Source organism: Panthera pardus, unplaced genomic scaffold, assembly GCF_024362965.1.
Source record: "Panthera pardus isolate Hobbes unplaced genomic scaffold, ASM2436296v1 HiC_scaffold_2, whole genome shotgun sequence".
Lineage (NCBI taxonomy): Eukaryota > Metazoa > Chordata > Mammalia > Carnivora > Felidae > Panthera > Panthera pardus.
In genome coordinates this window covers 88,078,475-88,222,653 of record NW_026526765.1, presented here as the reverse complement: position 1 = coordinate 88,222,653, position 144,179 = coordinate 88,078,475, and the positions used below count along the sequence as shown (strand labels likewise).

Below are 144,179 nucleotides of genomic sequence, written 5' to 3'. Positions count from 1 at the left end.
GATATACTAAATGAGTTCTCCCAAATCCCCTCAAATTAAATGTACAGAATAAGAGGAACAGAATGAATGAAACTTAGCCCAAAGTCTTTGGGCTGGTTACTACAGAATGGTAATTTAAATAACAAATAGGGAATACTGAAAGGGAAAAAAATGGATTGAAAAGTTAAATCTGGTTGGGGCCATGTGAAGTTTTAAAGGCAAATAAGGATACAACATATAGATCCCTGGAAGGTGACTAGAAATGCAAGCCTGGAGCTTATGAGGAAATGCTGATTAAAGACAGACCAATTTTACCTGAGGCTATGAAATAATTCCGATTGCTAAAACAACAAAATGGAAAGCCAGGGTAGAAGATGCTGCCCAAATTTGTTGAATATCTACCATGTGCTGGCCACACCATTAAGAGTAACACATGTTATCAAATTTAACTTCAAAACACCACTATACAGAAAAAATTAAAAATTCCATTTATAGGACAGCATACACCTGTTCAGAGAACTTAAACATCATACCCAAGGTGCAAGGTATAACCAGAATTCTAATGCCAGTAAAAAAGCAAAAGCCTCTATACCTTGCTTTTTCAAATGCACACGTTAAAACACTTAGTTGTAAAACTGCTAAAATGCTTATTCTTATTTTAATTTATATCCTTACAAAAGCATTCTTGTGAGACTCAAAGCATAAATATAAACTTTGATGAATAGTGTAGAAAAGGTATTATTCTCCCAATTTTACATTTAGGGAAACACACAGAAGGTCATAGACAAAACCACTCAGTGAATAATGAACCCAATACTAACATGTGATAAATGTTACTATCTCCTCATCCATGTGGGGAATGGAAGCTACTAAGAGCCCGGTACTCTCAACAAGTCTGCAATATAATTGGAGAGGTTATATACATATGTTTATGAAAATTAACAGTACATACCAGATAGTGTAGGATTAACTTTTAAAGTCAGATAGTCACATTTTTCAACATAATTATTTTCCCAACAAATCACTCTTGCTTTTAAATTTTCTCCATAAATAAGTCATCAAACACCAAGATGTTTAATAATACACTCTCTAAGCAAGCATACTCAAATTTGTATTATTTCTCATGTACTACATTCACAAGAGTCTAATATATTGATAAAATCACAACGTTTTCATGAAGTATTTGCTTTTACCCATGCCATACATTTTTATTTATTTTGAGAGAGAGAGAGAGAGAGAGAGAGCGCGTGTGGGAGGGGCAGAGAGACAGGAAGAGAGGGAATCCCAAGCAGGCTCCTCACTGTCTGCACTGTCAGCACAGAGCCTCTCATGGGACTTGAAGTCACAAACTGTGAGATCATGACCTGAGATAAAATCAAGAGTTGGACGCTTAACCAACTGAGCCACCTAGGCACCCTTTACCCATGCCATGCTTACTTACCTAATTATCCTTATTTACTTTTATGATAGCACCGCTAGGTAACTGATTCAACATGTCAGGATATATGCACCTGAAGCATGCTAGATATCATGCTAGGCTCTGGACAGAGGAAGAGGAGTAGAATATTGTTCTCACTCCCACGGGGCTCACAATATCATAGTGAGAACACAAGGTACACAATTACCAAGTTGCTCACTAGAAACATACTCCATGAGTTTACAGCCAAATGTTATGTTTGCACTAAATATATTTTAACTTGCTAAAAGGAAAAAAAAAAGGAATTATTTAACTCAAGGAAATTCCAGACTTCTGATTGGAACCAATATTAATGAGATGCTAAATGAAATTCTCCCCAATGTATAAAACTAGAATCTTTTGGTATATTTTCCACCAGACTAAAACAAAAAATATATACAAGAAAAAGCTTTACCATCTTTATACAGTATCTTGAATCAATCCCTAATAAATATGATGGTGTATTTTCATTTTGAAATACATTCACTTAACAACTTTTAAGGTGTAAACACAAACAATCAAATGTGTACACATGTGAAACCAGAAAATCTGAAAAAGATAAATTAGAAAATAGTTAACATATTATTTAGCTATGAGAAAGAAGGAAATCTTCCATTTGCAATAACATGGATGGAGCTCAAGGGTGTTGTACTAAGTGAAATGAGTCAGGCAGAGAAAGGCAAACACTGTGTGATATCATTTATATGTAGAATCTAAAAAAAATCAAACTCAGAGAAACAGAGAAGCATATAGAACATAGAAGAACATAGAAGAACATAGAACCACCAGAAGGGTAGTTACTTGGGGCTGAGGGGTGAGGGAAGTGGGGAGAAGTTGGTCAGAGAGTACAAACTTCCAGTGATAAGATGTATAAGTATGAAGATCTAATGTACAGCATGGTGATTATACTTAACAATACTGTATTATATACTTGAAAATTGCTAATAGAGTAGATCTTAAATGTTCTTGCTACAAAAAGAAATGGTAATTATGTGATATGATAGAGATGTTAGCTAATGTTTCAATATGGTGGTAATCATTTTATAATATAGAAGTTGACCAAATCAACACGTTGTACACTTTAAATTTACACAATGTTATACATCAATTATATCTCAACAAAGCTGAGGGAAGAAAGGAAAAGAAAATAGTTTAACCAATGAAAAATTTACAGGCATCAAGAACGTCGAGGATAATATAAAAGCAGGATGCTGTAAATACATTCATCATACAAATATTAAAAGATATAGCTAAGCACCTTCAAGTTGCTGATAAATATTCTAGAGATATTTCACACCAGATGTAGTCCCCATCTTTATAATCAAAGAAAAACTCTCCTTAAACTCTAATAGAAGTGTCCATGTAGTAATAAGAAAACAGTATTCTACCATTAACTCATGCCACACTTGAAAATTGGTTTTAGCATGATTTTTAAGTTTCTTTCAAAGAGGGAAAACCCAGGAGGGCTCTAATAGAGGTGTTTGAAACATTCATATAGTAAAATAACATGATAAATATCCCTTTCTCTTCCCCTGTGTCCTCTCCTCTCCTTTTTCAATAGACTGAATGCTTTGGATATCTTTGATATTGGTTGAATCTGTTCAAAATAAGAATAAAGAAACCTGATAAAAATTATTTACACTAAATTGTTAAGAGTAGACAACAGCAGGGAAAAAAATATGCTCAACGTAGAAATGAACTATTTAAGGTGGAGTTTAAGGAAACAACAGGAAACATCTCTGTTGAGACACTTTCAGGGTACCCTCTTAATAATTCCCACATATGTAATTGCCTTTTATACCAATAAACAAGGACTACCCTCCTCCAAAAATATAAAAGGTTGAAAAATGAATAGCTCTTTCTATCCCACAACATTCAAAGAGAACCAGACAGAAAAATTGAAGCAACATGATTATGACTGCTATAGTTCTTAGATTTCCTTAAACAGTCTCAATAATAAATATCTTTCCCATTGTTGTAAATAATAATAATGATGATGATAACAATGCCAAGGAAATGTCAGAATGTTGGCCAGTTTCCCAGACTACCTCTCATACCTTGAAGAAACAAACAAAAAAAGGCATCTGTATCTTAGGTATTCCAGTTCAGGCTTAAGAATATCTCTCACCATATGTGAGTTATACAGTAGAAATTACAGTTCAGAAAATTAGGGAAAATTCAGCCAATCACCTCATGGTCCTCCATTTTATTCATGGTGGTCATACAGACAGATCATGGACCAGTAGTCCCAGAACTCCACCTAAAGAGCACCATAAAAATGTGACCCTCAGATTCTGACTAGGTCTCTTTTGAATTATTATGGTTAATTATGGTGAATGCATGCTCAATTATTAAAGTTCAACACTGAATGAAGTATCATAAATCAAGGACCCAAACAAAAAAAGGCTTGTGCACCCAGAACATATCCAATAGAGACTGTGACACTTGAGACTAGTGCCCGGTTTAATCTTCATTAATGGCCTAATAGTAAGGAGAGATAGGACAAACTGATAACTCAAGTGGAAAACATTGTAAAAAAATTGAAAAGAAGTTGTACCTAACACAAGAGAGAGAAAGGGAAGGAGAATTAAGGAAATAAAAGAGGAACAGCTTTCTTTCAAGAGAAAATTAAGACCAACCCATCAGCAGAAAAATGATTGTGCACTGAAGGTAATCCAAAGAAAGGGAAAGGTAGGAAACAATGCACTAAATGGTGGAATAGATGAGCTTCATATGCTAACAAACCCCATACCCCAAAGTCCTTTCCCTTCTATTACTCATTCAACTATTTATTGACTCCTTTTAGAATGCTCAGTATCCTTTCAGGTTGTATTTCTCACCTCCTATTTATTCTGCACTTTTAAAGGTGGAGAGTGGAGGAAAGGGATGGGAAAAGAAGAGTATCATAAATAAAATTTCATTAGACGCCCATCTTATAAAAGTCAAGTGAAAAGACAAGTGTAAGTTGTATCTCTGATCCAAGGTAACCACTTGGAAAGTAAAGTGTTCAAACGATCAGTTGTTTTATCTGTGTAGAGCCAAATTCAGGTAAAAAGTGTGAATTTCCTCCATGACACATGGGTGCAAGAAGCAATGTGTGTGTGTGTGTGTGTGTGAGAGAGAGAGAGAGACAGAGACAGAGACAGAGAGCACGCACATGTATGCAAGCACACACAAATTAATCTAGTTTTGCCCATACCTGCTGAAGTTGAGGGAAAATTCAAACTGAATCCTGTTTTAGGAATACTTTCTAGGATTATATAAGAGTATAGTCCAGAAAATTTGAGGAAAGACCAGAAGTCTTCAATGCATTATGCTGACCAGGCCCATATCATTTATTCAAAGGCAATTTCCAAAGCGTGGCCACAAAGACCCTTCTCCGTGGCCACTTAAGACTGTAGGACTGAAACACCCACTTACCACTGCCTGAGAGGTCCTACCCTCTCACAGAGCACTGTATGGCAGGATGGCCTGGGTTTGCACTCTCACAAATCATCCACCCATGACACTTCTCTCTCTTCTATGGAAGACCCTACTAGAAGGAGGAAAATCTGCTATTCTCTTCTTAAACTCAACTCAAAACATCACCCTCTACTCCTCCCTTTCTGCTCTAGGGCATTAGTGGATCCAAAAAACAAAAGAAGAAAACTTAAGTAAGAGAAAGCCAGTAAGGGTATCTAAGATCTTTAGAAATACTATGCTGACTCTTCTTCCAAGAGTGGAGAAAGGAATATTGTTTACACACAAACATTGCTTCTTGGAAAATGCAATAGGATAAATAAAAACTGGGGGGGAAGGGGGGAGCTCAAAAGATAATTTATGTATTAGCTTAAGACAGATAAAATTGTCATTGTCTTAATTTGTCTAAATATCAGCAAGTTCATGTGACTCAGCCTAGTATTTTCTTCTTAAAAAATTATTATATTTGTTTGACTAGTTTCCATTAGATGAATTTTTAACTGATCATTTATTTGGGGGTCAAACTCTACCTAAACACAAAAACATGCAAAGGACTTACCAACCTTTCCCCAGAAGCCCTTATTATCTGGGGCAATTCTTGTAGACATTTCAGTATAACACTGCCTAGTGTGTTGATCCTACCAGTATGTAATAAGTGACTTAGTCTATTAGCTTACTTTGTTACATTGGTCCAGCAGATGAAGAGAATGAATGAATGAATGAATGGGAGGGACGGAAGGAAGCAGGGAAGGAGAGAGAGAGGAAGGAAGAAGGAGATAGAGAAAGAAAGAAAGAAAGAAAGAAAGAAAGAAAGAAAGAAAGAAAGAAAAGAAAGAAACCCAAGTACCTGAATAAACTTCAGTTTTAATCTTGCTCCCAAATCATCTGAACCTCAGAAAGTGATTTTTTAAAATATTTTCTAAATGAAAAGGATTTGGTACATTTCCATTCTCTGTGATAGCATCAGAGTAATTAATGTCATGACAACAAGAAAAAGGCTAAAAGGAATAAATAAAAAGAGAAGTTAATTTTTCTATTTGTTGCTGATATAAGATGCTTCAGTTTCTCTTGAAAATTAAATTATTTTCAATAATCTTTTAAATCTTCTATTTACTTCACAAAGAAAACCTCAATTCAGTTCCAATCATCTCAAACAACTGATAATTTCCCATCAAGTTAACAGTTTTAAGGCTCTCTGGAGCAGAGAACAGGAGTCTTTCTGTCCAGTGAAGGAGTTAGAAATCAGAGGAAGGGGCTCCCTAATCACTCAGGCTGGGTGGCCCTTTGCTGGTGGTCTGCAAATGGGCAGATTGGTACTCATTAAGATTCCAAGTGATATTCATTCCAGTACCCTTTCACCAAAATGATACAAACTAGACTCTAATGGATATTTTAGCATTCTTTTACCAAAGGCTCACAGGATGTCCAAAAGCATCACAGGATCCAAAACTTCAAGGTCATTAAAGTCTACACTTATCTACACTTTTTGCAGTACCTGAGGGGGCAAGGTCTCTCCATTTAGGCCTCTGGAGGAGGTTCCCAGTGGACACACTCTCCCTCCCTTTCTCTCACCTTCTCCCAAGCATCTTTAGGTCCCTTCAACTGTCTTCGCTTCAGCCCCTCTCAAAACAGGACATATCACTCTTCCCCTTAGGCAACCTGAGTCCTGGGCCTGGTCTCATCTTCTGCTTTGCAAACTCTGCCATCTCAGACTTCGTTGGGAATTCGGAGAGGTCTGTCTCTGCTTAAGCTTCCTCCACGTCCAGGATCTGTGGAAAAGGTGGGTATTTCAAGGTCAGTTAAGACACTCTTTACCAGTTATGTTGCAACTCACTTCTCCACTAAATACTTGAAGGTTTACACCCCTGATCACAGAGCTGGTTCATTTTCTTCCAAAGGCTTGAGCAAGGCCCTGTCTAATCTTCGTGAGGAGTGTGTACATCAACTATGAACATGACTTTGGCCCCTATTCCTTGTGAAATAATACCTCTAACCTTATGATATTAAAAGCTCATGGCTTTCCTGCCCTGCATTTTATTACAAAGGGTCCCCACATTAATTGAAAATGCTTCTGCCTGAGTCGTTCAAGATGAAGCTTGCCAGGCTCAAAGAGTGCCACTCTGACACTCTAGTTTCTGTCATGACAACAGATGTGACATTTACCTGATGCAGATCTAGCTGACCTCTAGAAATCAAGCCCAAGTAAATTCCATTTAGGAAAAAGCCCTTTTTTAAAAACCAGGACTTGGTTTATATGACCCAGTCACGCCTTCCACATCCATACCTCCTGCTATTGTTACTATGATATAATATGTATCTGAAGAAAAACATACTTATTGATCCAGAAGATCATTAATCTAGATCGGAGATCAACAAGTTTTTTCCTATGACAATTCAGGTAGTAAACATAGTCTCTAACACAACTACTCAACTCCACCTTCATAGCTTGAAAGCAGTCATAGACAATACATGACTGAATAGGTACAGCTGTATTCCAATAAAATTTTATTTACAAAAATAGGCATTGGGTCAGATTCAGCCTGTGTGCAGTAATTTGCCAAGCTCTATTCTAGGTTATTTTTCCAAATTATAGATTTTAAAAGACACTTTAGGTTTACATTGGTTCAGATTACTATCAAAAGTATCTGAAGGTATCTACAAGGATAGATCTATTTACATGCAAGATATGAATAAAGAAAATAGCCATAGAATTTCACATTTCAAGACATCAAGACAACTGAGGATTTGTAGTAATGTACCTTATTTTACAGATGATAAAAATGTGCAACAGATTTTAGTAAAGAACTAGGTCCCCTGACTCCCAATCCAAAATTATCACAATCCAAGAAATTGATCACAAAATTGAGAAAGCAAAACACAATGTGCACATGAGGAACTCTGGGAATTTAAACCTTTTTAATTATATCATAAAGGGTCTCTAGCCTACTAGTATCTACAGAGTTAGATGGAATTGCAACTACCTATCCAGTCCGTAGTTATTCCCCACCCTAACACACATGTAAACAGACACACACATCTGATACACTATTATTGTGGGTTTCCAACATTCACCCCAGGCCAACATTGGCACAAAAATTCAACTGAAATATACCTTGACACTGACCAGCAAGAGTTATTTCCACAGTTAAAAAAAAAAAAAAGTATGCCAAGAAGCCATAAATAAGAATACTTAGAACGAGGTCAATGGAAATTTAAAACACAACATAAAAATGTTAACAGTGGTAGGACTTTTAATAATGTATATTTTACCTTTTATAATTTTTTCTGTATTTTCTAATATTTTTCCAATTCACATGTACTGGTTTTATAACCTGGGGGAAAAAAAACTCAAAACTATTATTTGACACAGGTCTTATTATGTAACACAAAATAGCTCCTTGAAAGAATGACTTGTCAGATTCAACTCTGTATCACTAGTTCCTAGCAAGATACAAATATTAGACATTCAATAGATGCAAATGTAACAGGTAACTTGAGCACATTCTCAGTTAAACAAGTAACATTAGTGAAGGTATTTAAACACTACAAAATTCTAACAAAGTCATTCTCATCTTTATTTGTAATATCCATTATTAGCATGCAAAACTATTTGGCTTTATTATATTCTAAAGTTATGTTTCACAGCTGTGTTTTTGTAGCTGTGAAAATTTAGTCCTCCGATTACATCTTAGCTGTTTACATTTTAGCTGTGAAATAGGATTTTGTTTTTAGCTAGCTAGCAAAAGAACTTTTGTTACATCAGTTTCAAAAATTGTCAAATCAGAAATAACAACTTTAAATATATCAAAATGTACCTTTCATTTTCTCATGTGATAATATCTGCTATATAATAATTAATGAGGTTGAGGTTGAACAGTTAAATTACTTTATCACTTTTTTCCATAGAAATTTCTGTTACGTTCTGAATAAAGAAACTGTCCAATCTAAGGAAAATGGCACAGTGTCATTGCTGCTTCTTCACTGATAAACTACACAGCAAATTCTCTGTTCCGATGCAAAGTTCCTATATATGAACACAACAACTATTTTGCTAAGGAACAAAACAACTCATCGGTAGTTTAACATGGTTACCAATATCAAAGTGCAAACCAAGATTCAACTTGCTTAAGAGAGCTATTTAGAAAGTCTAGGGCACTGATACTCAAAGAGAGGTTCCAGGACCGTTACCTGGGAGCTGTTTAGAAGTAGAAATTCTGAATCCTAGGCCCACACCAGATCTCTTGAATCAGAATGTGCATTTTAACAACCTTAGAGGACTTGTGTTTACGTCAAATTTGAGAAGCCAGTCTACTGCTATTTTCAGCAAGAATTCCGGACATAATATGTACGTTGTACCTTCACAGACACCAATGAGACTAGTTGGTCACAAACATACCAGAATATTTGTATTCAGATTTGGGCCATTAGTGTAGTCACATTTGGAACCATTTTATACTTATTTCCCTGACACTCCATCCCTGACGCTCTATTTGGAAATTCCCTTTTGTACTTGGTAAGACTCACAAAATCAGTGGCATTACCTTATAGTTTCACCTCCTTTTGGATCAAAAGCAGCTTTTCACACTGATTTTATTCACAAAACTAAGCCAAATAACATTGGGCTCTTTCCAAAATCAAATCCATTTTCAAATATAAATATTTGTTCTCTTTGGGAGTAATAAAAGAAAATTGGGCTACAGGCTCTGAAAACCAGAGGGTAGGTTCAAAAACCTGTTTAAATGACATTGGCAAATTACAATAATGTATATAGCAAGTGACTCCTTTAAAAAGGGCAACTCTAAAAAACATAAAAATAAAAAATAAAAAAGACAACTCTCACTTAGGTGTACGATTACGTTTTGGAATTTTTATTTTTTAAACTGGGGACCCTGCTAAGATTTAACTGCTTAAAAAAAATGACCGGTGAAGATCTAAGGGATGCTTTTGTTACAGCCCCTTTAGCAAGAAGATACCATGAGGTCTTCCAATTTGTCCTTGGAGGAAGGAATTCTCATAAAGGAAAGGAAATGTTTCCAGATTGTGGAAGTAAATAGACATTTGTGTCTTTGTGGTCCAGACCCTTCAATTAACAAACGAGCTCTATCGTCAGAAAAAGGAGAGAAATTGACCTTTTGTTTGGGAGCAGGGGAAGGGAAGGCTGCTGACCCCTGTGGGTGAAGCCCAGAGGCTAAATGCGAGCAGCAGATACCATCTAGCATGGTTTGTTACTGGTGGGTCCTTGGATGGTGTGCAAACCCAAAGGATGGGCCCTAAGATCTGTGTCCTGGGGAAATGTTCTTATTCAGAGGAGCATCCTGGCCTGGAGGTCCATGCAGCACAGTGTGGTAACAGGAAGCCAGAGCCACAATGGCCCCAGGCAATGAGAGCTCTCCTGGGGCCAGAGTAGCCAAGGGGCTTCTTTGGGACCTCTGTAAACCCACAGAATTCTTAAATATTTCAGAATGGGGGAAGGAGGACTCTAAGGGTGTGATACTGATGTTTATGTCAATCACAAAGATACGAGTCAAGCCAGTTCTGATTCAAATCAAAAACATAAAACAAAAAAGACAGTGCCTACAGCCCAAGCATTATAGAGCAGATCACACCTTGCCCTTATTTTCCGGCCACACCATAAAGAGGGCAAATAAAGACTCTCACAGGCAATATTGTCAAGATGGTCAATTTTGTGGCTAGCCACTTTAGAAGCCAGTAACGTGGGAGAATTGAGTGAAGTAGCGAGATCTTAATGTGTAGTGTGGGATACAATGAGCCAGGTGAGGGAAATACAGCTCAGAGAATAGGGAGCAAATGATATCCATTCAGTCTTTTAGCTGTGTTCCTGGAGCTTCTTCTATAGCACAGACACTGTGCTAGGCAGAAAGGAAGTGTAGCAAATGACTGGTTTTCTGGAATTCATATTATTGAAGAGAAAGTGATACACAAACATGTAATCTAATATGTGGTATCAATGGAGGAGGCAAGACAAAGCGGTTGAGTTAATAGGTTTTGGGGTCAGACATATCTGTCGGAAAATTTACTACCCAACTGAAACTGGACAAGTTATGTAAAGCCTCTGAATCTCATTCCCTTCATCAATAATAATAGAATTATAGCACTTAAGCGTTCAGTAGACGTTAGCTGTCATTCTTAAATCGGAGTATATATTAGTAGAATGATATATTAATTCTACCTGTAGGATCATGAAAAGCTTCATCAAGAAAAACATTTGGGGGTACCTGGGTGGCTCAGTCGGTTAAGTGTCCAATCTTGATTTCGGCTCAGGTCATGATCACATACATGGTCCTGAGATGGAGCCCTGTGTCAAGCCTGGCATAGACCTCTACACTGGGCCTGGAGCTTAAGATTCTCTCTCTTCCTCACCCTCTGCCTGTCTCCTGTGCCTTCTCTCTCCCTCTCTCCCTCTCTCTCTCTTTCTCTCTCTCTCAAAAAGAGAAAAAAAAATGCATTTGAACTTCATCCTACAGGAGGAGTAAAATTCACCAGATAAAGAGTGGGGGAACACCATTCCAGCAGAAAGGACAGTATGAATAAAGTCACAAAGAGGTTTAGAACAAATATCCCCAAATTTTGCCACTTGGGCATGTGAACTATTTTGAGCTGAAAAGATAAGCTTTTGCCCCTCTCTTAACTTCCTAGAAAAATTAAAAATGGGGGTCTTTCTCAGAATGAAAGTTTCTCCTGGAGATAAATTTTATCTGAATGACCTATCTGTATGCCAGAGCAAACATCTAATTACCAATCACCTCTTCCTCTTCTTACTGCCCTGTGAATTGCCATCCTCCCTTTTGCGTGTAGGTTTCCCGGCTGTACAAAATTAAATATGATTTTTCCCTGTTTATCTGTCTCATGTCAGTTTAATTCTTAGACAAACCGGGAGAACCTCTGAGAGGTAAAGAAAAATTTTTCTTTCCCAGCAGTCACAGGAGAACAAAAGTACCTGGTCCATCCAGGGATTAAAAAGGGTTTAAATACAACTGTCATAAAAGGCCTGGGAAAGGAGGCTGAAATGATGACTAAAATGTAAAACAGGGCTGTGATGTAGCTGGCTACATAACCTCTTAGCAATGAGGACCCAGCAAATGTTTTAATTCAAGTAGCAAAATCAGATATATATCTTAGAAAGGTAATTGTGGTACTATGCAGACACTAGACTGCAGGAGGAAAAGTCAGTAGTATACGGCATCTAGAACAGAAAATATCTGATAAAAATCAAATAATATGCCAGGAAAACCTTTGGGAATTGTTGGTGTGGGAGATGGGGAGATGGGCAACAATGTATATATGACTGTGTTTCTCCTTCTTTTATATACATACACACCCACAAACACATCTGTTTATGTATTGGTCATATAACCTCTGTGCCTCATTCTCCCCCATTCACAAAAAGGAGGTAATAATAGAATGTTGTAAGAATCAAATGGTTGATACATAAAAAGTGTCTGGTACATAATAAGGATTATATAAACATTGTTATCACACTTTTTCTCATCATATAAACTCCTTCCCTTTATTTCCTGGTTTAATCACTGCCCCCTTCCCACTGTCAACCACTTCTATGTCCCCAAAGCTCCAACTGCAAATTTTCAGGCCTAAAGTGGTCTAGGAGTTTCACAAGTTCAATTCAATTCAGAACATTTTAAGTGGCTCCCTCTTAGGTTAGAAGAATTTCCAGACATGGTAGGGGAGAGTCCATGTATAAAAGGAATCATCCCTTTTCTCTGCACTAAGGAAGCTCACATTCCATTAGGGGGAATATGAGAAGTACATAAGTTTGTAAAATGTGATACACAATAAAGCAAAGACCAGGAGAGAAGCTACAACCAAATGGAAAAGCATTTCTCTGGGTATCACGTTCTAAGCTATGATTCCACACCTAGTGGCCAAATTTCCTGGGCAAGCTGCTGAACTCTGGTTAGAGAGTGTGAGGGGTAAGCACTTTGGTCTGGAACCAGACTGGATGGATTCTCATTTGACTCCACTATTTACTCGCTCTGTAGCTTTTGGACAGGTTACTCTATTTCTCTGAAACTCTGTGGTTCAATCTATAAAAGGAAAATGAGAAGAAGAAGATTAAGTATTTCCTACAGCTACAATCTAGACAGACCACATGAATTAAAACATGGAAAGTTCTTAGAACGCTGTCTGGCACAAAGAAAGAAGTCCATTAAAAAGCAAGCTATTTTCAGTATGTCTGAACCTCTGTATCCTTTACTATAAAATAAGGATAATCACTGCTTTCACCAATCTATTCTAGAAGGTTATTGTGAGATAATTTACATGAAATGAGATAATTTATGTGAAAGTGTTTGGTCAATTGTTGAGTGTATAATATACAAAAGCATAATATCTATAATACAAAGTGAATAGTAATACCATTAGATAATAAATTATTTCTTCTCAGAGAATTATTTCTCCGACCTTGTATATGGTAACCCCACTTGAAGCCCTTCCTAAATGCATCAGAACTAGATCTCTCATCAGTGAGAATTCGGGACAATGTGGAAAACAACAAACAGTGTTGTTGGATGCTTTTTAATAATCACTTGAATGGGTTGTTTTAACCAATGAACCTGTAGGCATTAATGACCATATTTTTGAAATGATAGTAGAGTAAATATAAGAAATTCAATCTTTTTTAAATGTTATCCACTTGGGATGTCTGTTGACATTTTGCAAAGCAAACCAGAAATGTACTTAAACCGATGAGTTAAAACATTAAAATTAAAAATCAGCCTATCTTTTCTCTGAGTACCTTTTTCAAATGGCACAGGGAACTTTACACAAGCTCCAAGCACCTCTATATTTAATTCCTAGGGGCAATGGTATTCATCATTGCATTAAACATACTGGTCAGGTACTGCTGAGTCAACCCCGTTCTGGGACTTTTCTTGATTGTGAATGCAGCATACAAGCCTTGAGATGTCATTATTCCAACGTTATGATAAGGCACTCACTTATGCTGCAAAGGGGAGCAGATTCTGCCACCCCAAAATACGTTTCTTTGCCATAAGGATTATTTGGAGCTAAAGGCAATCAAAACCCAGTAGACTCAGGAAAAACTCTCTATCTCAACCTCCTCAACTGCCTAAATTTACATTGGAAAGAGGCTATTATCAGAGATACCTTTTTACCCAAAAAAGTTACCTGCATAACAGGGCAACGTTTGTTTTCCAAACTTCTCCTCTGCCTCCCTATAAATGGCCTTCCTTCCTTTTGTATCCCCAGATCCCAATTCCTTTCTTTCACGCAGGATGTTATATAAGCCTCAATTACCTGGCTGCCTTTGAGCCTCATATTTTTGCGGGGCTCCCATCTTACATCAATTTAATTATTAGACCAGCCAAAGAACTTAGAAGAGAAGCAGGGCTCATAAAGTTCTCTTGCTGGAGGAATCTTAAAGTAAAAAATAGTAACATGTTTGCCCCTTTGCCCTTTTATAAGTGAGAAAATTGTGGTACACGTACAGTACCTCATTCTCAAGGTCTCCAAGCCTTAACAAAGCTCAAATGTGGCCTCTATATCCCTTACTTATAACCTCTATAACCTTGACTTATAACTCTATATCCCTTGACTTATAACCTCTATAACCTTTACTTACAATGTATTCAAAGTAAATTCTGAGCGGCTATTTTACTAACTAGTCCCTTAGTTGACTAGTGAAATGAAACTTCTGTTTCTAGAGTCATTTACCAGAGGGTGATGCTAATTATCAGAACTAAGACTAAGGGTGACATGCAAAGGCTCAGTGTAGCGACTGGATACAATTTAAATTAGAAAGCCAGCCTGCTTTAGCAAGGGAACCAGATGAGAAACAGCACTCCTTTGATCACAACACTGTTACCACTCTTGACAGTGGGACTGTCCTCTTCTCTACTCTAAACCACACCCAGAAAGTCATCAGCCTATAACATTTGCTTTTCTCCTTCCCATCCTGCATGTTAATACTGGGCTGGCTGCCTGTGACAAAAACAGCTTTCAAATAACCATGAGAGACCTAGAGGTTTTTGTTTTGGTTTGTTCTTTTAATTTTTTTAATGTTTGTTTATTTATTTATTTATTTTGAGAGAGAAAGATAGAGAGTGGGGGGGTGGGGGGGAGGCAGAGAGAGAGGGAGACAGAATCCCAAGCAGACTCCTCTCCGTACCATCAGCACGGAGCCCAATGTGGGGCTAGAACCTATGAACCCTGAGATCATGACCTGAGCTGAAATCAAAAGTCAGGCACTTAACTAACTGAGCCACCCAGAGGCCCCAGGGCTAGAGGTTTTTCGAATAAGTAAATAAATAAGGCCCTAAGTAGTAGCTAACTCACAAACATCTGATATTTGCCTCTGGAACTCTGAGGCATGTATACTAAGCTTATATCCCCACAGGCTTACTCTGTCTCTGAATCAGCACCTACTCTGTACCGCCCAGGTGTCTGCTTCTCAGGGTCCCCATGAGAAGCAAAGAGGAAACCAAACAAGAAGAAACCAAACCTTTGAGGACTGATAGTATAGACCAGGATCTGGAATCACACAGAATCCTTAGAAGTAGTGAGAACCTCTAAACTGGTGATATAAATTGTCACCCTGTATCAGATGCATGGAAACTCAGCCTGCCACTAAAGTTCAACCTGGACCTCAAAGGGCAAAGGTCCATCTTTCAAAAAGGATTTAGGGAATATTTAGAAACAAGCCATAGTTCCACAGTTGGAAATACACAGATGCTCAAAGAGTTAGAAATGTAGGTCATCAGCATCTCTAGTTAGTCTCTCCTACTGCACAACTAAATTAATCTCTCCTCTCGCTACAACTAAATTAATTGAAGGGCAACTTCCAAATGACTGTGAACATGTGTGTTTTTCTATATATTTGGCTGGGTAGGTTGTACCTAGCCCAACAGTACATGGTACTTAATATCAGATTACAGATTTCACCTCTGGGGGAAATATGTGAACCCATTTATCGATATAATACAATGACCAGTAATAGAAGATCTGCATTATAATGACAACACCTTGGACAACAATGAGTCCAGTCCCTGGAAACAAGAAACTGTACACCAGGGACACCTGGCTGGCTCAGTGGGTGGAGCATGCAACGCTTGACCTCAGCGTCATGGGTTCAAACCCCATGTCGGGCATAGAGCTTACTCAAAAAAAAAAAAAAAAAAAAAAAGAAAGGAAAAAAAGAAAAAGAAATTGTACACCAGAAACAACTCATATGGCCTTCAACTGGTAAAAGGAAAAACTATCTGTGGTATGTCCATGTAATGAAATACTGCTCAGCAGTCAAAAGGAACAAATTATATGGGAACAAACTACATCTAACAACACAGATGATTCCATTATACTAAGAGAAAGAAATTAGGTGCAAAAAAAAAAAAAAAAAGGCTACATACTGTGTGGTTCCATTTATATGATATTCTGAAAAAGGCAAAACCATAGGGCTGGAGTGGTTTCCAAGGTGTAAGGTTACGGGGGAATTTACTCCAAATGGTAAAGGTTGACTACAAAGGATAGCACAAAGGCACTTGGGGAGGGGGGTGATGGCAGTGTTTTGTTTCCTGTTTGTGGTGGTGGTTACATGACTGTATTTGTAAAACTCATAGAAAAGTATACCCCCCAAAAGTAAATTTTCCTGTATGAATATTAAAAATTAGATAAAAGGTGTAAAAGCTTCAGTATTTTTCTTATGTATTCAGAAAGAGACAATTATTTTTGATTACGCCTATTAAACTCGTGATTATCACTTCAAGAACTTAGCCTCCATGTCAACTCTTCCATAGATTCTTCCCATACTCTCTATGTTCTCTTATTTTCTGATCCCCCCTTTTTTTTCTTTACAGAAATAAGCACTATTCACATAGCTAAAGCCCATGTGATTAAAGGATCCCTGTCTCCCCAGGGATTACCCTCATCCTGAGGTTGCATGCACCCTGCCCTGACACATTTGTATACTTTTACTATATAAGTATATATGAACAACTTTTATATTTGGGAAGCTTTAAAAATATTTCTATACAAATAGTTATTAATATTAACATTAATATCACATGTATTCTTTTGCAATTTGCTTTTTTCATCCAACACTGCCTCCTCCAAGACATTCTGTTCATTTTTAACTGCTGCAGAGTATTTCACTATAGGAATATGCTAGTATATTAACCCACTGTCTTTTTGACAGATATTTAAGCTGTTTCCATGCTCCATGTTACACTATACCACATTTATCTTTTCTGTCTCCTCTCCCTGCAAGGCAATGAGCAACTCCAGGGCAGAAACCATCCCAAATCCCTGCACCTCTCCCTAATTTCCGTCACACCTGAGAATCATGGCACATACAATGTGCTTCACATGGAAGAGGCTGCTGTGTGCCCTGCATGCAGTAAGTACTCCAGAAAAATGTGTTGGATGAACAAATGATGACAAAGTATTCCCAGTCTTGTGCTCTCTACTCTCCTCTCCATGTCTTACTACAAAGTTCTTGAAATGTTTCCATGTCCAAATAGACATCTATGAAAGAAGATCACGATTTTCTTGCTTTCTCAAAGCACTACACAAACAGCGATTTTCTCCAGTGACATTTGTCCCCTCAATGTGCCTCAAGGTCAGTTCAGAGCAGTATTCAAAGCTTGAATACCCTTCATGGGTTGCTGCAAAAGGCCAGAAACCAGAGTTTGGATGTAAGTAACAATAGCAACCAACTATCCCCAGGTCTTTCTTCTTCGAGGATTTGCTTCTCATTCATGGGTCTGCGTATGTGCTCTAAGTCTGCTCACCTGTGCGGTTTAAGGCTTTGACATTAAAATGCGCGCCTTTAGCAGGTCTTAAGCCACCACTTGCCCTTTACCCCCACGGCCCCACTCTCTCTCCTACTACTAAGTAGATCTAATGCTGTTTGATCTCATCTCCAATTCTTTGCAATTTAAGAAGCTGTGTAGCCTTGATGTACAAGACAAATACACACTGTAGCTCTGGGCTTACAAAATCATCTATCATCATCCTGCCTTTGGACGTGACCAGTACATTGTGTGTTTCAGAGAAATTAATCTGGTGTTTAGGAGGAGAAAGGCATTTCAAAATCATTCTGCGTGCAGAACCTTCCCGCAGACCTGCAGAGGCATTTTCGACGCCTTTCGCCCCTGCTCAGCAAGCCTCAAACTTGACCTTCGAGAGGATTTCAAGGATAGTACCTTCCTCCCTTTCCCTCTCCTGTTCCAATAGCGCGCGCAGGCCTCCTTCTGGGAAACAGCTGCCCGGGACCAGAGCTCGGAGGAGTGCACGTCTAGGCGCGCGGACGCGGCGGGGAAACCGCAGGAGGCACAGGCGGCAGGCGGGGGGCGGGTGGCTCACGGTTTGAGGCGGGGGAAGAGAGGGCGGGGGGTGTTGGAGAAACAGGAGGGAGGAGGAAGATTATCTGCATATGCATGAGGCACCCAGCACTGCCCTCTTCCCCGGCAGCTGCTCGGGCGGGAGCGGAGGGAGGGGGTGCGGAGGGGAGGAAGTAGACGCCGGCGAGGCGGCAAGAGCAACTGCTAAGGCGGACGCGGGTTTGGAGAACGGAAAAGGTGATTTGCATGGCGCCTGGTGATTGGATGACAGCCGGAGGCTGGGTCTGAGAGGAGGCTGCTGAATGGTTTAACGGAGGAAATTACAGGATTCATTTGGCTAAAGAAAGCCCGAGAGGGCCCGGTCTGCGCAATACGAAGCCTGGCCGCGAGGGGGCGCGATGTCCCATCTTTGTTCCTGTTAAAGGCTCCTTTTCTCTTCTCCCCACCCCCTCCGTCCCTGCCCCCACCCCCCACACACAGACACACGCAGAAAGTGCAGAGAAACCCTGTGATCCAGTCAACTGGCTCTGCCCCGTCTATTAAGAAAGATGAACACTCCTTTCTCTTCCATCTCCTTCATGGGAGACCACTTTTCATTTCAGATTATCACATCAATAAATATTCTTCCAGGAATAAAAAAAGGCACTTTGCCAAAAGATAAGAGAATATATATGAAATGTGTGGATTATAGAGAAAGACAATACATGTAGGCAGGGGAATAGGCACACATATGTAAATACGCACATAATCACCCTGAGGACACAAAACATGGGTGGGGGGGGAGCATAGCCAGACAGGACACCCGGAGAGAACACGCATCACTCACAAGGTGCTCACAGGCTGTACACACTCGCCCAAACGCTGAGGCACACACCTACTGACCAGCACACCACCACAACCACCACCGCTACAAACACATACACACACACACACACACACACACACACACACACACACACCTCGGAAAAGCTATCCAAGTAAATTCACACGCAATGGAAACACTGCCGAGAAAATAAGAGAGAATAATTTAAATGGTTCATCCCCTCCCCCTTCAAAAAATACTCAAGCAGAATGATTCTATTTGCATAATACTAATGTACGCAGGACGCCGACAGGGGCAAAAAAAATGGCTCTATTTGAGGCACACACGAGAGAATGCGGGTATGCACACACAGACACGCACACGCACGCACGACAGTGGGCGGGACACACCCACAGCCTGTGTCCTCCGCCCACGGGCACAAGCAGAGGACAGATGCCATCAGCTGCCATCAGGACAGTTTTCCAGAAAATACTAACGTGAGAAAAACGTAAAGAAACCCACCCTGCTAAGCCACAGGAGAACCTTAGTGGACCCAGGTTTTCTAAACACACACACACACACACACACGCACGCGCACTTGTCAGACAGGAGAGTTAGGTTCAAAGAAATAATGGATGCACAATAGATAACTGAGAGCTAGACTATGTCATCAGCTTAAACAATACTTTGAAATTACTTCAGCCTGAAGATGGCTTTCTGGGATGCTCCTGAAAAATCATACCTAAGAAAAATAAAACATTTTCATTTATTCTGCTTTTCTCTTCTTTTTTTTCTTTTCCATCTTGTTTTTTAAGACAGGGTAGAGGGAGAATCCCCCTTTCCCAAAGGAGGTTAGCCCTGTTTTTGTTTTGCGAGCTCATGAGCTTTCCAGTTGATTTCCCTGGGAGGAAGGTGCTAGGGAGAAGTCTTTCCCCGCAGCCTCCCAGCCAGACGCATCACAAAAGGCATTATTACACATTCCAAATAACAAGGACTGTCTATATATTTACAAATCTGTTCAAATATTTAACCTCTTAACTTGCTAAATATCCCCCTCTTCTCCCTTTCTTTCTCTCTTGCACTCTCCCCTCTCCCCATTTCGGCCCTCTCTCTTCCTTTTCCCTTCTCCTTCCAAAAGAGTTGGGGACAAGAAGTGCCCTTCTGGGGTCCAAAATGTGGCTAGGGGCTCTGGGCTTTACCTGACCCTATTTGAATGCCAATTTCGTTTCAGGCAATTGCTTCTTCGCTAGCCAAAGATCGGTTTTGAATTATCACGGCTACCCCTTTTAAAGGAGAAGCTTTGATGTTGCCTCTCAGTTTTTAAACTGCCACCGGAAGGCATCTCCTAAATGGGAGGGATTGTCCTGACCCTTTGGAGTTGCAGGTGCCCCCAATCAGCGGTGTTTTCCTGCGCGTTGCACCTTCTGCCCATCAAGGGACTAATAGAGGGGCAGCTGCATGAGTGAGGACCTTCTAAAGACAGCCAGAGAGTTTCGGCAGCATTTTGGCAACCCAACCAAGGCCAGAGGTGAGGCACAAGCCTACTGCAGTAACCAATTTGGAATGCCACCGTTGAAAATCTCTCACTGCCCAAATCTTTCTTCATCAGGTTAATAAATTCAATCTGAGGGCCAATGTAGAATGTAAAGATACATAGCAGTGGGCCTTTAATGCAGTAATAGCGCTACATTAATCCAAAATCAAGTTATACTCGCTCTGATGCATAAAGGGAAAAGAAAACTTGTGCTTGGGTTTTGCGGGAAAGGCAAACAGGCTAACCCCTAAGGACACTGCTCACTCCCTACTCTCCAGGCAGGTGACGTGGGTAGGACTTCACTTTGAAGGACCCATAAGCACCCTCACCCTGGTGTGTCCCAGCTTTACCCGGGACTTTGCTTGTGACACAACCTAAAGTGCCCTGAAGGAGCTTCCCACGCCATTCTGGGGTTTTTCTTTCCGGGAAGAATTGCAAGGAAAATCCAGTGCCTCTACAGTTGACACAGAAAAGTGTACTTCCTCTTGTCCCGTTTCCTCTGGCCTCAGATAATACCTTTGGCTATGTATTTGTGTCGGGGTAATGCAAACAGTGAAACTGCAGTTTGGCAAGATAATGAGAAGTGTGTCTGCATGTCATGTTTGTCCAGTTGACCATAACATTTCATCTTCCACCATCTTCAGATGTCTGTGCTTCTCTGAGGCGAACTACCCACCAATGGCCAGAGAGCACTTTAGGAAAACCAGCGCTCTCCTCAGGTCCTAGCCCTTAGCACACTCAATTTGGTGTGCAAGAACCCCTCGCCCCCGGGTATCTGCCAGGCTCTGACTTTCCCAGAGGTGCTGAAACGCGCCTTTCTGGGCGATAATGGCATTTGCTCAGCTGTCGGGGCTGGCATGCCGCGCCACGAGTGCTTAGAGCAGCCCAAACCTTGGGCAAGGGGAAGTAGGGAAGAGGGAGTAGCTAACATACATGTTGAAAGAGGTTTCCTAAAAACTTTTACAGATGCCAAGTAAGAGAAGAAAGACGAAGTGAGTTAAAAAAAAATAATAATAATAAAAGTATGTTTACTCTTGGTGCTCACGCCAGACCCGGAGGAAAACGTTGGCACTGGATTGTTATGCGATGTATTCTGTAAAATGCCATCTATTTGCATGACTGCGTGATGGTCAGGACATTTCTCTTCTATTGCACAAACCCCTTAGGAAAACTGCGGGCAGTTTAAGAGTTTTCTAGTTTTTCCTGATCGGAAAAGATATTCATCCGGAGACATTATCTAAATTTGCGCAAGAATGAAGGCTGCTTGTCATGCGTCCTTCGTCTCCCGTAATACGTGCCACCCAATTAGAAGCAATTTAAGCAATCAAGGCCGTTATAAGGGAAGGGGGTGTTAAAAATAGGTTTTCTATAGCCTCAGAACTCTAATTCGGAAGAAAATCTAAAATTACACATGTATCATTTCTTTATATAAAATAAATATATAATCCAAGTGTCTCCTGTTCGCTCTTCTTTTTTCCTCCACGCTCCCTCCCCCATCGCCTGCCTTCCTTCTGGGAATTTACAACAGAAGTGAAATGTAAAGCTCTGATAAAGCAGAGACTAGAGTCCCTAAAAAGTCTTTGAGACCAACGCGAGGTTGAGGGTGGGGCTTGGCCCAGCTCTTCCTGGGCTTCCCGCTCCTGTATTAAGAGCCCTTGACAGTGGTTGCTATCTGATTTCCATCCGTGATGAGCAGGAAAATCTCAGAAGTAATGCCCAGATATCGAAGGACCCCCACTCCTGGAATCTAGTTGTATGACCTCCCCGGGCCCCTAGCGGGGGAGGCGGGGAGAGGTCAAGGATGGCCGACTAAGGCCGTGGACTCTGGTCCCTCGAGGGAAGTCAGGATAGCTGCCGACATATACGTTCACCTTGGAGGTTAGGGGTATAGAAAAAGGGCAAAGAGACTATGTTGGAGGCGAAAGAGGTAAATAAAAGCAGGTGCATGTTTCCAAACAGAACGGGAAAAGAAGAAATCAAAAAAACTAAAGCACAGCAAAAAATAGACCCCAAGCAATGTTCTCTAGCAAAAAACAAGAATGCAAAACTCGGGGGCGCCACTTCTCACCATTTCCTAAGTTCCCACTGGGCAAGTGCCAGCGGGGCAGGCCTGGAAAAGAGGCTGAGGGCCAAAATGACTGACTCCCCAGCTTATTCCCTTACCCACCGAGCCTGCCCCTTCCAGCACAGCTATTTAAGAAAGAATTTTATCCTCCCCAGCTTTCCTCGGAAAGCAAAGCAAGCCGGTCCGGAAATGGACAGAAGTAAAGTTGGCAGAACTTTTAGGAAGCGAAAGGCCAGTCCCTCTGCTTCCTGCGGGCGCCAGATCCTGAGCCTTCAATGCGTTTGGCCACGAGGGCCAAAGTTCTCTGGAAGTGAGTTTGTGCTTAAAGCTCACCTGAACCCTGAAAGCCCTGGCAGACAGGGAGAGGGGGGAGGAGTCTGCACTGACCCGAGCTCCGGGCCCAGAGTGGCAGAGTGCACATCGAGGGAGGCCAGGAAGTTGTCCCTGCGCTCCAGGAACAGACACCCGCTGACTCCAGGGGACTCACAGCCTCCAGAATGGGAATTAATCACCTGGCAGTAACCCCCTTCAGAACTCAGTCTTCTGGAAGGAGCTTAAGGTCAAAACAACATTCCTTTCCCAAAGCTTCTAAGGGTAGACCATGAGTGCATGAGTACGGAAGTGGGGACAGGTCTTGTCTCAGATGTACCACTGGGTTTAAAGACAATAGCAGTTCCAGAGGAGACCGCAATGCCTCCACAGGGCAAGCTGACTATCAACGTCTGGGTGTCTCAGAATGTGAGCCCCAGACCAACTGCCAGGCAAGGAGAGCAGATGCCAGGGCCCCTCTCCACCCTCCGGTGATTCTTTACAGAAGGTTCTCATACACAGCTACAATAATATTCCAATGTTAAAATCCTTCCTAATAGCACCTAATTTATTTCCTATTTGTTCTGCTTGTTTGTGTCTGATTCGTGAACTGAAACCATTTGATTTTTAACAAATTGATCGATTTAACAATTCAAGAAGTATTTATTTTCAAATAATCTTCCCTGGAAAACAGTGTTTAATTTCTTCTTGATTTTAAAGCTTCATGAAAAGTAATTGCTTCCAGAATTCTTTGAAAAAATATACTGTATTTTTACACAACTGTGCTAAAAATAGATGACATTTAAAACACAAATAGATATTAAAAACATTTATCCTAATAAGGTTTTGATTTAATAAATACAGATGTAAGCATTTCTGAATTTAATTCTTCCTCTTGCTACATAATGCCCTAATATGTTGGAGTACAAATCAGAATAGATATTATTGACAAACAACAGTACACTTTTATTTTTGTTTTAATTTTTTTTAATGTTATTTATTTTTGAGAGAGAGAGAGCATGAGCAGGCTAAGGGCAGAGAGAGAGGGAGAAAGAGGATCTGAAGCAGGCTCTGTGCTCGAGAGCAGAGGCCTGAAGAAGGGCTTGAACTCAAGAACCGTGAGATCATGACCTGAACTGAAGAAGGACGTCTAACCGACTGAGCCACACAGGAGCCCCAACAATACACTTTTAAAAGTTAAATTTGTTCTTTAAATCTACTCTCTTCATATTGCAGTTTGAAAGTTTAGTACACACAGATAGTCTTTTCTCCTTCCTGGGTCTCAGCTTTGTTAATTTTGGGGATTGAACTAAATAATCTACAGTTCAAAAATTATAGTTTTATAAAATATTTGACTTCCATGTATTTTGCAGTTACATAAAGACAGTATTAATATCAAAATAAACATTTTCCTGGCTACTTTGTACAAGTAGTCTGTGTTTTAACTGTCTATATAATACTCTGTTTTAACTCTCTGGGAGGATTCCTGATTTGATCTATTGCCCCATAACAATCCAAGGGAATACAGGAAGGATTATAAAGAATTGTGTATCTTGATGCATAGATCCACTTTTCTGTAAATGGGGTCATATCTCACTAGATTCCCAAAGAGATTCATGATTCAAAACAGTTTATGAACCAAAGATCTATCCTGGAAGCATTCATAGGCAAAAACACAACAAACCCAGCAATCCTTGCATTGGCATTCCTTTGCATGGATAAAAGGTTTAGTTCTTAAAGTAATTTAAGGGCACTGAATGCTATGTGAACTTCTACAATAGCACTCCATCTAGTTGTAGAAAATGAAAATCTCAGGAATGGTGTTATCCATAAGAATTTTATGACCCTAAAAAGAGCTTAAATTTTTCCTCCAGCCATTATTGAAGTTGGTGAATTAATACCTTGGATAATTTTATAACTTTCTCTGGAAGACAGCTAGTTCATTTCAGTGATTATAAGAATCAAGAACTATGTGGAGAATATGCTCTCTGATAGTGTCCTTGAAGTTGTCTTTTTCTCCAGTAATAATCTTTTCTCAGTTCTCTTCTTCCTCTCCCCTCAGTTCCTCTTCTAGTCCCAATACCCAGTCCCCACTTAGGCCCATTCTTCCAGGTTGACCTGAGTTTATTTAGTCTAAGCAACATTTTCAACAATCAGCAGCAGCAGATTACAATGAACATTTTTTTTTTTTTCAGTTTGGCCCAAGGCTATGAAATTAATTTCCATTTCAACAATCACAAGACTTCCCTTGGAAATATCAGTGACTGCACAAGCCATAGACAGATCAAGTGGAGGTGCTCAATCATCTGAATGGGGTTGGGTTATGTTTTCAATTGGAACAAGGTATTAAGTGATTAAATTGTGCCAGCAGTCATAGCACTTTTATCAAGCCCTTTTCTATCCAAGCAGGCACAAGGATAGTCAATCCCTGGTTCTGAAAGTCTCCAAGGAAAACTTGGAATGCTTTAAGAAACCATGTTTGCAATTAAAGCACTGGCATTTTTCTTCCCATCACAGAATAAAGGCTAAATACCATTTTGGAAACTTTACCTTTCTTTTTATTTCAATAAGCTGCTTAAGATCCTCTTGCATTCATTGACAGGATTTTTGGCCCCATTCTGCTGCACTAGCCCACAACCATTTAATTATTAAATGTTAACAGATTACAAGTGACTTAACAGAGACACATTCAGAATTCCAGATATCATTATCTTAATTCCTACCACAGCTAGCACTCATACAATACAGAAGATCAAATACCAATATGGGCACCATATTTTGCCCGCCTGTTTGTAGACAGAGTTAGAACATTGGCATGTCTTTACCTTATTCCTATCAGCATACCTGGCACAAAGATGGGAGAATGAGTTAATTAATAAATGAATGAACAAATATGCAGGGTGCTCAGTGTCTATTAGACTATTTGAATCACTGGAGAAGTGGCAGCTTTTTAGTGGTTCCTAGGATAGTTCCTAGAAGTGCTTTTAAATGAAAAATACAAAATGAACATAATAAAATACTAAATACATATCATAAATCTGAAATAAAATTAAGCAGTCCATTATCATAAAATTCTTTTTAAAACTCTTCCAACTGCTGGAAATAGGAGAAGTAAAAATGAAACTTCCTCGGTAAGGCCAAGAGATTATTGTGTCAGGCATCGTTCCGAGTGTTTTGTGTGAATTCTCTCATTCAATCTCCCAGGAAAACTCTGAGACATGGACTAGTATGACCATTTTACAGGTGAGGAGACAGAGGCAAGAGATGCCGATAACTGAGTGTATATGGTGGAGCCAAAGTTCAAATAGAGACAGTCTGGTTCTAGACAGAACTCTTAGCCACTTAGGGGGTATTTCACACAAAACAGTGTTCAGTTGATGGTCACATAATTTGTTGAAAGAAGTGTAGGAACAAGGGAATTAAAGAAATATTCAGAAAAATAACAGGTGCTTCAGAGAATCCAAAGATCCCACTCCTATTTCTCATGGCAAATAAACAGGCAGCACAGCATGAACAGCAGAGTCAGCTGAGCTGGGTTAACGTCTCCAAGTCCTCATTTTTGAGCTGGGAGACCTTGGGCCAGGTACCTAACCTCTCTGAGACTCAGTTCTTCAACTGTAAATTGGCAATAAAAATACTAACCTCAGGGAATTGTAATGATTAAATATAATGGATACACAGTACTTCATATAAAATAAATATCAGTTATTATGTGTGACATAGATTACAGGATTGAATTGGATCCTAATTGAAGCATTGCCTCTATTTTCAAGTGAAATGCCAATATTCTATTCTAGCTACTTCCACAACATTCCTACCATTTTTCCCAATCTGATGTCTTCAGACATTGTATCTGCCACACTTAATATGAAATCAAAGTTATATTCTTTGTATTTCAGAGATAAACTTGCAAACAATCTCCCTGCACCCACTACAAGTACTGTCTCGGAAGCATTAAGACATCTTCATCTTCCTTCATCTGGACAAGGCCTGGAATATGAGGAAGGTGTGTACAAGGGCATAAGGGAGCTTGAAATGAGGAGACAAGACTTTTATTTATTTATTTATTTATTTGTTTGTTTTTCATTCATTCATTCATTCATTCATTCATTTTGTGGGCTTCATGCCCAGCACAGAGCCCAGTGTGGGGCTTGGACTCACAACCTTGAGGTCAAGACCTAAGCTGAGATCAAAAGCTGGACACTTAACTGACTGAACTACCCAGATGCCTCAAGGACACAGTCTGTTTAATCTGGTCATTAATTTCCCTGTAAGAAGAGCTCTCTCTGCTCTTAATATATATTTTTAAATTATATATTAGTTATATATATTTAATTATATGTTTTAAAACAATTTTTTTAATGTTTATTTATTTTTGAGACAATGCAAGAGACAGAGTGCAAGCAGCGGAGGCGCAGAGAGAGGGAGACACAGAATCCTAAGCGGGCTTCAGGCTCTGAGCTGTCAGCCTGGAACCTGACCCAGGGCCGGAACTCACGAACCATGAGATCATGACCTGAGCTGAAGTCGGACGCTTAACCGACTGAGCCACTCAGGCGCCCCAGTTATATAATTATTTTTAATTTTTATCAAGGTAAAGGATATATATGGTTTTAAAAAAATAACATAGAGGGGCTCCTGGGTGGCTTAGTCGGTTGAGTGTCCAACTTCGGCTCAGGTCATGATCTCACAGTTCGTGGGTTCGAGTCCCACATCGGGCTCTGTGCTGACAGCTCAGAGCCTGGAGCCTGCTTCAGATTCCGTGTCTCCTTCTCTCTCTGCCCCTCCCCACTCACGCTTTGTCTCACTCTGTTTCTCAAAAATAAATAAATGTAAAAAAATAACATAGATTGACTTACAATGAAAAGGCACAGAGTCCTGTCCTTTCTTCACTTCCATTATAGCCCCTCATGAAGAATCATTTTAAATGTTTTCAATTGTTTCTAATTTTTTTCTGGTGATTACTATCATATTGCTAAATATTATATTTATACATCTACTTTTTTCTTTTTTTTTTTACGTAATTTTTTTTTTTAAGTTTATTTATTTTTGAGACAGAGAGAGAGCATGAACAGGGGAGGGGCAGAGAGAGAGGGAGACACAGAATCAGAAGCAGGCTCCAGGCTCTGAGCCATCAGCCCAGAGCCCCACGCGGGGCTCGAACTCACGGACCCCGAGATCGTGACCTGAGCTGAAGTCGGACGCTTAACCGACTGAGCCACCCAGGCGCCCCTACATCTACTTTTTTATTAATTTTGGCCACTGTCATTAACTTCCTTCCACTGGAAATGCAGATATAGGTTACCTGTACCACTTCCCATACATTTTCCCGATATAGTTGCATCACCATTTTTTACTTTCTACATTGTCTTTTTAATTTTAAATAATATATTTTACATGTATTTCTTGATGAAACAACCTCAGATACTATCTTTTGATATCCCATTTTAGCTCTCCTCTCATCTCTCACCACTGAAATTGTATTTTCTGTATTTTGTATTTACCTTAGCAAATTTGATGACATTACATTCTCCTTTTAAAATTCATAAAATTAAGTTTATGTATTTTTATAAATATAAAATTGAAAATCAATAAAGTTTTACAATTATAACAATGTAAATATATATATATATTATTATTATTATTATTTTTAATGTTTCTTTTTGAGAGAGAGATGGAATGCAAGCAGGGGAAGGGCAGAGAGAGAGAGAGGGAGACACAGAATCCTAAGCAGGCTCCAGGCTCCAAGCTGTTACCAAAGAGCCTGACACAGGGCTCAAACTCACAACCCTGAGATCATGACCTGAGCTGAAGTCAGACACTTAACCAACTAAGCCACCCAGGTGCTCCATGACAATTTAAATATTATTTATTGAACAACCATAATATTTTCTCTTATACAGCCTTTTGCTTTTCCTGGAGTTTCCTATTGCCTTCTTTCCTTGAATTCTCTGCCTTTGTTGCTTCCGTAAGTTTTGATGGTATCAACCTTTGAAATCTATTTGTCTAAAACCTCCCCCCATGAGCTTTTCCTTTTCTGCTTCAATCTTGACAGATTTCTCTTCAAGGTGTGTCTACAACTGATAGGCTGAGACATGCCTTCATTACTTTCCTGGGTTGTAGACAATATTTTCTGCATGGAACTCATATCATTCTTTTTTGTGTCACTTTCCCTACTTACCCCATTTGGCTCATGTAAACTTTTATACTGGTCACAGAGGAGACAATTTTTCTGAGTCCTTTCTTGTTTAAATAGTATTTATTCAATTGCACATATTATTGATAATTTGGCTAGGTAAAGAATTCTAGGTTTAAAATATTTTCCTTCAGAAAATTTAAGACATTGATCCACTATCTTTTGCTATGGCTGATGTAAAGACTGATTATATCTGATTCTTTTCCTGTTGTAAAAGTTCAAGTGCCCCTCCCTGCCCAGTAAACATTTAGTCTTCTCTTTATTCTTACTGTTCTGTACATGTAAATGATGTATCGAAAGTGGGTCTGCATTTATTCATTGTTCTGAGCATTGAATGAATACTTTCAATCAAATTACTCATGGCCTTCAACCCTAGTTGCTCTCTTTAGTTGTCTTTTTCTTTTCTTTTAGAGAGAGATTGTGTGTGTGGTTTTGGGGGGGGGGAGGTGCAGGGAGAAAGAGAGAGGGTGAGAGAGAAAGAGAGTGCTCAGTGCAGAGCCTGACACATGGCTCAACTGCACGAGCCTGGAGCCTACTTTGGATTCTGTATCTCCCTCTCTGCCCTCCCCTGCTCTCTCTCTCTCAAAAATAAATAAGCATTAAAAAAAATTTTTTTTTAAGACTAATTCTTTCTCTTTTACATGTCCATTATATTTTCCATTTATTTTTCCACTTGTTTTACTTCTTTAGAAATTTACTTAATTTGATTCTTCAATCATTCAATTGTATTTTTTTAGTCTGATAATCATATTTTTAAATGCAAGGAGCACTTACTTCATACATAATCTTTTTTTTCCATAGCATTTCATCCTTTTTTTTTTTTTTTTTTTTAACTGATGTATTATGCTTTCTAATCTTTCTGTGGTATGGATTAGAACTTTTAAGGATTTTTTCTGTTGTTGTTCCTCAACTATTTCCTTCAAGGTTCTGTCATCTCTGTGTCTATTTCTCTTTTTTTTATGACTTTTTTGGGGCCTTTCTCATTCATAGTGCTGAATCTCCTCAAATGATTAAGATGCTTAGTATGTGTTTATAAATAGGAAATAGTAAAATGGCTGTTTGCTCTCTGAACATGAGTAGGGTCTTATTTACAGGCAGTTCAATTAATAAAATGTGACTAGGAAACTGGTCATTTTATTGAAGGACACACACTTGCCATAATTCACAGGTCTTTGTTCTGGAATATCAATGCCTACACAAACTTCCGTGGACCCACTTTGACAATTTCTCTAGAGAAGGCCTTCCATTATGTTGCAAAATGATACAATTGTCTATACTCTATACACTGGAGTGGGGCACTGAGAGTTTCACATATAATCAACTAAATGCCTGTTTTTAGTCACACATCTTACCCCCATCCTCTTTCACACCTACTTCTGAGTCTTCCAGGGTTCTACAGGGCAGTCTGGATCCCTCTCTGCTTGTAGTCACCTCTGCATATACTCTGGGTAGTGACTGCTTCCTACCTGGCTCATTAGTTGCCACTCCTCCATCTATTTTTCAGCTTCCAGAACTTTTACAAAATCTCTCTTTTGTAGTTAGATTCTCCTTATGTTCTTTTATGTTATTTAAAGATGGTTTTCTATAACTTATTAATGTTTTAGGGTCAGATTGCCATGTTGAATCAGAAGCTTATATTTAAAAAAATTTAAAAACCTTTTTATATTGTTCATACTTTACTTATTTCATACATCTGATTTATTGCTTTTTATTGGCATTTTGTAATCAATCATGAACCTGAGTTTAATTGACAGTATAAATTAGATAGTTGGTAGGAAGGCACTATCTTTGATGATTTGAATGACCAAACATAACTCTTTCTTTGGCAAGCGTGTTTCAAAATGTGAAATGGATTTAAAATGTTTATTTCCAGGGGGTCCTATGTTAGTGTTAACAGCAATCTTGGATTTTTTTTTAAGTTTATTTATTTATTTTGAGAGACAGAGACAGCAGGAGTGGGGGAACAGCAGAGAGAGAGAGTATCCCAAGTAGGCTCCGTGCTGCCAGCACAGAGCCTGATGAGGGGCTCAAACTCACAAACCATAAAATCATGATCTCAGTTGATACCAAGAGTTGGACCTGAGCTACTCAGGTGCCCCAAGACAATCTTGGATTTTTTGATATTTATTTATACCACATATTTTTTCAAAAGCTACTTCAATAAAGTAGAAAATCCTATTTGTAGCAAAAGCATACACACCAACAGTTGGCATTCCATTAGTTGTAAGTTTGCTTACCAACACAGATCTTTCCTCAAAAGTACCTTCAGTATCATCACAGTGGTCACACCGTTGAACTTAATACTGTAAATGATACACCTTCTTTGACCCTCACTTATCTATTCATCCTACAGTTCATCTCCAAAGGGTCTGTGGCCAGGTCTTTCACCACTGTACCTGCAGTGCCTAGCACAGCTCTTGCACCTTGTGGTCAGTTGATAAACATGCACTGAGTAAACACTGAATGAACTGTGTCCAAACAAGGTTCTGAAACTGACAATCAGGTTTGGGAAATTAGATGTAGTAAGATGTATTAGGAATAAGAGTCTGCAGTGTGTGATAAATGTCGCAGGGGTCACCTGTGCAAGTGCTATAATAGACGTTTAAAGGAGGGAAAAATTGCTTTAAGCCAGGATGATTATAATATCCAGTGGAAAATGAGGAATAGGATTTTGATAGGGAGAAATGAGAAGGGCAGAGCTTTCCGGGGCATTAAAGGGTTTAAGTCAAAATAATATCCAGCTTATAAAATGTTTGTACTCATTCAATGTATTTAACTTAAAAACAAAGCCTGACTTACAGAATGAAAAAGTAACAGTTTCATAAGCACTGAAGGCAAATCAGGCTTTGTTTCTTACACCAACTGTATACCGATAATGAATGGATATTTAGATATTATCATCTTGGTATACAAAACCACATCCTTTTTTAAAAAAATATTTGTTTATTATTATTATTATGCTTAATTTAATTTTATTTTAATTTACATCCAAATTAGTCAGCATATAGTGAAACAATGATTTCAGGAGTCGATTCCTTAGTGCCCCTTACCCATTTAGCCCATCCCCCCACCCACAACCCCTCCAGCCACCCTGTTTGTTCTCCATATTTATGAGTCTCTTCTGTTTTGTCCCCCTCCCTGTTTTTATATTATTTTTGTTTCCCTTCCCTTATGTTCATCTGTTTTGACTCTTAAAGTTCTTATATGACTGAAGTCATATGATTTTTGTCTTTCTCTAATTTCACTTAGCATAATACCCTCCAGTTCCATCCATGTAGTCGCAAATGGCAAGATTTCATTCTTTTTGATTGCCGAGTAATACTCCATTGTATGTGTATGTATATATCTATATCTATATCTATCTATATCTATATCTATATCTATATCTATATCTATATATCACATCTTCTTTATCCATTCATCCATTGATGGACATTTGGGCTCTTTCCATACTTTGGCTATTGTTAGTGCTGCTGTAAACATGGGGTGCATGTGTCCCTTCGAAACAGTACACCTGTATCCCTTGGATAAATGCCTAGTAGTGCAATTGCTGGGTCGTAGGGTAGTTCTATTTTTAGTTTTTTGTTTTTTGTTTTTTTTGGAACTTCATACTGTTTTCCAGAGTGGCTGCCCCAGCTTGCATTCCCATGTTTGTTTTTTAATGTTTATTTTTGAGAGAGAGACAAAGACAGAGACAGAGCGTGAGTGGGCAAGGCATAGAGAGAGAGGGAGCCACAGAATCTGAAGCAGGCTCCAGGCTCTGAGTTGTCAGCACAGAGACTGATGTGGGGCTCAAACCCGGAAACTGAGAGATCATGACCTGAGCTGAAGTCAGACGCTTAACCAACTGAGTCACCCAAGAGCCCTACAAAACCACATTCTTGAGCCAACGTTAAAGAGTTTCACACCAGGTGTCCGGGGTGGTTCAGTTGGTTAAGTGTCCCACTCTTGATTTAGTTCAGGTCATGATCTGTTTGTGGGTTTGAGCCCCATGTCAGGCTCTGCCCTGTCAGCGTGGAACCTGCTTGGGGTTCTCTCTTTCCTTCCCTCTCCCTGCCCTTCCCCCGCTTGTGCTCACTCTCTCAAAAATAAATTTAAAAAACAAGCAAAAACCCAAAAAGCATGCATTACAAAAAAAAAAAAAAAAAAAAAAGAGTTTCATGCCATATCTTCTTGGCTTTGGAGCTGAATTAAAATATAATACTAATTTACTATGCAAATGTCCCTTACTTGGGTTGATTGTCGCCTAGTTAGTAAGAATAAATATATTTCATTCTTGATTATGTTACTAAGTTTTGGCAATTTCCATCTGCAGTTCTTAGATCTTCTTGATGAAAACAATGTCTGAATATTTTAATGTTCTGTTTACAAATATCCAGGTGCTCACACTCTAATCAAATAAACCACAACGTGGATCAGGTAGACCTAAATGAATTTGGCTGAAATTCCCCAGCAGAGCACAACTAGGGGCAGACAGGTTCTGACACTAAGGGTGGGCTGGGGCACATCCTTGGAAGAGTTTTATCTGGGGCACCCTCTAAACAGAGTTGAGAGTCGTCATCGATTCCAATTTTCCTGATAAGAGAAAACAATACCTCAAAAAAGACAACGATACACATGACTATTTAGAGAAAAAAATGTAATTGAGTAAAGAAAAGGAGGAAATAATGATAACAGATGATAAAATGGTAATAATAGTCAAACACTCTAAGTTCTTTACATGTATTAGGTCACTTAGGAGAAAAGAGAAGAAGGAAGGTGGGGGAATAAGTTTATTTTTCTAGAAAGTTCTGATCTTAAAATGACATACAATTTTTCCACTGTGGTCCTTGAGGAAGTATGATGAATTGGAACCTCTACCTTAACATACTGTGGCTCTGACATCTTGGATCTTGTCAGAAATCAGTTTTGCTTCATTATTTTAGTTGATAAAAGAGGGATTCACAGAGGTACTCACTGGAAATACCACCAAGACAGCCAGATGAGGAGAAATGCTTAGTGCCTTTAAATTTGGGGATGATGGGCACTCAAATGAACTATTTAAATCTCAATGCAAATTCTAGATTTCTCATGCATAAAAACTAGAGTATCATGTTGTTTTTAAAATTTATTTATAAGCTATATTCTAACAAGTCCTCTTCTAAAAGGACACATCATGCTTTTAAATAGGAATGAGCTAAAGCACAGTGCTAAAAACACACTGGTTAGAAAAGAGTCTTGCAAACGTGGCTTCTAACCTCATCTCTGGCAAGAATCATCTGTGTGTGAGGTAACAAAATAGACCATGGTTTTCTGGACACCTAATGTTGCCAGAAACTCACAAACTAGAGACCTGCTGAATGCCACCACCACCTACAGCCCACCAACGCAACTGGTTGTGTCTTTGAACTGACTTTTATGCATTTAGCTTTGTTCTGATTTAAGATTTCCTTCTCCTTAATGAACTAGCTAAGCTCTACAACTCTAGTTCTAAAGAACTGAAATGTGCCATTTACAGCCAACACATGGGGGAGGCATGTACTATTCAGGACATCTCAGGGGTGTAAATCAATTTTAAAAGGTAGAATTATACATGTGCTTTAGTGGGACCCCACATTACAAATCAATATTTAAAACATGGCCATTTTAAATTTCAATGACTCTGCCTTATTTTTCTTATTTTACACAAGCAGGACTTACTGGTGCTTTAAAACATGCAAATCAAAGTCCAACAAAATAATGCAAGCTAATGGCAAAGCAGAAAGAAATCTTTAAAACCCACTTTTACAAAGTTTTGGCCTCTCTTAAAAGCACCGACTTTTTAAACATTAGTCTCTGTGTGTCTCAAAGGGACTAAAAGGTCACTTTCTAATTTTGCACTCTCTAAGCCACCTTGCCTACATCTATGCCACTTATTTTCCACTCCCTATAGGCCTACACCCATCCGGACACTAAATCAAGCGACCAAAAGTCTAGTAGTTTTTTAGACCTACAGTCTTTACATTCTGGTAAAGCCATATAACAACAGAAGGCTGCTTTGGAGTTAGCAGCATTGCTAAAACCACACCCACATGGGAGCACTGCTTTTGTGGCATGCAGATCTCCAGAACAGAAGTAGGGCTGTCTCTGGGCAGGAACACAGAGCCCCTGCATGTAAAGGAGCAACACCTGGAAAGATTATGAGAGAGTCTGCAGACTGTGTACAGTACTAAAATCTCGGCTGAATCCTTCCACTGCTGCTCTAGTCAGTAACAAATTGAAGCACTTTATAAAATTTGTAGCTCTTCAATAATTTTGAATCATTTTAAAGTGCTCATGCTCCAAACCATAACGTCTTTCTTAACCACTGCAAACGTATAAAAGGCGCATCATCAAAATGACGGTAATCAACTCCTTCAATTTGAGGTGTGAAATTGTTCTGTGTTTTTTCTCCTTGTTTCTGTTGTTCACCAAATACAAAAAAAAAAAAAAAGAAAAAATGGTCATAAGGACACAGTGTGCAAAATCTTCATTTTTCAAAAGCACCAAGTGATCAAAATCCTAAAAAAATTCTCAGATGAAGAAATATTTGATTTTAGATAAGATACCCCAAGGTAGGTGTGTATGTTACATCTGTCCAGGATCCTAACTGAACTGAAAGAAGCCACTCATAGGTATAAAAATTGCTGATGCAAGTCTTTGGAAATGCCCTTGAAATAGTATGTACCAGGTTCCCAAGAAAAGGAAGGGAAGGGAAGGCAAAGGAGGAGAACTATGTACTTTACAGTGTGTGAGTTTCCTTTTGAGTTAAAATAAATTTCCTATGGCTTAAACTATTAACTGAAGAGCACTAAAATATTGTCATGTTGACACAATTTTCTAATCTGCTTTTTTCTTTAAATTACTGAATCAATCCCATTCAGATTAGGTCCTTTCAGGTAATGAATATCAACACTGGTTCAAACTTGTTTACAACCAAACCAAATAAAACTACACATCAGGTTCTAAATGGAGGTATTCAATGATGTAATGATATCTCTCATTTCCTGGGATGGCTGGAAATTATCTCAGAAATCTCTGTCCAGTTTTAGTACAACTCAAATTTAGTTCACTTGAAAGCATTCATAAAAATGAATATATCCTTATAAATTTGAGGCTGGGTGGCACACAACTCTTCTCACAGCCCTAGCTCACCTTAGTTGGTAGAACCAGTCAACACAGCCCCACCTAACTGCAAAAGAACTGAGTGTTATGAGGGAACATTCACATATTTGGTAAGCAGTAAATATCTTTCTCAAGGGTTCTACCCAAAACAGAGTAGTGCACCCCACTAAGTTTTAAAATCCTATCATGTATTCATACAAAGCTTACTCTCAAGTCTAAAGTAATTTTTCAAGCATAGAATGAGTTGAAACTTATTTATTTCCCCTTCCTATATTTGATGGTGGAACTAGGAGATTTTTTTCCTCTAAACTCAGGGCAGAACAGGGCACAAGGAAGCTCATATGGAGTCCCACTGTGCAGTGGACTGAATGTTTGTCCCCATGAAATTCATATGTTGAAATCCCAAACTCCAACATGATAATATTAGAAGGTGGGGCCATTAGGAAATTAAGTCAGAGATGGGATGGAGCCCGCCTAAATGGATTTGTGCCCTTTTAAAAGAGACCCCAGAGATCTCCCCCTGCCCCTCTTTCCATCACAAGAGGGCACAGTCAGAAGATAGGTATCTGCAACCGAAAAGAGGGCCCTCACTGAGGGCCATCATCAGAGCTCAACCAGGCTGGCACTCTGACCTTAAACTTTTAGCCTCTAGAAGGATGAAGAATAAATTTCTGTTGTTTATATATAAGTCACCTACTCATGATATTGTTATAGCAGCCTAAAAGGACTGAGACACAGAGGGAAAGAAACAACTCTAGCTGAAGACTTTGCTATCTTCCCAGTGCAGGTGGGCCGCTGTACAAACCACCAGTGAAGGAGGACGGATCTGTTCTTATAGCCTGTTGGCCTGGAGAAAACGTGGCCCTTCCTTGTCCATCAGGGAGAGACAGCCCTGAATCCCTCTCTGTTTACGAGCCTGCTGAGTATAGCCCTGACTGTTAGCTAGAAGCTGACTTGCCTAAGCCCAAACAATCTACCATTCCTATGAAAACATATAGCTAAAAAGCTAATAACACGCATTTCATATATGGCATTGGGGCCTTAATTTAAATACTGATAGTCCAATTGCTTCAGACAGCTTTGTATTTAAGGCTTACATACTTCAATTAATTCAAGGGACATTTCAATGACAGAAGAAAGTCTCCTTACAAAGCAGCATTTGGTTTTGGGTCTCAGTACCCAAAATAGGATCAACAGGGGATCAACAAAATAGGATCAACAGTTGATCAATAGGATCAACTTGGTAAATACCAAGTCAAAAATTTGTGTAATTTTTCTTGATCAAAAAGAAAGCATTGATTTTACAAGGCTAACCCACTCGATGGAGAATAGAGTGAGGTAGTCAAACTGTTCTGTGTGAGTTTCCATGTGAATTAGCGTGAACCTAAGAATGTATCAGAAAACAACTATTAAACAAACTGCTAAGAGCTCCAGGGGTTCTCAACTAGGGGAAGGTGGCCTTCCTACAAGGCAGCTGGAAATGTGTAAAAGTGCTTTGTTTTTGCTTTTTAGTTATCCCATTTTTAAGTGGGGGGCCTCAGGTGGCAATAGTGAATGTAGAGTGAGGGATACAAAATACCTTGGTGTATGTGACAATCCTAAAATAAAGCATTTCTTTCCTGCCAAAAAGACCAAGTGAGAAATACTGAGCTAAACAAATACAAAAAACTTACGATAAAGGTAAAAAAGCATTGACTCTTTATATTCCTCTTCCAATGAAGCAGAGCCCTCCCTATCATATACCCAGAGAAATGCAGATTAGCCTTGGAAAGGAGATAAAACACATCAAGAGGCTGGATGAACTTGAAACACAGGTGAGTAACATGTCAAGTGCGTTTTTATTCAGACATTTAAAAGGTACTCTTTGATCCCCTCCCCTTCCTGAACAATGCTGAACTTAAAGGCTTTAGGTGGCCATCCATGGTGGGGAAGGTGGCACTGCTATGGTTATCAACGAACGTAGATGGAATGTGAAAATAAACATCACTGTCAATGAGTGTCTGCATGTTCACACAAGTGTGTGTGCATGTGTATGTGCACTTACACTCCTCTATCCCATGGCTCTGTCCTCTGAGAAAGTCTGGGAACAAGGACGATCCAACAGCCATATACACCTGAATGCTAAATTCATGGTTTCTAAATACCATTCTTCACTACAAGAAACTCAAGTTTCTTAGAGAAATAATTGATTCCAGAAGAGGGAAAGTGCAAGATAAGTCTGGAATGCCTGGCTGTGCCAGAAAGTAAGGAAGATCTCAGAGAACAATGGAGACATGTCCAAAGGTCATAAAAGCAAGCTTGAAGGAACTTGCACTGGCAGTGGGACAATGTGAGCATCAAAATAAATGATGATAGTAACAGGGGCACCTGGGTGGCTCAGTCAGTTGAGTGTCAGACTCTTGACTTTGGCTCAGGTCATGATCTCACAGTTTGGTTGGTGGGTTCGAGCCCCACATCGGGCTTTGCACTGACAGTACAGAACCTGCTTGAGATTCTCTCTCTCTGCCCGTCCCCAACGCGTGCACACACGCTCTCTCTCTCAAAATAAATAAACTTTAAAAAATGATAGTAACAGATAATGACTCATTAATAAACAGTAGTCCATATGATTTAAATGAATTCTAAGTTTGGTGAGGACCAAGATACATTTTTTTCAAAGTACCTCTCCACAGAGTACTTATTACAAAGGGATAAGAAGACATCTTTATAGTGGCAGACACCCCCTTCACCAAGGGGCTAAAGTGAACATCATCAACTGTGTGCCAGCCAATAGGCTACAATGAGAAAAGCAAGACATCACTTCTGTGATAATTCTAAAGTTGAATAACCTGAATTTACTCATAAAGGAACATCAGAGAAATCCAAACTAAGGGTCATCCTATAAAATAACTGGCCTAAAATCTTCAAAATGGTTAAGGCCATGAAAACCAAGATAAGATTGAAAAGCTACTTCAGACTGAAGGGCCTAACAACTAAATTCAGGGAGTCAAATTCTAGATTACATAAAGGATATTATTGAGAAAATTGGCCAAACCTGACTATGGTTTAAAATTTAGATGGAAGTCGTATCAATATCAAATTTCTGGTTTTGCTGGTTGTACTGTGATTATACAGAAGAATGTCTTTGGCAAGAAAACACTATAGGATTAGGGATAGAAAAGGCATTTTGTGAGCAACTTACTATCAAATAGTTGAGCAAATTTAAAAAGTCCTTTGTATTGTCCTTGAAACTTTGGTGTAAATTTAAGACAGTTTCAAAATAACTAAAGTAATAATAATCATCTTTTTTAAGGGCTTGTTATAAATCAGGCTGTTTGCTAAGTCCTAGAGACAAAGTAGTAGGAAAAACTCAACTCCTGCCACCTGGTGCTTATAGTCTGGCAGAGAAAACAGAGTTGAACAAGTTAAGTATTAAGGGCAAGAGAGGAAGCTGTTCAACTGCAGAAACTGAAGAAAGCCCCCGCCCTCCAGCCCTGCCAAAGTGATCTTTACGCTAAGTATATAATGATGCATACAGTTGTGTTGGGTGATGGGTGAATGAGGGTGTGTGAGTCTGTGCTGTGGGACACAGCGATTTTGGACTTTGGCAATAGGATATCACTGGTATGACTTAGCTGTGTAAAAACTACACATGCAAAGGAACTGATTATTTATGATATCCACTATCAATATGATAGGACTGTAAAGTGCAGATACCAAGTTAAAGCTCCTCGACAAATGATTATAATGAATTGGGATGTCATTATTGCTAAAATTTGTAAAGAGATTGCATTTTGAAAGAAAAATATGTTATAACATCTTGATTTTAAGTAGCTCGTTCCTCAAAAAAAAGTTAACATATTTTCATTTATTAGTCAATTTTTGAGACATAGTGTCAAAAAGAAATGGTTTCCCACTACTACTTTACACTTGGGGAAACTGAGGCAAATGACTTGCACAAAAATCGCATAATTTTTCAGGTGGTAGGGCCAGGACTACATTATTAATTTTGAAACTCTCACTCCAATGCTTTTGAAAATTACTGCATTGAAAATATATCAACCATGTTCTCATGGCAGGAAAAAAAGGAAAATGTTTTACATTCTTTTCATTATAGAAACAGAAATATACTTACAAAGACTAGTACTGAGTACAAATATAGAATTACTTTATCTAATCAGTGTCAACTTGATCATTTTCCTCACTATAACCTATTTCTCTTCTGTCCCAGCTGTTTTACTTTTTGGTGACTATTCTACTTCGGGAGAATTTCAAACCTTTTTCTTTGCAATTCATTCTCAAACATAAATGAGATCCTACTTCAATGACACTTAATCTTTTTAGTCACAAATCTCTTTGAGAATTTGATGAAAGTTATGAACCACTTTCTCCTCAAAGTGTTCACACAGAGAACACTTTTGAGTTTGAATGAAATTTTGAGTTTGTGGAGCTGAAATTTTAAGATTTACTTTCCTTTTTCAAAGCCATTTGTGTACCCCAGATTATGAACCCCTGACCTATGTGTCAGTTACTGATTTATTTTTATTTTTATGACAACCCTGAATACCCTGGAGGGTTGCTGTTATCTTCAAAATACAGAAGGAACTAGGCCATATCAAGTAGTATAAAGTAGGATTTGAATCCAGGTCTTTCCCTACATCTTCCACTTACATATTCTTACCTACAAAATAGTGCTTAAAACTCACCCAACTAAATCTAGAGTCCTACATTCAGCCTTTATCTGCCCAATCAGCTTCCTCCACATGCCAAATCTTTTGACCATTTTCCCACTCACCTGAGAAAAATCAAGTCTACCAAAGCTGCCAAACCTCTCAGGAGGTTTAAAGAATTATTATTTTAATAGTTATCATCTTGCTAAGTGGTCTCTGGAGGCAGCTTCCTAAAAACAGTCCAGCTTTTAGGGTCACTGGAAACTTTTTAAAAGTTCCCCAGTGAGGAATGGGTCCTTTGTCCAAAGCTTCTGTTTGTAACTCTACCAGGATAAATAGGGATGTGGCTGGTCTTGGCTTTCTAAATTCTCAGCCTCCTTCCTCTGGCCTGTTTACCTCTTTGTTGATAATGTATCCTCATCTCTAGAATCAATCGTGTGCCTTCATTTTCTCGCAGTTAAAATAAGTAGGAACTATATGGGAGTCAGAGTTTTGGACTAACTGATTACACATAACCAAAACTCAACCAGGTGAAATACTACCTCAAATAGGCACGTCCTTTTTAAAGATTTGTATATCTAAATGGGAAATAAAAATTTACCTTCTCGTACTTACATGCATCAGCAGGCAGATGGACAAATTATTGTTGTCACTTGTTTGTTTGATTGATTGGTTATTGGAGCAGAAGGGAGAATGAGCTGAAGTCCCATTAGATGAGTTAAACATGGGCAGATTCAGGTTTTATGGGTTTTGAAGCATAAACAATTTGGGGAACTCTCTTGAAGAAAAATATATAATTATGTATATAGAATTAGGTTAAAAAGTGAATAGCTACTTACAATGAAAAAAAATCACATCACAATTATTCTAACATTGAAAATAACAACTATATCACAAAATACAGTGAAACAACATATTCGTTCAGTTTTTTTTTTTTTTTTTTTTTAAGTTTATTTATTTTGAGAGAGAAAGACAGAATCCTGTGCAGGTTCCGTGCTGTCAGCATAGAGCCCGCCATGAGGCTCGAACTCACAAACCATGAGATCATGACCCAAGACAAAACCAAGAGTCAGATGCTTAACCAAGTAAGCCATGCAGGCACCCCCAATATATTTTTATTAAATGACATACTTCTGGCCTGGCATCTCATGACAGGATGCTGGATGAGTCAGTTAGCACAGTGGAAATTAGAACTATTCTAGAAGTCAGTCTTTTACTTGGATAGCCAACAATAACCACACATGGAAATGACAGAAAACCACATAAATATACCCCACTAAATTTGAATAACATATATCGGCAATTCAACTTCCCCTTAGCTCAATGTACTTTACACTTCAACACCATCCAACATCAGGAGCAGCACAACCAGGGATTCGTGTGAATTTGAGTCAGTCACCTTAAACTGTAAATTTTGCAGAGAAGGTCAAAATTGAAGAGATCCAGGAAAACAGCTGATAGAACTTTCTTCATTTTGCCTAGTAGCATATAATGATCTTCATTTGAGATGATAACACGGTCTTTGCCTTGGCACTGAATGTGGAAGGATTCCACATTCCAGCCATTAGACCACCTCTCCCCTCTCTGCAGTACAAAACTCATTCCTTCCTCCACTGTCCCTAATCTTTTTAAATTTTTTTTTTTTTTTTTTTTTTTTAATTTTAGAGAAAGAGAGAGACACTGCACTCAAGGAGAGAGGGGCAGGGGGAGAGTGAGGGAATCTCAAGCAGGCTCCACACTGTGTGGAGCCCAATGCAGGGCTCGATCCCAAGACCCCAGAATCATGACCTGGGCTGAAATCAAGGGTCAGACACTGAACTGAGCTACCCAGGTGTCCCATCACTGTCTCTAATCTAAATTCCACCTCTCTTTGTCTCAGTCTCTGGACAAATGTCTGCTTTATACATTTAGTGTTTTCTACTTTGTGTTCCATTAGTAACTACAAGGAGTTGTAGACTCTGACACAGACCATCTCTTTTTTTCCTTGACAGACTATCTTTTTTCTTCATCTTACAAATACGGAATCCTACTAAGAGCAAGTTTATAATTCAATTCCCAGACTTCTTAAACAGTGGTTTAAATAAGGTTTCAGACAGCTGCCACCATATCAGTGATTGGTGAATATATCTTTTATTTCAATATTATTCCAACTATTAAGTTTGAAATTTCTGCCTTGATTACTCTTAACATTAAGAGTATTGATAACTCTTAACATCTTGATTTTCTTAACATTCAGCCAATTCAACTACATAAACTCCAACTTTCAATGCAGCTTTTGTCCTTCATAAAGTTTCCCCTAAAAATCAAATTTACACTAATCTTTAACAAAGTACTTACCATACTGTATGGCAATCATGTCTCTCAACTAGATTAGGAGCCACTTCAAGGCAAAGACTGTCTTGTTCACATTTATATGCATAGCACACATTATAGTGGCTGAGAGGAACCATTAAACGTTTGCTGGGCAAACTAACACACATTTGAATGGAGGATATACTCACTACAACATACACTTAGGGTACAGAGGTATGGCTATCAATGAGAACACCTGAAATTTCACTGTGCTTTTTAACTGCAAATGTCTACCCAGGGGCACCTAGGTTGCTCAGTGGGTTCAGCGGTCCAACTTCAGCTCAAGTCATAATCTCACGTCATGGTTTGAGAGTTCGAGCCCCACATTGGGCTTTGGGCTCTCTGCTGTCAGTGCAGTCTGCACAGGATCCTCGGTCTCCCTTTCGCTCTACCACTCCCCCATTTGCACTCTCTCCCTCTCAAAAACAAACTTTAAAATACATAGATGTATTTAAGTTAAAAAGGGGGGGCACCTGGGTGGGTTGGCTGGTTAAGCATCCAACTCTTGATTTCAGCTCAGGTTGTGATCTCATGGTTCGTGAGATGGAGCCCCACATCAGGTTCTGTGCTGACAGTGCGTAACCTGCTTAGGATTCTGTCTCTCTCCCTCTCTCTCTGTTCCTTCCCCAACCCCCAACCCTGCCTTGTGCTCTCTCAAAATTAATGCAAATAAAAATCAAGGAAATAAAATAAAATAAAAAATAAATGCATTACCATACAAGGTAATAGCAGTTGTAGAAGGTGAAGGTTTAAATTATTTTCAAGTAGCTTCAAAAGATTAGTGGAGCTTACAAATCTTGTAACCTAGGAAGAAAAAAAACTTACCTCACTCCACCCTAAAACACAAAACCCATGATTAACCTTTTTGGGTTCCATTATAGGCAGATTTCTACCACTTTCTGAATCTATTGACCTGGGCTGCCCTATTTTCCAGGGCCTTCATTTTCTACCTAATGAGTTGATAATCTGACTTTGGAAGATCCTGGCATTTCCTTTCTCCACTGCATGGATGTGAGATGAGATTGTGGGAACTCTTTCATTGGTTCTTCTGCTTTTATTTCCTCCGCTCAAGGGTGCCAGAAAGTATCAGATATGTATCTAGACTCTTCAAATATGTAAAGGTAGATGTAAGAGAAATACTATAAAGCAACAGTATTTGGCTCTACACAGCAGGGAGAGAAATTTTCCGAAAGATTTCAGGAAATGAACTGAAAAGGGCGGTGGCTCAGATTTTTTTAATTTCAGGGTCTAATAATGAACTCTTACTGAGATTGTATAGGAGTAGACCAAATTTGCTATTAGCATCAATTCAAAGCAAAAGATACTGTAACATCACAAACTCTAGAAACAAACTTAGGATAAAGAACAAATCTTTAAATTATATCAACTTAGCTTCATGAAGAATATATTATATTGTCCTATTCTCCTTATCTTGCTGCACTAAGAATAAGCACTCCATTGCATTTAGAAACCTATGACCTCTATTCTTCCTCAGTATTCCTGGAGTCTAATATTTATGTAACTTTAATAAAACTGTAGATAAACTTCACATATATTTTAAAATAAACTTTTATTGTAGAACAACTTCGGATTTACAGAAAAACTGCAAAGGCAGTACAGAGAGCTCTATACACTTCATACCTGGTTGCTCCTATTATTAACATCTTAATATTATTATGGTACATTTATCACAACTAATGAACCAATATCAATATACTGTTATTATCTAAAGTCCATACTTGGCTCAGATTTCCTTAGTTTTTACCTAATGCCCTTTTTCTCTTTCAGGATCCTATCTAGGATACATTATATTTAGTCATTATGTCTCCTTAATCTCCCCTCTTGGCTCTAAGAGTTTCTCAGAATTTCCTTCTTTTTGACATTCTTGAAAAGTTCTGAGAAGTACTGGTCAGGTATTTTATAATATGTCCTTCAATTGGGACCTCTTTCTGGTGCTTTTCTCATGATTATACTGGTGTTATGGGTTTGGGGGAGGGAAACCATAGCAGTAAATCATCATTCTCATTATATCACATTATTAAGGGTACATACTACTAACATAATTTACTGATGTTAACAACTTGATCACTTTGTTAAGGTGAGGTTTATTAAGTTTCTCCACTGTAAAATTAGCTCCCCCCCCCCCCCCCGCCCCTTTCCATACCGTACCCTTTGTAAGGAAGTCACTAGGCAGGTATTAGTATGCACTACTATGCTGAGTATTCCACTGAACACATGTACCGATAGATTTGTTTATTCTACTATTGATGAACATGTTATCTGTTTCAGTCTGGGGCTCTTATGAATAAAGTTGCTATGCATATATCTTTTTGTGGATTTATTTTTACTCATCTTAGGTAAACATTTAAGGGTACAATTGTGGGGTTGTTGGACAGCTGTATTCTTAGTTTTATTAAAAGAAAAAAAAAAAAAAAACTACCAGAAACACACCTGGCTGGCTCAGTTGGTAGAGCATGTGACTCTTGATTGTGATGTGGTGAGTTCAAACCCCATGTTGGGCAAAGAGCCTAACTAAAAACAAAAATACTAGAGCTTTTAATAAAGTGATTGTATCATTTCCAATGTAGTTATAGCACAGAGTATGAGAGTTCCAGTTGCTTCATATCCTTGTCATCATTTAGCAGTGTCAGTTTTTAAATTTTAGCCATTCTAGCGAGTATATATCACTATCTCATTGTGATTTAAATATGTATTTCTCTGATGACAAACAATGTTAAGTGACAAATCTTTGAAAATATACATGAATGGAAGGCTGTCTCTGAACAGACTCTTCATGGAGAATAAAAAATCTCCAGTAAAAAATTAAAACTCGGAAGCTGGGCCTTCTACTTCTGGCCATGGTGAAGTTAATAGGGATCAGATGTACTCTTTCATCTTAGAGAACTAAAAAACGGAACAAAATACATGAAACAACAGTTTTTCAGATATTGAAAGGGCAGCAGAGGACCGTGATCCCTGAAAGAAGAAAATTAGGAGGTGAACTCTGCTCTAGCTTACTGACTAAAGCATTGAAGCCACAGCACAGGGAAGAAGAACTTAACCTGAGCCCAGTGGTCTCCCAGAGATGACAGTTTTGTGAGGAAAAGGCAACTAAAAATCAGGGAAGAGGAGCGCCTGGGTGGCTCAGTTGGTTAAGCGTCCAACTTCGCTCAGGTCATGATCTTGAGGCCCATGAGTTCGAACCCCGGGTTGGGCTCTGTGTTGATGACAGCCCAGAACCTGAAGCCTGTTTTGGATTCTGTGTCTCCCTCTCTCTGTCCCCTCCCCTGCTCACGTTCTCTCTCTCTCAGAAACAAATAAACATTAAAAAAAAAAAAAAAAAAAAATCAGGGAAGAGTATCAGAAATGAGAGCTGCAGAGGGAAAGCTCTGAGATTGGCAAAGTCCCTTCATGTCTTCAGCTGAGTGTTGATCAGTGGATTCATCTAAGGAAATCACCCAATGCTAAGGAAAGAACCCCCAGAAAGGAACAGGCAGAACAATCCTTGGGACTCAAATGGGCTGGGATAGTTCCTGCTCCCACAAGTCAAAGTGGGCACTGGTGGAGTACTCACAAGGGTATTTCCTCACTAGTGGGTAAAAATTAGCACCAACTTAAAGATTACCCTTGTCTTAACGACAGGCCTCGAAAGAATGAAAATTGTCTCCTAGTAATGTAGCTGCATTCCAGAACAAGGCTCAGAAAAATTTAAAGAAATACAAAAATATCCAGTACCTAACAAGGCAAAATTCAGTGTTTGCCATCCAGAGATTTCCAGGCAGGCAAACAAATGAAAAAATATTGACTCACAAAGAGAAGAAAAATCAATCAACAGACACAAGTTCCAAAGTGACACAATTGATAAAATTACTAGACCAAGACATTGAATCAACTATTATAAACTTGTATATAAACTTATATATACCCTGTATGTTCAAGAAAGTGAAGTATAAACATGTTAAGGAAAGACATGTATGAAATATAAAAGACCCAAATTTAACTTCTAGAGATTAAAAAAAGGTCTGAGACGAAAAACACACTGGATGAGTTAAACATCAGACTAGACACTGCCAAAAAAAAAAAAAAAAAAAAAATTAGTGAACTTCAACATATAGCCATAAAAACTATCCAAAATAAACAGAGAGGAAAAATCATCTAAAGAAAACAGTGTCAATGAGTTGTGGAACAAATTTACTTTTTAAAAAGTAACAGACAAAAAGGTTTTTTTTTTTTTTTAATTGCTTTACAACCAGCAACAAATATAGCTTAATAATTACAAACATGGTACTTCTAAGAGGTACTCAAATGAAGTGACAAGACCAGAAAGTGCTCGCTCACTTAAAATGTGAAATTAAAATCCACTCCTTCTGCCAAGAACTTTTAATACCCTCAAGCAGAATCAGAACTTAAAGAGGCAAAGAAAACTATTATCAAATTTATTGCTTATGTCTTATCATGTAATTGAAAAACCTTTTATGCTTGATAGTGCTAGTACTTAACATTTTATGTAACCATCCTAACTTTTAAGAATCAAACACTCTTTTCTTTCAACACATTTGTCTGCAAGAGACAACTTGCAGTCAAAAAAACTGTAAAATGCAACAATGCATTGCAATTGTATTTGAACTTATTTCCTTAATATGGAAAAAATGTTCAGTCTTTTAACTTGACCTGAGATAAAAACCTGGTAATCTAAGAACCTCAACAAATTCAGTAAAAGAAATATAACAAAATTATAATAAGGATCATCATATTAAAACTGCTAGCGTTTGGGGCACCTGGGTGACTCAGCCAGTTAAGTATCCAACTCTTGATTTAGGCTCAGGTCATGATCTCAGTTTGAGACTGAGCTGAGCCCCATGTCAATCCCTGTGCTGACAGCACAAAGCTTGCTTGGGATTCTCTCTTTCTCTCAAAATAAATAAACTTAAAAAACAACAACAACAACTCCTAGAGGCTGAGTACTTTTTCATGTGTTTTTTGGTCAACTGTGAAGGGTCTACTTAAATTTCTGGCCCACTCCTTCATCTTTTTTTTTTTTTTTTTCTTTGTTGGTAGTTGTTTATATGTCTTGAACATCAGTACTTTGCCTCATGTTTGCAAATATTTTACCTCATGTTGTGACATGTCTATTTTCTTAACAAGTTTTTTGATGAGAAGTTTTAAATCTCTATGAAATTTCTTTTATCATAAACAAATTTCGGGCAACTGGGTGGCTCAGTCAGTTAAGCATCCAACTTTGGCTCAGGTCACAATCTCATGGTTCATGAGCTCAAGCCCAGTGTTAGGCTCTGTATCTCCCTCTCTCTGCCCCTCCCTGGCTGGAGCACTGTCTCTCTTTCTCTCCTTCTATCAGAAATAAACATTAAAAAAATTTTTAAACAAATTTTGATTATTGCTTGCATACTAACAAACCTTTATCCACCCTTAAAATTACCAAGCTATTCTGACTTCCTCTAAAAACTTCATGGTTTAATTTTTCTTTTTAATTTTTTTAAAGTTTACTTATTTATTTTGAGAGAAACAGAGACAGTGTGAGTGGGGAAGAGGTAGAGAGAGGGGGAGACAGAGAATCCCAAGCAGGCTCCGGACTGTGAATGTGGAGCCTGACATGGGGCTTGAACCTAGGAAACTGGGAGATCACGACCCAAGCCGAAACCAATAGTCGAACACTTAACAGACGCTTAACCGACTGAGCCACCCAGGCACCCTGTATGGTGTTAGTTTTTACAATGAGGTGTATGGTCCCTCTTGAATTAAATTTTGTGTGTAGTGTGAAGTACTACATACTACAAATGAAGGACTGAGGTTCATTTTCTGAACCGTGACTATTTTAGTGACAACAGTTGAAATGACTCCGCTTTCTCGATTGTTGCAATGCTACTCCTTTAAAAAAAAAATTTTATGTTTTTATTTTATTTTTGAGAGAGAGAGAGAGTGCGAGTAGGGGAGGGGCAGAGAGAGAGGGAGACAGAATCTGAAGCAGGCTCCAGGCTCTGAGCTTTTAGCACAGAGCCCAACGTGGGGCTCGAACTCACGAACTACGAGATCATGACCTGAGTGGAAGTCAGATGCTTAACCGACTGAGCCACCCAGGTGCCCACGATTTTTTTTTAATGTTTATTCATTTTTGAGACAGAGAGAGAGACACAGCAGAGTCTGACGCAGGGCTCAACCCCACAAACCATGAGATCATGATCTGAGCCGAAGTCGGATGCTTAACCGACTGAGCCACCCAGGCCCCAGCAATGCTACTCCTTTAAAATGTCACTACTTACATAACAAAAACTTTTTAAGGTTAAAATCTGTTAAATAAAATTTGTTTATTCCTATAGTTCTGTTTTTTTCTCTGATGCTGATATTCAGTTTCAACAGACTATTCAGTTGACAGAATCTCAACTTTAGACATCAGGCACTTATCCAAAACTGGTACATGGACTATCTACTATAATGATAGAGATTTAAATACATGGAAAAAGTTGCATTTCATGCTCTAAGGAAATGATGGAAATAGAACAAGTATATACACACATAAACGCAATCACAGTAATTCCTACAAGTTAACCACTGCTACTTATTTAAAGTAATTCTACTAACATAGTTTCATTTGTTTAGTCTTCTGGAATTTTCTATGCATAAATATAAATTGTTTTCAAGAATTACAGAAAGAAAAATGCATTCCAAATAAACAAAACAGATGTTAAAGCTAACATCTATAGAGCACGATTTTAAAAAATACATCTCCTTCATTTTTTAGTACTTTAGCAGTAGGTACACTTGATTTACTCAAATTGTGTTATCTATTTAAAATTTTGATAAGATGTTATTAATTCAAATTTTTCCTCAGTCACATTACCCGTTGTGTAAATTACCTTTGTGTAACAGATTATCTGACAGATTAAAGAACTGGTGGGTAAAATCTATTGCCAAATGGACACATCATATTGCTCTAGGGTCCTGCAACTCATTTGAAATCCTTTAAATCTTTAAAAGTTCTACTGAAATAAAATGTAAACATGTTTGAATTAAGTTAAAAAGCACCTGACAGAAAAACTAAAACAAGTGGACTCAGGAGATTACATTTGTTACATGCTTTACTGTTCATTAGCCAACAAGCAGCATTTAAATTCCATGCCTATAATCCTTCCTGTACAATATACCAACCTGAAAAGGGGACTATACAATATTGTCCATCTCTTCTAAAATTTCATTAGGGAGCTCACAAATAGCAAAGTCTGAGCAATCAGGGTGTTTTGTCAACCAATGAACTACAGGAATAATAAGAAAAAAACACTATGGTGGTTCTTATCTCCTGCAGGTCATTACTCAGAAATTACCTTTTCAGTGAGGGTTTCTTTCAATCCCTACCCTCCAACCTCATATTCTCCCTTCCCGGATTCCTTCCCACTCATTAGAACATATCACTATCTAAGGGAGTCTGGGTGGTTCATTTGGTTAAGTGTCCCACTTTTGTTTATGGCTCATGTCATGATCTCACAGTTATGAGTTTGAGCCCCACACCAGGCTCTGGGCTGACAGCGTGGAGACTGCTTGGAATTCTCTCTCTCTCTCTCTCTCTCTCTCTCTCTCTCTCTCTGTGCCCCTCCCCAGCTCACAAGCATGTGCATTCTCTCTCTCTCAAAATAAACATCACACACACACACAAAAGAACTTATCACTATCTAATATGTCCTACATTTGACTCATATTCATTTTGCTATATTCCTACATCAAACTCTATGTTCCTTGGGGGGGAGGGATTTTGATGTTTTGTTCACTGCTGTATGTAGAGCAGTTTAGGGAATATAAAATGTACTCAATAAATATTTTCTGAATGAATAATTAAATGAGCACAAAGCAAAATGTTCCTGGAGAAAACACTCTCTGTGAAGTAGTTTTTAACAAACAGTAAGTCAAAGTCCTCTAACACGATCTGTAACCATTCCTAAAGCCAAAAATTGCTCTTTATCTTTCTCACGCTAACACGGAGAGAAACTGCTATCAGATTTAGAAAAACACAGCCATACATTTAATGTAAATTCTTTATTTTATGGTAAAATTGAGGTCAACAGTGACGATAATTCAATTCTATTTAATTAGTATAGGCTGAATGCGTAAGAAGTGCAAAAAATAGCTAATTGAAGGCAGAAACAGGATGTTTCCTGGTGGTTAAATTAATATTCTTTTCACAAAATTATGCTGCTTCTCCTTATTTAAGACAATGAACAGTCTCTGGCCAAGTGGGAGAAAGGAGAGGAGTAACCACATAAAGGGATTCTGAGGGGGAAAAAAAGGAAAGAACAATGAAATAGAAAAAGACACGCCGTCTGAATCATTAAAGATAGGCCCATCCAACATTAACAGTTCGTAGCTAAAAAGAAAGAAGTTCAACTGTAACAAAGACAAGCATAAGGACAGGCTCAATCTGGTTTTTCTTTTTCGTAGGAAGAAATAAAATAAGTAAAATGTTTACCACTTTAAAGAAGTGAGAGGTTGACATTAGCTTTGTGATCATCCTTAGTGTCCAGGTCAGAGTTTTCATGGCATATAACCAGCTGAGTTAGAAACCCAGAGTACAGACATAATGAGAGGAGTAGGAGTTAAAAGATGATACTGTAGAAATATCTGAGATACTGGGTTCATGGTCTAGGATCATAAATGTGTTTAAATCTGATTCTTTAAGCCACCTAAAGCTCTGTGAAGATGCAGGATGATCCACATTCAAAAATCACTTAGTTTTATTTTGCTGAATAGAGCCATATACCATGATAGACCATTTTCAATTATGAGATGGCTCAGAAAGTGTGTTTGAATTCAGAGAATGTTGAGACCCTATGCTTTTCAGTACTGAGAATTTAATCTTTCATTTGAAAGAATAAAATCTATCCAGTGAAGTTCCAATTATAGATTTCATAATGAATTCTACTTATTGCTTCCTGGACCTATCAATTCCATTAATGGATGAATATCTCTTCTGAATCATAACTCAAGAAGAAATGTCACTATTTTACCAATGATATTTATATCAGAAACAATAAGACAATGAGCCCATTCTGCTTGGATGCGTTGGTCATTTATGCATAGCAATTGGAATTCTGGGGAAAATGCCAAAGATAATCAAACTGCATACGGATATTAAGATAAAATTATATGCTTTTCATTTCAGACATTTCAATGGGGGTAGAAGAGAGAATAGAGCTCTGATTTTTATAGTGCAATGGGCAGGGAACAGGGGAGCAGGAGTCAACAAATTATCAAATACAATTCCACAAATTATATGAAGCAAGATTATAAGGATTCCTAGTTACTTTAACAGAAATGTAAAGTAACTGACCTATGAAGCATTTATATTGACCAGAGTCCAACATAAAAAATAAAAGAATTCTACTGGCCTAATTAACAATATTAAAATATTATTTGGAATCATACATATATATAAATAATTATGTTGTACACCTAAAACAAATAAAATGCTATATGTCAATTATATCTCAATTAAAAATATTGCTTGTTTTACATAAAATACACTTAGGAACAGAATTTGTGTACACTTAGGAACAGAATTTGTGTACAAAGACAAGATGCTTAAATAAACCAGTTAGTAGTTGTAACAATCATTGTCTTTAAATTTGTTTGGAAAGAATTAAAAAAAAAAAAAAACCCATTACTTAAATTAATGTGCAGTTTGCACACGTTCACAGTATACTCAGGGAGAATTCAAGTTTAAAAAGAGTGAATCAATAGTATTTCAGAAATGCATGTTATTTCATCCAATAATAAATTCTATGCCTTTTCCCCTCCATATTACTCTACCACAGTACAATCTTTGAAACTCAAAACAGTAACTTTAATTCTAATTTTTAAAACGTAGCTCTTTAATAAAAACGGTTATAAATATCAGGTGAGGTTCTTTTCAAGTCCAACATATCAGAACTTTCACATACAAAATAAATGTCATAATCTTGTCATAAATGCTGTCATCCTGTTAGAAGATCCTTATTTTCATGGATTCTGTTACCTTAAGATGTATTTGGAATGTTTCTTTTGGAAATACGCATGAACTATCATTAGGCTATATTAACAATTCATTTCAACCAAAGAATCTTATCCAATTTAAGCACTTATTACTCAGTCATATTTAAAGTATCAGCTAATTACAAAATATTTAGTCTGTAACAAAAGATAGGAATTTGCTGTATTGCCATTATTTGAATGAATGTGAACCACAAGCCTTGGAAGGAATTCCAAAAGAACTTCAAAAGTGCTTTCAACAGTGATAATAGCACTGAAACAATAACACTAATATGTAATCTCAAGACCTTAACATGGAAGAACATTTACCTATAAATTCTGTTAAAAAACAAAACAAAACAAAAACAACACACACACAAACCTTATTTATCTCTTACATTCATTCCCTTTATAACTGAAACCCTTAATTTTAGGTTTTACATGTAAAAAGCATCAAAAAAAATTTATTTTCTTTTCATTTCATATGAATTTATCATTCAAATTACCTGAATTTCATCGTATCAAATAAAATATTAACATTTCTAATTCTAAACACTATGAACTTAAAACAAATCCTACTTAACAATGTTTAAATGATTCCTGTAGATTTGGTTAGTGGGAAAGGTTCTGAGTTTTGAAAATGATAAAAAAAAGATTTTTATTTGGGAGAAATCACCTAAGTACTTATATAATTTTAAGCAGTCTCACACATAGGCAACACAAATAAATTGCTTAATCTGATGAACTTTCAAAATGTATTTTAATCTCATTCCAAAAAGAAAGAAAATTTCTAGATACAAAGACATCTCATTCAGTCACATTTAATATACATTCAGCAACTTAAAATATTTAAGGATTCAATATTTTCATCTTTTATAATTTCAATATATTATATATTTAATATATAATATATATACAATACATACAGGTAGTCAGCAGGATTAAAGTAATTTTTTAAAAGTCAGATCAATATTGATAAATATTTTTAGACTATTAAAAGGACTACATTTAGGATCAAAGAATAAAATAAAATATGGGAGTTCCAAGCCTAACAGCAAATGTTCATATAGCCAATCATTTTAAAAGATCCCTCAAGTTGGATAAAATACATTTTAAAACAATACTCTTGCTACTCTCAAGCAGCAATACTTGTAGATATTAACCATGTACATCTCCATTAAATTTAAAATTACTATGCAGCTTTCTTTACTGTAATATACAGTAGCTATTTCTTCCTTTCTGTTGGATTTTGCCATTGTTGTTATTTGAAGAGTGACTAATATATTACCAACAGAGGTGACTTTAGCTCCTTTCCCTCCTCCAAAGCATGGCTCAGTTTGAAGATTGTTCTATAGGCAGCCACTATGAATATTAACAGTACCGTTATACCATTAAGAGCAATCGATCTAGAACTAGAGTCATATGAGAAGTTTCAAAGACTGCTGGAGGTTTCTGTAAACCAAGGTAATCATAAGTATTACCTCTGTAGATAGCCCTCTCACCATCAGTTAATACAAGGAGTTAAAATTCCAATGCCACAGTATAGTAGTTAATAATCTACTCTGTAATTTTAAATATTATACCATTGATTCACCCTGAGAATACAGAGGAAGCATTTAAAACAAGATATGCTGATATGTCTTTTTCCTTTGTATTTGCTTTCTTCTAGTTTCCGATAGCCCTTCAAGGGCACAGATATTTCAATTCAAAGTGTGGCTTGGATATCCTTTTCTGTTAACGGAGATTCATGCCACAGTCAGATACTGGTGATAGAAAAGCCCAAAAAGGCTTGTAGAAAAGAGACAAGCAGCAATCCACCAGGTCAGAAAAGACAGAAGTCCCCGAAAAAGCAGAGGAGTGAAAATGTTTTTTAAGCTGCTCAGTGCCACTGTTATTTGTGTAACAGTTACCTTCATCTTCCCATCAGTAGATGGCAATTCAGAGTAAACAGAATTGGAGGGTAGACTATTATCCACTGGCAAGGTAGAGATAGATTCTGGATAAATCCCCCAGGAATGATTACCTAGAAAATTCAAGACACAAGTAAAACTTGGACAATGACTAATTTCAAAGCTTCTAATTAAAAAAATAAAATAATTTTTTCAACTTATACTTGAAATTGAGAACAAGTTTAGTGGTACAACAAATTATTTCACGTTGAAAATAAAGTAAAATAACCTTTCTACATACCTGGTAAAAATTCATTTAACTTGACTAGACTACAGTCTGGCCTTATCAGTAAAAGTACACATAAAAAGTCTAATTTACTTTTAATTAACTGCAGTAAAATCTGGTAAAATAATAAAAACATTTTTTTCCTTGTATAATACATTAATCAACTACCTCTACTGCAGTGACAGGGACAGACTCAGTAACTTCTTAGAAATCTTTTCTACCTCTACAATATCAGAATAAATTTCTTTCTCAGAAACTATCTATGATTTCAATGTGAGACACTATTAATAGCTAGCTTCCAGAAACTTTTTCATCATATATTTTACTATGTTGGATAGGATATGAGTCACATAATTTATAATTGAGCTACTTCTTTAGGTTCCATAGATTCCTAAAGGCCATTTACATCTGTCATCAGCTCTACAGTATCTACTAAGCACACCCAACTAATACTGCTAGTTCCTTTGGGCTTCTTAAACCCCCACACTGGCTGATTGCCTGATCTAAGCAAAGGGAAATGGTCAATACAATAACGGATAGCTCTCAAATAACACCACACAGGAACTTGATAGTTTAGTGAACAGACTTATGGGAGAACTTTGTTCTTCCACTGAGAAATCTTTATCCTGTCAATATCTACAGTAGACCTCACTACAGGATCTTGCAATTCATATAAATATACAAGGACCTTACAATAATTTAAACGTTAGGCACTAACAAAAATCTTGTATCATCCTCTTACAACACAAAATAACTAAGACCAAGAGTGCTCATTCGAGTTTCTCAGTAAATTTTGCAATTAACCTTCAGCAAACAATTCTTACGAACAAATAGAGCATAATATTATAAAACTATATGGACTTGAGTTTTCAAATCCAAGATGATGAATCAACTTCTACAGCTCAAAGTTTTCCATGTTTCTTCTTAAAGCTTTTACAGAAAACAATTTTAAGAGGCCTATTTCTTTGTAGGTAACAAAAAGCATTATTAATTATAGGCAGAAAGGAAACCGACACCCTTTCTCATCACCAGGGCATGCCTACCTAGTGTTTTCAAAAGCAGAGTCGTGTGAAGCAGCATTACCAGAGGGGCCACGTACTGCAGTGCAATGACACAAAGGTAATAGAAGACTCGAGCCACCTGCAAATAACAACATCCTTAAGTGTCTAATACGGTGAATGTGTTATGGGTGAATTTAACTTTCATGTAATTATCAAAATGAATTGCTTAAGAGATAAGTAATTCCATCTTGGGAAGGAAGCTAAATGCTAATAAGTCTACACTTCATTATAAATGCCCCCAAATGGACTTCAGAAAGGCTTAGTTTGAAAATGAGTTTTTTAAAATGTGAAAATATTAAAATAAATTCCTTAAAAATAGCTCTTCTTAAGCGATTAATATAAATTGGAGAAAATAATCACTTAAATTCAAATGGCATATTCAGTTACATTTCAAATATAAAATAAGATGCGAAAATCTCTAGACAGACACCAAAACATCAAATAAAAATAACATGCCAAGTCATTAACCCCTCATAAATAAAAACATTAAATCCCCATTCTATATGAACATATTCAACTAAAATTTGAGGTAAAACTATAAAGAGTGTGGAAATTTATACAGTAAAACAAAAGAAAAGTGTTTGAATCTTGATAAATGTCCCTGACTATGAAAGAAGAGTGAAAAATAGGGGACCCAACATCAAAATTCTAAAAAAGACAAGATCAGGTTATATAGATCCAGTTAACTATAATGGTGCATGGATTCCTAGCACTTTCCTTCTCTGGAATTCACATTAAGTTAAATGTTTACATTTCATGCTCAAATACTTGGAAGAATGTTAAATGGAATTAATTTAGTCACTAAAACTAGTGTTTCCTACCTCGTAAGTCTTAAAGGCTAGACATAATATATTGTAGTATTTTCCAAATCAGTTGGGGGTCCCATTTAGCAATAGTAGACATACTATAGCCTTGCAACCCAAACTGTATGATACTTAAAGTACTAAGGCAGGAAGAGGACTTGAGATTCTTTCTTCACTTCGCCCCACAATCAGATTGAGGTCTCTTAATATGTATCAACTTATGATTATACCATTTATTTTCGTTAAGAGTATGATGGGATGAAATTACTATTAAAGGAAATCAAAGGCTTTGTTTTCTTACAGTATACAGTGTTTGTTATTTTTCATTGTGACTAGAGTATGAAACTTACCATTTTCTGTAGCTCGACTGTACTTATTCGCCCTGCTTCTTTCTTCATCTGATCCACACATTTCTGGGCTAAGTTTAAGTAAGCTTGCAGGTGACTGCGCATCATGGCCAACCGCAAAGCACACAGCAGGATTATTAGCCAGAGTCGCAAAGTATCAAATGTAGCTTCTGTCATTCTACAGGTCAAAAAGTTGATATGGTGCTCTCAAAAACCAAAATATGTTAGCATCTAGTTAAATATGTCAATTTTCACCATATAAAACACAGGATATCTATACGTAGCTACAGTTGGAGATATAAAACAAAAGTATCCCACTATACTACAGCCTTACTATAGAATACTTTGACTTGCACAATAGAACTAGACAGATAAATGGATCATGAAAGTAAAGTAGTAACATATATCTACAAGAAAAAAGCAGAAAGTACAAGGGATCCTCTTCTCTATCTACCCTTGTCTGTGAAAAAAAAAATTGGTTGTGAAATGAAGAGAAGTGGAGTGCTCTTAAACTGGAGAGTTTAAGAAAAAAAGGAAACTATAGGGGACTGCACATGGAACTACCAAGTCAACAACCCATACCTAGAGTTTTGTCTGATTATACAGATATTTCAATATGACCTCTCTGCTGAGCTCCTGACTGGGATCATTGGAAAACCAGTAATTCTGATACATTATGAAGAAATCAGATGGCTCAGAATCCTCTCTATCAAGTCATTTAACCTATGTGCTCAAGCTGGCTCAGCTGTGAGCAATTCCTCAAGACTAAGATGAGGGTTCCAGGTGAGAAGATGTACCCTTATGATGCTTTTTCAGAGAATTTTAGAAAGAAGAGGTAACTTCTGATGTCCTTTTGTGGTTTAATGTTTTTAAAAGACCATGGTTTCTGCTTTGATAAAAGGTAACACTGTGAGTAATTGGAAAGTAACACCTAGACCACGCTCAGCATCTCTTTTAATCTCTAGCACATATCAGGTGCCTAATATAGGACAGTGCACTATGTGAAATTACTTTTTAAAAACTTTGTGAATCTTTCAAGTTAAAACTGCCATTAAGACTTACTTGTATGGGGGAAAAACATTACAACTTCAAAAGATACTTCCCTAGTTCATTAAGATTAACTCTTAAAAAAAAAAAAACCATCATGGTCATCACTGATTGAGTACTCCAAGACAAATATGTACCAGGATCTAAAAGAAATACATTAATATAAAATGTATACTGTGTAGTCAATGACTAGTCAAGGTTTTCCACTTTAATTCTGGTGAGGCAGAGCAGTAAAGGAAACATTTATTAAGCACTTACTTCCAGCTGGTTGCATTACATGTATTCTTTCATTTAATTCCAATGACAACTTTGTGAGGTAGATACTATTATCTTCATTTTCCAGATGGGGAAACAGAGGCTCAGTGAAGTTAAATAATCTCCCTCAAGTGACAGTTTCAGTGAAGATCACAACTGGGGTTTGAACCAGCTTTGTCTGATTCTTTCTATTACTCTAACATGGTTCCACAAGGCTAATGAGTTAATATATCAAGTGCAGTTATTAGCACCTTTTAATAAATTGTTTCTATGTTTCCTTACTGTCTAGTTCTGTTAAAAGGGGAAATATAACCTAATATTAGTTAATAATGTTAAGGCATTATTTTAAAAATTTGATAGGTATAATGATAATATTATGTCGGAAAATGCCCTTATTTCTTAGAGGTGCATACTAAAGCTCTTAGGGATAAAAATATTAGACTTCTAATTCACTTGAAAAACTACTACATCAAAAAACAAACCAAAAAAAGGGGAAGGAAATATGGAAAATATCAACAACTCTTATAATGGCTGAACATGAGTTTCCATTTGTACTACTCATTATTTCCTCTATAATTTTCACAATTAAGGGGGGAAAAAAAAAAGAACTGCAGAAAGTATCTTAAAAACAGGCCCCAAACCAGAAAAATGTCAGGTAACAACTAGACATGATGTGAGGAAGCAGAAAAACTTACAAGTGTGCAAGACAATATTGGTGTGGATTAATAATTGTTCACATTCATAAAAAGGTTAAATGATGATTTGCCAGTAGCTTCAGTTTTAGAACACATCTTTTAGCATTTCTATTTATGTTTTAAAAGTACAGTGTCTTAATATTATCATTAAAAAATTTAAATACAGGAAATACCATTTTGAAAAAGTTACGATTCAATAAGGAAACAAAAAATAGCCACCAGATACCCATACTTACAAAGGGACACTTTCTTTACCCAGTGGTGGGTTCATAATGTAGTCTTTGGTGATTGGTTTAACCCAGAGCAGAACCATAAATAAAGGAGCCAAGAAGTTGATATGAAGTAATGTTCTGAAAGTATGTAAGAAAAAAACATAAAAATCCAGGAATAAAATACACTAATAAACTACAGGAACTTGGAACTTAAAAAATGAGGTAGAAACTTATTTTCAGTATTCTGTAATAAGGTATTACTGACATCATTATTTTTTTTTATCCTTATCACAGGACACTGATCTGAGCCCCTGCAAAACTACCTCATTATCTGAATTTTTCAGATGAGAACATTTAGATTCAGGAAAGCTAAGTGACTTGCTCATGGGAGTATCACAGGTTAAAGGCAGACCTAGCACTAAAATCAAAATCTGTTCAGTTCTGTTCTAGTGTTCTTTAACAATCTCCCACGATATCCCTGCTTTAATACACAGGTACTTAAATGATTCCCTAACTTTCCACAGTCAACGAATCCAATGGATTTTCAGTATACAGGCATCATCTTTTGATACTTTTTCAGTGCAGCTAAAACAAAGTGCCTCCTTACTATGTATAAGAAAGAAACAGTGTTAGCAAGGTCCAAATACTAGCAGGCATAGGGCACATGGAACCTACTGCAACAACTTACACATAAGCAAACTTTCAAAATGCAATGATCATGCATAATGTTTGAATAAGACTATTAAAATCATGATTCAAATATTTTTATTTCCTCATATTATGAACATGCCTGAAATTAATTTCCCTATCCTGTATGTACCAAGGAAATTTACATTACTCCAGAAAACCAAAATACCTGATACACTAAAAGGTTTTAGGTCTGAATTATAATTCATTGTTAATTAATGTTCTAAGTCTGTATCCCACAAAGGCAGATGACTACTAAAGACAGTTCTTATTTTAGAAAAAGACCAATTCTTCTGTTTTATTACCATACATTGCTTCATGATTAACCACAGTGAAGGACTTAACTGGACAGTTTTAAATACACACATGCAACATTTTAAAATCATCACTACAATGCAAATGACAGTGACCTGTGTGAGGAAACAGGCCTGGGTCAGAAACCCATGAAAACCTGACCGAAAAAGGTGGAACTCTGGTTCTAAGCTCTGGCATTAAAACACATACTAGTGCCTGGTGGTGGGGGTGAGGAGAATGCCGCGCTTTGTGCCAGTCCTGCTATTCTCACAACAGAACAAGCTTGCCCACACTCCTGTATCATGGCAGAGTGCTAAAACACAATCGGGGGCTGCAATGAACTGAAAATAAAGCTCCCAACCCCAAAGGGAAAATTTTTTTAAAAAGAAGCTACATTTTACCGAAAAGGAAAAGAAGATAGGCTCCCTCCCAACCCTAAACTACCACCAAATGCTTTAAATGTTTTTATAAAGTGATTCTTTCATCCCCCAGCCTGGGTAAACCACCGGGTGCGGGGGAAGAAAGCAGCAGTATTAGGTATGCAGTGTTGCTAGGGAACACTCTAGTATCAAGGAGCAGCCCACAGCGGTTTCAGTAGCTGGTGAAGGGCTCCCCTCCACCCACCCTTTCAGCTTATTTAAATCCTAACACTGGGGTTAGTGGACTGAAGTGTGTGTGTAGAGAGGAGGGGGAGAACCAGGTTTTGTTTTAAAAGAAGCCATTAGAGAGATGGATGGATGTTGGGAGAAAAGCAGGATGTAGCCAAGAGCATGCTGAGTAAAAAGGAAGGGAAAAAAGAGGGAGGAAGAAGTGGTTACTGGGAAGTGAGAATAAGTAAACACACACATAGAGCATATGCCGAAAAATAGAGGTAAGGAGAAAACCAAAAAGACTGCAAAATTAAAATAACGGAAAATGACATAGGTAAGAGAGGTAATGTGAAAAGACTAGAGAAACAATTTCATTAAATACAGGGTTTTAAAGAACAGAAATGTTGGGAAAAATGATCACTCAGAGAAACTCAAAGACTATATACACAAATATCAAAATGGAATATTCTCAACTTGGGCTTCTACTGCAAAACATGAAGACAAGACGGAAATTTGGTCTGGATATGAATTCAGAGAGATATAAACCTGTCGTTCTGCCAAGGTGTCTAACAGTCAACAAAAAACATCTGTAACAACCACAAAGAATATGGTAAATGGGTTTTGAACTATATGTGGAGATTCAAATATTATTTCTCCATCCTAAATTTCATCCAGGATTTCTCCAATCCTAAAATAGGATTTGGCAGTTAAAAGTAATCTATGATATTTAACACTGTACAGTATCAGCAATCTCCAAATAAAATAATGTATTATTTTAACAAGGGTCTCATAAACAGATCAATAATTTAAAAAGAAAAAACAAAACTTATTTCTTATGTACAAAATTTTAACTTTCAAAACAATAAAAACATTTTAAGTAAAAAATTATTTGCATAAAATTATTTACATAAAATTTAAATAAAATATTTTAATTAAAATGTTCTGATTAAAGAAAATTTCCACAGATCCTTAGTTCAATTATAGGGAGTATTTCATAAACACTGACTTCTGACTTAAAAAGAACAGAAGTACTGACATTTCCATTTTAACAAGTGAAAAGGAAACTGAGTAAATGATACATGTTTTTAAACATAGGACTTAAAATTTAGAAGTGAATAAAAGAAACCTGCTTCTAGAAGAGGAAGTAGTATGACATCAAACGGTTATTAATTTTTAATACAATAATTTATTATTTCATTACAATAATATACCTTCATTAAGATGGAAAACATATATTTATCTGCATGTGCTTATGTACATTTTCCGCTTACTGTGTAATTTTTTCTGTTGCCAAATTCAGGGCATCCAGATGCATTTGAGCCAGTCGTAATCCAGGAAATGTCAAAAAAGCCCCAATGAGTGAACAGAAAATAGCCAGGAAAAATTTGAAGGTAAGTTTTGAAACAGGACCCCTATAAATAAAAAAATAAAAATAAAAAAAGTAAGAAGTTCTCTAAGTTAACTTTCTAGGAATTGCCTTTCTTCTAATCCATTACTTTACAAACCACAATAATAACTAATAAAAACTAAGTAAACTTTTACAAAAAGAGTTCTCTTACTCAATTATAATGAGCCATATTTGGGTGAACTATAAACTAAATCAGGCCTCTCTAGCCACATTGGTAACAACCCAACCTATAAATTCAACACAGAATTTGATATACAACTCAGTATAAAGTTATTTAAGGAATTAAACCAAATAAGAATACAAATAAGAATTCTATGAAACATACTAACTTTATACACATGTAAAAATTACGAGCAAGGATATTTCTAAAAGGGACAATCTACTTAAAAAGAAATCCTCACAGATTAAAAACAAAAAGCCACAAAATGCTGTTGTACAAAAAAATGGAAAAATTAAAATTTAAGTGATATTTAGTATTTATAAAAACTTACTGAGATTCTAAACCTTGCTTTTCAAGAAACTGCATCGCACTATCTGAAAAATTTGTAAACCCTGCAGGGAGAGAAAAGAAAAATTCTTAATACAGAATCTTTCTTTGGAAATAAAATGTTAGAAAACAGAACATCTTAAATGTTGAAGTGACTAGCTTAGCTCTTTCATGTGCTAATTAGTATGCCATAATGCAATAAAATTTGGTTATTAGCAGGAACAGTCTTTGAAAACATCCCTTTGATATTTGTACATTCCATAAGTGTGCATAAAATTTGCATTAAAATTTGCATCTTTATCTATGTGAGTAAACTTTAGCACTGTAGAAACTTACTTAACTGTAAGGAAAAAATGGGGAAGGGGTGCATTTTTGAAAAAAGGTAACAAAAAATTCAGCTAAAACAACTACAAAAAAGGAAGATCTTATTTAAGAATAATAAAAGTTAATTATTTAGGACATTACAGAATAAACACCTCAACCCTAATTTTAAAAATGTATCAGATATAAAAATTAAATAATGAAGTAAAAAATATTAACATTTGATAAAGCAAAATTGATTTTTAAAGTAATTTGAAATGATTACCTGTTTCGAGTCCAAATTCCAGATAGTTTTCTGTTACAATCAAGACTGCCATTGCTTTCACAAAGAAAAAAAATCCAAAAGTAACACAGACTGATCTTTCACCACCATCTTCGACTTTAAAATAGTGTGTAGTTAATGAAAATAGAACTTTGCTGCAGAAGGAAAAGTTCAGGAAAAACCACAAGTAACTTTGTGGGGAGTTAAATACAACCATCTTTACAGGATTTGAACTCCAGTAAAATCTGACTACAACATTTATTTTAATTCCGCAACATCATTATCTACAAGGTACCCTTTGGAAGGAAGTGACAAAGTAATGAAAATCTGATTAGTCTTCCAGGAAATAGGACATAAAAACAAGCAAATTTTAGCAAAGCTTATAACATTTTTAAATTAATGAAAAGTGCATACACACATTAAACTGTGTAACTAGGGAAAAAATCTATTTCTATTTTATCTGACTCAAATTTTACTGGGACAGTATTACAACAGTTTTATGAAATAGGTTCCCAGTGACATGAAACACCAAGGTAGAGGTTATTTTAGGGAGCTATCTTTTATTGGGCATGTTTTTCAAGTAATTTAGAATTAAACACACAAACACACATCACAGAAATCTGCAAACCATCCAATAATTCAAAATTTGAGAATTACTAATAGCCACTGGTAAACTGTGTTATCTGGGATCATCATTTCACAGTACCATTAAACAAAAACTCCAGAGAAATTAAGTTCTAGTTGAGCATTCAAAAACAGCCAAAGGTTCAACATGCTCACCTATCAAAACAAAATTAAAATGGTTGAATCTTATACAAAAATATTAAAGAGATTATTTTATCTGAGCCCTTCCCACAACTGACCAAACCAGTGGATGATCCAAACCTAGAACCCAGGTTTCCATTATATCAAATTGTTCTCCTTGAAAGCATAAACCTGCCAAACAAAATAATAAAGTGCTTGGCAAAAAAAAAAAAAAAAAAAAAAAAATCTAGAAAAGCAACTTTTACATCAACTATGTGTCAAGCATGACAAATAGTAACAGCTGTAACCTAGTATTTATAAGTGCTAGGCCTTACCAATTAACTCATTTCACTCTCACCTTAACCAACTATTACCATTACTTTATATATTTAAAATTTTACTGGCACAAAAGGGTTAAGTAACTTGCCCAAGATCACACAGCTAAATTAGAGGAAGCAGGGATTTAAATCTAGATGATCTGAATCCAGGGAGTATTCACTTAACTTATTATACTCCCTCTTCTAAACTGTAAACAGCACCTAAGTTATATGGTAGTTGAGCAGTACCACTTGAAACCTTCTAAAAATAGAGGTGCCATGATAGATGTGAATAGTTCAAAACATTCTCATAATCAGAAGAATCCTTCTTCATGAAAAGTTAAGAAAGGGTAAGAATTCTCTTCCATGTTTCTTAAAAAAGTATTCCTTTCTGCCCTATTTAAAAATGGTTAATATACTTATTACTCATTCTCTATTTCTTTTGGATATTCCCTAGGATGCTGGGTATAAATAGAGCATCACAGCTACACTAGTTAAGGTCACTTATCATAAAGTAAGACAATTTAAAGTAATAAAGATAGATGACTCTTTGGCATTTTTCAAAAGGAACTTGAAATAAACCTCCACTAGAATGCAAAGTTAATTATATCAAAGATTCTTATCCCTTGTTCATTTCTGTAGTTAGAATGCCAAGAAAAATGTCTGGCATATAGTAGGTACTCAAACAATTAGTGAATGAATTTTGCCATAGAAATAATGTTTTTACAAGGTAGTTTAGGTAAGCTGAAATAGTAATGAGTCTATGTTTTCAGGGTAAAATAGATTTTTTGAAGAATGATATCAAAAACAACACTGTTTCCCCGGAATAATATACTCAAAGTAGAAAACAACGCAGAAAAAGTTTTAGTCTGGGGCACTTGGGTGACTCAGTCAGTTCAGCATCTGACTTCAACTCAGGTCAAGATCTTGCAGTTCATGAATTCGAGCCCCATGTTGGGTTCTGTGCTGATAGCTCATAGCCTGGAGCCTGCTTCTCCCTCTGCCCCTCCCCCGCTCTCTCTTCCTCTCTCTAAAATAAACATTAAACAATTAAAAAGAAGTTTTAATCTAACGATCTGTTTTTTTCATTGGTAATAACAACAATATAAATTACTTACCACCCATGGTTACGAATTTAAAGGATTGCCTGGGTTTTATAAAGGCTATGACTTTGTTTTCCTAAGGCTTATTTAGCTTATAGTTCCCCCTTTAAAATGTCAAAAAAAAAAAAAAAAAAAAAAAAAAGTACAGGGCTCAGCCAGTCCCCCAGAACAGTGTGTGGGTATTTTGTTAACACCCTTTACTAAGCTCATTTTTTCAGTATCATCCCCTTCCTGCCTTTCACTGCTCTCATCTTGGTTATTTGCACCATAGCTCATCTCTCTTTCACACAAACCTGTCTTTTTCTTAAATGCCATGATGCCAGATAAATACTTCCTGTGATCTATTTTCCTAATTACGTATTAGTATTAGTGTTATTTTCTTTGAAAAAAATATAGTTTTGTATGCTACTTTATAGATCAAATGAATGTTCATGGGCTAATATTACAGGTGGAGATGCCACTTATAGCATTATTTCTCTAGAAAAATATTTTATTTCTAAGCATTTTTTTAATAAATTTTTAAAAATGCTTATTTTGAAAGAGAGAGAGAGGGAGGGGGTGGGGAGGACAGAGAATTCAAAGTGGGCTCTGCACTGACAGCAGAGAGCCAGATGCAGGGCTCAAACCCAAGAACCGTGAGATCATGATCTCAGCTGAAGTCAGATGCTCAATAGACTGAGCCACTCAGGCGCCTAAACATTTAAGAATACAATCTACATGTTAAGTTGGGTACTGACTACCTACAAAGTGCTGTACTAGAAATTAATTTCAACTTTTTAACCTATTTCTTCATAGACTATATTATTTACAATGCTACATTCTATAAATAAAGCACCTGATTTGCTTCTAAAGACCAGACAAAACCAGGTAATGGAAAGCTCGATGATAATCTCTAAACTTTTTTATTAAAAACACCTCTGCATGTTTTCATGTTTGCTATAATGAATACCTGCTTTAGGATACATATAACCAGAATACAATTATAGAACTTTAGCATACACCTTCTGAAGACATTTATCAGGCATTCTAAATGTCTTCTGATATCCACTGTAACTCAGGTTAAACATATACTTGGTTAGGTATTTGAACAAATTACTTCTTTAGTGTAAAAAAATAAGACTAATAAACAAGCAAACGCCATTAGTTTATAATTATTACCCACAGCAAATATTCAGCACCCTAACAGAAAATTATCTTGCTCAATTTAAGTTTGTAGTACTCTGGTTATAGAAATATAGAGAAATCTGAAACTCTACTGAAGAAAAAAGCTAACCCATGCAAGAATAGGTATCAGTTTTCTATGATATTGAGCATAAGGGAGAAAGGGGAAGCTAAATTATTTTTATAAACCTTCAAGTCTTATAAATCGGCAAAACCAATAATCTCTGCAAATTAGAGTAAGAATTTCAAGAGTGATATTTACTTTGCACTTGTTATTCTGCAATGCAGTATTTTCTGATATTCCATGTGCTATTCCTTCATAATTCTTTCTAAAATCAGCTAACATTACTGTACAAATTTTCCCTAAACATATTTGTCAATCCTCTTTCTATATTGGCTACTAAAAGCTACTAAATCATTTATAAACAATAAGAGTATACTGCATCCTTGCAGAAGTTGGCACGACTTTGTAATAATAGTCAGCTTAAGTAGGACTGTCAAATTGATAGGATGTCAATTTCAATTAAAATGACTAACGAGGGTTTAACAAAGCACATTTAGGTTCCACATCATTTTAAGATGTAATGTGAATTATTTTTAACTTTTCTACAACTTAATCACTACATATATCTTACCACTATTTTTTTCTCCATTTCTATAATGCTCTCACATCAAAGACAAACACTGGTAGTCCATAGTTGCTTAAAATAAAAGTCTTTCCAAGGGGAAAAAAAATAGTAAGATTATATACCCAAGACAGGACCCTGACAGTAATCAAGAGTCTCCAGTGAGCAGAAATAAAGGCAAGGTCTGCAACGCCATCAGTGCAAACTTCTTCCATTAACCTGGTGAAAACACATTGTTTGCAATGAAAGATGCTTCTGAGAGGAGCCAGCTGTGTGTGCATGCAGAAAAAAAGTTACAAAGCATTAATCTAAACTACCTTGTGGGATAGTTTTCTAATTAACCAAAGTAAACACACTGTAATTTAAATTTACATTATGATTTATTTTTTAGTGGTTCAATTACTAAAAAATACAAAGTTAAGACTTCTCTGCTTAAAACTCCCTAACTTCTCAGAGAAGAAAACAAAGTATTATACATGTAACATTCTATTATACCATTATTTTTTTAAATTATGCAATTTTAAGGGCATAACCTCATTATATCTATGATTAAGTGATATTCATCACTTCAGTAAGAGCTGAAGCCAGGTTAACTGTGAAATTTACGAAAGCAAATAACAACAACAACAAAAATCTGATTTTTCAAATAAATAGGACTACTGAAGCTTTTCGCCATGTAAATGGTAGTGTGTCTTATAATGAAGTAGAGAATCTATCTCTGAGCACCAAGAAAGCAAGTTAGGAACAACTTTACAAGTCTTTTAAACTTCCCCTTAACTTTCAGCTTTTAAGGAGTGAAACACAAAACACTGCTTAAGAGTGATGGTGAAATTCTAGAACACAGATGCTCAAATTTTTCCCTCTAGGATATTCTGAATCTGTGTTCCTTACTCATTTAACTCTTCTCCATTACTTAAAAATAAAACAAACAAAGCTGGTGGTTCATTTTACTAGTATCAAACACTACAGGTCTATCTCTTCCTTGGCATAATAATAAGAGCTTACACGTTGGGGGAGAAAAAGGAAAGAGGAGTAAGATTAAAAAAGAAAATACACCCCCCACCCCCTGCAATCACAACTGAACTGCTTTTGAGAACTAGCTATGATCTCTCCCATTGCCTGAGGGACCTAAGCCCAGGCTGGAAAAACACTGCTTCATTTTTACTGAAAATGGATACAAGAATCTGGAGATAATTTCCAACTCCTTTTACAATGAAGAAGAAAACAACATTTTAGCCAATTGGTATCAAATGACCAAAATGAAATTTCTCATAGATTTACACCCACCGCAAAACTCTGTTACCAAAGAATAATTAAATTACAAAATATGTCAACACTAAAGGAAAGAAAAAAAAAATCAGAGGCAATCTAATCCAGGCATGAGGCATAATCTTTTTTATATCACTACTACTTTAATCCATTTAACCACAAGCACCTAAAATGTTATAATTTCTGCATCCTCAATTCAAATTGAATACTAGGATGAATCTTAAAACCATGTATCCATTGAGTCCCAGATTAGAAATGTTCCCATAACCCAGTGTAAAATATCCAGAGTATTCTGAAATGTATTATGATCTGGCTATACCCGTATGTTCAAGCTTCCACTTAAATCAGAATGCTGTATTTACCATCTCCTAAATTTCACAGCTATATTGTCGTAAATCATAACCCACTACCTGAACTACCTTATTCCCCTCCCTCTACCTAGTCAAAGACTCAACTCAAGCTCCATATGCTTTATGAAGCTTACCATTAATTCTCCAGCCGAGACCATTCTCATCATTTTCTGAACTCAAAGCGCTCACTACTGTAATTCATTTGCTATGTATATCATGTGCTATCTTGAACTACAGTGTAACACAAATGGAAAGAAAGCATTCTCTAGATCTAGACTGCCTGAATGAATCTTGGTTCTACTGCTATTATGTGATCATCCATGTATAATTTCTCTGTGCCTCCAATGTCTCTTCACTTGTAAAACGCAACTAATACCTTTACCACCTCAGAGGGCTATTTTGAATATTACAGATTTATTTGTAGTTCTTGGCAATAACTTGTTTTCTATATAATGAAATAAAATACTAAACTTCCAATACCAAAAAAGTAGTATGGGAATGTATACTAGGACAAATAGATTATATAATAATAAAAAATTAAGTTATTTTTACTTCAGATACAATTCCAATTACGTTTAAATCTTTTAAGCTTTTCCATGAAAAGCTAATCTAGAAGGTACAATTCTCTATAAAACACAACAGTGTTGTGTCAGGCTGAAAACATAGGTATGAGTTGACCTCTGTATAAGTAGAAAATGGATGCCCAACTCTCCACCCCTTGTGCAGCCAAGTAACAAACTTCACTCTGATTCCAGCAGAAAATGAAGATTTAGCCTCTGAAGAAAGTGAATCTGAAGTACAAAATTTATGGGCACCTGGGTGGTTTAGTCAGTTAAGTGTCCGACTCTTGATTTTGGCTCTCAGGTCATGATCCCAGGGTTCCCGGGATTGAGTCCCACTCTGGGCTATCTACTATCAGAGATTCTCTCTGGTAGCTATTCGGATTCTCTCTCTCCCACTCTCTCTGCCCCTCTCCTGGTCACACTGGTGTTCTCTCCCACTCTCTCAAAATACATTAAAAAATTAAATTAAGTTAAAAAATTAAAATTGAAGTACAGAATTTAGATTAAGGCAACTGTATTGAAATTAGAATAAATGAAAACCTACTCAAAGGTTTTCTCACCTTCAAAACATGTGCAACAGGCTCATATACTCAGGCAAGGAGATCAGACTCTCCTAGAGAAATCAAAAGGTCCAAAAGACCAATAGAAAATGACCTTATGATCTACCTGTAACAAAACTAGCTTCAGAATTACCAAGCTATAATCTCCAGTGAAGCTAATCAAGCCCTACTTACATATAGTTTCCAATTTGCTTAAAGTGCCTGACTCTCGAAAATAAAAGGAAAGCCAGGAATCTCCAGACATTAGAGCAGGGATCAGAAAACTTTTTCTGTTAAGGAACAGACAGTAAATATTTTAGGCTTTGTGGGCCATCAACAGTCTCTGTACCATATTCCTCTGTATGCTTCTTAATTTTTTTTTAAACAACCTTTTAAAAATGTTGAAACCCACACTCAAGAGCTATACAAAAACCGGACGCAAGTCAGTTTATCAATCCTTGCATTAGAGCGTAGCATCTTACATAAAAGAGAAAAAATGAGCAAAGGGGAAAATAACTTGTTGGAGAAAAGAAAGATGATACCACCTGAATAAAAAAAAAATATATATATATATACAAATAGATACACACGTTTTTATACAAAGATATCTATACATGAGATATACCTGTATTTCATAAGGCTAAACAAAGATCAATACATCTTGGGAACAAGAGCAGGATGCTATGAAGGCATGGTTAGGTATCAAAAATAAGCTCAGAAAAAATTCAAATAGGACAGGCAAAATCCATTTTAAAAAATAGGTTTAAAAGATAAAGTTGAAGAAAAGTTCCGTCAAGCAGTAAAGGGTAACAAAATAAGAGAATCAATCTAGGGGGTACAATATCTGACTAACAAAAGAGACAGAAAGAGAACAGGGGGTGGGGGGATTACAAAAGGGAAGAAGTTATCAAAGGCATCATAAAATAAATTTCCAAACTCGAAGCTTCCAAATTAAAATAGCCCACCAAAAGCCCAGCACAAAGAATGAAATAAAGATTTCCAACATGGTACTACAAGATCACAAATCTTCAAAAACAAGACAAATGAAAACTGTAAAACTTCCTGAAAAGAAAAATAAAGAAAAACAAATCATATGAAAAAGATTACACATCATGACACTGTACTCCTTAACAGCAAAGTCTGACATTGGGTGTGATGTCTTCGGAATTATGAAGGAAAATACTGATGACCTGGAATTCTATATCCAGGTTAATGAGAGTACAGATAAGACAGCAGTCTAAAACTAGTTACTCTGCATGCACACTTTGGCAGAAAGCTCCAGCAAAATATATGAACAAACCAAAAAAGAGAAAAATGGTGAGTTCTGGAAATGGGAAATGAAACTTGGGAAAAAGGCAAAAAGAATTCCTAGATAACAACAAAAGGATGATTATCTAGCAGACCTGAAGGGCAACCCTTCCAGATAAAAGCTAGAGAATGGAGGGTCTCCAGGAAGAGCATCTCCACAGGGACCAGTGGGGAAGGGGAGTGAGGGGGACATGGGGACAGGACACAACTAAAGAAGTTATAAGCAACCTTGAGGAAAGGTAATGGAATTAATAATAAATACAAGGAAAAAATAAATAAATATTTAAAAATGAAAAAATTATAGAAGCTATAGTACCTTATAATGCTCACATATGAATAATATTTATATAGGTTTAATTATCACTGAATATTGACAATTTTCAGTAAAATTATAAAATAATTAAACTAAGAACATAAAAGAGAGGAAGAAGCACAGAGGATGGCATAATTTAAGAAAAAAAATCCTCACCTATCAGAACTGAATTAATAGTGTAAGCATTATATTTAGAAATACAAAGATTTTTGAAAACCAAAATAATCAGCTAAAAACATGAGAAGTGGCAAGGAGGGTCAAGAAGGGGATTCTTGGTTTTTAACGCATTAAGAACTTTTGTCTACATAACCTATGTGTACATATTATTTGATAAAAGTTAACATTTTAAAAAATTCAATCTAGATTTTAATAAAGTCTACAACATACCCCTCAACTCCAGAAAACAGTACATTGTGTCCTGGAGTTTAACAGAACCAAAACTACTTATGAATTCACAGTGTAAAGCACATGTATATGTTTTACTACCTTTTAAATCACGTGCACTGAAATTTTTTCCACATCCTATTAAAATATACCGAAATGTTAATGGTAATTAATACTAACCAACTGTTAGAAATGTTTCAATGCTGTGGAACAGTATCATCATAAATCCTTATGATTTCAAAACAATCTAATCATCCATCCACTGACAAAGACCTGATGTATAAACAACCCAGAACAGAACAAATATTTAACCTGTTTTATAAAGAACTAAACAGGCATTTTTCCAAGAGCTCTATTCTTTCTCCAAAATAAAAAAAATCTGTGTATTTTCCAGCAATAACCCCAGTGCCTAACGGTTTATTCCTGGCCAGTTTATTGCTGAACCAACTGACATCTACCCTGGGATTATATTTTGTAGAATCTTCACCATGTTTCAACTCAAAACTCAACTGCTTGTTTTACCAAACTTTTAGAGCAATGTGTATTTTATTCAGTTAATATATAATAAGACCAAAGAGTAGTATATGATAATAGACTAAAAAACTTCCTGAGAAGGAGAGAGACTTTTGTTAGCATTTGATGTAAGAGAATATAAATCTGGCTTTTTTTTTTTTTTTTTAAACAGAAATAATTACACCATGGTACCCCATTTAGATTTCCTCACTGACAACTTTGGTAACTTTGAGATCACTTACAGAAACGTTCTGTACTAGCTGAGATAGTAACAAAGTTTCTTATTGAGCTACTTATCAAATTTCTCTAATACCTATGTAACAAATTATTTTGAAATATGGAAAAATCCTTTTATGCTCCAATCTCATGAATATGCTTATTAAACATAAATTACTCATATAAAAAAACAAATAATAAACCACACCTGAAATACTTTCAAGTATCTGAATGACTTTCAAAATAAAATTTCTTATATGTAAAATAACTTAAATTTAAATAATTTAAAAATGAAATTTCTCTAAAACAGACTTTAAGTCTGTTCTTTCTTCCACAATTTCCAAATAAGTAAGATATACTTACTTTTGTCCTTTCATAAATAAATACAACCTGATAATGTAAATAACATTAGACCAAAAAAATTAAGCTTCTGTATTTATAGACATGCATAACAAAAAACACTATGTAAAAGACAAGACAGTTCCTGATTTACGATTTAATGAAAATAATGGTCAAATGCTTTCTCTATAAGTTCTTCCTGCTACCTTTATTATTTTCATAGATAACTGTTAATTAGACTTTCATAGTGAATATTATATTAGTAAATATTCAAAATTGTATATGCAAAACTACTGATGCAAATGGTCATTTTCAAAATTTTTCTTTTAATAATTTTTTTTCTTTTCCCTTTTAACCTTCAGTTCTTAGCTGAATGGATCACATACTTTAAGGGCTAATTTATTTTAGATCATAAAATTTCAACCTTTGAGCTAAAGAAAAACAGTAGGGGTGGGATAAATTTTTTTCTGCCACATGGCTGACATTTTTAAAGTTCTAATTCAATATCAACATTTTTTGCAACCGGAATTAGGCCATTATAGATGCAAATATAAAAGTTACAACAGGAAAGAAAAATCAAGGACAAGTGGAAAGATTCAATCAGTAGGAAACATTTTAAATATATTTATCTTTGAGCCAGAGAAAAGAGCTTTTAAATAATGAGAAAGCTTAATTTTTAGATCTAAGATGGCAAATTTCTCTCAGATCTCGGATAATAACTTAAAGAACATATACTTATGGAGACACTGTTTCAGTTTAGTTTGTACTTACATTGTTTTAAAGACCCAATTCTCCTATTAAGAAAATGTCTTCTACATCCTAACATCTTGAAATTATTCAAAGATATTTATCAATGTTTTTTTTTGAGAAGGAAATAGAAAGAGATCATATTCTGAGAGTATTTTGTTGCCAATAAACAAATATAATGGATACTATCCTAATAACAGAGGATTCTCAAAAAATTTTTCCCAAAATTTATGGTTATCTTTTTAAAATCATGTTTCCACTCAAGTAAGTCATTTTCATCTAAAGTGAAAGCTCTCTACTCTGTGAAAGATATGGTCTTGTTTTGGTGACCACTAACAATAAAGTTTTTTTCTATTCAAAGGGCTAAACCTCTTAACACCTATTTTTATATAAAAAGCAACCAAAATACTCAAAACACATTATATTTTGCATTCTCACTGCAAAGAAACCTAAAAACTATACCAAGATTCTGCTACAGTGTGTACAATGAAAACTAACAAGTACATTAATCCTTAATGACCTATCCAGTAAAATCCTTTTAAAAAGAATTGATCCTGTCTTCCAACTTAAAAAACAAAACAACCAACTTGGATAATTTAAAGAAGTTTTTCCTATTTTCTAGGAGAAGAAGTTTCAATTACTTTATTTTAAAGAGAAAAGAAACAGAACCTAAATTTCTCTCAGATTTAAGCAAAAACTTTTGCATGTTTAAAATCTGTCCCACAAAAGCTTACAGACACAGCCTCAACCTAGCCAAATTGTGGAAGGAAATAATGGTCATGGATTTCTGAAAGCATAAAACACAGGTTTTATTTCAAAACAAAAGCAAGCAAAAAAATATAGCAGAACAATGAAGACTATCCTTAAATTTTTAGGTGTAGGAGAAAAATTCTCACTTCCTAGCTAAAAGGGGGAAAAAAAATCTCAATTATAAATTAATAAATCAGAAATACTGATTTTATCTCTCAAAGTAAGTTCTCTATGTAGCTCTAGGTTTCCAACCTGAAAGGTAAAAAATTTGGCAACATTGGTATCACAGAAGACCTTTAAGAGTTTATAAAACCATCTTTGACACACCATGCTATGTACAAATTTTCAAACAAGTACTTTGGCTTAGATTCAAAAGCTTTTACTCTGTCCCTTTCTCACTAGGAGACGTGATAGCTTATGCAGTTCACTTTAGGGTTTAGTGCTTCATTTCTCTTGTTAATATAAAACAGAACATTTTGTAAAGTAAGAATACAGCAATTTAGAATCCTTAAGGAATTTAGAAAAGGTGACAAGTTGTGATAATTTGCTATAGCTGTCTATTTCCTATAGCAAACAAGTGCAGCATTCAATTTACAAACATTTAATTTACAAATCTACACCAAAAAAACTGAAATATTTAACAAAGAAAACCTTAGAATTTATTTCAATTTAAACCATCCCCAACTTTTGTCGTTGTGTAAAATTTGCATGGCTGGCAACCAAGGCAAATTAAAAATTTAAAACACAGCCTTAAAAACATACATAATAGGGTTTTGTACCTTAAACCATCCACATTGTAAAATACAAGCAGTGTGGAAATGTGACTAATGATCCAGTCCTTTAACCAAATATAATAGGACTACTGAGAAGCTTTATCATTCTTTGTAGAATAGCTTTCTTCTCACTCAAATTCACGTAATTGACTCAATATTACTCCGTGATACAGCTTATTCATAAGGAAAGATTCTTTGAAAAAAAAAATCCATAGATAGTAGAGTTTTAATTTTTAAAAGTTTTACTTCCACCCAAGGACTATTGGATTTTTTGAAAGCATCATTTTTACCTTTCTGTCTTCCTTTACTCATAAATAAAAATGATATACTTCATATTATAAAATCAGTAGACATTTCTCCAGTGACTCTAAGCCTTCATGGACCATCATGCAGGAAAGACAATTAACACAACTGTTCCATCCTCACTGTAAGGCTTTCTTTACCTTTTACCTTCCCCACACCATGTAACTCAGCATAAATGGAACTGGAACACACACACTTGACCAAATAAGGTGGTTACAATGACAAATGGGCAAGGGAGAAAAGCTGAGAGTTAGTTTGGGTTTAGGAGTGAGACTGGAAGGTGTGACAGCTGAGATACATGTACAACTCTGCTGAAACATAGCAAGTAGAGCTGATGATAAAAGACAGCCTAGTTTTAGGTAGCAGTTCAAGATTTTAGTGTCACAAGTTTAAAAAACTCATTCCTATGCTTTCAGAACTTCCAAGATTCTGAAGAAGTTCTAATTGTTGCCCTACAAGTATGTAAAGCAAAACTCATGGGGAGACAAACAAAATGACCGCAGAAATAAAACAGTTTTCTTCCTTGCTTTTAAATGAACCAATTTTTTAAGTTATTATACGTGTCTAAATTTGGGACCACTTTAACAAAGGACATTTTATCAGTAACAACTGCAGAGAATTTCTGAATTAACTGATGTGTGTATGACTCTGGAATTAAGTGGAGCTATTGTCCTATGTAATCAATGGAGACATGTGTTTGACTAATAAGTAGGCACATACAATAAGAAAATAAAGAGAAGCCAAACAGAGGTCACAGCAGTTATACTCTGTGCATACGATGTGAAAGGCATACCAGATATGTTATAACTAAGATAAAAGATAGGCTATAAACAGACTCCTCCCTAGTGCTAATCTGGATATGACATTCAAATTCTGGTTTCCTGCATACTACTGAAGGCAGTTGATCATTTTCTCACACGATGCAAGTTTGAAGGAAAATCACATACCTCAACATATACACAATTCTACTTTCCTTCTTCCCTGTCCCTTTTGTGAAGGGTCAAAGTTGGCAGAAAATAGCTTGGATTCTAAAGCCCTTCACCACTTCCTGTCTTCTCTAGGATGGTGGAGACAGCCAGCTACTAGATTCCCGCAGAGATGCTATTGTTTGGTGCATTTCACGAGTGCACTACTCAAAACTAAGCAGAGCCAGTTCAGTGCTGAAGACTGTGTGGGACCTTTGCTCTCACATTATTAGGCATTACTGAGTGAAATGAAAGATGAAATTTATTCACATAAACAATAGTCTGAGTAGCTCTTAAGAGGTACATTTTTCTAATTTCTCTGGTAAATAGGTACTAAGGGTTGTATCACATTAAATCAAACTGGTTATCAATGCACTATTTATGCATTTCAACATAAATATCACAAACGTTATCTGACATCATGCTATCAACCATGAAGAAAATGAAGACGAGCATACTCCAAAAGAAGCGATATTTCAGAGAACATGAGAACTCAAGTATGAAAAAAGTAACATGGGAGCTAGTGCTAATTTCCAAGTTAAGATATTTTTGGTGTTTATATAACCTGATGTCTAGAGATGGGTCTTTATTCTGACTGCATAGTACTTTCACATATTTAATACTATAGAATTAAATAGTAATATTCTAAATGCTTCAACTTAATCTCCTGTTGAAATGAGTATAGCACTAGACATCTGGGGATGTTTCTCAACTGACACACATGATCAGTATTTCTATCCAACAGAATATATACCTGGTAAAGATGTCAACTCTTAAGATTTTGTTCTGGCTCTTCTGGTCTACGTTATACCTAACTCAATCCAGAAGAGTCAACAAAGAACATACTGGTGTTGAATGCCAAGTCATATCATATATTTAAAATAGTATCCACTTATAGTATTAAAAGATAGTTCAGCAGTCTCTAGCTGAATATAGAAGATGTAGAACATGCACTTATTCTTACTTCCAAAATTTGACTAAATAAACCATATAGGAAAGAAACTAAAAGCCATAAGAAACAAAAAATAGGAAGAGATGACAGTTTCTAGAAAAGAATTATCAACAAAAGTTGGAAGACCATCTAAGTAGATGGGACAAGCAAAAACCGATTTAGGTTTCAGCTTTCTCTGTTACACTGGGTCTACAGAGGGAAAAAAATCCAGCGAAAAGAAAGCCAGCTCATTCATAAAAAGCTTCTGGAAAAGTCAGGAATTAGAGGTAAGTGGGCACCTTTGAAGGCAGGGTTACAGAATTAATGCAAACAGGATAGGCTGTATGTCTGTGTTAGCAATAATTAGACTTCTTACAACTTCTCTTGCCTAAGCATACAGATTAGGTGATGGTCGTCCCTTAACTCTGGCAGAACCTTAGAAGAAATACTATGAGAAAATGTTAAAACCAGAAAAGACTGGGCTTGGGAATATTTATGCAAAACTTAGGGTGGCAATGAAGACCTGAAAACAAGGGGCACAAGGGGGACACAGGCATGCATTTAAATTAATGCCTATACACTGAATGCTGAGTCTCTGAGTTTTCTTCCCCAATCGGTATCTGTAACACTGGCTGTTACACTTATACCCCAAAGATGAGAAAATGGACAACTCTTGTTGGAGAAAATGACAGACCCAAACAATCTGCAGACAATAATATTAAGAGGTCTCCCCCAGGATAATATAAAGTCCCCACTTAATCATGCACAAAAAAGGCCACCAATCAACAAGTTGCAACCACTTGCACAAAACTTCTAATTTTTAAATTCTTCCTTATTAAATATAAACAGAAAATCAAAGGACATGAAACATTTAAGAACAATCTCGAACATGACAATGATTAAAGCAAAAGGGGAGGGATACTCAGAAAATAAACAATACAAGGTGCAAATTAAAAATTAAAAGATAGTAATATCCTTAGAAATATAAAGATATTATGTATCCATGACACAAGAATGCTATGAGAACATTCCAAGTTTTTAAAATTAAAACAACAACAACAACAACAACAACAACAACAACAAAATAACAAGGGAGTGCCCAGGTGGCTCAGTCAGTTAAGCGGCTGACTCTTGGTTTCAGCTCAGGTCATCATCTCAGGGTTCATGGGATGGAGCCGTGAGTTGGGCTACGCACTGACAGCATGGAGCCTGCTTGGGATTCTTGTCTCCCTCTCTCCCCATCTCTCCCAAAAATAGATAAATGTTTTTAAAAAGTTGATATAAAAAATTCAACAAAAGGGTTAAAAGAGAAAATTAAGAGAAAAATTAAGAAAATAGTATAGAATAAGTGGAAAAAGGGAGATATATTAAAGAACCATTCAAAGGAAGAATATGCCATTACCAAGAGTCCCTGAAAAAGAAGACAAAAAACAGAATCTTATTAAACAGTCAATATAAAACTTGTGGATAAAAATAACAGATTGAGCATTTCCACTGACTTCTGGTCTCTCCCTAACCTCCACCAAAATGACAGTATAAAGGAAACTTGTTTTGGGGTACATAAATACAATGAATGAGAAGAATAAAAGCAGTAAAACTCCAGAAGCCAGAAAGCAGGCAGGTAAATGGTAACTGACTAAACAGCATGAGGAAACTCAAATGGAAAGCTAAGATAAAACCTGATGTTACTGCAGAGCTCCCAGGTAGGATAAGAAGTGGTCAGATGCCATGTAATTCTCTACAATGGGCTAAAGTGCAAATGTGCTTATTAGGGGTGGCAGGAGATATTAAAAAGAAGGACTAGTAAAAAGAAGCACTACTAAAAAGCAGCACTTTAAAACTGCCCCCACCTCAAAGAGGTCTGGAGATTTATGCTTTGGAGAGGGTAAAAAAGATGATCCCTGGCCCATCTAGATGTTTCAACAACTTGCCTCACCATCTGCTTAAAACTTTCACTCAGCTTTTTAGTGGCTTAGACTTCACACAGGCAAAAACAATCACCAGAGCTAAGAAAAGCCCTTAACATAAAAGACTACAACCAAACCAAGCAAACAAAAGCAACCTACAACAAAAATCATACTTGGCAGAGAGACAACTCTGAACAAAATCAACATCTCAAATAGACACAAGAAGATAACCTAATCTAAAGCAAGCAGATTTCCTTAAGGTGGGACGGGAAAACAAAAGAAGAAGAGCTCTTGAAAGTAATTAAAAATTACAGCAGTGGGGCGCCTGGGTGGCTCAGTCAGTTAAGCAGCCAACTTTGGCCCAGGTCATGATCTCACGGTTTTTGAGTTCGAGCCCTGCATCAGGCTCTGTGCTGACAGCTTGGAGCCTGGAGCCTGCTTCAGATTCTGTGTCTGCCCCTCCCATGCTCATGCTGTGTCTCTCTTTCAAAAATGAATAAACATTAAAAAAAAATTTAAAAATTGCAGCAGAAATTAGAAACAGAGACTCAAAGGGTTGGGAATATTGAGAAAAACCTCCCACAAAATTAAAAACTATCAAAATATGAACACATATGAGAGAAAGAAGAGAATCTTAGCCAGTCTAAGAGATCCAGTATCTGAACAATAAACATTCCAGAAACAATGAAAATGGAGAAAAGAAAATCACAAATAAAATAATTCAAAAAAATATTCTAGAAGTTAAGAACATGCATTTCCAGAGAGTAAAGTCTCAGCAAAATGGATGAAAACAGATTCACAAAAGGGTACATCACCATAAAATTTCAACACCTTACGTAGCCAAAGAAAAGATGGTAAAAATTCCAGAGAAAAAAAGAGAATATACAAAAAATCAGAAACTGGAATGGCAACTAGAATTCATTAAAAGAATGAAAAGGAAGACAATAAAACAATGCCTTCAAAATTACCAAAAGAATAACTTTAAACCCGGAATTCTGTTCTCAATCAACAGATCAAGTAATTTTCAGCCAGAATAAAAATATTTTCAGGAATGCAAGATCACAAAAAATGCACTTCTCATGCAACCTTTCTTAATACTAGAGCATATGCTCCACCCAAATGAGAAAGTAAACCAAGGAAGAGACATGGAATATAGGAAAAATAGCTCCAAGTCAAGAGAAATAAAGACAATCCCTAAGATAGTGAAAACTGGTGATCCCAATAGGATAGCTGTGCATCAAGTGGAAAGATTAACCAATTGAAACTGGGTCCAAGGACTCCACAAGAACCTTCTCAAAGATGAAACTAACATACTACCTGATATATCTGATATATTGAGAGATTTATACTACCAGAAGAGTTTTAGGTTGAATTAAGATCATGTATTAAAAAAAAAAACAAAAAAAAAAAACAATGCAAATGAAAAATTAAGGCAAATATTTATCTGTGAATAGTATTTATATAATTACAACATAAACATTAAATATTCCTCTAAAAAATGACATTACTATCTCTAGAAGATGAGGTGAATGGGAAATGTTCAGTAATAGATGACAAATGTGCCAAGTCCTCATTTCCAGAATGAAATGGTAATAGTAACAGTTATAGCCTAAAACTAAAAACAAGCAGTAGCTTTGTATGCACATGGAAATATGGTAGGAAACCTCAAACAGAAAGGAGCTGGAAGAAATTATCTCTGGAGAGGTAGAAATGGAGGAGAAAATATTTAATTTTAATAAAAGGGGAAAAAATTGCCCAATAATAAAGGATGACTTCCCAGATATAAAAGCTAAACCAAGAACTTAACCCAATCAGCGATGAAAACTTCATAATACCAAAAGAGAAAAAGCATCTGGAGGGTGTATGCAATGGGAAAGGGAGGCATATTCCAAGAGCAAGAAGACATCCAGTTTCTCAACAATTAGAATTTGTACAGAGTCAAACCATCAACTAAGTATGAGGAAAAAATAATTTCAGGCATGCAAGATTATATCAATAAAAAAATGTAGCACCCCTTTCAAGGACATTATAGGAGGCAAAAGGACATTATAATCAAGGACATTATACTGGCAAAACAGTAAGCCAAGGAAGGGCAGATGATGTGATCCAAAAACAGGCACAGGGAATTCTTAGAAAGTCAATGAAGAAAATCCCAGGTTAACAGCTATGCAGTCAGTTTACAGAATTGAGAGCTCCAGAAAGATACTTACATGGGAAAACAAAATAGAAATGACTTATTTGAACTACCAAATTTTAGAATTTTGTAAAAAAAACTTAGCTTCTATGTAATGAGAATAAAAAAATTGTTCAAGGAAGGTAATAAGACACTATAATGCTTTGCTGTAATAGTATTAAAAAAAAAAACTTATTTGTTTTTGAAAGAGAGAGAACACATGCACGTGAGGGCAGAGAGACAAAGGGAGACAAAGAATCCCAAGTAGGCTCTATGCCATCAGCGCGGGGCCCGATGTGGGGCTCAAACCCATAAACTAACTGTGAGATCATGACCTGAGCTGAAATTAAGAGAGGTTTAACCAACTGAGCCACCCAGGCACCCCTATAAATAATATTTTCAGGGGCATCATTAAAACTGACTACTGATTTGATAGAACAGTTATTTCCTTACTGTTTTGGGAGAAGGAAGGGGGAGAATGATACAATAATCTAAAATTAGAAAAACACCATTATCCCATAATATTTAAACATATGGAAGAAAATATCAGAATATCTAAAACAGGGTAAAGTGGCTCCTCTGTGCCCTAAGATTCACATGAGAAAGCAAAGGAAAGGTACTGGCATCTTTTCTTATATTTCACTTTTTAAACTACCTCTACTTTGGAAAATTTTTTCTATTAAATATAGAGGATTTCAACAAAGAAAAATTCTCTAATAATCTAAAAGTTTTTTCAAATTAGAGATGAGGTCTAATTGTGTTAGCTGCACAAGATGAACAAATATATAAGTTAATATTAGTGATGTTTTGAAGGATACATTGCAAAAGATAAAACAAGCAGGCACCAGACTAAGCTGATATTCATTTCCTGTGTGGGCTTCATAAAGTTGTAGTAGACTTCAGTTACTAGATACACAAGTGTAGCAGCTACTGTGAAGTCCACCAGCCACTGGTATTCTGGAAAGTAATGCAATGCTGAAAAATAAAAGTTAAAAAAAAAGTTTACTTAAACTTTCGTAAGTAGCTCAGGAGGATTTATCTATAATAACTTTAATCATGCTAAACTTTACTCAATCTGTTGATATGCAATGTTAAGGTTTGCAAATAGGAGAATCTAAAAATGCAGAAAACAGATCAAGAATGCTGACATCCAAAATTATATTTTAATACCTCATAAATTAAATAATTTTTAAAACCTAAAATGATTATCAAAAATGATTTAAACTGTTAAAAACATGATTGCAAAATGAGCTGGTATTTTCTTAGCGGAGTAGCTGTTTTTTACAGAAATTAAAAAGCTTTTTTTTTTTTTAAAGAATCTCAAGGATGATACTTTAACTTCAGGATTTAACTTGGTATACAGTCCTACAGACTTACATACATTTTTCATTTCTATGAAGGAAGAGGTAAACTTTGTTACAGTTATTAACTGTACTAAAGGCGGATTAATAATTTTGTGAGTTACTACAGATTGAAATAACAAATATACTTTTTATTCCCTCCTGTGCTCCTGCAAGAAAAGCTGATGAAATGCCTGTCAATTTTCCATAACACCATACCCCTTCAACAAAGGGTTTACATTAAAATTAGCATTCTCTGATAATAAATGATTTTATCTTTTTCATCTCAGATATTCTTGTTTACTTCTGCCAGAGTAGAGTCCAAAATATCAACATCATTTTGTAGAAGACCTCCTGAAAATGTGCAAATAAATCATATACATAAACATCAATTCCTACGTTCCCACTGGCACATAATAAAATGATCTACGCTGCTTTAGAAAAATTTTAGTTATAAACTGTAGTATCTGAGGATATTTTAAAATCATGCACTCACAGAAAAAGTATTTTGAAAATAAAATACCAGACTCAAAGTAAGACTTATTTACAATATCAAAACAAACCAACCAGACTTACATCTCTGTGAGATAGCAAAAATTCCAAATCCTTCTACGACTGGGTCAATTTTTATTTGCTTCAAGTTATTATGGGTGTGTTAGCTTTTTTGTGTGTGAAAGATGTAATAGCCTAGGAACAACAGTCTGATTTACCCTCAAGCAGTTGAGGGATTCTTACCCTCTAGCCACCTCTCTTCCCCACTACAATCATCCTTTTGAATAACCTTCCAGAAGGAGGACAGGGAAATGGGTAGAACAGATAGACAAATATCCATTTATTTAAAGGCTTTCAATTTTTATTAATAACAGGTGAAGTAAGTGTTCCACACATGCCCGCTCACATTCACAGAAGCTTCCTCCAGAGAACTCTCACAGCAAACAGCCAAGTGACTTTTCAAATACTCTTATACGCTTTAAGAGGTTCTTGTAATAGAGCTAATACAAATTGAGACAGACATTCAGGATACTTATTGGGATACCAATAATATATACATTCAAAAAAAAAGTACAAATTATACACATGCGTGGCTACATATTTAACCCAAGTATTATATTTATTTTGTATTCAATAATATACATATGTGTCTTTTAATAGGCTATTAGAATCAAAAGAAAATTTATAGTTCATCAAGCCTAGTGGTTTGTGTTAAGCTTGTGACTATACCTTAAATACAGGCAGAAAATTCTCTACTTTTACCTAAACACACATACACAGCATGCATTCACAAATGATTACGTAAATATAAACATAAGTAAAATCTCTCTCCATTATTTTGCTCTTGAAATTATGTGACCACTTGTTAAAACTAATATCATTCACAGTTAGTTTCAAAACTGTACAAATGAAACAAAATATTGAATAAGCTATGTTCTAAAGACATAATTTAAATCTTTGTAAGTTCGTTAAAATAGCCTAGTTCTCATTGACTGTCTCTACCACATTTGGTGTGTAACCCTGGCCAAATTATTTAATTGAGTTCGAGTCCTTGCCCCTCCCTCCAAAAAAAGGTCGATAATCGTTACATACCCTATAGAATTACAAGAATGTTAATACAAGGAAAGCACTTACAACAATGCCTGACAAGTACTCAGTTGAAGCTATTATTAAAGTTAGTAAGTTGATAATTACTCATTTAATATTAGTTATTAGTAAAAATTACAAAAATATGTACTAGAAATCAGGGAGAATGTATAAATAAATAAATATATATATATATTCTTGTATTTACACATCTGTGAACATTTTATACAAGCACACATATAAAATTAGTAAAAGAAATGTGACAACCAATCAAAAAGTCAAAGTGCTTTTAAATGTTTTAAATTTTGCATGAAAAATAATTAAAAAGAAAAAAAGTGGATGACATAACCAGTCGAAAACCAGTATGACAACTGATTTATACCGTTCCTCACGGACATTTTTTGGGTTCTAGGACACTCTTCCCAGGTGTGTATATATATGTATATACATATATATATATATATATATATATATATATATATGTATATATATATATGTATGTGTATATATATATATGTATATACATATATATATGTATGTATGTGTGTATATATATATGTATATATATATATATATATGTATGTATGTGTATATATATATATGTATATGTATGTAAAATATTTGTAAATATAGAATCAACTTTCAAATATCTTGAAGTCATTCTGTATCAATAAATAATTCTATATGAGATGCTACATGAATCTCTTAAGGCTTTTCTGGGGTGGTTATGATTTATACATTACCAAAATTATTCCTTTTAATATGTTATTTTTATCCCTCACTTATCATGTAAACCATTAGTTCTCAAAACTGGTCAAAAATAAGAGTCACTAAGAGCATTTTAACAAATACAAATTCAATTCCCAGAACTCACTCTAGATTTACTGGATCTCCGGAGGTAGATATGAAGAATCTTTATTTTATTTTTTTAATTTATTTTTTTAATGTTTATTTATTTTTGAGACTGAGAGAGACAGAGCACGAACGGGGGAGGGTCAGAGAGAGAGGGAGACACAGAGTCTGAAGCAGGCTCCAGGCTCTGAGCTGTCAACACAGAGCCCAATGCGGGGCTCGAACCCACAGACCGTGAGATCATGACCTGAGCCGAAGTCGGAAGCTCAACCGACTGAGCCACCCAGGCGCCCCAAGAATCTTTATTTTTAAGAGCTGTTCAAATGATTCTGATGTACAGCCCCATTTGAAAATCAGTGTTTAATACAGTTTCACCTTAGATATCATTCTCTTATACGATTCAAATAATTTCACATAAATTTCACTTTAAATTTAAAATCATCATAGTTATTATGCAACTATAAACACTGATATACAGGAAAAAAAAAAACCAAATGACTTATTAGAGATACACAGTGGGTAAAAGCAAATATTGAATTCAAGTTTTTTGATTCCTAATCCAATGTTTTAACATTACTTATTTTTGAGAAACAGAGCACAAGCAGGGGAGGGGCACAGAGAGAAAGGGAGGCACAGAATCTGAAGCAGGTTCCAAGCTCTGAGCTGTCAGCACAGAGCCTGACGCAGGGCTCAAATCCACAACCGATGAGATCATTCATGACCTGAGCCAAAGTCGGATGCTTAACCAACTGAGCCACCCAGGTGCTCTCCACTTTGTTATTCTAAAACCACTTTCCTTTCTACTAAACATGAGCATAAAGCTGAATCATTCTACTACAGGTAATTAAATACAAACACACAAATGCATTTCTGTAAGCCATATCATAAAAGGAGCAGAATGGCACATATGGTAAGAAGTCTAGAATTCAAAATAACGAAAACTGACTGTGATCTCGACATAAAACAGAAACTGCATAACAAACATGTAAGTCAGCCTCTTCTGAAAAATGGGAAAAATAATTCTTAGTACAAGTTAGGTGAATAGACAAAGGAATTTAAATGGAGTCATTTTGAGCTTCTAAGTTCTGAAAAAGATTTCGTATTCTGTAAAATGGACTTAATGATTAAAAACTAACCAAAAAAATCTAGCCACAATAGATAAAATGGAAGCACTTTCACTAGCATAGTATAAAATGAGATTTACAAAACACTTTACCAAGATTCCCCTTACCTAAAGTATCCACTTCTGTAACTGACTTTGTTTCTAGATGGAGGTCAATATCCTTTGGAATGGTTAATGGCTTACTTTCAATGTGACCATTATATTTCCTATAAAAATCAGACAAGTGACACAAAAAACAAGTTACCTACACTGTTATCCAAGTGCTTGTATCAACTAATCACAAAAGAGGTTTTAAATTTCACAGTATAAAAAAAAGCAGAATTTCTAATATTTCATCAAAAAAGGAGGTAGAATACCCAAAAGTAGTTTTTAAAGGGGTGGGGGACTACGAAACGTAGATGTAAATTATTACGTGAATCATACAGATTACCAGGGTAAGAGGTACTAAATTAGTGACAAAATCTTGATTGCTAGCTTAGCATTTCACTCTATTTCTCTTATTCTCTCTTCTATACATTTAAAGACAATATAACATCTCTTTCTTTAGGTATAAGAGTAAAAGCAATTCTAAAATTAAAGAAATACCATTATCACATAGTATTTAAACAAATGGAAGAAAATCTCAGAAAACCTAAAATAAGGTTAAGTGGCTCTTTTTCTTCTTCTGTTTTAAACATTTGTTATTTATTTTCGAGAGAGAGACAGAGCACAAGCAGGAGAGAGGCAGAGAGAGAGGGAGACACAGAATCTGAAGCAGGCTCCAGGTTCTGAGCTGTCAGCACAGAGCCCAATGCGGGGTTTGAACTCATGAACCAGGAGATCTTGACCTCAGCTGAAGTCGGAAGCTTAACTGACTGAGCCACCCAGGTGCCCCAAAAGTAGCTCTACTATGACATGACACATAAAAACTGGAATCTTTTCTTGTATTTCACTTTGAAACTATTCAACTATTTCTTTAGGTAGAAGAGTAAAAACAAATGAAGACAATACGCATTTCTCTTTGAAATTATACATGTCTACACATAAAGAAACCTGTAGCTATAAACAAGTCAGAGTTGAAGAAATATACTAAGATTTATGTGCATGAGAAATTCAATAATGTGAACACCTAATGTGGAGTTGCTCTGAGAATCACAAATGGGAGAAATAAAAGAATTCTTCAGGTACACATGTGATCATTCCTAAATTTAATTTTTAAAGACAATCACATGTATATAGAAAATAATAAATTTTCAATAGCATTAATTACAATACCAAGACACATTTTTCAATTATTGTGGGAAAACCTCAGTAAAAATATTAATTATGTCAATAAATCAAGCCTTTTCAGAATAATAATAAAGAGAAGGAGGGCTTACACTTAAATATTCAATGATCTTCAAGGTGTATTTGTAATAAGCACAAAAGAGAATGGCAGTAAGATCAGAAAAAAAGGTCCTTTTTAAAATTTTCAATTTCATGCCAAATAATCATTAATGCTTTAAAAAACTCTAGCACCTACAAATGCATTAGCCCAGGTTAATATAATTTTTATGATACACATGAGAAATTTGGTGACAAGTTGTTGTCAATGACGTTCTGTAATATATTAGAATCATAGTTTCAGGTCCTAAAATCCTCCTCAGTTGAGGACACTAAGGTCCATATAGAGAGGGTAATTATCATGTACTTTTCTTGAGAATTCAATTTAAATAGAGATATAAAATTTTAAAGCTGGAGAGATCCTAGAAAATTACTAAGTTTGGTCCTTCCATTTCACAGTAAGTTTGGTCGTCCATTCAGTGAGGTTTATTAGCAGGCAGTTTTCTTCATAAACTTTAAATGTCAATATAATATGCAGCAACTGAATGGGACCTAAGAAGTTGTACTGTCTACCCCTTTTATTTAAAAACTAATACTGAATAAAAGCAAAACCTGGGGAAAAAAACAAACCAACAGGTATCTGTAAATGAGTTATAGGGTAAAGACACAGGCTATGGTTTTCTCCCCAGTCAACCCCCACCAAGTTTTAATATGATGGCTGTACTGTTTTCATAATTTAAACACAAAGAAGAATAAAGTTAACCATTCTTGAGTAAAATATTCGCTTCTGTGCTTATATATTAAATTACTACATATTGGGTTTTTTTAAAGGGTAATTTAAAATTATGTTAGATCATGGATTTTGATCTCAAATGTATTAACTGCACATGGCATAAGCAGTAAATGTTCATTTAACCAAAGTAAAAAAATATATTTATATCAAATGTGTCAAATATTAACACTTTACAAACTCAACAATGTAACTTACCTATCTTTTCTGCTTTTCCCTTTTTGCTGCTTCCCTGCAAGAATTCTTAATTCTTCTTCTGTAGGATGTTGATACCATCTCAAACTAAGAAAAAAAGAATCCTTTTAAATAAAGAAATTAAAATCACCAGAATTATTCATTTATGGTACAAATATTTATTGAGTTTCCTACGTGTGAAGACACTGAAGGGAATTATCAGGTGAAAAACTCTCATCTGAATTAAATACTACTGCTTAAGCCTTAAAAGGGTTTTGATTCAAACCCAGCACTTACCAAGCACTTACTAGATGCCAGACCCTGCAATGCTGTTTGTAGATATATTTCTTAAAACTGACATTGTATTAATATATATTAAGGCTATACAGGCTTACTATTAAAAGTAAACGGAGTGAACTTTGCAGGTAAGAGCACATTAGAATTTCCACCCACCCCTCATTTACATAGAAGTAATTGACAGTTGTCTTAAAAAGAATCCTTTGTCCTCAAAACTACAAGTAGTCTTTACTTTCCTATCCTCCCCTCCTTTACCTGGAGAATTCTGAAACTTTATGTGTTGAAGAATTAGAGTAAAAAGTTGTACTTACAAAACCCTTTAAGTTAGGGTTTAACTAACCAACAACAGGGTGTATTCACCTCCACCATGTAGTTAGAACACCCAAACAAATCACTTACTCCCTCCCAAGCACCCACCTGTTCATTCTCAATTTCCTATCTCACCTGAATTTCCTACCCACTACTTAAATTTGATATTCTAGTTTCATCTTCAATGTGCCCTCACCACATATTATCATTAATTCTGTTCTTTAACTCTTAAAATTTTAACTTCTCTGCTCCCTGTAAGAACTTTAAGTTCAGCACATGTCCCTCTCTAGCTCTATTGGCAACACTCTCTAACTGGTCTCTTTGTCTTGCCAGGACACTCTCCTCAGTGCATTTTGATCCCAACTTTAGTTATCTTTCCATAATGCAAATCTTATTAAGGTAAATGACTGTTTAAATCCTTTATAAGAGTCTTCTCAAGGTAAAACAGTTAAGTGGCAGCTAGGCAAAGACTTTGATCAAGGCCCTGTTTTTATAAAGGAGAAACATACACCTAGTATTGCTAAACCTTCCAATTTTTCACTTACAAAAAAATCTACATTTTTAAAGTAAAATGTCACAATTTAAAAAGTTAGCAAGTGATTTGCTGTTTTTAAAAACACTGCAAAACTGGCAATTTGAATAATGACTGGATAGTTGATGACATTAAGAAATTACTGTTAAATTTTTTTTAGCTGTAAAGATAGGATTATAGTTATTTTAAAAGCTTATATACTTTAAAGATATACACAGAAATATCTATGAATGAAATAATATTTGCTACAAAGTAATATGTTAGGGGGAGGAGAGATGAAGGGGAAAACAGATGAAACATGTTAACCACCAGCTGTTAATTGTGATATGTACATAGGAGATCATAAAAATCATTACATATTCACTGTATTAGTCTGTCTACTCTTTGTATATGTTTGAAATTTTCCATTAAAGTTAGAATACACACTGTAAGGCTCATATGCGCATAGGATTTGTGACCTCCTATTTCCACAGACTTTGATGATCTGACTACTATCTACTTTACCAGACTCACCTTCAACAACTCCCCCTTGGAACATGACATTCTAGCTAGACTAAGTGACATTTTACTCTACAAATTCTTTCATCCCTTGATGTTCCTGCATATATTCTTGTATCTGCTTATAAATATCAATGCCCCTATCTGGCAAACTTCTAGTTTACCTTTTACTATTTATAAGGCAAGTTGCCCTATGGTGTAAAAAAAGAATGTATCTGGTCATTGCCCCCCATTCTTGGCAAAGAGCTTTAAAACTCTTTGGAACTTCCTTAGTGATAGGGAGTATCTTTGGTATGTTAATTAGAGGACTCCAGGTGGACCTCCAGATAGCCTCAGGATGGTGACTGGTCACCAGAAATACCAACTATATGATTAAAGTGGGGATCCTCAGCCATCTGATCTACAAGAAGGGGAAGTGGACTAGAGATTAAGTTCAAGCCTGTGGCCAATTATTTAAAGTCATACCTATGTAAAATGGAATTCCAAAACACCTCTGGACACTGGAGGTGAGAGGAGCATCCTGGTTGGTCAACACAATGATGTGCTTGGAGGGTGACATGCCCTGACTCCACAGGGAGGGAATGCAAACTGCACTTCTTCCGAAATCTCCTCCTATACCATCTCTATAATAAAACTGTAATCATAAGTATAGCACTTTCCTGAGTTCTAACTGTTCTAGCAAATTAATGAACCTGAGAGGGGTCATAAAAATGCCCCAATCTGTAGCCAGTAGCCAGTATACAGAAATACAGGTGGCCTGAGGATTCCAAGAACGTGCAGCTGGCATCTGGAAACCTAGGCATTCTTACAGAGAAATTGGTCTTTAACCCATGGAGTCTGTATTAACTCCAGGTAGTGTCAAAATTAAACTGCAGTTGGTAACAGACCAGTTGGATTAAAATGAAATACTCCCCTAACTGAAAGATCCTTAGAGTAAAGATTTTAAGACTTACTTGTTATTGTATACTTCAAAACTAGTACAGTTACTGGCATATAGTAAGTGCTCAAAAAGGATCACTGAACCAAAATTAATTCAGTTCTCCCCTTAAAGGTTTTAAAATAAAATATATCCCAACCAAAAAGTCACTAAACTCTAATTAACATGGGTGAGGAGGCACTTCCTGAAATTTCGATTTAAGTCCAGAATTTTAACTTACAGTCGATTCTCGTTATTCGCGGTAGTTATGTTCTATAAAGTCGCCGCGAACACTGAACATTGCTCCTAGGGGAAATACAGGGTTAGGTTCCTGCGAGCCTCTGGTCACAACATTTTCATCAACCAATAAATACAAAACCTTGTTTTATGTGTGTTTAAGTTTAAAGACACCTTATTTAATATATACTGTTGATTCATTAACATTAAATTCACAGCCAATAGCACTGTAATTCACACCTGAACAAAGCTTATTTAATAACTATAATCATAAGTATAGTATTTTCCTGAGTTCTGTGAATATTTCTAATGCATTTTCTCCATAAGGCCCATCATAGCCCTCTTATGCCTCGAAACACTAGACAACCCCTCAACACCATGTTTGGAGGCCATTTTAAATAGTGAAATCAACAAAAAGCTAAAGCTAAAATGTGAACAACATGGTACTAAACAGACCACAAAAAGCACACTTGTTTATAATATGAAAAGTGAAACAAGGCCTCAGCTGGGAACGTGGGCATTGGGCCACTCAAATATTTTGCCAATCTGGATATGTCTATGAATGATCTTGAAAGCACCACCAGTATGAATTTGGGGGGTTACAAATGAACTTCAGCAAGTAAGCAAATAACAAATACACAATCCATGAATGATAAAGATTGAGTGCATAACATTGAGAAGATCACTTATGCAATAACTCATTTATAAAGACTGAAATTAGTTGTTTGGCACTGAGGAATAATTGCTAATTATTACTAATCTGTAAAAGAACTCTTAGTATAGGAAAACTTAAATTACTTTTAGAATGCTATAATAATGAAATATTTTAAGATCCTTAACATTTTCTAGGACTCATTTTCTTTTTAAATATACTCGAGCTTGTTTAATCTCATTTTGTGAACCCATTTTTCTAGAATAGATTGCATTTATTATACTTCTTACTGGACAAATGGGTCATCTTCATCAGTAAAAATTATTGTTCAAAGCTGGAACCTTAGGCTGCTGGGTGCTCTTAGGGCCACTTCTAGTCTGTTAATCATGTATGTATCCATCCATCCATCCATCCATCCATTCATCAGACAGTTATGGAGTCCCCTATGGTCAAGTACTCCGCTGAGCAATGGAGATGTAATCACATACAATAAAGTCCCTGCTTTCTTGGTGCTTGTATTCCAGTTGGGGCAGAATTTAACCAAGTAAAAAATGGCCAAAAAAAAAAAACCCGCCACAAGTCGGATACTATATAAAAGAACCTAACAAATGGTGAGAATGAGAGAGAAAAGCCTTAGGTTGTAGGTTACAAAGATCTCTCTGAGATGACATTTACCCAGCAACCTAAAGGATGAGAAGAATGGAGGAGAACGGCATTGAGGAAGAGAAGAGCATGTCCAAAAGCACAAAGGCATGAAAGAACACAGAAGGCTGCAGTAACCAAAAGGCCAAAGAGACGGCTGCACCATATGCAAGGAGAAACATATGAGGGAGGCAGAAGAGATAAAAAGGGATCAGATCATGCACATCCTCCTGGGCCACAGTATGGAGTTTAGATTTTATGCTAAAATAATAGTCTCAAAACAGGATAGAGAAATAACTTCATTTACATTTTAAGATCTTTTTTGCTGCTCTGTGAATTATATGGAGGCAAGGAGAGAAGGAAATATATTTTGGACACTGAATCAACAGTGATAGACTAAAAGTAGGAAGTGGAAAAAAAACAATGAAGGATATCTACCTTTCTGATTTAAGGAAGATGGTGGTACATTTTCTCAGATGGAGTAGAACAGGAAGAATTATGAATCTGAACATGCTTGAGTTTTTAAGTACCTATGAAATATCAAGTGAAAACATCAAGAGGAAAACTGTATTTTCGAATCTAGAGCTCAGAGATAACCTGGGGTCATTACACAATTGTGGTATTTATGGAATCAATAATATCACCTAAGGGGAAGATAACACATGGCAGAAAACTAAACAGTTATTAAGGAAGTGAGAAGTAGAGTTCATGAAGACAATGCATGTAACAAATTTGGCTATAACAGAAAACAGGGAAATAGGCCAAAACTAAGAAATGGACACGGGAGAGGCTTTGTTTTTTAAGACAGAAGAGGGAGGCAGGGCTGTAACTCTTCTTTATTTGTAGTTGCTGTTACTTTGAATAAGAGATCTTTAAAAAAAAAAAAAAGAAAAAAAAAAGAAGCATGTGTATGGGTGTGTGTGCTAACAGGAATAATTCCCAATGGAAGTGAAGCAATTTATGACAGGGAAGAAAGGAAATGGCCAAAGGAGCAGTCTAGGTAAAAGAGGGAAAGGGGTACAGAGCACAAATGTAGGAATTGGGGCCTGACAGACAGGACACCTCTTCCATGGGCCAAAATTAAAATATACAAACATTCTTTACAAATATAGAGGGGCTGCACAGGTAACTAGGGTTGTGGGTTTGGTGGTGAGAAAATGAGTGCAGAGCTCTGGCTTCAAGAGCTGAGGCTGAGGCAGGCATGCATACTATTTGAGGAGTAAGGGTTTGGGTTGAAAAGCTGTCAGAGAAGTGGAGCATACAAAGACAGCCAGGCAGCATGGAGTAGCCACCTAAGATCTGAAAATTCCAAGTAAAATCTAGAAGTACAGCTGCACAGTTTTCCTCAACAGTCAGTGCTTCGTACACAGTTGGATTCCATACCATATGGTTCCCTTGTACTATACTTTAGCACTGGTCTCAGTTTTTAGTCTTGTCTTTTGCTATTAGTTGGTATGTCTATCTCAGCAAAATGACTCGCAATCTGCTTGTAACTGCTGCACCATGCCTTTCTAATATGGGCTTGGAAGACAGATATAAAAGCTAATTAGCTTTAGATTCTATGTAGCAGTTAATAAGAATGGTTACAAAAATACAATTAGAGAAAAATGCTTTGCGTTAATGTTCTAAAATTGCACATACAATATAATCACAACCATGAGAGGAAAATATGAATAGAAAAGATTAGAAGGAAATACAACAAAATGTACACAGTGATTGTCTTTAGCTGATGAGAATACAGTCCATTACCTCTTATTTTCCCTTTTTATCAATTTATTACCTTTTTCTATATCACACGCATTACTGTGTTTGAAAGACGGGGAAAAACTTTAAAAAATAAAAGGTATTAAGAGGATCTCACTAAAAACTGAACTTCTTGCATTTAAGTTAAATGTATTAATCTCACTGTATTTTATGACATTTACCTTGGCTACTGAGTGGCTTTTTTTTCCACTTACGTTCACTTCACAAATTTGCGTGTCATTCAAATTCTCAGTAGTGTCTCAGAAATTAAAGCCAACCTAGGGTTACACTCCACTCAATCACTGAAATATTTTTTTAATAATTTTCTTGTAAATCTCTTACATAACATACTAATAGGCCATTATCTTTCTTACTGAAGTTCAACAGCACTGAAAAAATACGTATCAGAAAATGTATGCATACATACATTTATATATGTATAAAATATATTGATGTAGATGCCTTAAAAATTTTAAACAGCAATGTAATTTAAAGCAAACCACTTCAAAATTTTTTAGAAGTAAAAATTTCAGAAATTTGAAATGAAAATCTAAACAAGAATACAGAAAAACTTAGTACTGAGAGCAAGCTAAAAAAGTTTTAATACATAATCAATACAAAACTCTATTTCAAAACACAGGTCATATAGACACTTTCAGTCTTCATTCTAAATCCCAATAATTTCGACAAGTGAGAAAAAACAAACTTAAGAGAAAACAAATACCGCTTAAAACCCAGAAGACCTTTCAGCACAAGTAGCTAAAATATCGTTTGTCATATATATATATATATATATATATATATATATATATATACACACACACACACACACACACACACATACACACACACACACACACACACACACACATTATCTTGTTATTTACTGGAAATTTTAATAGGACAGCATGGCATTCTGGAACTGGAAGTTAAGATGACTAAGGCAAGGAGAGAGCAAGGGCTCAGGCATTCCACAGGGGTAGTAGCTGACTGTTTACACCTTTCCCTTAGGTCATAGGTCCCACCTACTGTGCATTTGAATAGTAGGTTTCTCTCACCAAAGGGAACTTGCAGATTCTTGGATCAGGTAACATGCAAAAGAGAACAGGCAAAAAGAATTAGAGCAACTGAATATGAAGGTGTTGGTACACTGTGCTCTTTACCCAATACAGGATCAGACAAAATCAGAGTAAATCCAACTATAATGTATTTTCAATGAGGGACACATGACAGGAAGTAGCAAACCAAAGTGAGAGCCTCCGGAGATAAAGGGGTAGAAGAATGCATAAGGTTTGAGCTAAACAATCAGGGAAATGGAAAGCACATCCAGCAAGGAAGCTATTGCAGGAAAAAAAAAAAAAAAAAAAAAAGCAAAATCCTACTTCCTCATGCAAAACCCACTATTCAAATGTACAAAGAATGTAACCTATCACTTACCTCTCCAAGAAAAGAGGGACCAAGCAAACTTCAAAACAGAAAGGAACTTTAATTACAATAGAAAGTAGAGAATACTATGGCTACAATACAGTGGTATGCTGGACACGATAAAGAACATCTTCAGATGATCTGAACGATGGTTCAAAGTGTTCCTTATGTTAGGGAAAAGCAGCTCAGACAAACCAACTTCCGATGATTTTTCCTCCCTTTGTGAAGAGAGGGGGTAATAGAGCAGTCTGAGAGCACTAGACTCTTCACCGTCGGGTTTTCAAAGTTAATAATACATGCTCACAGGTTACAGGCAGAAGAGATTTTATTACTTAAGTTCTTGTTAAAGCAGAATCCCTTCAACAAAATCTGATAGTCATATAAAAAGGCATGTAAAAAGAAGGAGAAAAACATTTCTCAGAAGAAAAATATTTTTTCTATTAAAAAACCCTGGAAGAATGGAATACAAAATATTTATAATTTAGTAATGTGGGACAAATTTAATTTCAAATAATGAGGTGAGAAGTATAATTTGAACAGATGATATTTCTTAAACTCTACTTTGTACTTAGCATGTCTGTGGTAATCAAAATCAATGTTGAGATACCTTTTAATTTAGAATAAAAGGTGGCTATGCAGTCACAGAAAAGCCAGAAGAATACAGTAAGTGAAGAGAAACCATACACTAACTATATATAACCTGTAGGATTAGCTTATAAAAGGCTAAGTATCACTAGGAACAAAAGGTAGAAAAAAAATCTTAAAAAATTACTCTGTAAACTGCCAAAAGAAGTCACAATAATTGTAGAAAAGTTCACCTCCACCAAATTCCAAACTCTGTTCAAGTATGTCAGTTCCAGGACAAGGTCTGGAGTTGATGAGCTCCATAAATCAAATAAAGACTATACTGTGAACTGAACTTCAGGATAAGAAGCTTAGATCTGTTTCATTTTTCAGTATGTGACTGTGAGTAGTTAAATGAGTTTTCTCATTCGTAAACACATTATCACCTACTGCAGAGAAGGACTAGACCCTCACCAATCTTGCTTTTACTTCCTAGGTACAATGAAAACTACATTCCCAGACACACTTGCCCTTTGGCCTTAATTAGTCACAGGGCCCCAGCCTATGGAATGTGGACAGAAATGATATATCAACTTCGAAGTGTGACCCCTTACATCTCCTGAAAGATCCATAGCCTATTCCCTTTATTTGCCAACAGATACAACATCTAACAGAAGATTCCAAGGTATCAGGAGGAATACAAGAGCCACAAGACAGAAGAAGCCTAGAGTCCCTAAGTCACCACTGGAAAGACAGCTGAATCTTTAAAATACCATTTTGTCAAGAATCTACCTTAAGAGCTGCCCAACAAACCCTTTCTAACTCTCCCATCAGACCCTGATTCCTGCCTGAGGAAACAGAATCAGAAACTTTCATTAGGTTCAGACATTGAGATTCTGAGGTCATAACATACCCCAGTGCATCTCCTCTCCTAATTCACAGTGTACAGATCCAAACAGCATAAGAGAAATAAAACTTTTGATCAGTATTAAGTTTTATAACATTGTAAAGGTAATTTAATGGCATTAAACAAGGCTAAAGACTATGCAGTTATTTTTTTAAAAACTAGAGATCTACAATACTAACAGCAATATACGTTATTTAACAAGAGCTAGAAAATTAGTGTTTTTCTAATATTAAAAATCAACAAGCCAGTAATTTATAAAGTAAAAATTGTTTATTGCTTCAAGGTATTGACTTCTTTAAGTAAGTGGTAGGCTTACTCTTTAAATCAACATAATAAAATCCAATGGCACTTTAAACCCTCCATTCCAAAAAGACACAGATTGATGAGAGATGGACATAAATTAAGTTATATGATACAAAAAGACAGGCCATAACTTTTAAGGCAAATATGAATATTTATTTACAATATGAAGATACAATACTAGTGGGACAAATATTAGAAGGATATATACAGAACCTAAAAACAACTCTCTTCTGTCAAACTCACGATTAACCTTTCATGGTATCTACACAGCTATACATTTGAATAGTTCTATTCAGTTGTTCCATTCAGTACAGTCACTCCCAAGCCTTCCTACACTATTCATAATTTTAAGTCTTCATGAGCCTTTCCCCTCAAATTCTTTTAAGCATGTTACAGATGATAAAGAATGCCCTCAGATCTTTCTCTTTAACTCAACAGCATCATATGGTTTAAAATGCAAACTGTCATTTCTGATCAATATTTCTACATAAGCAATTCACAAGGGATTTTACATTTTATCAATATTAAAACAGCATAATTTCATATCATTAAAGGTTGGTGAAACACTAATTATCCCAAAAGGATAAAATCAATGATCTTATTGAACACAGTTAGGCAACAACATTAAGCGATTTAACTTCATGACCTAAAAATTCCAGGATTAACATTAAAAAAAGATAAATCTTAAACACACACACATTAAAATAAAAAAAAAAAAACAACGGAGGAAATGAAACAAGGAGTAAGTAACTATTTCTAGAAAATTCTGATTGCTATAGTTGGAACCTGATTTAGAATTAGAGACAATGTTAACACTACAGTTAATCGGTTTACAAAAGCAAATCAAGATTACAAAAAATTATCAACTTCATATTTATTTTTAAATGCTGAACTCTCCCTCAAATCTGTAGTATGTGTATTTACAAAACATCTAGTATGTATATTTACATCCATGCTAATATTTGTCAAAAAAAAAACCCCATTTTAATTATAATACATAATTCCAATATTAAGAGAAAAGAATTTGGTTTTCAATCTCTGAAGTTTTAGTTTTTACTAGTAAATGTAAGTTTCACAAAAACAAATGGAAAGCAGATTATGTAAGAACAGGAAATTGCCTATACTCTAAAATGAGACAAGACTGCCAAGATCTTTGGAGCCAAAGAGATCTGGAGTCTCACTGGAGATTCATCATAAACAGAATCTATAAATATGAATTCTCAGTAGAAACAAGCTACCTTAACATACTTTTATCTAGTTCATTAAATCAGATTCCATTTATTTAGAATGAATGGTAATTTGCCCAGTTGATGTTTATCCTTTCATGATCTATGGAAAAGGGTTTTGATACGCAAAAAAGTAAACAAGACTACACATTTAAAAACTAGCTACAGATGACTGACTTTTCTCTTATAAATAACCCTGACAGAGGTTTTAAAGTTTACTAAAACTTTATTATTTACTTTGCTAATAAAACATATGTTTTTAAATAGCCGTTCTCTCACACATTCTGTGTGGGTGTGCACACATGCATGCGCCAGCGGTCAAAAAAAATTGTAAGCGGTCTGAATAATATTTTTCTGTATTTAAATGATATGAAAAGAAGCATAGAAAATAAATTCAATAAAGGAGATTTAAGCTTTGTGGATAGAATGACCCTGATCTAATCATAAAGCTTATTATTTGTCTTGCAGTGTATGAAATCATTAGGAGAATAGGATCTATCCATTGTTTTCTAATTCCAAAAGGTCTAAACAAAAGAAACTAGACCTACAAATTAAGAGAATGCAGTTATTTACTGGAGATGAACAGTTAGAATAAAACTATAGTTATGGTACCATATCTATAACTTACCTTTCATAATTACACAGGATTTTGGCATGTATTTCTATAGGGCATTTTCCTGCAATTGTCTCATATCCCCTATATTCAACTTCCTTACTTGTGACATTATTTTATTGTACACGTATCAGCAAGGCAACTGAGCTCTTTTGTGGAAGGATTGGGAATAGTAGTAAGCTTACAGCACAGTAGACAAAATTAAAACCAGCAAAATAACTTTGCCCTCTCCTTGTTAAGTTAAAGTTTAAAATTCTTTGCAGTAAAACAAAGAATCCCTAATTCTCATAATAAACTCTCAAATGAGTCATCAATAATCAAATATATGCTCTCAGTCATTTTCCCAACAATGGTAAAAACATTTAATCACTTCAATTTATAGTCGCCTCCCTGTGTTGACCAACTGTTTAAGGAGGTAACTATGGGAAAAGTGATGTGCTATTTTCAATGGCAATGGACAAAAGGGGACATAAAAGGGGGAGGACTGAATTCTTCACCATGATCCCATTACCTTTGTACTAAAAAAAATAAACTACTAATATCTAAAGTAAGAAAAATAAGGAAGCTAGATTTTTCTCATAACTTCCCTTTGTCATGTTTTTAGAAAACAGGAATTCACGCTTAACTTCTGGTAAGTCCATCAGTCTGAGACTTGAACTAAAGAGAGATTTCAAAGTACCAGACACAGCCTAACCTTGCCTTACCTGCCATTACAGAGTAGCCATCGAGCAAGAGAATAGTGAGGTATAATCTTCTGCATGACACTGGCCATCACCATGGTAACGACCAGCTGTATACCTATCACACCCTGTATAAAAAAACAAACAAACAAACAAACAAGTTTAACAATGAATAAATTTAGATTTGAGGACACTGGTGGAAAACTTTGTATACATTCCAAAAATTAGACTTTAAAAAAGATGAGTTTACAATTAAAATACATTATTATTCTGACATTTAAGCATTCAAGACCACATGTTTAAGCTTAAAACATTTAATCTCATCTCATAATCCTCTACAAAATTCCCCAAGGGTAACATCCATGTTAATAAAAGTTAAATGGGTTAGCATGCACATTTAAAATCAATTCCCAAGAAACGTTCTCCATTATTTAAGGGTATCCAAATGAAGTAAAAAGTAGTTGTTTTTTCCATCTTTCTCCAAACTTACTCTATTCAATACACTTAAAACACGAGCTTGGCAAGCTTTAAAAGGAGTATGCCTACCTTTTACTTCTAAGGTGGTAGTGAACAATTAAATGATTAAGTGAATGATTAAAGAGCATTAACCATATTAAGTGTGATGACAGAACTGGCCTAAAAGTCACTACTAGAAAAAAAATTAACTCGTGCTGTCATCACCAACTTCCAGTGGGTGGGCCTTCAATAATGTCCAAAAGCCTCCTTAGTTTACTCTCATCAGTCCCTCCCTATTCTCTACTATAACGAATTCAAAACCTTCCCCATCTCCACACTTCCAACCTCCCTCATCTTGTACTCACAAAGAAAATAAACACCATTAAATGAAAACCCTCCCTTTTCACCAAGAAGCTCATAATCATTTGTATCTGCACCCATCTTTTCCTCTACCCTCTGGAAATAATGAGCATCTTCTACACAAATCCCTGCAAATGTGCTTAAGAGCCCATCCTCCTTTTGATTTTCAGGAACGTCAACCTCTGAATAGTTTACTTACTATATCTTCTAAAATCTCTTCTGTATCTGAATCCTTCCTACCCGCATTGTAACGTCTGTAAGTCTCTTTCATCTTTCTGAAACATAACAATGATTTTCCCTCATTACACAGCCCTCCTCCCTAATATTCATAGCTACTTGACAAAAGACTTATTTCCAGTTGCTTCTATGTTCTTACATCCCCACACAGTTCCCATTTGACGTTCTGCTTCAGCCCATTCCATTGAAAGATCTACCATCAATATCACCTCATCTTAACAAATTATCTTTCCTTATTTTAAATCTCAGCAGTATCCCACAAGGCCTACCACATGCCTTCCTTTACTCACACCATGACAATCAATTCTTCATACTCCTCTTTGCTAGCTCCTCCCTCTATCCAAGCAGTCCAAAAATAAGGCTGAATTCCTACCTCAGACATAATACACCAAATAAGTACATAAAAATATAAAAATGTTTAAAAGAAGCAGTATAGTGTACAGGTTTAAGAGCATGGATTCTAGACCCAACCTGCCTGGGATAAAATCAGCCAACTAACTACTAGTTGCATGACTTTGCAAAGGTCATTTAAACATTATGTACCTTTATTATCTCTCCTATAAAATAAAGCTATTCACTTAACCTACCTAATCAAGCTGTGGTTATAAATTATGACTGATACAGAGAAAGTTCCATATGTATGAATACTATTTGTTGTTATTGTCATTGTTATTACCTCTATTATAACTCTTTTGAAGTTTTTATTTTAATTCTGTAAGAAAACTTTTTAAATTTCAAGAAGAGAGAAGGCTTTCAAGAAATGACAAGTCTCGGGACCCCTGGGTGGCTCAGTGGGTTAAGCCTCTGACTTTGGCTCAGGTCATGATCTTGCACTCCATGAGTTTGAGCCCCACGTCAGGCTCTGTACTGACAGCTCAGAGCCTGGGGCCTGCTTCAAATTCTGTGTCTCCTTCTCTCTCTGCCCCTCTGCCTCTTATGATCTCTGTCTCTCTCAAAAATAAATAAACATTAAAAAAAATTTTTTTTAAACTGACAAGTCTCCTAATTGAAAAAAAAAAAACTAAAAACTAAGTTGAAAAAAATCAAATTTCATTTATTATAACAAACTGTGCCACCAACAGTTCATCACTGTAAGAAATGTAGTACTGTGGGGTGGAACGGTGATAGAGGGGGAGGGTGAACATGTGCAAGCAAAGGGTACACAGGAACTCTATACATTTCAATTAATTTTGCTGTGAACCTAAAACTACTCTAAAAAGTAAACTTTATGAATTAAGAAAAATCAAATTTCTGCAATAGAGAATGATATAAACAATGTCAAATGACCGGGAAAAGACATCTGTAATTCACATGACAGAAGGATCATTTCCTTATTAGATATTATAAACGGAGTTCTTACAAATCAACTACAGTAGTCCCCCCACCAAATCAGTGGGAGGTATGTTCCAAGACCCCCCTGTAAATGCCCAAAACTTTGGATAGTATCGAATCCTATATCCACAATGTTTTTTCTGTACGTACATACCTACAATAAAGTTTAATTTATAAATTAGGCACAGTAAGAGATTAACAATAGTTAATAACAAAACAGAACAATTACAACAATATACTGTAATAAAAGGTACCTGAATGTGGTCTCTCTCTCTCAAAATATCTTACTGTACTACAGTCACCCTCCTTCCTGTAATGATGTGAAATGATAAAATGCCTACGTGATTAGATGAAGTGAGGCAAATGTCGCAGGCACTGTGACATAGCATTTGGTTCCTACTGACCTGACCGTATCTCAGAAGGAGGATCATCTGCTTCCCGACCATAATTGACCTTGGGTAACTGAAATCATGGGAAGTGAAACAGTGGATGGTGGGGATGAGGAGGAATAACTACTGTACTAACAGACCAAATGCCTAATTAAAAAAAAAAAAAAAAAGAGGAAAAATATGTACAGACAGTTCTCTAAAAAAAGGAAGTAAAAGTGGTTCTTAAACAGGACGGCTTTTAAAATGCTTTTGAAACCTGCCTCAACTCTCGTTTTACTGTGGATATTTTACTGCCTTAAATTTTACCAACTGGGTTAAGGTTCAGACCACTTTTATATTCACCTAACATCAAAGGTTACATTTTTACCTTTCTACTTTCACATTTCCTATCACTTGAATTTACTACCCTATTTTCTGTGTAGTTTGTGATAGAAGTTCTGCAATCTCCATACAATGAATGCCATTACAAAGAACTCTTTCAGGCAGAACAAGGCCAAGAAATATATTAGCAAGTATGTCAGAAGGTTGGTCTACTTGAGATTATAGACTTAAAAGCAGAAGATAAGTTTTTAGTCAGGAAAAGTTTTGTGGACCAAGCGAACCTCAATCTAGTCTTTAAAGAAATAAGTGATAGTATCACAGAATCTTCAAGGTCATCTAGTACAATCTCTCACAAATATACATATACCAATTTATTAGAGTGTAAACTCCTTAATAGCAGAAATCATATTTTAGTCATATCTAGTAAGTGTTACAGGTATTAAATGGCATTTCAGGAAGACTGATATGGAAATATATATGATGGAATGTGATGAACAGTGAAAGAGAGGTATTTTGCTCAACTCTCTCCTTTTGCTTCAAATCACTAAGCATGATATTGCTGACAGATGCAGAAGTGAAGATGTAAACCATGCAAAGGCAAAAACAAGTATCAGCAAACCGGATTGAGGATAATTAGAAATATGAACTGGGTTTCTACAATGGCCCAGACCAGAAATAATGAAGCTTTAAATTACAGTGGTATCTCTGGTACTGAGAAGAGAAATGCATTCTGATATCTTTGTGCAGAATTCAAAAGTTTATCAAATATAGAGGCAAAGGAAGAATTAAAGAGAACACCAAGAAGGGCAAACACCATTCTCAATGTAGTAGCTAATGTTTGACTAAAAAATGTTCAAGGCAAAAATGTAACCTGAACACTATTCATTATGCCACGTCCACTTTTTCTTTCAAATAGATTTCTTTTTTAAATTTACTTATTTATTTTGGGACAGAGAGGGTGCACACGTGGAATAGGGGCAGAGAGAGAGAGAACCTCAAGCAGGCTCCCCACGGTCAAGTGCAGAGCCCAATGTGGGGTTCGATCTCATGAACCGTGAGTTCATGACCTGAGCTGAAATCAAGAGTCGGGACACTTAACAGTGTCCAGTGGCTCAGGGAGCCACCAAAGCACCCTGCCACTTCTACCTTTTTAAACAAAGCTAGAAATATTTTCCCCAAAGCTCATCTATATACTGTCCTAAATGTATTATTATATAAGTCAGTTTTCTTCTGACTTTCTAATAGAAGTCAATGAATCTTTCCTGGAATGTTATCTAATTTTTAGAGAGGTAAGATTATGTGGAAATTATTTCACCAAAATTATTATATTGTATGTTACCAGTTATATATTATCAATTTAATAGATTAATACTAAACTTAAATAAACTTTTGAGACATTACTATGAAATTAGCAATTATAGTGTACATTCTAGGGATTAATGTGTTAAAGTATAAAAATATTCAACTCATTAACTAAGGGACACAACAATTTGAAATTTAGAAACAAACCATTCTAAAAATAAATAAATAAAAATCATTCCAATAACCTGCCTTCACTGCCCAACTTAGTATCTATGTATGCCTAAGTTTTTTCTTTTAATGTTTGTTTATTTTTGAAAGAGAGCCAGACAGAGCACAAGCGGGGAAGGGGCAAAGAGAGAGAAAGAGAGAGAGAGAGAGAGAGAGAGAGAGAGAGAGAGAGAGAGAGAAAGAGGGAGACAGAATCCAAAGTAGGCTCCAGGCTCCAATTCATGAACCATGAGATCCTGACCTGAGCCAAAGTTGGACGCTCAACCGACTAAGCCACTCAGGTGTGCCTATGTATGCCTAAGTTTATACAAAAGCAGGATTACTGAACTGTTTAACTTAAAAAATAAAATTCCCTGAATATTTCTCATTTTTAATTAAAGACAATGATTAAATACATTTAGCCATAAACAATCAAATATTTCACAAGAGAAAACTGTTAAACTGGGGAGAGATATAGTGAGGCTACAAAGTCCATCATGGCTCAAGTCTCAAACACAACCACATGGATCAATGACTCAAGTAGCCCTAATGCTTTTATTAATGCATCAAAATTTAACCAAAGTAATGGTTTCTGTCTAGATTCATTGCCAGTAGGCCCTGATTCTCTTGATAACTAAAAGTGGGAAAAAATGTTCGTGAAATAGCTCATATGACCCAAGATGGGTGAAATACTACGGCAACTTAGGTTTCAACTTAAGATAACTTTCTATTATCTATTAACCTGAAGCCATGAAGAGCAAGACAAAGTTATTTGCCTTTAGTCTCTAGAAGAATAATCATTTCAAGTTTTGTCAGTAATCATTTCTGGGTAGGTTTAAAAAGTTCTTACCAAGGAAAATTAAACAACTCTCTAAGAAATAAAATATATCAAATGTCAACATTTTATCTTGCTTGTCAATACGGAAAATAAAACTCAGAATACTGTGTCAGACTTAGTAGAGTTGACATTTTGTTTTGTTTCATTAAACTAGCTCTCCTGCTAACCAACTGAAACAAAGCACATGCTGTTTAACATTAGAAGGCATATTTGCATATACACTTCGGACTCAGACACCCCCAAACGATTTCAAGTATAATCTCCCTGAATAAATTAGAAGGGAGAAAAAGGAAAGAGGATATTACCTATAGAGGCTGTTTTTAGGCAATAGGCTTGAGCAAAGCTAACCTGAGTAAAGCAAAAGGGCCCATAGCAACGACAGACCACCCAGCTGATTGCAAACAAGCTCATTAAGCAACCCACCTCAAAATAAGTATAGGCCCTAACTGACCAATTACAACCAGGCACAATTCCTAAGATTACCAAAAAAGGGGAAATTCCAAAGTCCCCACATTCCCTCACTCCACCCTATAATGTGGCCCCTCACCAATGCCTGTGGCAGCCTCTGCTCTATTGTCCTGCCAGCCACTCCCTTGAGTGTATTCAGTAAACTTCTATCTCCTTATGCCTTGGATGAATTCTTCACTGCCTTGCCACCGGTCCCCATCCAATTGGGACACCCCACATTTGGTGGCCCCTCATCTGATCAGAGCACCCAACGTTACCCAATAACCTTCCTAATTTTTGTCTCTTGACTGTTTATATCTTTTACTGATAGCTAGACATGTTGAGATAGACTTAAGAGATGCTCAAATAATTTAAAGGTATACATTTTGTTATTTCAACCTAGATTTACATAAAACTTCGAATTCACACTTTGAGCACTTAAACTACCTCTGAGCAATTTATAAATGAGGAAATCAGGGTTCAAACAACAAAGATCAAAGTTAGACTTATCCAAAACCCAGACCCTTAATTTCCAACCTAAAGCTTTTTCCACTAAATCAATTCAGCCCATTCGATGAACATTTAATGAGCAACAAAGTACATGTGCTGAACATTAGATCACTCAAATGCAATAGGGAGAAATAGCAGAGTCCCAGTCACCAATGAGCAGCCAGGGAACTAGGAGAGTAAAGGGACCATTACGATACAAAGTGATGAGAGGATAGGCAGAAGATTCTGAGAACACAGTAAAATGAGAGAGAGAAAGAAATTATTAAGGGTAAAAACCTATGAAAGGGCATTTTGGATGTTAAAGCCTGAGTCAAAATCCAATGAGCTCAGCTTGAGTGAATGAGCCATCAGTGGTATCTGCTTCAAAACTAAAGGGTTTAGAATGTAACCTAAAGGCAACAGGAAACCCATGAGAAGTAGTAGGATCAGATCAGTATTCAACAAAAATTGCTAACCCCGCAGCACTAAGATAGCTAAGCTCAGGTATGACAGGAAGAACTGTGCTAAAGTCAGTAGCAGTACTGCAGGTATAATCTCTCTTACTTTGGTGATAAGAACTGTATATCACCATATATTATGTGACGAATTAGGGTCTCGGTCAAACAATGTGAAAAATGATACAAATCCAAATTATATCACTGTAGAAATTATTTATATCTATAAATAGGAAAAGCAAATAAAAATTTAATTTACAAGTACAGGCTATCTGCCTAACATATATCCAATATCTTGCTGGCTGTTATCAAGAAGTTGGCAAAGGAACTTTGTGTTTCACAGACTTAAATCCCAAATACTTAGCACAATGACATTTAGAATAGTTCAAGGCATACAATAGGGCATTTGATATTTGTTGAACAACTAAATGAATGGCAACACTGCAAAAGAATATGTCTTAACAGAACTTAAAATCCAAGATTATCATACTAGGTACCAACAAATTAAGACAGTATTGCAGGACAAAATTGGACAGTACTATGAACAAAAGCTAGAGAAACTGAACAAACTGCATATGAAAGTTTCATAGATGGGGTACCTGGGTGGCTCAGTCGGTTAAGCCCCCAACTTCAGCTCAGGTCATGATCTCATGGTTTGTGGATTCGAGCCCCACAATGAACTCTGTGCTGAGAGCTCAGGGCCTGGAGCCTGCTTCAGATTCTGCGTCTCCCTCTCTCTCTCTGGCCCTCCCCCCACTCACACTCTGTCTCTCTCAAAAATAATAAAACAGCAACAACAACAAAAAAAAAATGAAGAAGAAGAAAGAAAAGTTTCATAGAGTGAAACCTAACATGGAAACTAATATCACAGAGATAAAGAGTAAGAGGGAATTCAAGGCTAAACGAAAATGTGAACAGAGAGTAACCATGCAACAGTGAAAATCTTAGCTCAACCAAAGCAGGCTTTTTGTATTATAGGGCAAAGAATTGGAGGAAATAAAATGAAGACAGAATCTAACATTGTTGAGTCTTCAAAACCAAGAGGACACATAAGATCACCTTGGAAGACTTTTAAGCAAACAGGATAGGAAGATGAAATAATGCCAGTAACATATAAGAAAAATGAGACATAGAAATATATTAATTAAAAAGAAAACCTAAGACTAACGTAGAAGCAGTTCAAACTAAGAAAAAAAAAAAGATAAAGTATGTCAGAAGAAAACCAATCAAACTTTGTGAATGAACATGAAGGAAAACAACTGTAGAATAAAAATGAAGACAATCTCAAAGATATTTTCAGGATATTTTGGTTTGGGTGATTGTAGAATCCTAGAGACAATGTGCATGAAAACTGCAGGAACATCAAGCCTCAGGCAGGCCTCCCAAGGACAGCAACTTAGCTACATTCTCAGCTTTTCAGAACACACACAAAAAACGCTTCACTGGTACAACCAATCTACATGAAACAGACTGGCAATAATCAGGTTGTAAGAATTTTATCAACTAATTTACAGTGAAACATAAACTATCAAGTAGATCAGATGTTAAAGTACACTAAGTGTTCCATTCAATCACTGTCTTAATGATCCTATGGAGGTCAAATAATAAGTAGGCTGCTTGGTGAGTAGTGATTGAGACCAAAAGGCAGCACTGAGGGATAGCTCATTCATTCAGTGCTGAAGTTTGAATATACAGAATAGCTAGGGGGTAAAATACTCTCAACCCTAAATAGATATGGATAAATATGTTTAAATCTGGCTAAACTTCTAGACTTTCAACTGATAAAACTGCATTCCAATTGATATACTCTTTCCAAAGACAAAAACCTAGATAAAAACTATTCTATCTTTCAATATGTAAATACCACTGCTTTGGCTACAATCTAGTCTATCTTAGGTCTTGGAACCAATCCATATCTAAGTTCAAGGTTAGAGAATAACTCATATCTTGCATCAGGTGTTTGTATCAAACTCTTACAGTGTTAACCACTCCTGACTGCCACCTACAAATAATATGTGATAAGTGGTATGGTAGAGGTCAGTGCCAGTGTTATGGGAGCACCCCAAGAAAGGCAGTGATTAAATCCAAGTGGGAGAGCTGGGAAAGACTGGTTCACAGAGGTGACATGTGAATTAGTGTTAAAAGGTTAAAGAAGTATCCCACTCTCACACAGAAAAAGAAAAAAGTTTAGACAGATACACCAACCTGTACAGAGAGTAAATGGCAAGATCCAAAACAATGAGCAATTCCACATGCTTTAGACTTTGATAGGGGTTGCACATAATGGACTTTTCTTCAGGTACTCGGAAATAAGTTCAGGATCTTAAGACTGGAATGAACCAAATCCATTATATATATTTTGGAAAGATATATATATTTTGGAAAGATAACTATGCCACCAAGTAGAAAATTAAAGTGAAAAGTAATTGGAAGCAAAGAGGTAAATTAGAAGCCCTCTGAAATAATCCAATGAACACCAAAAAGCCTGAACTAAGACAGCTTCAAAAACAAAAGCAAAACCAGGAGCACCTGGCTGGCTCAGTCAGTGGAGTGTACAACTCCAGATCTCAGAGTTGTGAGTTCAGTCCCCCACTGGGCACAGAGCTTACAAGAAAGATAGACAGACATACAGAAAGAAAGAAAGAAAGAAAGAAAGAAAGAAAGAAAGAAAGAAAGAAAGAAAGAAAAAAGGAAGAGAAAAACCAAAAAATTAAAATTTTTAGAGAAAAAAGGGAATTAGGCATAAAATTATTAATTATCCCTGTAAGGGAAGTATCAGCAGATAAGAATAAAACTTAAGCAATTATGTAAAGATTAGATGGAAATAATGGAAAAAATTATTCTTTGAAGAAACTGAGCAATAACAGGAAAATCTGATGGATACTAGAATGGTTGACAAAGAAAATACATTTAAAATATACCCTCATAAGGAGGAAAATAAACATGCTTAAGGCAAAAGGGAAGGAACCAATGTTGGATGGGTGCTGAATGTTCTAGAGACGGGTTTGTGGGAATTTAATCACTTAAGATTCAGAAATAGATGAGACCAAAGGTGCAAGCTGAAAAAAACTTTATGAGACGTGTCTACTGAAGAGAAGTACAAGTAGTGTAGAGATGTATTAAATTTAAAACCTGAATGGACAAAGTTTGAGAGACTTTGAAGAATAAACAAACCAAGCTCAGGATCTTGGCAATGTGACTGAGAAGAGGTCTAGAAACTCAGGAAGAAAGGTGTGATATACATGTGGATGACTGACAGACTCAAGCTGGTTAAAAAAATAATAATAATAAAGATTACTTCTAATAGGTTTAAGGGCTGTGTAGATTTAATCAAGATGAGAAACTCTTCCATATAATGCCAAAGCAGGTAAAAGCAGCCTTAAACAATCATTAACAAGCAAGGAGAATTCTTGCCAATAGACTATTTCTAGAATCTTAGGGTTCATTATGTGAGTACCCTGGTCCTTACTTAGCCCCAGCCCTTACAGACAGTTAAACAGGTCTGAAAATAAGAAAAGGAAAACTTTGCTGAATAAACAAAATGAAAATAATCAAAGGGTTTGATAGAAAACCAGCGAAAGAATAAGGTCACCTACTGATTTAATATAGATTTGTTAAACGAATCTAATGAAATCACAGATACTTAACTGTTCTGACCTACCAAACAGCAACTTCATACACCTCAAAATAATACTACCAATAGAATTATATAAATAAGAAGGTAAAATCAGAGAAAGAAAACTGTAAAACATAATTACCAACTGCTCTGATTTGAATTTAAATGGGTTTTCGAATTTAATTGCTTACAGAATTTGTTTGATTTGCCAGCATCGTGCTTCACAGCACAAAATGTGCTTTTAATTCTTTAAAGTAAAAAGTATGAGCAGAAATGTTTGCTATTTTCCAACTGAGAGTAAGAAATTTAACGTACTTTAAGGCCAAAAATCAAAAATTCTCAATAAAATACCTTAGTACATCCTTAATATCTTAATAACACATACAACATAGGAGCATGCATGAATTTGATATAACTATATTCAAAAACAACTCCAGACTTCTTGCTTAAGATGACGATATAAAACCATTCCTTGGAATTTCATTAAATTTATAAATAAACTTGAGAAGACATGTTTCTTGACATAAATTGGTAAGGCAAAGTGGAAGACCAACCAACATAGGGCAAAAATAGACATTTTCAAAAGAACAGAGGGCATTCTAATTAAATACAATTCATTAACTATCTCAACATTAGTGTTGAAATTAACAGCTGTTTATTTTAAAAGATAGTTTTCCAGTTACTTTGAATGAATTATGCAAGATCTTATATAAAGCAATAACTGTTTAGTCATTAAAAAGTTGATGAAGAGGGGTCCCTGGGTGGCTCAGTTGGTTGAGGTTGAGTGTCCAACTCTTGATTTCAGCTCAGGTCATGATCCAAGGGTCGTGGGATTGAGCCTGGTGTTGGGCTCCACACTGAGCATGGAGCCTGATTAAGATTCTCTCTCTCCCTCAGTCCCTCTCCCCCACTTGTGTGCACTCTCTCTCTCTCTCTCTCTCTCTCTCAATAAATAAATAAAAATAAAATAAATAAAAATAAATAAATAAAAGATAAGTAAATAAAAATAAAAAATTCTCTTTAGGGATGCCTGGGTGACTCAGTGTCTGACTTTTGCTCAGGTCATCCATCATCTCATGGTTCGTGAGTTCCAACCCCACATTGGGCTCGCTACTATCAGTGCAGAGCCAGCCTCGGATCGTCTGGCCCCCTCTCTCTCTGCCCCTACCTCTCTCATGCTCATGCTCTCTCAAAAATGAATAAACATTTATTTAATTTTCTAAAGTATAATTTATTGTCAAATTGGCTAACATACAGTGTGGAATAAACACTTATTTTTAAAAAATCTTTAAAAAAATGTTGGTGAAGAATGCAATATTTTTAAAGATGGTAACAAGCCACTTCACCTTTTTCTAAGACATTCATAAATGTTCCATTATAGTACTAATAAGTAACAAATAAAAGGTTCAATGGAAGACGGCATTCTTAAATGTAGTACTCTTCCTTAACTGTATTTTCTGACATTACAGAAAATACCCCTATAGATCTATATCCAAAGAAGCTATTAATTACAACTAATAAATTTGTATTTAGCATTTATGGATCATCAACTTCAAACCAATTCCTACCCATCCCTCAATATTCACTTCCCTTATAAAACCTTCCTTGTTAGAAAAAAAAAAAAAAAAAGCATATACATCACTCCAAAACAGACTTTATCACGCTCAACTGTGACCAACAATTTACGGATCTCTCCTCCAATGAAACTACTCATCTCATTTCTTGAGCCCTAACCCAACTGCCCGGAAAGTGCCTAACACGGCAGGTTTTCAATATATATTGAATACTACCTTTTAGATGAGATAAAAGGATAAAGCATAAATTTGCCTACTGTCCTTCACTACATTCAATTCCTATGTGCCAAGCACTAAACTTTAGCATAAAAAAGAAAATTACTCACTTTAAGATCAAAAGACAATACACTGTATCTCAGAGAAAGTAGTCTGTTTCTATAAGACAATACTCTCAATTTAATGCAATTTAAGTCTGTGTTACAAATACTTTCTTTTAAACAAACTAAGAACGACAACTTTGGTAAGTACACTAATAAAACGTCATCAAAACAAATTTAAAATAAAAATTTTAGCTTAACTCTAAATTTTAAGCCACACACAAAAGCCAAGAAAATTTAAGGTGCACTCCTAATGGTAACTGTTGGAAAGATGCACTTACTGTAAATATTTTAATGTACTGAATAATTAACCATACTAGAATCAAAGAACTTCGCTGTCACTAATAACAGATAGACGAGCTAGCTCTCTCTGGGACTCACTCTTATCTACAAAAGATATGAGTTGGCAAATGATCTCCAAGTTCTTAAAAGATCTTATTGTTGATGATTGCAGTTATTTTAATTAAAAACACAATGGATTACTGGCATTCACACACCTACCATTTCTAAAGCATCGTCAAAGCCTGTGAAGTGTAGTTACTGCTGATAGGAACAATTATCCCTTCTTCATAAGGATTAAATGAGCTAACATTTATAGGAGACCTGAAAGTAAATCAGAGCTCCAAGCTCTGATGTAAAGGAGTATACCTAGCCCACTGCCCAGCATTCTTCCCTCAGTTAGTGGTTTGCAGGAATTTCTCTCAGGAAACTTGTGAATACCAAGAGTTTTACAATATTATTTTGTTTTGTTATTTTAAGTTTATCTCAGATACTTGGCCAATTCTACCTACTAAAGGATTCCTTTTCTTGATGATCTGAAATGTTCTTTTTCAGTGACTATCAAGAGAAAGAACTATGATGACCTTCAATACTTCTAATATGATTGAGAAGCTCTCTATCAAAATCAAAAGTACTCAATGAATAACAGAATCAAGTTAGAAAACAGTTGTTTAAAGTTTATTTATTTACTTAATTTATTTACAGAGAGAGAGAGAGAGAGACCGACGGGGGGGGGGGGGGGGGGGGAGAGAGAGAGAATCCCAAGCAGGCTCCATGCTGCCAGTTCAGAGCCCAATGAAGGACTCGATCTCACAAGCCATTAGATCACGACCTGAGCTGAAATCAAGAGTCAGATACTTAACCAACTGAGACACTGAGGTGCCCCAAAAATAGTGTTAGTCTTAACCAACTAATGTTTCAGTTAGTTATGATTTAACATTACAATGAATGTTACCAAAGCTTTCTTATCTGTCCCTCCTGATTAGAAAACAGACTTAGTTTACAATTAATTCTAATTCTAGTTAGCATCTGACCCACCCAACCAACAAAGCTGTCTGGTAATAAATGATAAAGTGAAGCTTCACTGTCCTAATATTAATTAACCTAATACAGGGAAGGGAAAAGACAATAAGCAAGAATTTAAAGTTAAGAAAATTCTACTAATGAATGTAACTATTAATAATGTAAAACTTTTCAGGAAAAAAAGTCATGGCTTCTCTTTTGAGCAAGACTATATTCAGAAACAAAAGACATAAACATTCATATTTGAATACATATGCCCATAAATCACAAAGAATTGGAAACATTTTTAATCAATCATTTATACTGATCATAAAAATGACTAAAATCTTCTGAAATGATAAAAATACTTAACAAACATAATGAACTTAATGAAGTCATGATGGAGCAGAATGCTCCAATATGACTTTTTCTTTTAGGAAAAAAAAAAGCAGGAAAGTGTGGCATTGCTCTGCTAGGTAAATCATTGTACTTGGGCAAACAGTGGCAATCAAATGGTGAAAGATAACAAAAATCAGCTAAGCACTGTGTAAAGGGCAGACACAGATAACTACATAAAAAAAATAAGCAATCAGATTAGTATTTCAAAAGGCGTCTACTACTTATCAAAAAAAGTATCATGTTTATTTAAAAAAAAAAAAAAGCCATAGCCTACCATAGCCTTATAGTGCCTTATCTGTGACATCATATGATGGCAATCTATACTCATATATTTATAATACAGAGAAGAACAGCTTGTTTAAGTTCTTTCTTCATAATTAACTTCTGGAGGAGAAAGGTCTCCCTTTCTCTCTCTAGTGTCCCTTATTATTTTCCATCTCATCTCTTCTTCACAATCCAAACCTCTCTACTTCCAAGAATGTATTGCAAAGACTCATCAATATCATCCAGAGCTTCAACTTTTTTCCCTAAAAGACCTTTATGATAAGTAAACAGTTATGGTCAGCTGGAAGTAAGTAACATGGCAAGGTGACTTTTAAAAAAATTTACTGGTAGTAATAACCTTTATCATGTGCGTTGACCATATGGTAGGGAATGCAAGGTACCCTATGATACTATGTTATTTGCAACTCAGGGAGAAAACTAAGTTCTAGCTATAAGCAACAGGTAGTCCAAGTGAAAGAATATGAGCAAGCCAATCCTTAGAAGCCCTCAGGAAAAGAAATGGGCTGAGACAGGCTTTTAGCACACTAGATACTTAACAATGACAAGAAATTCCAATTCATCTCCAGTTCTCTAATTGCTCCTCACCTCATCAATGTTACTACAAGTCTATACTAGAGGCGCAATGGAAATTAACACTGTACAGAAGGAGTGCCTTAACTGGATGCAATTAAGGTGAAGAGAATATGAAGGACTGAATTCTTATTTTGAGTGAATGCAGCAATGTCAGACCTGTTTGGCACTTGAATTAGGCTAATCATTAGTGCTATGAATGACAGTAATGATTGATTTCTTTAATAGTATATGAGATGTAATAGAAGTTATTAACTAGATTGGGAAAGACTTTCTAGAAATATAACACCCTAATGTTGTTTCTATAGGAAAATGTTCTGGAAATGACTCCTCTCATAAGTTGAAACCTATCAAATGTAAACAGTAAGACTGGCACAACAATACAATGGCCAAACTGCCTGCGTTCAAGTCAAATTCCACCACCAATAACTGTTTCATTTTGGAAGAGTTACTCTAATCTTGCTGTGTCTCCATTTTTACATCTGTGGAATAGAGGTAAAAAAAAAAAAAAAGCAGGTAAAAAAGTGGAGGTGGAAAAAAAAAATCCAAGATTAAATACTTCATGAAGATTTAAATGAGTTAATGTAAGTAGGGTACATAAATACTTTTACTTAAATAAAATGAGGAAAAGTAAAATTCAATTTCTTACCCACCTAACATACTTCTACTTACCCTTAAAAGACCTAGTCCAATCAATCCTCTGTGAAACTCTTCTTGAAAGACAAATTGAATATTCCCTCCACTGTCACTTCAATATACATTCAACTAAATGTGCATCAGTGAATATCAGTGATATTCAGTTTCACAAATTCAGAATCACAAAAACTTGAGTCAAACCCCAGAGGTCATCTAGTTCTAGTTCAAGCATACTTTCCATGCCATATATTTATTGTACTTTCCCCAAAATCATCCTTATGAGCATGTATGAGCAGATTGGCTTTTCATACTACCTAAAGATTTTTTTAAAATAAATACAACCTTATAATCAGATATTAAGACCCTGAGTCTCAACATCAAAGAATCAAAAGCTGAAATGATACCAGGTTTTTCTAAATCTTTTGATTATGGGCAAATCACAAAGATATTTTAGTCTACTTTAACAATGGAATAACTAAGTCTGTTTTATGTAACTGAAAGATATGAATGTAAAATCAGTATATTGTGAGTTAATGAGTTATATTCTCTCAAAAAATATACTAAAAGACTAAAAATATGTGGCACAAACCAATCTATTAAATAAAACATCACTATTATAGAGGTTTCTTTAAGGAAAAAAACACAAAATATACTTAAGGGGCGCCTGGGTGGTTCCGTAGTTTGGATGTCTGAACCTTGGTTTTGGCTCTGGTCATGATCTCCTGGTTTGTGAGTTCACGCCCCACGTTGGGCTCCATGCTGCTGGTGTGGAGCCCTGCTTAGGAATTTCTCTCCCTCTTTCTCCCTCTCTCTCTGCCCCTTCCCTCATTCTCTTTCTCTTTCAAAATAAATAAAGAAACTTGAAAAAAATAAAAAACTAAAAAAAAAAAAATACTTAAATTATTTACCTGTTCACTGTTTGGAAAAATGATAATGTTTAACTTTACTGAAAGAATTATATAGCTACAGACAATATGAGCTTTGTGCATGACATTATAGTAATTGTTTAGGGTATAGCTCCCAAATATGTACTCACAGATAACAGGCATGTATGTTGAAGATATATACATATGTATATTAAATCATACTTGTTCCACTGTCACCTCATTTAGGTTTTCTCTGAATAACTTAACTAATAAAACAACCACCCTAATCATTTTCTATCCTTCACCCTGCTTTTATCTTTCTTAGTTGCATTTATCACAACCAACACATATTATGTCTCATTTCATTATCATCAGAATCTCCCAGTAAAACATAAGCTCCACAAAGGCAGTATTATCCCTGTTTAATAAAGTTATATCCCTATGGCCAAGAATACAGATATACCTGACATACAGATGGTGCTTAATAAATAGTGAATAATCGATTAAACAGTACTTGTGAGAAGAGACCATGATTTTTAAATGTTTGGGGAAGGAAAAGGTATAATCATTTCAATCAAAACCAAGCGAATGTTCTACCAGACCTTCAAAGATTTTTTTTTGTAGGTGGTAGATAAAGAGTAAAGAGACACTTCATAGACAAGTTTCTTCAAAGTTTCTTTGGGGCAAGTTGTGTTCGCTCAACTTAGTAACATGGGTAAAACCACAGTACAACATTAAGAAAATAAGTTCTCTCTTAGAAACGAACACTTTCAATTATCTTCTGATTTTCTAAAATCAACCAAATTTGCTTTACGCTTTTACTCCAGAGCAAACAAAAGAACTAAATTTAAAAAGTGGACCAAAACCAGAGTATAAGCTAGTCTTAAGAATCAATCTTAAATAAACCAAATGCTACCCACGAGAACAGTCTCTACTATTATTTAAACTAAGCCTCTTTAGGAAAGTAGTGAAGGAGAGAAGTCACAGGAAAAATCAGAGATGTGGGAAGAAACCCAAATCTCTGCCACTATATGGCTAACTGATAAAACCTGAGAATTCATCCGTGAAGCTACACATGTCCATTCACCAAGAAAGACCACATTCTGGGTCATAAAACACACCTTAAACTTAAAAAAAACAGAAATCATACAATGTCTGCCCTCAGACTGCAATGGAATTAAACTAGAAATCAGTAAACAGAAAGAAAAGTGGAAAATCCCAGAATATGTCAAGACTAAACAATACATTTTTAAATAACACATGGGTCAAAAAGGAAAAACCAAGACAAACTCAAGATATTTTTAATTAAATTAAAACATAACTTATCAAAATTTATGGTATGTAGCAAAAGCAGTGCTTAAACAGAAATCTATAGCATTGAATGTAAATACTAGAAAAGATCTAAAATCAAACACCTAAAATTCCACCTTAGGAAACTAAAAAAAGAGCAGATTAAGTCCAAACTAAGCAGAAGGAAAATATATAATAATAATTAGAGCAGAAATCAGTAAAACTGGAAAGAAGAAATCAATAGAGAAAAATCAATGAAACCAAAAACTGGTTCTCTGAAAAGATCAATAAAATCAATAAGCCTAGTCAGGCTAAGAAAAAGGAGGACACAAATTACTAATACCAGAAACAAAACAGGTGACATCACTACAGACTCCACGGACATTAAAATAATAAAGAAGCACTACGAACAACTCCATGCCCACAGATTTTATAACCTAGATGAAATGGACTGATTCCTTGAAAGATACAATTTGCCAAAACCGACATAAGAAATGGACAATCTGAACAGGCCTGTATCTATTAAAGAAACTGAATCAACAATTAATAACCTTCCTTAACAGAAAGCACTCAGCCCAGAAAACTACAGATCATCTTTATCTCTTATAAATATAAATGCAAAAATCCTAAACTTTTGGCAAATCAAACCCAGCAACATATGAAAAGAATTATATATCCCAGCCAAACGGAATTTATTCCAGGGATGCAAGGCTAGTGCAATATTCAAAAATCAATTAAAAGAATCCACCATATCAATAAACTGCAGATGTTTGATCATCATCCAGCACAAATCTCTCCAATACCTCCACTAAAGTCTGCATTAGAGTTCTCTCAAAGTATGGTTTAAGGACTGCCAATTTCAGATTTAACTGTAAAACTCTTAATTAAAAGTAAGATTCTGAAACTCTACCTCCCATTAATGGGGCCCAGATAAGCATTTTTATCAAACATCACAGGTGAATTCTACACAAACTCAAATTTAAGAACTAGTGTCCTCAGTTAAGTCACCTACTACATGACACCTACTGTTAGAATTTCTTTCTTCTATTCTTTGAGCACGTTATACATACCTCTTATAACATTTACCATTCTCTTCTCAATACCCCTTTCGGCCCCCTAATCTTTCTCATTAACTCTAAATGAGTAAGGCAGAAGTTGACAGCCCTTTTTTTGCCAACAGACAACATAGCTCAATCCCAGCAATAAAAATTACCACAGAATGCTACATAAATAAAACAAGCCATGAGATACCTCCAATTCCAGGAACTAGCTCTATTCTACATACTTTGTCCTGCAAATAAGCTTAAATGGTAAAAAGATCTATTTGATTACAGCTGATTTGTAATTTTCAAAAAGAAAAGTATAAGAAAAGAAATAGTTTCATCATTCCTTTAGTAAATTGTCTATAGACTAACAATTTTTACAACATGGAAGAAAAACTTAAGAGTGAATACTAAGTATTTTTAGTCTGGACCATAATCCTACTCTCATCTGCTCACAATAGAAGAACCTTATTACATGCACAGGCATGTACTGAGTTTGGGTCTACTTAATGTACCAGGGAATAAAAGAACAGAGTGAATTTTTATCAATTAAAACAAGTAAAATCAAGGTGTCCCAACGCTTTGCTTTCCATTCTGTAATAGTATTTAGGACAATAGTGAAATACCTGGCCAAACATATGTACAAAGATTCCAAGTATTACCTACATGATGTATAAAAAAAACACAAGGAGAATGAAAAAAAACAAAAAATCAAACTTGAAAAATCAAAAGGGTAAGGAAAAAAGTGGGTAAGGAAAAAAGTGGAAGTCAGACTAAATTTTTTTTTTTTTTTTGCATTTATTTATTTTTGAGAGACAGAGACAGCATGAGCAGGGGAGGGGATGAGAGAGAAGGAGACACAGAATCTGAAGCAGGCTCCAGGCTCCGAGCTGTCAGCACAGAGCCCAACGCGAGGCTCGAACCCACTCGAACTCACGAACCATGAGATCATGATCTGAGCTGAAGTGGGACGCTCAACCGACCGAGCCACTCAGGAGCCCCAAGACTAAAATTTTTTGAATGAGAAACATGTACCTCTTCTGAAAAAAGTCCTGAAAGTTAAAGAATCAGAAATGTGAGAATTAGAAAGTATTTTAATCTTGGGGTGCCTGGGTGGCTCAGTCAGTTAAGAACTCTTGGTTTAGGCTGAGGTCAAGATATCCCAGTTCGTGAGTTTGAGCCACACATCAGGCTCTGCAACGGTGCAGATTCTTGGGATTCTCTCTCTCTCCACCCCTCCTTAGCTTGCTCGTTCTCTCTCTCTCTCTCTCTCTCAAAATAAGTAAACTTAAAAAAAAAAAAAAGATGTTTTAATCTCCATCAAGCCCCACTTCTCTTATCTAGGAGGAAACTGGAACCCTTACCTAACTTGACTCCTTTTTCCAAATTCATGGAACTAATAATGGGCAGAATCTGGGTCTTCTGAGTTCAAGTACAGCCTGTTTTGCATAGCATTAGGCCCAAGCTGTGAAAAAGTTCTCAATTTAACCAAGCTGTATTCAAAATAAATTCAACCCCTCACTTCATTTAATGTCTAAACCTTTTCTTTTGAAGGATTCCATATATTGCCTAAACTTGCATATACAGACGTTATCAACTTCATGACTGGGAACACTTAAGTGGAGTTAAGTAAGTTAACACAAAAATATAAGCAATACCAGAATGGAGAGTCAATTAGTTGGCCCCTGGTGACCTTCTCCAGGTGACATTCTCTTAAGTGACATTTTGAGAAACAGCATGAGTTTACCTCAACCTAAAATAAAACTATATTTTTTGAGATGGCAGGAGGAGTTCTCCTTCTAGTATTACAGAATACTGGGCGTAAGTTCACATTCAGCTTCTTTGTGACTATTGTAAATTTAAGGATTTTTATTGTATTTTCACCCTCTGCTTTTCAGACCAATAAGCAAAAACTGAGCTTAAATTTAGAAGTGGAGATTTTTTACTGAGTTTTTAAGTCAGTAGTAGTCTGACTATGCCAAACTAGTGTTATCTTAGGGAAACCAGTGCTTATTTCCAGACCTCAGACTCTTCCTTATGTCAAATTAGGGAGAGAGTGGAGTGGAGGTGGTTAGGCTAATTATTGTCTTTGGCTCCTTCTCATTCTACTATACCCTATCTTTGTCTTAATTTCACTGATATAAAAGAGAAGAAAAGAAAAAAAACTCTTAATGAACAAAAACTGTATTATTCACTGAAGTTAAAAACACACAGAGTACCAAAAAGAATCATATGTTACATTAGCTGGTAGAGTACACCAGAAACCACATTACTTTCAAGTTCTTTTCTTTCACATTCACTGAAGTTTCTAAGTCATTTGAAAGTCCAACATCGTACACAACAGCTGAACAAGGTCGACATTTGGTCCTGGATAAACACGGTACACTGAAACTAAATGCCAAGACACACTCCCTTCCAGATGAGAATTTGAAATCTTTTATATAGTCAAATAATTGACAATGCTGAACTTTACCAGATCCCTGTGATCTTGGAAAAGAGCAAAGGTTCAGAAATACCCCCTACACCCTTTTGTGTTTTGTAAAGGGCTTACTGCAATGAACCACTGGTACCCACATGACTTAGGTAAGGCTCACAGATGCCCCACGTGTTTACCTATGACAAGCTCAGAGACAGAGCCCACAAATTCCCATTCTTTGTTTCACAAGTGATTGGCTGAACTGCATGTGCCCACACATCAACTGAAACAAAACATTTGTTACTGAAATTCTGGTTAAGATCCTCTTTCCCCCGGTTCAGTCTGAAGCAGCATACAACTCCTTTTTAACAGCTCTTCCTCAGAACAGACTGGCCTGAGAGTAAAACATTCTGATTAACTGTTCAATGTACTATGCTTTCATCTCACCTCCCCACATATGGTTCTTCCTACCATTATTTTACTCCTCCCTATAAAAGAAAAACCTTTTTGCTTAACCTTTGAGACTCTTGCCAATCTTATGGTTAGAACATTCTCCCTATGCAATAGTCCCATTCCCCAGACCTTTGCAATATTCCTTTCGAATAAAATCCCTCCTTACCGAGTCTGAATTTTTTATGACACCCTTCCCAATTTCAAATAGGCTGAGTCTGAAAGATAAGCTGACTTTGCCCTTTATCTTAGGTGACAAGTGTTGATCCTCTACAAGAAAGGGTTCCTGTGTGTCAACTTGGAAAAGCTAAAGGAATTTCTAAGATCTTAAGTTCTTGGCCACTGCCAAGCAGCAGAGGAGGAGGGAGGGGCGGAAAAGATCAACCCGGCAAGGTCAGCTCTAGGGACCACCTGGCGCCACACGCCATACAAAGTGAATGGACCACGAACATTCTGGCTACCTACTAGGTACTCTTGGACAAACCTCGCCTTTGGGCAGGGCGGATGCTCCTCCTCAGGGGCCCAGGAGCTTCAGCACTCCGGGACAGGTGCGGGGTCCTGCCCCCACGAATCATCCCACTACTCTCGCCTGCTCCATCCTCAGCCGGGAACCCGACTGGCTACCTTCACAGGACTGACCTCATGGCCCCTTCCTTCCCACTGTTGTTACTCCAGTCTTCAAACCAGGACTCACCATGGCGCCAAGGACAGGTCGTAGACCGGACGCCCTGGAATCCCCGGGACCGTCCTGGACCTTCCCTCCCCACCCTGCAGACGGGAGCCTCTTAAACAACGCGAGGGAGAGAGTTTTCCGGCTCTGGCGGAAGTTCTGCCCGCGCGGGACAGGAAGTCCCTCCCTTCCTTGAACGCCTGCGACCCCACGCCACGCAGAGGTGAGCATACGCAGGACGTCCTCTAATGCCACTTCCGTGGGTGCTAGGTTAGAGGCTGGGGGCGGTGCTGACCTTGAGAGTGCGCGGGGGGGAGGCGCAGGCGCAGCACAGGTAGGTGGGCGGGCGGGGGGTGTTGCTGCGATCGTGAGCTTCGGAGGTACGTTGGGTGGTTTGGGCCGGAGCGCATCCTCGCCCGGGGAGGCGATGGAGGCGCAGGTGGATGAACGGGGTGGGGACTGACCCCAGAGGATTTAGTGAGGGAGAAAAATCACAGGCCGTGGTCGTGCTGAGACAACAGTAATTGCCTGAACTCAGCCACGCGCTTTCTTTTACCTTCTCCTTTTCCAGGCTGCCCCTTCCTGGAGACTTTCCGGATCTCCACAGACCTGTTTGTCCCTCCGTCATCTCTTCTACCTGCTTTAGTGCGTCCAGCAGCGCTCCTCTTCCTCGGGGCAGTGGAATTTGATCCTCAGATGTTTCTTCACTATTCATATATACCAGTTGAAGCCAGAGGAACATCTACAAGAGCAGAGAAACCAGGAGGAGAATTCTGCCTATTTAATACATTCCAATGTGGACGGTCTCCTTTTATTTTAAAAAATATATATCATCAGCTGGGGGAAAAGTGAAACTCCCGTGTACCTCTTAATTTGTGTTTTTTTCCAAAATCTGTACCCAGCAACTCTGTGCCTTTTTTATTTGGCTGTAAGCCACGGTACTGGAGGCAGGCTTGAAGTGGATATACAGAGCACCTTTAAGCCAGAAATTAATCTCACAACTTGGGATCCTTGTTTAAGACGTGACTGTATCTACAATTTCACTTACAGGATCTCTTTTTGCCAGTATCTAGTTTTGTTGTAAAGCTGGTCTTGGGAGGTAAACTAGGAAGCGTAACAAGAAATTTAAGAAGGTTGGGCAGGCAGGAGTGGCTATACATGTACCTGGAGAGCATGATACCCAAGCTATAAATGGTCGAAAGACCATGGGAACCACTTCTGAGCCACCCAAAAGAAGCCTGCTTTATATGAAAAAGGGGCCTAGAGACAGAGTGTATGAGTTGTTTTTACGTTAAATTTTCTTTTTTTGGTGGGGGGGGAAGGGGGATGAATAATGTGATAAAGATACTGGAATTTTAAGTACCAACATTGGAAGTAGCTGGAGGTGGGGTGGGGCTGAGAAATAGTTTGTGAAACAGACCGGCTGCTAACGGATCCAGAACTTCCCTGAGGGTTCCACCTCTGCTCTATAGGGACAAGGTTGTAAATAGACAAGCCCCAGGGCATCTGCAGATGATAAGTGTGGTAGAGAAGGATTGGAGTCGTTCTGCTTGTGTATCTGTGGGAAGCAGCTGCTATCCTTGAGGAAGAAAAGGTGGAGAAGGAAACTGGCTATCAGTCTGTCAGTAACAACACATCCTGTGAAGTCTTACTCTTTCATTTCTGACACTTTGGTTCTTACATCCGTCCTAAACCTGGCAGCCTCATTGAGGTTCACAGAGCATCTCCTCCTATGTGACAGTAAGACTGGAATTATTATCAGGATGGAATCTATTCCTGCCAGAGTAAAACCACGAGAGGAAATCACAGTCAGTATTCGTTATCTGCTTATCATTTTTAATAGATCATGGAGTTCTATGTTCCTTATTTGGTATTTGACAATTTGATAAATAACCCTTGATTGATATCCTTTAATATTCTAATTTCTTTTACAGTGTGAAAAATCTGTTATACGTAATGTTTTCTAAAGATTAAAATGCATACCATATATGTTTAAAGGCAGCATCTCCCTGTCTTTTTTATCCCACAAATAATTACAGTGTTTTGTATTGGTTACATGTGTTGAAGTAGAGGGATTTACCTATTTCCATTCTTTAAAATAGATGAGAGTCTTTGACAGATAAAAAGAAAGGGGAAAATTTTGAAAGGAAATAAAAGACGTGGATAAGGGAGATTAGGAAGAAATTCAGTACTCTTGGCAAGGGAATTAGTCTAATCTTTGATCCAAGTCTTGGTTGCTTATTGTTAAGGCTTATTTGTTTGTTTGTTTTATTAAAAGTTGCAATGTCCTGAGTGAGAACTGTTCTCAAATAACTTAAGAACAGCAGAAAAGTTACTTCCTCCTTCAACACCCACAATGACCTGGAACATTTTCAACCATTAAGACCTATCACTGTTTCAAAGACCAGCTCCATATTGTTCACAAAATGTTTTCCTGATTAGCTCCTCTTCTGAGAAATTAAAATTGCTTTTTCTTTGCTTTAATAAATAGGATTATTATGTCCTTTCTTACAAGGTGCCTTTGTAATTTCCCCCCAAATTACTATAGTATATTGTTTTCCTAATTAGACATAAATACCTAGAAAGCTGAGACCTTTTTGTGTTGATCACCTCCTTCCCCTTAAGAAATACCATTTAAATGAATGTTGTGGACAAAAATCACTTTAGTTACATTACTCTTAAAATGCTTTATGAACAAAAGTATTCGTGGTAGCAATACTTATAATGGTAAAAAATTAGAAACAGTAGTTAGCAATTAGAGATGAGTCAAATGCTATCATGTATACTTAGTGAAATATAGCTATTTTTTAAAAGTAGATTAGTCTTTCTAATGTTTATTTAATCTTTTTTTTTTTTTTTTTTTTAGAGAAAGAGAGAGAGCAAGTGTGAGCGGGGGAGGGGCAGAGCCAGACACAGAATCTGAAGCAGGCGCCAGGCACTGAGCTGTCAGCATAGAGCCCAACGCAGGGCTCTACCTCACAAACTGGGAGATCATGATGTGAGCCAAAGTCGGAGGCTTAACCAACTGAGCCACCCAGGGTCCCCTAGACTAGTCTTTCTAATGGGAAGTGTTTCTTTCCCAAGTTAAAAGCAGGCTGCAAAATTATGACCAGTAAGATTCTTTGATGTGAAAAAGAAAATCCTAAACATAGAACAAAGAGTAAAAAAGTAACCAAAGTATATCAATCGCCATTCCTGGAATTACCCTTAAAACCTTTCTGTAAGGGGGTAATTTTTAAAATTTTACTTTCTTTTATTTAAGAATGGATGAAAGGGGCTTATTTCTTTCTCAAAAGTATGCTTTGTAACCTCCATGTAATTCTCATCTTCCTCATTTGGGAAAAACAAAACAACATGCTCTTCAGAAGTATACTGCAGGGCACCTGGGTGGCTCAGTCAGTTAAGCATCTGACTTCGGCTTAGGTCATGATCTCATGATTCATGAGTTCGAGCCCGAGTTGGGCTGTGTGCTGACAGTTCAGAGCCTGGAGTCTGCTTCAGATTTTGTGTCTCCCTCTCTCTCTGCCCTTGCCCCACTCACACTCTTTCTCTCTCTCATAGTCCCTACTATGAAATAATTTACATTTTAGTGATAATTGACCATAAGTAAGAATATAAGGTAGTTAACAGTGGTAGTCAGGAAATTAAAATAGATGACTATTTTAGATCACGTGAAGAAGGAAGGAAAGCTTCTAAGAAAATGCCACTTAAGCTCCTATTTGACGGGAAAATCCAGTTTTGCAAAAATTGAGGAAACCATGCTTGCAGCTAGGGCAATAACGCTAAACCTTAAGGCAGGAACTAATTTGGAATGTTTCAGGAATCAAAGAAGTCTACCTTTTCGGAGTATAGTGACTAAGAAAAGAATAAGTTTGGGGGGTATAAAAGGGTTAAATTGTATTAGCATTGAAAGCCAGGAAAGGGTTTGGATTTTATTCTGAGTATGATGGGAAAGGCATTTTACTCTGAGGAGTGGTATGAAAGAATAGATTTTTTAAATCTATTTTGATAATATTTTGTTAATTGAAGTGTTTAATCCATTTATGTGTAACATAGTTACTAATATGCTTGATTTGAATCTATTATGATATTATTCTTTATTTGTCCTATCCTATGTTGGTTTTGCCTTTTTTTGCATTCTTTCTGATTATTTTTTAATTATTCTGTTTCTCCTGCCCCATGAACTTGAGAGTTATATATTCTTTTATTAGGTTGTATTATACCTCTTCCTGGATGATACAAGGACCTGAGAACACATCAGCTTTACTTACCACCCCACTTCATGTTATATACATTGTGTATACTTAATGTCCTAAATTCCTCAAGACAACATTTTTATACAGTTACTGTGCATTTATATTTACTCAAACATTTACTTTGTCTATGTGCTTTATGACTCCTTGAATTTCTGAGCTTCTGTCTGGGATCATATTTCTTCTTCCTGAAGAACATGCTTTAGTATTTCCTTTTGTAAATGTCTGCTGGTGATAAATTCAATTTTTGTATCCTTAAACCATTTATTTCACCTTCATTTTCAAAGAATATTTTCACTGAATTAACAGCTATTTTATCATTTTGAAGATATATTCCATTGCTTATGGCTCCCATAATTTTTTTTGAGAAATAATGTCAGTTTTATTTTTGTCACTTTAAAAGTAATCTTTTTTCTCTGGCTGCTTTTAAGATGTTTGTCTTAAATTTGAAGCAGTTTGATTACGATGTAACTAAATGTTTTGGGTTTTGTTGGTTTTCTTTTTGAAGTTTGTAATGCTTCTTGAATCTGGGATATGATGTTCTTATTCTCTCTCGGAAAATTCTCAGCTTTTATCAGATACTGCTTCTCCCCCATCCTGTCCCCCTTCTCTCCTTCTGGCACTCAAATGTATAATAGATCATTTTATATTATCCTTTATGTATCCATTCATTTGTCTCTGATGGTTCATTCTAGATAATTCTTACCTTTCTTTGAGTTCATGGTTTTCTTTTGAAGTCTCTAATCTCCTGTCAAACATACCTGTTGAAGCATTTATTTCAGTTGTTACTTTTTTGGTTGTCATTTTGGTCATTTCTGTTTCTTTCTGTTTTATGGTTTCTAGTTATATGTCTAGTTATCTACCTCAATCGGATCTTTTATTTTCTCAAACACATTAAGCATAAATCACTTTAAAACCTGTGTCTAGTAATTTTGGGGTCTGCTATTATCTGAAGCTCCTTTGTTTTTTCTTGTGGTTATTTACCAAATTATCTTATTTACCTATAGGTCTCTTACATTTTTTTTTTTAAGTTTAACTATTTATTTACTTAAGTAGCCTGTACACCTAACCTGGGGCTTGAACTCAAAACTCAAGAACAAGAGTCTCATGCTCTTCCAATTGAGCCAGCCAGGCGCCCATCTCTTACATTTTTTTATTTTATATTACTTATGCTATTTTTTTATTTGTGTTTATTTTTATTTATAATATTTTGTTAAGTTATGTTGTTATTTTTGGATTGAATTCCAGAATTACTGTGTGAAGAAATTATACTTTTAGCCCTGAAATGATATTTTTTGCAGAAAGGATTTATGTCTCCTGGCAGGGGTTTTGAGCACTAGTAAGCTAAAATCACTTGAGTCAGTGATTGAGATGATTGGACTCTGAGCATATCTCCTTCTAGTTCATACTTTTCCCCAGGGTATAGACCTTTGATGTCTCAACTTGAAGCCTGTAGAGTTTACCAGAGCAGGCCATGAACTCCAATTTTTGTCTTTTTAACTCCATAATTTAGTCAGAAGTTCTGTTCGAGCTTCTTAGCCATCTTCTCTGGGATCAGCAGATATCCCAGGGGAAAAGCTGTCATTAATGCTTGATTCAACAACTCTTTTTTCTTCTGAATTTTCCACTGGATTTTTCCATTACTTCTCTAATGACTTCAGGTGTTTGTTTTCTATTTTGTCCAGCTTTTCTAGTTATTTTCACAAGAAGGGCTATTCTAAATTACCAAGTCCATCATTGCAGAAAAATAGAAATAAAAAATACTTTAAGTACACATGAACAATTTACAAAATGTAATCATAAAAAGTCTTTTAAATTTTCAAAGAATTGGTATTATTAGATAACAGTTTCTAATCACAGTATAATTAGTTTTATAGAAATTAATAGAAATTTAGGAAACATATTTGGAAAATAAATTCATTTCCATGTAAGATGAATCATTCAAATAAAGAACAAACAATAGAAAATGAAATGTAAAATAGAAAATACATATTCAGAACTGAACAATGACAGGAATACTGCATATCAACACTTACAGAATGCAGCTAAAACAGTACTTACAAGGAAATTGGTAATTTTAAATGTTAAAGTAAAACTGAAAATTAGAGATCTAATAATCTGTCCTAAACCTGAGAGATTAGGGAAAGAATAATGGAAATAAAACTAATGAATTAAACAAAAAGCAAATACTCAATATAGAGAGGCAACAAAGTCAGAAGTTTCACCTTTTAATAATAATATTGACAAATCTTTGACAAGATTACCTAAGAAAGAAAGCAGACACAAAGAATATTAGAAACAAAAATGAGGACATTATGCTATAGAGATTGAGGAGATATCATGAACAATTTATTATAACAAGTGGGAAGATATAAGTGAAGTAGATATTTTCTAGAAAAATTAACTTCTCAAAAGTTATTCAAGAAGAAATAGAAAATATGAATGCTCTGATTACTATGTAAGAGATTGAATCAGTAGAAATTTTTCAAAAAAGAAAACATGTTGCCCAGAAAAAGCCTTTGAAAAAATTAACACAGACATGGATAAAACTTTTTGCCAAATTGGAGTTTTGCAGAATTTTTTAATTTTTTAGAATCCAAAGAAGACTTCAGGCTCCGAGCTGTCAGCACAGAGCCTAGAGCCCAACGTGGGGCTCGAATTCATGAGCCATGAGATCATGACCTGAGATGAAGTCAGACACTTAACCAACTGAGCCACTCAGGCACCCCAGAACTTCCTTAAGTCAATAAAACCTACAACATATATATTTAACAATGAAAATTTTTAAATAGTCCCTTAAAGTCAGGAATAAGTACCATATTAGAGATCCCAGCTAGCATTGTATGACAGTTAAAACAAATAAAAAATAAAAGATTGAAGAAACAATTTACAGATAAACTTTAAGAGTTTTACAATGATTCTGTATATAATATTAATATACAAAAGTGAACTGCATTTCTATCTAGCAGACATAAACTGTTAGAAATTATTTTTAAAAATACCATTTACCATATCATTTTGAAAATACAAGTTATATAGGAGTAAATTAAAATTATTTTTCCTTTAAGAGAAAAAAAATCACAAAAGATTACTGGAAGACATTAAAGAATGTCTGATAACAAAAAAAATTACATGTTCAAGTATTTAGAGCCTAGAGTTAAGATGGCAAATCTCCCCTGCAAAAAAGCAATTGCAATAAAAATCCCAGCTTAGTTTTTCCAGAAACTTGACAAGCTAATTCTGAAGTTTCTGTGAAAGAGCAAGGGATCATGAATTTCAAGATACTCCAGGAGCAAAAGATTTAAGATGGAGAGAGTTAACTTGTCGGACAGAATTGTAAGATTATACCAATTAGGTGTTCATAAAAGCCAAAAGGTAGAAACAACACAAATGTCTATCAGCTGACCAAAGGATAAACAAAATGTGGTATATCCATACAGCGTAATATTATTTGGCTATAAAAAAGAAATGAAGTAGTGATACCTGCTATAACAAGGATGAACATTGCAAATATGTTAAGTGAAAGAAGCCAGTCACAAGAGACCACATTATATGATTCTATTCATATTACATTCTGCAATAGGAAATCTATACAGACAGTAGATTAGTAGTTGCTTAGGCATGGTGAGGTTTAGGGAGATGGGAGCACAAGGTAGTAAGAGCTAAAGGAAATGGGGTTTCTTTTTGAGGTAATGAAAATGTTCTAAAATTGACTATGGTGATAGTTGCACACATCTGTGAATATCCTAAAAAGCATCCCATCTTCTACTTTAAATGGGTGAATTGTATGGTATGTGAATTATATCTCAATAAATCTGTTAAAGTTATAGTAATTAGGACAGTGTGATACTTCCTTAGGGATGGAAATAATGATTTATATTGGAACACAAGTCTAGAAATACATGCACTCTTATAAGGAATCTGGATTTAAGACAGATGGCATTGTGGGCCAGCAGGAAAAGCAAGATCAATTCAGTGAATGGTGCTGGATATCTATATGGAGGAAAATGAAATCGGAACTCCTTATTTAACACCAAACAGAAAAATCAGTTCAAGGTGAATTAAAATTTAAATGTGAAAGGAAAACCATTAAACCTTCAGAAGATAAGATAGCAAGATTATCTTTATGATCTTATGGTAGGGAAATGCAGACTCAAAGAAAAAAGTTATATTCAAATGCATTAAAAAAAAAACACCTCTGTTTAAAAGACACTATAAGCTCTTGGAGTAGCAGGTGATTTTAGTTAGGCACAGGAAATGTAGAAGATGAGCCTGGAATATTTTGTTTTGCAAGATAGCAAGTAAGCTCTCCTAGAATCATGTCAAATGGATTCAGGAGATAACTAAAAAGCATCCCACTGGCCAAAGATGGACAATTTGACTGTCAATAAGGACACATAGGATTACAGAAATTCTGAAATGCCCCTGAGCACAGGTTGGAACATATCAAATGCAATCGACTGGAACAGCAAATTATCAAACGTCTTTAAATTCACAAGTTCATGATGATAGCTAAACTAACAAAAAAACATCCACTTCGTCAACATTGGAGGATGCTCTCAAATCAATTCATTGTTCTGAAAACCAGTTAAAAAAAAAAAAAGCGTGTGTATAAAATTAATCAAGGATCTGTCCTGCCTTTTCTATGTGGATTGTACCACAGGTAACCAAATAGTAAGTGAGGTGAAGTTTCTCTATATACATATATTAATGAATGAAGAATGATAGAATTAGAAAATTGCCATTTTGAGGTTCCTTTTATTTAAAGTTTTTATTTATTCATTGTGTAAGAGAGAGAGAGGGAGAGAGAGCACAAGAAGGGGAGGGGCAGAGAGAGAGGGAGAGACCGAGAATCCCAAACAGGCTCCAAACTGTCAGTGTGGAGCTCATTGTGGGACTTGCATGACCTGAGCCGAAGTTGGATGGTTAACTGACTGAGCCCCCCAGACACCCATGAACTGTCGTCTTCGGAAGCCTTGACTGGTGATAGAAGACCCACTTCCAAGATGGCTCACTCACAGGGCTGCCTGAGTGTCCTCACAACATGGCACCTGGCTTTTCCCAGAGCATGTGATCCAAATCCAAATGATATATCATTATTTCTCCTATATTCTATAGGTGACGATCCCTGATGCAGTGTTGGAGGGAACTAACATAATTTGGGCTCCGAAGATTCATTCTTCCAATATTCAAAATACACTCATCCTCTCCCAAAACTCCTGAAAACTTTCATCCTTTTACAGCATTCGCTCGAATCTTAGAAATATAAATCAAGTTCAGGTGTGGATGAGGCTTTTCAGGTATACTTCCTCAAGCACAACTCCTTAAATGGAGTTCCTCTTGATCTGAGGACCTGTAAACTAGAGACACATACAGTGTCTGCCTTCACAACCTAATGTAAAATAGATAGGATAACCATTATAGATGTGTGTATTTAAAAGGGGGGAAATGAGCATACAGGTTGACAGAAATCCTAAAATCCACCTGGGAACAGGTCGGTAGTTTCTTGATTAAGATTCACAGCCTGAGAGTAATTTTTCTGTGGATCTTCACTCTGCCTTCTGATCTCTTGGATCCACTTGCTAAGTTATCCTTCCTTTCCCATGTTTCTAGCTCTATAGTAGTTGTCTGCTTGCTTTCTGCCTGTAAAAAGTTGGATGTCCAAAAACCTCTTTTCATTTAGTATTCTCTTCCTTTCAGTCCAGGCTGGCAAATAGCCTGGTAATATAATTCCCCCTGAAAAGTCTCTTGTAGGGATGCCTGGGGGGCTCAGTTGGTTAAGCCTCTGACTCTTGATTTAGGCTCAGGTCATGATCTTTCGGCTTATGAGTTCAAGCCCTGCATTCAGGTCCCTGGCTGACAGCATGGAGCCTGCTTGGGACTCTCTCTGTCTCTGTCTCTGTCTCTCTCTCTCTGCCCCTCCCCCCTCGAAATAAATATTTTTTTAAGTCTCTTTATAAAAGTATATTTTGCTAATAATTCTCCTATAAACTCTGTGGGCATCCTGTGAATTTTAGTTGAGTTCATGCCATTAGACAAAGTGACACCCATAACTCTATATAAACCCTTCTCTACCTTGGGTTTTTGATATACCACACCCTTAAACTTAGAAGCCCTGTAATTTGATTGAGAAGTTCTGTGAGGCACATCCTTTGGGTCTGTATGAAATTACTCTGAGGTACCACATTAATATCTTTCTGACTTTCTGGCTTTACCCTCTACACCCTCAACTTCATATTTTCCTGTTAGTCCCTGGAATTGTTCTTTGTTCACAGCCATTTTCTACTTTTAACATCACTCATCACCTGGAGAGGCTGAGAATCCTCAAATCTGCAAGTTCTGTCCTTCCTCTCACTTACCTCCCCCGTCTCTCATTTTACAGTAAACAAAAGGAAACCAGGTGACATCTTTAACATTCTGGCTGGAAATCTCCAGTTCATTAGGCATATTTTTTACTTTGCATATAACTGTAGCCGGCAAACTTGCTAAACTTTCTGCCACTTTACTCCAATTTTAATAAGACTTTTCTAATCTGTTAAGACCTCATCTGCCACCTCCTCAAAGTTACCAAGCATCTATAAATAAATTTCCTCGAGACTTTTCAAACTTTCACTAACACTCTCCTCCAAGTTCTTCCACGTCCTGCCCACCACCGCTTCCAACGTCACTCTTCTGTTTTAGGTATTTGTTATGTCAGTACCTCATTTCCAGGTACAAAAATCTTTATTAATTTTCATTGCTTCATAAAAAAAAACTACCTCAAAACATAATAATTAAAGCAACAAATATTTCTTATCTCATGTAGCATCTGAGGGTCAGAAATCCAGAAGCAACTTAGCAGAATGGTTCTAGCTCAGGGTGTCTTGTGAAGCAGCAATCAAGCTGTCAGCAGGGGCTACAATCATCTGATGGTTTACCTGGTGCTAGAGAATTCACTTCCAAGATGGCTTACTCTTGTGGCTTTTGACAAATTGCCTCAGTTCTTTTGCTTATTATTGCTTGTGCCTCACCACACCAAAGAGCTGTCTGGTTTCCCCTAAAGCAAGTAATTCAAGACAGAGAGGCAGAGACTACCATGGCTTTAATGTCTCTTTTGAGCTAGCCTCAAAAGTGACATACCATCATACAGATATGTGACCAACAGGTTGTTCCCACATAAAACCAAGATACAGTGTGAGAGGGAATTATGCAAGGGTGTGCACACCAGGGAATGGGAGTCATTGCATGTTATTTTGGAGTCTACCTACCACAGAACTTTGCCTGGATCATGATTCAAACAAACTTAAAAAAATTTTTGTGGTAATTAGAAATTTGAATGCTTACTGAATATTTTATGATATTATGGAATTGAAAAGAATTTGGTATGTTCTAGTAGTATTTTTAAAGACATTTTATCTTTTAGAGATACATATTTAGAGATATAATATTTAGAGATATAATGATATAATGTGTGGGATATGCTTCAAAATAACGAGAAATGGGGAAAGTGGACAGTGGTATGAATGAAGCAAGATTTGTTATGAGTTGATAATAGTTGAAGCTGGATAATAGGTAAATGGAAGCTTATTATTCTATTCTGCATACTCCTATATGTTTTAACATTTTCTATAATAAGCCAAAAAACAAAAAACAAAAAAACAGACATCAGAAGGAGAGCAGAAGACAAGCCATAAACTGGGAGAAAATCTGTACAACCCATATTACTAACAAAAGGATTACTATTCAGATTGTATGAAGAACCAACACAACTTAGTTAAAAAATAATACTGTACACCACACCCCACCGCCCCAAATAGGCAATTCATAGAACAGGAAACCTGAAGAGATGCTCAGACACAAGGAAATACAATTTCACACCTGCCACATAAGCAAAAATTTTAAAGTCTGACAATATCCCAGAACACTTATACATTGCTGGCTGGAGTATAAGTTGATATAATCAATTTGGAAAACAATTGGGCATTAACTAGTAAACTTGAAGATGTGTATCTTTTGTGGTCCAGGAGAGGTGTTCTAGGATATATGAGCAAGAAAATTCTTAACAGTATTATTCATAAAGTAAAAACTGGAAACAGTCCACCTGTCCATCAACAATAGAATGGTTAAATACATTGTGTAGATTCATTCAGTAGAATATAACAGTGGGAAAAAAATGCATTACAAATCCATAGACATGGAAGAATCTCTAACAGTGTTGAGCAAAAAAGCAATTCACAAAACAATATTAAAGTAGGATTCCATTTCTATAAATTAAAGAACCAATAAAAGTAAACAATATATTGTTTAAGAGTACAAACACATGACATAAATCTATAAATAAAGTGAATGATAACCACAAAATCAAAATAGTGATTTTTTTTCTAGCTGCAGAAGGAGGGATTGGGATAAGGAAGGGGCATACAAGAATAGTTTGATTTTACATTTTGGTTTAGCCAGAACAGACCTGGTTTACCTATTTTCTTGGTGTTATAATTAATAGCACTCTTACTCTCAAATGTGTTCTGGTTTAGATCATAAATTATATATTCATCCTTTCTAAAGCAACTTTTTCCCCTTTAATCTGGATGGAGGGCATATGGATCCTCATTATATCCTTCTTCCTAATGTCATACATGTATTTTATAAATATTCATTTGAAACTTGTCAATATTTAATAATATAATTTTAAATTTTAGCCAGTGACAACACAGTAAAAAAAAAAAACAACAATACCTGTATACAGGATAAATATAAATAGGATTTGAATGAAACCTTATTATCTGGATGGATATGGAGATAAAGAACATACTGTGTGCCTGGCATCATGTTAAGGGCTTTGTAGATATTACTTCATTTTCATAACAAGATTTTTAGGTAAGTATTACCTCTATCTTACACATGAAGAGTCTGAGGCAAAAAAAAAAAAAGTATATCTAACTTAGCCAAATTTATACTGTAAGTCACAGCAAAATTTGAACCCAAGCAATTTGATACCAAACTATACGCTCTTAACCACAATGCCAGAGTCCATAACAGATATTCTTAACCTTTTTTGTGCCATGGATCCCTTTGGCAGTCTGGTGAAGCCTATAAAGCCCTCTTTAGAATCATGTTTTTAAACATATCATATATGGGGTGCCTGGGTAGCTCGGTCGGTTAAGCGTCTGACTTCGGCTCAGGTCATGATCTCACGGTCTGTGAGTTCGAGCCCCGTGTCAGGCTCTGTGCTGACAGCTCGGAGCCTGGATCCTGTTTCAGATTCTGTGTCTCCCTCTCTCTCTGCCCCTCCCCTGTTCATGCTCTGTCTCTGTCTCAAAAATAAATAAATGTTAAAAAAAATTTTTTTTAAACATAATATATGCATACAATCATTAATGAAATAAATTATACAAAAATACACTAATCAAGATATTCAACAAAAGTGTACTGTACATGTACTTCTTTATTAATGCACCTAAGAACAAATCCTAGCAGAGGGTCTAATAATGTCTGTAATTTAAAAGAAGTGAACACCAAAAAAAAAAAAAAATAATAATAATAATAGTAATAATAAAAATAGGAAACACCAATAGTATCTTGAGATTTCTACTACAGTATGCAACTATAACTATCCTATCTGACTATAGTAACATGATAGGAAAATATCTGTGATTTTATTGGTGAAAAAGCCACCATTGCTTCTAATAACACTATGGTTTATTGCCTATGTTACAATTGGAAGAAATTCTAAATTTCACTTAAAGGTTAGCAAAACTTAAGGTATACTATTTTTTCATTGAAATTCACAGCCCTCTGTGTTATGACTTTAGTTCATAGACTTCCTGACATATATTTTACTGCAGAAAGTTCATATTCTTCACCCCACCTCCCACTTTCTGGTTTGGGATTACATGAAAAATGAGATACACAAAGTATTAGTTTATTAGAAATAACAGTATATATGTATACATTTCTCCATGTGGTGAACTTGAGCGGGGGATTAGAAACAGGAATGTGTTAGAATAATCAGGTGTATATGGGGAGCTTGGAACTGCTTTAGAATGTTTTATTTCAGAGGTTTAAAACTGGTTCCAAATATGTACTGCCACATGTAATTATTTATAAAAGAATTCATTACTGATACCTCAGTGCCCTACAGTGTACTATTTGTCAATACCTGTAGCAGTGCACCAATCAAAAAAGAAAGTTTAAATAACTGGATACCTTTTAAAAGTTTCATTGAGCTAAAAGCAAAACATCTGACAAGTTTTTGATTTGCCTTTCTCATGATTTGATGTCCCAGCAGAGCAACTGGGGAACCTAATTCTGACCAACAAGGAGGAATTGCCTGGCTAATTGGAAGTGACAGAAACCTTGGGAGAAAGCAACCACATACCAAGGATAATTATAAGAAGGTAACATGGGCCCAAAAGAATAGTGTCAAGGAAACTGAAGCCCCCAAATGAGGTGAGACTTGCAAAAAAATGCTAAGAAAGGACAAAGAATGGGCTTTTTAAAATTCTGTTCAGAGCCAAAAGATGATCAAGGAAGGGAAAAGCCCACTTGCAGCTTCTGGTGTAAGGTTACAGCTGACAGAAAGCAGAACTCCCTAATATTTTGTTTCATTCTTTGCAAAGGAAACATGAGAAGTAGGTGGACATAGTAGAAAGAATTATGTGTGTTTGTGGGGTCAGACAAATCTGAGTTTAATTCTCTGTTTCAACACTTTGTAGTTATGTGACCCTGGGTCTCCTTTTCCCCCTTTTCCCCTCCATTTTCTGTAAAATGGAGACAACCATATCTTTTTCATAGCATTATTCTGAATAATGGAAGTAACACATTCAAAACACAACTAAGCTAGGCTTAGAGCAGTGACAATAAATAGCAACTTATTAATATTATTCACCTATTTGAAACATGGACAAATATCTGCCTTCAGGGTAAGAAGTAGAAGTCTAAAACCTCGAATGATTTGCTTTTTGACTTGGTGATACTCCCTCCCATTAGTGCCCAGGGAAGGGGGAATCCCAAAAGAAAGCAACTGAAACAAAGGAATAGATTGAATTTTCCAAAGAAGTGCTTAAAGTGAAGACATAAGTCTTAAAAGCTAAGGTGATAAAAAAAAAAAAAAAAAAAAACAGGCCTCTTGAATTTCTTCAAAGCTTCAAGAGGTACAGCTTGAAAGACAAAGGGGAAAAAAATGTATCCTTAAGCAAGATATAGTAGGTTGAATGGTGGCACCCAAAAAGATGTCCACGTCGTACATCTGTGGAAGCTGTGAATGTTACCTTCTTTGGGAAAAGGGACTTTTGCAGACATAACTAAGTTAAAGATCTTGAGATGAGGAGGTAAATCACCCTGGATTATCTGCCCGGCCATAAGTTCAATGACAAGTATCCTTATGTGACAGACAGAGGAGAAGACACAGAGAAGAGGTGGCCATGTGACCACGGAGGCTAAGGTTGGAGTAATGTGGCCACAAGTGAAGGAATGGTGACAGCCAGCAGAAGCTAGAAGAAGCAAAAACCAGGTTTTATCCTAGATCCTTCAGTAGAAGTACAGCCCTGCTAACATCTTGACTTCAGACTTCTGGCCTCGGAACTATAAAATAATAAATTTCGGTTGTTTTAAGTCACCAGTCTGTGGCAGTTTGTTATGGCAGCCCTACAAAGCTACTGCACAGAGTTTAAAGAGAATCTAGTAATGTCCCTAGTAGATTAGGTTTTGCTGGGGTGGAAGGAATGGGTGGGGCTGGGGAGGTGGTTGTGAAATGGATAGTGGAGGGTGGAGAAAGTCTGAGGGACTCTGTGGAGGTAATATGTGAACCACACTGGAGTTAGCAAAATACTGACCATACAGTCTCTGCTTGGACAGAGATTGTCAGAAATTCAGAGACCTGACAGGGTTACCCCATGCATTGCCAGAACCAGGAAGCCAAGCCAATATTCAGCGTTTCCCCAAAGAGTATTTCATGTCATCTGAGAGAGCTTCTGTTTGATTGACAAATGTTTTTTTTTACTACCCCACCTCTTGCAGTAGTAATCGCTGTAGTAATAGCTGTCCTTATGCCAATATTTTACTCAATCCTGTCTAAACTTCCCTAGGAAAAAGTATTTTTTAGATATTACCTGGAAGTCACAAACTTTCATAAATAGAAAGGATTATGGACAAGTAAATAGTTTCCAGTGATAAATAATGGAGATCCAATCACTTGGAAACATTTCCTTCAATCTTGTCTTGACCCGGACTTTATTCATTCAACTTAGAGTCCCTCACATCTCTAATTATCTGCCAGGACCACACTGACCTAGGGAAGAATCTAAAAGGTTTTGCTACAAAAATGCTCTGTAAATATCTATAAAAGAAAGCAGTAATCAACCAAATATAGTGTGGGTTTACAAATCAGAATTCATTTGTCTAATTGTATTTTTTTCTGAGGGTTACTAGACTAGTACACCAATAAAATATACAGTAGACAATATTTATCTGTGCCCAACAGGCATTACTGACATTTTTTGTCTATACTTATGAGTAACTGGGGCCAGGGGTAGGGGGGTGGGAGGAGCTACATGATAGTACCTTCAGGGAATGACTTAACACCCGAAGGGTACTGAATTCTAGATGGCAGTCAGCATCTCCAGAGGTTTTTTAGTATAGAATCGCAAACCCTATCTGGGTCAACACTGCATTTCATTGACTTGAGAGAGGATACAGAACACATATTTATCAAGTTTTTACCCAGTTTAAAGTTGGAAAGGGTAGAATATTTTGCAAGCCTTTGAACAGCTTAATGTTGACTCTGGGCTAAATTCTAGATAGTCATGATTAGAATTTATAAAATTTGGGAAGTCTGTAACCATGCATGCAGAATCTAACAAACTAGTAGGGATTTTTAAGTTTATTCCCTCATTTAGATGTCACAAATTTACGGAACATTTACTTTGTATAAAACTCTATATTAGGCTTTCGAAAGATGATTAAAGTATTGCCCTTGGATTGCAGCAGTTTAAAATCTGTTGACTGAAACAGACTTATAAAGAGATAAACTGTATTATAACATAAGTGTTCATTGTAAAGCCTTATATTTGGTAAAAATTCTTTAAAAATTAACTACATATAGTAGCGGGATGGACAGACCCTAATGTGTGTGTAAAACACCTTTAGGAGTTTAATAAACTGGAAAGAAAATAGTTTTCAAGAATATGATCATGGGCTGATATTCTTATTCTAGCTCACACAAATTGATTTTCTAAAACTTAACAAGGTCTTAAACACCCTAAGGGGGGAATACAAATCGCCAATAAAGATATAAAAACATGTTTTAAAAATGCATTCATTCTCAATTACAAGCCAATCAAGACAACAAATTTAAAGAAAATCAATAAATAATAGTATTCCATGTATGCAGAGATGTGGTGAAATGGAATACCATTGGAATAAACATGAAATGGTAATTTTTTTGAAAGTTATTTTTTTAATTAATTTTTTTTTTACATTTATTTATTTTTGAGAGACAGAGAAAGACAGAGCACAAGTGGGGGAGGGGCAGAGAGAGAATGAGACACAGAATCCGAAGCAGGCTCCAGGCTCTGAGCTGTCAGCACAGAACCCGATACAGGGCTCCAACCTATGAACTGTGAGTTCATGACCTGAGCTGAAGTTGGATGCCCAACCGACTGAGCCACCCAGGTACCCCTGGAAAGTCATTATATATAAGTCACACTATACTATGTAGCTATTTTTTTCTAGGAAACTGCTTTAAGAAATAATCTAAAATATATCCATAAAGTACACATAAGGAAGTCCATAACAGATTATTTATATCAGCAAAAAATTTAAGATTAAATGATTTAAAAGATATGTATAGCCTATATGATGGGATGTCATAATCATAATCAATATTATGTGTCTTAAAAATAGGATGTGTGCAATATATTTATTATATTATATTATATTATATTATATTATATTAGAAGGCTAATATAACTAGAAGGCTAACGATCATGACTTCTCACTGTAAACCATCTTGGATGTTTTGAATTTGTGCCATGTGCATATAAAACATCCCCCAAAAATGCAATTTTAAAAATAAAGTATTCAGCTTAAATTTTTAAAATAGTCACACTATGTGAAAGGCAAGGAAATTTCATTATCTCCTACAGTGAATATGTATAATTGGAAAATGTATACACTCTGGCTGTGTTACTAGAAATATTTTGTACAGTATTTTGCTCTGTAAGAAATCTAGAACCCGTTTTAATACAAGCAAGAAGAATGATAAAGGAGCTCATCTAAGACATGGTTAGAGGAAAATGTAAATGTTTAGCCTAGAGAGCATGATGGCTGTCTTCAAATATGTGAAGTACTGTCATGTGGAAAGGGACCACATTTCTTCAGGAAAGTCTCAGAGGATGAAACCAGATCCATTGGCAGGAGCTGTAGTAAGCCATTTTAGCTCAATGTCAAAACACTTACAGACTTGTTCACTTGTTTATAGGCCATTTCAGCCCAATGTCAAGAAACACTTCGTAACAGAACTGGGTAAAAAAAAAAAAAAGAGTGAATTCCCAGTCACTTGAAGGATTCAAGCATAAATTGTCACCTACTTGACTGGACATTATAGAAGAGATTCGAGCAACAGAAGTGTGGTTTTTGTATGATTCCTGCTGTGTGAGAAATCATTTAACCTCTCTGAGACTCTATTCTCTGTAAAATGGAGAAGTTTGACTAAATTACCTCCAGTTCCTTTTGAGTTTTAAATTGTTTTGATTCTGCATTGGTGTAATTACATTTGTCTGTCTTTTCCAGATTTACATAATATCAGCCTTTTATCACTTGAAATACATAGCTATACTTGTGAGAATTAATTGAATATTTGTAAAATTGCAAAACACTATGTAAGTGTAAAGCATTACAGTCCAACATCATTGGCCGTTAGGAAAATGCAAATTAACCCCACAATGACATACCACCACACACTTGTTAGAATGGCTAACTAACATTAAAAATATTTATGATACCAAGTATTGCCAAGATATGGAGCAACTGTATCTCTCGTTCTTTGTTGGTGGGAATGTTAAATGATATAGCTACTCTAGAAAACAGTTTGGCAGTTTCTTCTGAAGTTAAACATAAACTTACCATAATACCCAGCAATCCAACTACTGGATATTTACTCTAGAGAAATGAACATTTAAATTTGTACAAAAATCTGTGTCCAGATTTTTTTACAGTTTATTTATTTTGAGAGAGAGGAAGAGAATGCAAGCTGGAGAGGGGCAGAGAGAGAGGGAGAGAATCCTAAGCAGGCCCCATGCTGTTAGCATAGAGCCCCACCTGGGGCTCAATATCATGAACTGTGAGACCATGACCTGAGCTGAGATCGAGAGTTGGAGGTCTGAATGAGCCATCTAGGTGCCACTGTGTATAGATTTTCATTAAATCTTTATGACAGCCAACTGGAGACCACCCAATGGGTGAATGAGTAAACTGTGGTACATTCATATCATGGAATACTACTCAGCAATAAAAAAGGAACAAACTATTAACATACACACAAAAACTTATATGGGTCTCAAGGCCATTATACTGACTGAAAAAAAGCCAGTATCAAAAGGTTACATATGATACAATTCCATTTCTATAACAGCCTCAAAATAGCAAAATTATAGTGATGGAGAACACATCAGTTGGGCCAGTGGTTAGAGTTAGAGGGAAGGTGTGACTATAAAGGGGTAGCAGGAGGGAGTTACTTCGGAGTAATGGAATAGTTTTATATCCTAATTGTAATGAACACTACATTAATCTCTGATATGTGGTAAATTTTATAGAACTAAACAAACACACAGAAATTTATGTTTTTCTTCGAGTTTCTGGAAAGCAAGGAAATATGTATCTATATTCAATTTTTGTTTTCATTGACTTTTTTTATGTTTAGCTCTGAACTGTCTTGTAATCAATAATGTGAAATGTTTCTCATATGAAACATTTTTTCTTGTTGAAGAATGGTATAGAAAGAAGGGTGTGAGGTATACTTACTTGATGGTAATTTTACTCCTTTTCTTTAGAGGTGTAAATGGTCAAATGTGAAATAAATTCAGGCACATCGCATTTTTATTTATATTTTGTTCTTGTTTTTAAATTTTACATCACATTTTCAAGGAAGCCTCTGGAAGAGATTTTTACATAAATTTTCACAGCTCACTCAATTGTGATCTGTTTTTTACTATTTATCTTATGACTGAAGAGACTACCCATGTCTTGTCAGGTTCTACTTTAGCTGTTGATTGTCTTTGTTTATAGTTAACTAAACTTACTATTGTTCAAATTTCATGATAAACACAAGAGCTTAAAATTAATTCCAGTGCTAGCATAAGATCTATACAGAGAGTTTGTTTCAAGAGTGAAATGTCTTATAAGATGACCCTTATGGATACTAAAATATTAGCCTCTCTTAGTGTCTGAGACTGTCCTTGTGACTGACATTACCAACGTTTACCAATATTTTCAATTCTCTTCCTTTTCCTGGATATGTAAATGGTTATATGCATTTCTTAGTTCTACAAATTAGATGGGGTCCTGTTACTAGGTCTAAAGATAGACAATGGCCAGAGGCATTGTGTCACTTCCAGTGCACTATTCACCATGCTGTCCTTCCTGGAACAAAGAATCCTGAAGCAGCACGATGAAATGGAGATACCAAAAAAAAAACAAAGTGGGTCTTGAGTGTTGAGACACCACATGAAGGGCTGCCCTGGAGAAGTTCCTGGACTTTTAGTAGATTTGCCTGAATAAGAACTTTTATGTGTAAGAC

General features: G+C 36.0%; 1 protein-coding gene and 2 long non-coding RNA genes across 8 annotated transcripts; 2 read left to right on the top strand and 1 right to left on the bottom strand.

The window, feature by feature from the left end:
* Positions 1-54,009: 54,009 nt before the first annotated feature.
* TMEM161B (transmembrane protein 161B) lies at positions 54,010-123,316 on the bottom strand. Of its 6 annotated transcripts, none has more exons than XM_019462826.2 (12): positions 123,180-123,316; positions 100,934-101,037; positions 89,390-89,473; positions 87,208-87,305; positions 83,025-83,181; positions 63,916-64,067; positions 63,334-63,394; positions 62,706-62,846; positions 59,888-60,001; positions 57,658-57,832; positions 56,487-56,583; positions 54,010-55,291 (listed from the first exon to the last, which is right to left on the bottom strand). In XM_019462826.2, exons 1-12 carry the CDS (start codon positions 123,180-123,182, stop codon positions 55,014-55,016), a joined length of 1,464 nt encoding a protein of 487 aa, XP_019318371.1. In that variant the 5' UTR covers positions 123,183-123,316; the 3' UTR covers positions 54,010-55,013. The 6 variants fall into 6 exon arrangements, with proteins under 6 accessions (XP_019318371.1, XP_019318374.1, XP_053763199.1 ...); XM_019462829.2 differs by lacking the exon at positions 123,180-123,316 and adding an exon at positions 109,948-110,097; XM_053907224.1 differs by lacking the exon at positions 123,180-123,316 and adding an exon at positions 92,159-92,223 and having other exon boundaries at positions 100,934-101,042.
* A 72-nt stretch (positions 123,317-123,388) lies between these two features.
* On the top strand, positions 123,389-125,662 carry LOC109274890 (uncharacterized). The gene is made up of 2 exons (XR_002083896.2): positions 123,389-123,489; positions 123,727-125,662. It is a non-coding gene; the product is annotated as an uncharacterized LOC109274890 (long non-coding RNA).
* Positions 125,663-140,793: 15,131 nt separating this feature from the next.
* Positions 140,794-143,476, top strand: LOC128778285 (uncharacterized). Its single transcript, XR_008423808.1, has 2 exons — positions 140,794-141,055; positions 141,864-143,476. It is a non-coding gene; the product is annotated as an uncharacterized LOC128778285 (long non-coding RNA).
* Positions 143,477-144,179: the final 703 nt, after the last annotated feature.

What these genes read in the sequence shown, in the direction of transcription:
- TMEM161B (XM_019462826.2), bottom strand. An exon ending in CAGTCGAGCTACAGAAAATG is followed by an intron (nt 56,584 to 57,657) that starts GTAAGTTTCATA and finishes TGTTATTTGCAG; the next exon opens with GTGGCTCGAGTCTTCTATTA. An exon ending in TCTGCTTTTGAAAACACTAG is followed by an intron (nt 55,292 to 56,486) that starts GTAGGCATGCCC and finishes TGAATTTTCTAG; the next exon opens with GTAATCATTCCTGGGGGATT.